This window comes from Enhydra lutris, unplaced genomic scaffold (genome assembly GCF_002288905.1).
Source record: "Enhydra lutris kenyoni isolate GAN:26980312 unplaced genomic scaffold, ASM228890v2 scaffoldscaffold2, whole genome shotgun sequence".
Taxonomy (NCBI): Eukaryota; Metazoa; Chordata; class Mammalia; order Carnivora; family Mustelidae; genus Enhydra; species Enhydra lutris.
In genome coordinates this window covers 4,800,195-4,922,090 of record NW_019154086.1, presented here as the reverse complement: position 1 = coordinate 4,922,090, position 121,896 = coordinate 4,800,195, and the positions used below count along the sequence as shown (strand labels likewise).

At 44.9% G+C, this 121,896-nt stretch overlaps 2 protein-coding genes across 4 annotated transcripts; one reads left to right on the top strand and one right to left on the bottom strand.

Moving 5' to 3' along the window:
• The first annotated feature begins 5,799 nt into the window (after positions 1-5,799).
• On the top strand, positions 5,800-8,309 carry LOC111152373 (receptor transporter protein 1). Its single transcript, XM_022510900.1, has 2 exons — positions 5,800-6,071; positions 7,790-8,309. Exons 1-2 carry the CDS (start codon positions 5,800-5,802, stop codon positions 8,307-8,309), a joined length of 792 nt encoding a protein of 263 aa, XP_022366608.1.
• A 12,019-nt stretch (positions 8,310-20,328) lies between these two features.
• LOC111147948 (mannan binding lectin serine peptidase 1) lies at positions 20,329-82,763 on the bottom strand. 3 transcript variants are annotated; one of them, XM_022504232.1, is made up of 16 exons: positions 82,555-82,583; positions 74,229-74,460; positions 54,216-54,393; positions 52,481-52,612; positions 50,092-50,288; positions 48,480-48,627; positions 47,078-47,196; positions 46,028-46,106; positions 39,660-39,797; positions 38,721-38,795; positions 27,247-27,384; positions 25,729-25,842; positions 24,699-24,884; positions 22,926-22,993; positions 20,926-21,025; positions 20,329-20,519 (listed from the first exon to the last, which is right to left on the bottom strand). In XM_022504232.1, exons 1-16 carry the CDS (start codon positions 82,557-82,559, stop codon positions 20,329-20,331), a joined length of 2,100 nt encoding a protein of 699 aa, XP_022359940.1. In that variant the 5' UTR covers positions 82,560-82,583. The 3 variants fall into 3 exon arrangements, with proteins under 3 accessions (XP_022359940.1, XP_022359930.1, XP_022359950.1); XM_022504222.1 differs by lacking the exons at positions 20,329-20,519; positions 20,926-21,025; positions 22,926-22,993; ... (1 more) ...; positions 25,729-25,842; positions 27,247-27,384 and adding an exon at positions 32,319-34,749 and having other exon boundaries at positions 82,555-82,763; XM_022504242.1 differs by lacking the exons at positions 20,329-20,519; positions 20,926-21,025; positions 22,926-22,993; ... (3 more) ...; positions 74,229-74,460; positions 82,555-82,583 and adding an exon at positions 32,319-34,749 and having other exon boundaries at positions 54,216-54,489.
• Between the last annotated feature and the right edge of the window lie 39,133 nt (positions 82,764-121,896).

The window sequence follows — 121,896 nt, the reverse complement described above, 5'->3', positions numbered from 1 at the left end:
GGCTCACCTCATTGAAACCATGAGTTTAATGAAAGACATTGCTTTGTCAAAATCAAGCAGGTCAGGAAGTAGTCAGTGACTGTAGGAGAAGGAATTTAAGCAGAAGCTATAAATGCAGGCAAGGCTGGGGGAAGATTCTTTCTTTGGGATTCACAGGTGATCTGGATGATCTTCAAAGCCTATTTCAACTCTGAGATGATATAATAATGATGAACATTTATTCAACATTTACTATTACATGACTTAGTGGTTAAGAGAGCAGGCACTGCCATCAGACTGCCCAGGTACAAATCCCTCCTTTACCACCAGCTGGCCAAGTGACCCCGGGCAAGTTGCTGAACCATTTCAAGGCCTATTTGACTCACCCATAAAAAGCAGCAAAACAAAATCCAACTTTATAAGGTTGATGTGAGGATAAAATGTAAACCCTTAGGAAGGTGCTCTCTTGGCCTATTGTAGGGGCTCAGCAAATGCCAACAATCCTTTCAAATGCTGTGGTACAGAAATGTGGGTGGCTATAGAGAACCTAGGGACTCCCTGCCTGGGCTCCAGTAGAGGGGAGTAAGCATACGAAGCTGGGTAAGATGGTGCCCTATCAAGACAGGATTAAGTCATTTCCCCTGGAAGAGGCATCAGGAAAAAAGGAAGAAGTGGGATTCCAGAGTCTATTCTGGGAGAAGAGAGGAAGCCTCAGTCAGGTGGGTTGAGAAGAGGTAAGGTAGTAGGAACTATGCTTGGTGACTTAGATTGAGACCAGATCATGCGGGACTTTGAGTGCCATGCTAAGCAATTAACGCAGTGGGGTGGCCTTAAAGTATGAAAGCAGGGGTGGGTTTCCACATTTATGCCTCTTTCTTTTGTCGGCCCTGCTGAGTTTACTTGGAGCCAGAAAAAACTTGAAAGACACATTGCCAGCAAAGATATAACCTAGAGCTGCCCAGATTCAGGGTGGTTATTTTATAGCTCTGGTCATTTAAAAAATTTGAGAAGGATTCTAGATAATTATCATTCCTTATTTATTTATTCAGAAAATCTTTAGTAAGGAAAAATTATAGGCATTGCAATTCCCCCTTCATTGGGAAAACAGAGACTTGCTCCTTGAATATGTTTCTGAGGCTCCAGGGGGTTATATCTTTACCATAGATATAGGTGTATCCATAATTGTGAGCCCACAGACTATTAGGGCAGAGAGGAAACTTACAGACATGTGTACAATTCTACCAACTTTAGGAACACAGAAATGTGAGACCAGAATGGCCGAGTCGCATAGCAAGTCAGTGAAAGAATGCAGACCTAACATTTCTCTTTCTTGTTCTACACAGTTCTTTCTACACAGTTCTTGCTAACACTATATAACGCCTTTCTACCAGGTGTGAAAGCTGTCTCCCTTCTGGTGGGGCTTGTCAGGCCTCTTGAGCAAGGGCATTGCTCCTGGAAACTAAGAAATCCGGAGTGGCTTCTGCCGCTGGTGCCCCAGACAGCCTGGAGGCAGAGAGACCTCACACCTGCCTTGCAGTGTGTCACTTGCAGTGAGGTCACTTGATAAAGATAAGTTGGAATGTCATAGGGTTGTTTGTCTTGGTAGAAATATTATTTTATTAGAGAAAACATTCTGCTATACAGAAGCGTATATCACTCTGGCCTCTGCATAGCAAGCTCAAGTTCTAAATTAAACTTAAATTGTGCCAATGGGGATTGCATCAGCTGGTTACACACACACACACACACACACCCAACTCTGGTGATTCTTACCTTCTGTGTTCTTGTTTTTCATCATAATGTTTATTGTAGCAACAACTGCAAAATACTAATAAAGAATTCATTCCTGGTACTGGGTGATATGTTTTGGCTCCAGGGCAAGGTTTATATGCTATTTTCAGCTCCACATGCTTTCTGAGATAGCTCCCAACACACCTCGGAGGCTGGTTAAGCCCATTGACTTCTTCAGGCATCAGTTGCCTTAATTCAGAGGCAAGAATACTGACTTGAAGGATAAAGTTTAATAAGCTTAAAAATCCTTTCCGGTGTTAACATTCAGGGGCTCTGATTTAATTTCTACCCTTCTTTCAGTCCAGTACAAAACTAGCACGGTGAGACCTCCCCAGAGCCCTTCAGTGGTGCAGCGGCCCCGAAGGAGACAGACCCTGACTTGGCTCTACCCACAGTGAGTATAAAACTCACTGGAACCATAAATGGCTATAGTCACAGGGGACTTCAGTGTTGCCATGGACTCCATTGAACAAATGGACAAACTGAGGCCAAGAGAAGTGACTTTTCCAAGGAAACAAAGCCAGCCAGGAGCAGAACTGGATTACACATTTCTATCTCCCTACTTCCAGTTCATCGCTCTTTCCATGGAACCTGGTGCCTGTCATCCAACGATCACAACTTCACAGGAATTGTGCACCCTCAGATGGCTCTGTGCACTATATTTTCTTTGGTATGATTTCAAGATGAATTTCTCTTCCAGCCTCAAAATATTTACACTGGGCATCAGGGGTCTGCGGGCACCTGCAGAGTGGCTCCTTCAATAGTAATAGGGAGATTTGCAAGTCAGATACACCTCACTTCTCTTCCGGAGTTGTGGCCTCAGGAGGGCCCAGGGAACCATTTACTGGAAGGATATGAATTCCAATTCTCAGAGTCTGGAATGGCTATATTGAGTGATGAAAGTGTAGAAAGACACATTTACTTAGGAAATATCTTGTTCTAGATTCCATGCTGGGCAAAGCTGATGAAAGCTGAGGCTTTGGTGATCTTCATATGGGCTCAAATTCCAGTTCCACTAATTATTAGCTGTTGAATTTTGTTATCTAACCACTCTGCTTTAGCTTACATATCTGCAAAATGGAGCAGGGGCTGCTGTTACCTACCTATAGAGGTTGTTATTAGGATAAAATAAATTAATATGTATAATTAAAATAATAATAATCATACAATTATAATAATGCATAATTAATACACAATTAATATGTATAATTGTATATATAATATGTATACTATTATATATTATAATAATTACTATGTATAAAGCACTTCGGATACTGCCTGATACATAGTAAATGCTATATGGCAATTGCTGCTTCTATGCACATTAAAAATATATTCACATAAAATACTAACAATGTTTTGCCAAAATGAAATGATACACATTAGATATATAGGAATAGCTACCCATGAGAATATGAGAGGATTACAAAAACAAATAAACAAGAACAAAAACCCAAGCAAGTGATTTCAGAGCCCTTGCTTTTAATCACTACAGATACTGCTTCCTTATCATCCCATTGTCAAGATGAATAAACTGAGGCTAAAATAAAGTAAAATGAAGGCACCAAGCATTCATGCAGAAGCAGCAGTACTTGGAAGATGGTCTCTGGTACCAGATGGGAGATTTAGGCTTGCTTTTTTGTCTGTAAACTTCAGGATCAGCAGGCTGCCCACAAGTCAGTGTTTGAAAAGCTCACTCAGGTTCTTCTAGCTGCAGGAAGCTTCTGCAGGGACAGGGTCAAGAGATGTGGTTTCCTAGAATTCAGGGGGCATCGTCTCTGACATCTCGAGTGCGGGACCATGAGCTTCATCATGGTCCTATACAAATAGGTAGCAACAGTAAAATTATAAAAGACTGAAAACAAATCTTGGTACCTCAACATAGAGGATTAGCTAAATGTATTATGCCCAACCAGATTTACAGAATATGGTCAGGCTGTAAGATGGAATAATATTAATTTCTTAGAAATATATTCATGATATATTATTGTTTAGAAGACAAATCACAGTGGGGTATGTATGTATGTGTATGTATATGTATTATATATGTATATATATGTGTGTATATACATATACACACATGTACAGATAACTGGCAGTCAGGGTGTGTATATCATAATATTAACAGTGAACATGGTACTAGGAAGAGTAATACTTTTGCTTTATTTTATCTGTATTGTCCAGTTTTTCTAAATATGACTTTTTTTTTTAAAGATTTTATTTATTCATTTGACAGACAGAGATCACAAGTAGGCAAAGAGGCAGGCAGAGAGAGAGGAAGGGAAGCAGGCTCCCTGCTGAGCAGAGAGCCCAACGCGGGGCTCGATCCCAGGACCCAGGACCCTGGGATCATGACCTGAGCCAAAGGCAGAGGCTTTAACCCACTGAGCCACCCAGGTGCCCCTCTAAATATGACTTCTTTTTGAAGATTTTATTTACTTATTTGAGAGTGTAGAGAGAGGTAGCAAGAGAGAGCATGAGTGAGGAGAGGGGCAGAAGGAGAGGGAGAAGCAGGCTCTCCATTGAGCAGGGAGTCTGATGCAGGGCTCCATCCCAGGACCCTGGGATCACGACCTGAGCCCAGGGTGGACACTTGATTCACTGAGCCACCCAGGATCTCCAAACCTGTATGACTTTCATAAAGGAAAAATAATTTATTAAAAAGTAGAAGAACAGGCACCTAGAATTAAGTCTGTTTTCCCCATGGATACTGGCCTCCTCTTCTATAATCATGTTGAAAATCATCGTTTCTGCTCCTGCCAGGCTGATGCAATGGCTCCCTTCTTTGTGCACAGGTGGTGCTCCCATACAAGGCTGTCAAAGCACAGATACCATTGCATTCTGGGCTACAGATCCCATTGCATTATTGGGTACCTACCCCCTTACAACCACCTGGCATAGAGCCTAGTACATAGGTATATTTGAAGTGGATGATTTATTGAATTATTGTGGGCTCAGTAGCTTGGAATCAGATATGAGCTCTGCTACCCACTCACTCTGGGTTGGGCCAGATTCCTGACAGGGTCTGGCAATCCAACCTGACTAATCACTGGCGGGAGGGAAACTGAGGCAGGAGGCAGCTACCTGGGTTTGCAGAGGGAAAGGTTTAGCCCAGTTCACAAACATCCCTACCCCAAGCTGTCAAGGTGCGTGGGTGAGCAGGAGCCACGCTTCCAGGGGTGGGACATGCCCATGCCCCTTCTGGGATGTTGCTCCCTTCCGCTGTGTTGTGAGGATCCCTCCACCTAGGAGCTTGTTCTTCAAAGGGTGCTGGGCCCAAAGTGGGCACAGTCAAGGACTCCCACCCCACCGGCCTGATTACAGGCTCTTTACTTGGAGGAAGGGAAACATGCCCCACCTCCTTTCCCATCCCTCTGGATTTGTCACCGTTCTGCACTCTTAACACCTGCCAATAAAGACTGTCTACACTAAAAAAATAAAAAACAAAACAAAAAAACAAAAAAAAATCAACAGGGACGCCTGGGTGGCTCAGCTGATGTATAAGTTAGATGAGTCCCAATCTCCTGATCCGTGTAGTGACGATAATAGTCATGGGTCAAGAGACTTCCAGTAGGTTTTGTAAATGGCTTGGTGCCAGTCACAAATGGTGGGAGTGCAGAAAGTTTATAATTATTGCTGCTTCTATTAACAGGTCCACATCTTCCCATCCCATGTCTCTTTGGCTCCCTAAGGCATCATGGTTACCATAGCAACCAGATGCTGATGATGCCTCCAGGGGCAGCAAGGTGAAGCCCAGCCAGCTCCCAGGTCCTCCCTCTGTGCGCCCTTCACAGGCCAGAGTGAGATGGTCTGAAGCTCCCTCAGCCTTTTCTCAAGCCCCCCACCTGTCTCAGGTCCCTTAGCCACAAACCCTGCCTCCACAGTCTCAGTGAAGGGCCCCGAAACACCGCTTTGGAGACGCCCTCCTCCCCACGCTCTGTCTCTTGGCGCCCTGCCTGGTTGCTGTGGAAACAGGTTCCACTGCGGACAAAGGAGGGAGCTGGGTCCTGCTTCCTCCTTGTCCTGTCGATGAGGATTTTTAGACCGTGGAGACTGCGCTGCCCTGCCCTGCACCTGCCTTCTCTCTCTGTGTTCTCGCTCAAGTGGAGCTTGCCCTCCCTCCCCACTGACGAGACCATGTGTAAAAGCGTGACCACAGGTGAATGGAAGAAGGTCTTCTATGAGAAGATGGAAGAGGCCAAGCCGGCCGACAGCTGGGACCTCATCATAGATCCCAACCTCAAGCACAACGTGCTAGCCCCGGGCTGGAAGCAGTACTTGGAATTGCATGCCTCGGGCAGGTGAGTAGCCCAGTAAGTAGGCGCCCTGCCGGCAGCCCTGGGGCATCTTCTGAGAACAGACTGATAGGGAGGACCCAGGTACTTAGGATCAGTCTCACTGTTGGCCTGTGTAGACTGGGAAGCAGAGAAAGAGTCTCTACCTGGGAGGTGGGACCCCGGAGTTTGATTCCAGCTCTTCCACTGAACTCCTGTGTAACTTGCCCTCTCTGAATCGTAGTTTCAAAGAGGTGGGATATATTTATTAGCTGTAAACTCTGACATTTTACATCTTTTCAGATTTTAATAATGTAAAATGGTTGAAAACCAAGAAAAAGAGGCTCAAGGTCTCTAGGAATCGAGTTCTATGCTCTGGTCCTGGGACAGTTCAATTTCAATCTTTTTAATTCAGCCTGACTCAATATAAAATACTGAACACATGAAGTAGGCTAGAAACTGGCTCTACTATTAGCTCCACCGCCCTTGAGTGATTCCGTTTCCTTCTTGGACCTCACCTTCCCCGTTTGCAAATGGAGGGCTTAGTCTGGATCCTTGCCTTGCGGAGCATGGACCTGTAGCTTCAGCATCACCTAGAACTTGTGAAAGATGCAGAATCTCCAGCCTCATTCTAGACCTATTGAATCATTTCAACAAGGTCTTTCAGTGATTTGGGATGTACAATAATATCTGAGATGACTTTCCAGCACTCTTGTCCATGGGTCTGTTATGTAAAGACTTCCTTTGGGGACAGAAGATGGGGAGGCTCTGTGGTGCAGTGTGGGGGTCAGAAGCAAGGCCTTCCTTCCTTCCCTGGTACTGTGCATTCAAGTCAATTCAACCTCTATTGGACACCAGTTTTGTGCTGGGTACTGGCTCTGAATTCTAGCTGTGTATATGTGGATCATTTTCTAATTCTTTATGCCTGAGAGTGAAACAAAAGGTTAATCAGGTGACTTTGAAGATTCCTCCAGTTCTGACATTTTCCAATCCTAGTTTTATAGTCCAATCTCTGAGAGAGAAAATAGTCCCCAAAGGATGGAAGTAAAAGAGAAGACAATGAGAATATGAGACTCCTAACCTCTTGGAGGTTACCTGTCTTAGAGGGGTACCAAGAGCTGGACATTTGCTGGCGGGGCCCAGGAGCTTCTTGGAGACCTGGAAGGTTTGTAGCATCTCCAACCTTGGTCAGTGACCTGTGATCACCAGCTGGCCTCAGTCACCTCTCTCTGGGCTGAGACCATCTCCAATTCTAGGCCTTGGGATGCATTAACCCAGGCACTGATTTGGAGTCTGAGAAGTAGTGATAGTGTCATTTTTCTCCTGATTCGGGTCTATCCTATTCACAGTCAGTATTAACAGGTAGAATGTGAGGTAGATTGCGCCTTTCCCAAATGTTCAGGTCATCCTGGCTAGGAGACTTCAAGGAGGTCGGAGCGGGAAGGACAAACCCCATGCACGGCGAACATTTTGCAGGTGAGGAAATATGCCCAGAGCCGAAGCCCCAATGGCAGGGCCTGAAGGCATTGGACTGGAGGAAGCTGAGGCCTGTGCAGAGCACAGGTGAGAAGGATGCCAGGTGCATCTTGACGAACCCGCTCTGGTCCTAAGGGCACCCTCGAAGGGACAGACTGGACAGACGCCCCGGGAAAGCTAATGATGCCTGTAAACACACTGCCTTCTGGGGTCTGTTTCCACCATTTCGACTCGGTCCTCTCCTCTCACCTCAACCCCCCTCCCTGCAGGTTCCACTGCTCCTGGTGCTGGCACACCTGGCAGTCGCCCCACGTGGTCATCCTCTTCCACATGTACCTGGACCGCGCCCAGCGGGCGGGCTCGGTGCGCATGCGCGTCTTCAAGCAGCTGTGCTACGAGTGCGGAACCGCGCGGCTGGACGAGTCGAGCATGCTGGAGGAGAACATCGAGAGCCTGGTGGACAACCTCATCACCAGCCTGCGCGAGCAGTGCTACGGGGAGCGCGGCGGCCAGTACCGCATCCACGTGGCCAGCCGCCAGGACAACCGGCGGCACCGCGGCGAGTTCTGCGAGGCCTGCCAGGAGGGCATCGTGCACTGGAAGCCCAGCGAGAAGCTGCTGGAGGAGGAGGCGACCACCTACACCTTCTCCCGGGCGCCCAGCCCCACCAAGCCACAGGCCGAGGAGGGTTCTGGCTGCAACTTCTGCTCCATCCCCTGGTGTTTGTTTTGGGCCACAGTCTTGCTGCTGATCATTTACCTGCAGTTCTCCTTCCGCAGCTCTGTCTGATTCCCCCATGGGCTCAGGGGCCCAAGGCCTGTGGGGGCCAGCCTGCTGGAGGGAGGGGCAAAGAGCGACCTGGGCTGGGAGTGGGGTTAAATTCTAGTGCTGGTGCCGCCGCTGACTCCATGGGGACCCTGGACAAATCTCTCGTCTTTGCCATCTATAAAAGTAAGGTTTGGCCTGGATCGTTGGTTTTTCAAAGTGAAACCCAGGGCCCCAAAGTTCTGCATAGGTCCCCCAGGGACTTTTGGATTTGGAAGTTAGGCTGAGGGAGTAGATTTCCCATCCTGGTCAAACTGCTCATTCCCAGCTCCTATTTCCTCCTCTTGCCTTAATCAGAACAGATCTGTCTTGGAGTTTCGTTTAAGAGTTGTGGATGAAAATAGGTTTAACTGCTTTAAAAGAAAAAAAAAAAGCTTGAAAATGACAGGACTTGGTGATCTCAAAAGGCCTTTCCGGAGTGATGAGCTCGTTCTTGCTTTTTTGTTAATACCCTACTCTTCCCCCTTATTAGCTCCCACATCTGGGGCTGCGACATTAAATTAGCCTGTACCTTGTGTAGAAGCCTCATGAACAGCTCTGCCTCCATGCACACAGCAGAGGTTCCTTTTGAAGAAAGACAGGTGGGCACTAGGCTGTCCCTTTGCTGCCGGGTACCCAGGGTCCCTTGCTTCTGCTCCCCAGATCCCCCAGCTTCCCTCCACTCAGGGTGGATTCTGAGGCCTACCTGGGGCCGAGTCCCATAGAACTAGGCTTCCCACCTAATGCATATCAACTGACAGAGAACTTAGGGGGAGGTTTAGAAGGGAGAGTGTTAAATGCACAAAATCTCTACAAAGCCAATATACGACTCTCCGTTATAATGATGAATCTGCAGAGTTCAGGGACCCAGCCTGCCTGATTCTTAGCAGTTCTGATGGTCACAACGCAGGGGCAGGGGCCTGGCTTCCTGGGCTCCTTGCTGAAACCCTACTTGAGAGGCTTTCCCACATTGGCCATGCATCAGTCTTCTCACCAACCATCAGCTGTCCTCCTAGAACCACAGGGATGGGGTGTCGTTAGCAAGAGAGAGAGCATTAAAGATGGGAAGTGCTTTGCCCATAGAGAAGTGCATAGATATGTGGGAGAAACTTACATCACTTTAAAATGGCATGAGGTCTGGTTCGGGGTAGGAGGAAAGACTTTTTGATAGTAGGAGTATGGGTTGGGCATGGGGGGAAAGCAGAAGGCAGGAGGAGGGATACCACCTTGCACTTTCAAGGGTCCTCATTCACCTCACCTCTGTTAATAACTTGACTTCTCCCACTTCCCTCCTCCTCCCTTTTTGACTCCTCCCCTTTTTAATGGAAAACTACCACCATCTGTAGTGGTGGAGGGGGGAGGGTCACATATACAAAGATGCGATACTTTAATAAAGACAGGATAACTTCAGTCAGGTTTAACAGTCATTAATGTGTGCTTGAGATTCACCACAGTGTCCCTGAAACACGTAATGGGATGTTGGATTCCCCCTCCCATCTCCACTCCCCATCTCCCCTTTCTGGGGATCCCCCATAAGGCTTTATCTAGCTCCAGTTTCAAGGTCGGGGCCGATCATGTCCATGCCCAGGAAGGATGCGGGCAGCTCTGGGTCAGTCATCTAGGGGACTCAGCCTGAGGCCAGTCTTACCTTTGCCCTTGTGAAATTCTAGTACCTGGCTGGTGATTCATGCAGTGGTCATCCCTTTATCTATCTCTCTATCCATATGTCCTAAACAACACCTTCTGTCTGGCAAGCCCTGATTTGGGTGCTGGGATCCAGTGGGCAGGCTCTGTCTCTCAGAGATCTTTGCTTATTGTAGAAATTCTCAGCCCCGGCTGAGATTTGGAAATGCTGGGGAGCTTTTGAAGAAATATCAGTGCCTACCTCTACCTCAGACCAAGAGAATCAGAATTTCTAGCATGAATTCTGGCAGAATTCATGGCAGAATTCTGGCAGAATTTCTGAGCATTTGAATTAGAATAAGACTTCTGGGTGACCCACTTGTACTGCCTGGTCTAATCTTTCTCACTGAGGAACAGGCTTCCTTCTGCACCTAGTCTAACTGTAATGAGCCTGGAGGTCATCCTTGATGACCTGCCTTGTATTCTCTAGGGCTAGGACTCTGCTTCCCTCCTACTCCCTACTCCCTGTCCCGGGGACTCAACTCTCCCTCGGAACTCCCAGTTCCTTCTTGTTCCCCTGCTACAGTGGCTTTGTCCTGCTCTGAGAATCTCCATTATTGAGCTCTGTCACCCTTGCCAGATGCTTACCAAATTTTGATATAATTCTTTCCTATGGCTGTACTGCTCCCTGAAATGTGGCTTCAGTGTGTAAGTGACTTATCTTGTGTCCCTTTGCCAGCTAGTGGCAGAGCAAGGAGTCTGACCCTCACCTAGTTCTAGCTCAGACCTCTTTCTTAAAGCATGAAGCCTCTTCCTCTGCTGTAAGAAGGTGTCTACAATCTACGGAGGCCTCCTCTGTCTCCCGTATTTTTCTTATTCTTGCTGCAGCTGGGGTGGCTGTAGGTTTGCTCACTGTTCTGACCTTCATCTCAGCAGACATCTCTGGGACAGTTCTTCCTTTGCCCATATTGCCCCATGCCCCAAGATGAACTTGTTAGATGTGCTGTAGGCATTATAAGGAAACTTCTCGGAGACATTTTAGGATCCCAGCCCTCTCCCACTGGAGCTTTTGAGTGCAAGATATCTTGCTGTGCAAACCAGGAGCAGACCTACAGGTCCTGGCTTGTGGTTCCAGAAGCTGAAATCCTCTGTGTGGGGTCAGTAGACATGCAGCCTTGATCACTTCCCTCAGACTCATTGGGACAGGGCCAGCCCCATGGGAAAATAATTCTTGGGGGTCAGGACAATTTTCTACATAGTGATCCATAGACCAGCAGAGCTACAAGACAGATTCCATCTAGGGCCTTTATGTCACAGGTAAGGAACAGAGGCCTAGAGAGAGTAAGAAACTTGACCAGCATTACATAGCACAGAGTAAAGGAAGGTGATGTAATTCAGGGTTAAGAAACCCCTGAGTCCTGGTTCTTATGAGGTCTATGGCCTTAGGCAAATTACTTAAACTCCTTGAGCCCCATTTTCCTTCTCATCAAAATGGGAATAATACTTGTGACTTATCGGGCTATGGTAAGAAATAAATGATGCACTGTTGGTAACTGTCCTCTTCCTTATTCCCCTTTCCCTTTCATCTGGGAGCCTCTCCTTCGAGTCCTGAGGGGCTCTTTCTCTCTGTGCTGCAGCTCTGTTGGTAAATATTTTAGGAGGAAAAAAAAAAAAGATCGAGGGGGAAGGTAAGGGTTAAGTTCCCAGCCCATGGCTGAGACCTGGTTTGTGTTAATTTAATATGTGTAGAGTCATTTCTTTTCTTCCCCTCAAATTTATTTCAAAGCAGTGACTTAATTTTTCCAGTGGCATGGTAGCCGGCCACTCATCATTCTTCAAAGATAGCTATATAAAAATCACCCCAGGGCCACCTGGGTGTCTCAGTGGGTTAAGCCTCTGCCTTCGGCTCAGGTCATGATCTCAGGGTCCTGGATCAAACACTGCATCGGGTTCTCTGCTCAGGAGGGAGCCTGCTCCCACCCCACCCTGCCTCTCTGCCTACTTGTGATCTCTCTCTCCCTCTGTCAAATAAATAAATAAAATCTTTTAAAAAAATAAGTAAAAAATAAAAAATAAATAAAAATCACCCCAAACAGAAATACCAGTGATTTCTGGGTTCCATTTCCACTGGCTGAAATACCCCAGAAGGAATTCAGCTGGATTCCAAGTCCCATTCTGGTTCCCTATAGGACTCCCCACTAAGGAAATTCCTCTGGAATCATTTTTGGCCCTGTGTGGATACTGCCACATGCGTCAGGGAAATGAAATCTCCCTGCTGTGTGACTATCTTCTGACGAAGCTTGTGAGGGTGGGTGGGGGTGGGGGTTGTGCCTGGCATCTGAGCAACGTGGGTCCCAGCTCTGGGTTAGAGGTTATCCGGGCATCTTGGCAGCTGACCTCGGGTGACTTCTCTTTCTCCTCTCCTGGGTCTCTGTTTCCTCATTTGTAAAGCAAAGAATGACAACTGGGATTGGGTCTGGGTGTATTTTGAAGGTAGCTGAGAGGATTTGCTGATGTCTTAGACATGGGGTCTGAGAGAAAGAGGAGTCAAAGAGGGCCGAAGGTTTTTGGCCTGGGCAACCGGGAGAATAGAGCTACTACTTGCGGAGATGAGGAAGGCTGCGTGAGGAATAGATCTGGGGGCGATGTCATGAGCTGGGTTTTGGACATGTGAAGGTCGAGATGCATCATAGACATTCTGTTAGACGACTTAATGCGAGGAATTAAATGTGAGAAATGTAAGGTGGCAGGGGAGTGTTCACGACTGCAGTTCAGAGGAAAGGCCCAAGCTAGAGATAAAATTGGAACGATCAGCATTGAGGTGTTATTAGATGACATGAGATTAGCTGAGGGGACTCAGGGAGTGAGGGTAGATAGAAAAGAGGCCATGGACTGAGCCTGGGGTTCTCCACATAGACAGGTGGAAAAGAAGGAGCAGCCCCCCAGGGGCTGTGGAAGCTGAGGCACAGAGAACATGACGTGTTTGTGTTTCCAGAGCTGTGGAGCAGCAGAGCTTGGCCTGGAAGCTGGGTCTCCGGAGTCAGGGTTCAGAGCTCTTTCCGTGGCCCAAAGCACCTTCCCTGTCATGGTGCCAGCTTACTCCCTGGCTGGAGTCCTGCCCCTCCCTCGTCCAGGAAATGTCACTTCATCAAGTCTGAGCAGGACGTGGATTTTTGTTTCTGTTTTTCTCAGTGTGTTTGAAGTATTTCATAATTTTAAAATGAGCTAAAATTAAAAGGCTTTGTGGGAGGCCTAGACCGCCAGTATGGATTTGGGCATTGGACACACAGACTCAGACCAAAGGGAGATGTTGTCGGAGTTGTTTAAACGAAGAATTCTGTTGTCTTGGATCCCGTTGACAGGCCTGGGCCATGAGTGAGCATTTCAATAGGCATGCATAAAATAAGCCAAGATAGCGTCAGGAAATGGGCAAAATGGAATAATGTCACAGGATAAACAGCTCTAGGGGAGAGGAAGATCTTCTCTTTCAAAATAGGTCAGCATCTTGGGCCTGGACCACATCTACTCTGTGCCTCCCAGATTCCCAGGGCTTGGTCTGTCTGCTTCTGGCCTATGGTAAGGAATGGGGTCTTAACCTGTAAATTTGCAGAGACTTCCCCTGGGACTGGCAGATGTTGGTGGGGTTATGTTTCCCCACCCACGCCGATCTGTTCATTCACCATGCTTCCCCTGGGTACCATCCGGGCTTGACATACCTTCCCTTGTCATAAAACTGTCTTGTCCTAATAGCCCATTCCTCAGAGGGGACTCCTTTGGAGTCTTTGTGATCTGCTTAGGTGTGGAAAGGGTCTGGGCTCTTTTTCCTGTCATCAGAAGCACATTGCTGGGAATTGAGCCTGGGTTTCTGCATCCAAATTTTTCTTAACTTTGTCAAAAAAAAAAAAAAAAAAAAAAAAAGCCAACATATACCAGATGCTGGAGATGGTTGCAGAAGCCCTTTGCAACCATGTTTGTGTCCTTCCCTCAAATTCAGGGAACTCCGGGGTTTCCTTTCTGGAGATAAGCACAGATGCCTGCAGCTCACAGAAAGATCAGGGGCCTGGAAAACCATTACCACCCTTGGGTTTGGGACTGTGCCCTGTTTCCTCTCTGCTTATCTGCTAATTCACCTCAAAGTGTTAACAGAAGCTAGGAGTCTCTTAACAGTGTCTCCTTGAGGCTCAGCCCTAGATTCCCAGGTCACTGAAAAGCAGATTCCTGCCCTCCCCACAGGCTTGCCCTCTTTCAGGGCCAGCGGGTTTCTTGCCTGATGTCTGGAAGGCATGTTGACTCCCTTACCTTCACTGTCTTTTCCCGCAGTTTCTTTTCTGTGTTGAGGGGTCATTTGAAAGGTCAAGTGATCACGTCTCTCCTTGGTTCAAAAAACTCAATTGTCTCCCCATTACCAAAACCAAGTGAGCATCTAAGGCCTGCACTTCAGATCTTCCTGATGTTCTCTTTTCTCCCAATTTATCTGGCTCTCCAGGGACACAAGTCACTCAGTTTTCCCCAAACACCCACTGCTCTTTCATATCCTTGTTTTTGCATATGCTGTTTCCCCATGCCTAGAATATTTCCCCCTTCTTCAGTTTACGATTGCAAAGTAAAAAAGATTATCCAAGAAAACACTCATGCAGAAACGTCGTAGTGATGCTTTTGTGGCCAAGAGTCACAGAAAGTTCTGGATTGTGTGCTAGAGGAGCAGGGTGCCTACCTCACCTCTGCTTCCCACCAGCTGTGTGGCCTAAGTCAAAGATCCAAGCTGGGAAAATAGAGGCTCCCAAAATACTGCAGAGGTCACATATGGGCAGGATCACCTAGAAGTGTGATTCTCAAACTGGATGCACATTAGATTTACCTGGGTAACTACTAATCCCACCTGTCAATGCTCAGGACTTACTTCACACTGGTTCCACCTGAATCTCTGGGGGAGGGGGACCCAGACTCTGGTATTTCTGGTGCCTCCTGCATGCAGCCTCCTTTGAGAACCACTGGTGTCAAACCAGTGGAGTAAGAGCTGGGACCCCAGAGTCCAAGAGAACTGGTTTCAAATCAGTGTCCCCATCTCCTGACAGAGAACTTGGGTCACATTTTTAAAATATAAACTTTTAATTTTCAAATAGTTTTATATTCACAGAAAATTTGTAAAGATGGTACAGAAAGTTCTCATAAAGCTTTCCCCAGTTTCCCCTATTATTAACATCTTACATTAGTGTGGTTCAATTGTCATAATTAATAAACCAGTGTCAAAGCATTCTTCTACTTCTTCTTAAGATTTTATTTATTTATTTGACAAAGAGAGAGGAAGAACACACACAGGGGGAAGGGCAGAAGGAGAACCAGGCTCCCCTCTAAGCAAGGAGCCCTATGTGGGGCTCAATCCCCGGACCCTGAGATCATGACCTCTGCCAAAGGCAGACACTCAACTGACTGAGCCACCCAGGTGTCCTGTCAATACATTCTTCTTAACAGAAGTCCATCTTTATTTAGATTGCTTTCATTTTCACTTAAGATCCCTTCTCTGTTCTAGAGTGCCATCTAGGATCCCATGTCCCATTTAGTTGTCAAGTCTCCTTAGGCTCCATTTTAGTTCCCTAGAGCTGCCATGACAAAGCATCCCAAGCTGGATGGCTCAAAACAACAGAAATCTAGTCTTTCATGGTTCTGGAAGCTTGAGGTCTGAACTCAAAGCACTGGCAGGGCCATGCTCCCTCTGAAACCTGGCAGGGGCGGAGGGCTGGGTGGGCGGGGTGGGCAGGGGGGATCCTTCCTGGACTATTCCCAGTGTGTGAGGTTGCTGGCAACACTTGGCCTTCCTTGGCTTAGTTGTAGGGCTTCCACCTGCCTCTGTCCTCACAAGGTGTTCTCCTTCCTGAGCCTGTGTCTCTGTTTCTCAGGTGCTCTTCTAGAAGGTCACCCGTCATATTGGGTGAACGGCCCACCATAATCCAGTATGACCTTGTCTTAACTAGTTATATCTGCAAGGACCCTATTTCCAAATAAGGTCACATTTGGAGGTCCTGAGGATGGGAACTTAACATCTTTCTCAAGGATACAATTCAGCCCATTATAGGTTTCTCTTGTGGGACAGCTTCTCCCACTTTCCTTAGCTTTGGTGACCTTAACAATTCTGAGGAGTATTGGTCAAGTATTTTGTAGACTATTCCTCAAATGGGATTTTTCTGATGGTTTCTCGTGATTAGGCTAAGGTTACAATATGAAGGGAGGAGGAACACAGAGTTAGTGCTATCTCCAGTATTGCATATCAAGGTCACATACTACAACATGACTTATCACTGTTGATACTAACTGTGACCACCTGGCTGGGATAGTGTTTTTGTTAGGTTTCTCCACTCTAAAGTTATTCTGTCACCCACCCCCCAATTTCCATACCATATACTTTGGAAGAAAGTCACCATTCGAAGCCCACCCTTAAGGGAGGGAGAGTCATGCTCCATCTCCTTTAGAGCAAATTATTTACATAAATCATTTAGCATTCTCCATGGGAGATATATCTATTATTCCCCATTTACTTATTTATTCAATAACTTACTCATATAAGTATGTACTCAAGAATATTCATTTTATACTTTGGGTTAATAATCCAATACTGTTTTCTTTTGTTGTGCTCAAATTGGCGTTGGCCATCGGAGCTCTTTCAGTTGGCTCCTTGTGTCCCTTTGGCATACCCCCATCACGGTGTGTGACTACCTTACTTTCTGGAACAAGACATTGCAGGCTCATCTTGTATATTTTCCACCCTACTCCTAGAATCAGTCATTTCTTTAATGTTCCTTTTATTGGAGAATGGTGTTAAAAACCAAAATCTGAACACAAGTTGTGCTTGTTGCTACTGGGATGTTGCTGTTTTTTGGTTAGGCCACATTTTTAACCTCACTGTGTTCAATTTTCTCACCCTTAAATGGCAAGAATAATAGTACTCTGTAAGGAGAGATTAGAGAATTATATCAGAGTTTAGTGTGGTCTCAGACAATAAATGTTCAGAAGTGTTAGTGATTATTTCTCATAGAATTTTTTATATTTGAGCTACATTTAGTTTCCAAAGTTCTTTTTTGTCTGCTAATTCATCTGTTTCTACAAATCTCAGACAGATGTAGGGCAAAGATTTTTCTGCCAGCTAATAGACAGAGAAATTAAGTGAACAACAGGGTCAACCTACTCTGCACTAGAACCTAAGTCTCTTGATTTCAAGGCCTGTTCTAGACCTAGATTGGCTATCATCTCTGTCACATGATTGGTGTAGATTTCCCTTCCCTGATCTTACCTACCTTTGCTTGAAGGGCCACTTGTTGGTGGTGATTCTTTGATTCCTACCGTCAGGGGACAAGATTAATTCATAGTAAAAGAAAAGTACATACTACACTCCAGAACAGGACACCATAGACATAGTACCATATTTTCTGAACCAAACAATTAAACATATGATCAAAAAAAAAAAACCAAACATTTTGTTTTGATTTGTTTTGTTTTCTATTCTGGGTGTGGAGGAGAAATGGAATTTGGACACTGAAAGATTAGCATCCTGGTATATTTGGTAATTGATAGGAACAACAGGACAAGGTATTTAATCAGAACTGACCCCCCCCAACCTGACATGCTACAGTATTGACAGTACAACCTTCCTCTCATCTCTCTTCATGGTACAGTGATACTAATCAGATGCAGAGAATTGTTGATAAGTGAAAACACAACTTACCAGAATCATCAGTGCATGAAAAATATAGAAGCCAAACGGAATGCTTTGGCTCAATGCAGATGTTTATTGGAACACATGTGTAGTTACTCATAAGAACAAGAGCTTCCGTTGCTAATGAAATTGGCATGATCATTAGTGCTACCAACAGCATTCATGGACGGAATCACAGCTTGATACACAAGCTATATTTTAGGGAGGTGGATTTTTGCTGTCTAAGAGGCAGCACATTTTGAAGTTGGAATGGCTGCATTTGGAGGTAAGGAGTTTCCCATCTCTAGAGAAGATGGTCCTAATAGACATTCCAAGCCTCTGCTTCTATGGCTCTGTGAGAAGTTTGGGTTTCTTGAACCTTCACAGCAGTGCAGGGGCTGATGTAGCTAATAAATGCTTCCTGATCAAAGGTAAGCTGAAGCTCCACAGCCCATTTAGACATTTCCTCAGAATAAGGATAAAATTGTACATGGGGGAAATAACAAAAGGACCTGGGTCCAACCAGAAGTCTGGATTTGTATATAAATCTTCAGGCTATTCAAGTCCCACAGTTGCCTGACCTTTAGGAGAAAGGCTATTTCAGACGTTGGTTCTGACCCCCGAATCAGAACAATGGCCCAGTAAATGTCATTTTTGTGAGAGCAGCTAGCGTAATCTCAGGAAAGTCCGAGTGGATGTTTACTTGTGTGCTCCTTCCACCTGGAAGGCCTCCCTCTCTCTTGCCTGTGGAAATGGTCTCAAGGGTCAGAGCTAACATCATCTCCTCTCGGATGCCTTCCTGAAGTCCCTGTCCCAATGCCTCCATACCAGCGTGGCCAATCTTTTGCTGCTCCCAAGGATAGCATTTAGCAGGGCTCATTCTTTTCATGGTAATCACCTGCACATGTGTCAGTCTTTCCTGTAGGAGCTCCTACATTTTGGTGTTCTCCATAGCAGTCAGCATAGCCTAGCCCATGGGAACACCCAGGCAGTGCTGTGAAATGGGACAGGAAGGGGTTTTGGAATGTCTTAGAACAACTCTAAAACTTTGCATTGTGATTCTTTGGTGTCTGAGACAAAGCTCCATCTTGCTTGACATGTATCTGATGAAGTTGGGTACCCATTGTCATCTTCCCTCTACAGTGCAGACAGCAGGGCACCAAGAGGTAGAATGACTTGCTCATGGAACCAGAAGCAGCCTGTGAATTGCTGTCCCTGAGCATTCAGCCTAGGGCTTAGTGTCCATGAGTTCTCACCCCTCATTATCTTCTTCCAGCAAGAGATCCTGAATGACTCTACCAACTGCAGTGCCGCTAAGAATTGAAATCGCCCATGAAGATCAATTTTGATAGAACAGAAGACAGGAACTTGGAGCTTTTGATTCCTTGAAGGGCTTAAATCTCAGAGCTCTGGAAGGGATGAGGTCTCTGGAAGATTCCTGAGAGAGGAGGTGGCTCTTGAGGGGAGAGGCATTCTGCCTGGTAAACACTTATAACCTTGCAAGGCCAGGGCATGCATCGTGAGGGACAGAGGTGAGGAACCAGTGGAATGGCTTCTTGGGGTCTGTTGTGGACATAAGGAGGAAGAGTGCAAGGGCCTGCGTCTAGCGCAGCAGGGCTGACCTTGTGCAGCTCAGGTTCCCAGGAAGGGAATGAACAGATGTGCCTAGGAATAAGGAGGTTCCCTTGACTAGCACTTTGCTGGGCTATGTTCTTGGGAACGGGCACATGGCAGATGGGGTGGGGGTGGGGAGGGCATTATAGCAGATGCAGTATTGGGTCTGCATCAAAACCCTATTGAACCATAAGTTAATTTTTGCCTTTTGTTATTTCGGCTTTAAGTCATCTTATCAAGGAAAAATGTCTTCATTAGATCCTAGGCTGTCAAAGCTGGGAATGTCCTTTCAGACGAGGAGAAGGGGCTTCCATAGAGTCACACAAGAGCTGGGGGCTGAGCTAGTTCTAGAACCTGGCATCTGATTTCCCAGTCCACTGCTCTTGGTCGCTCCCTCATCCCCATCCTGCTTCTCTCAGGCACTCTCATGGCTTGGTGTCCAGCTCACATTCATAAATGCATGGCTATTGGACATGCTCTAGGACTAAGAATCTTGTCTCTTTCGCCTTTTTATGGGGGGCAGGGATCGGGACTGATAAAAGTGCATAGTAGCAAAGAAACATCTGCGGGCAGATGAAGGAGATGGTCAAGGTTGAGGGGAAATGTGCATACTGATCAGCCCTAAAGAGCCAGTGGGATTTGTAAGAGAGCTTCATCTACCTGGTAAGCACAATGACCTCTTGCTAAGTCGTGTTTACTGAGCACTTAGGTTATGTCTGCACTGTGCTAAGTGCTATGTAATTATTAATTAATTTTATCCTCATCAGACACTTATGAGGTAGGTAAGGTATGCCATTTCCATAATATCGAAGAAATAACGGATTCAGAGATAAAGTCACCTGCCCAGTGATGCAATGCTGGTGAGCGATAGTGTCTGGATTCAGCCTTGTGTTCTGATCACTCAGCTACTCAGCCTTTAGAAAGTGTGGAAAGCAGGCTGAGATGCCCCCTTTAGGAGCCCCTAAAGGGTGGGCTGAGGGGGTGAGGGGGAGGTGAGGGGGAGGGGCATCCTGTATCAGAGAATTATCCTGTGCTGCTGACTGACCACGGACAGGTGGTGTCAGGGATGAGGAACGGAATTCAATTCATCATCCTGGTGACTCTCTGGATCCAGTCCTTATTGTGGTAGATGTAGGAATATACTCCGTAGCGGTCCTTCTTTCCACAGTCGTCGCCCCAGGACACTGTTCCCACCAGATACCACTGTCCTCTCTCCTTATCCAGAGTCACCATGGGGCCTCCAGAGTCACCTGCACAGGCGTCCTTTCCCCCTAGATGAAAAGGAGATGCATGTTAAAGGGCTCCCCTACCTAGCCCCATATCCAAAGGAGCCTCCTTTTCCCTACATCTGACTTGTAGTTCAGAAAATTGGACGCGAGGGGGCGCAATAGACCATGTGACTCAAACCTGGGCTGGAGCGGTTCTGTCCCGCCCCTTCAGAGCTCAGAGATTTCAGAAAGTGAGGGCTGGTTCGGGACTCTTCTTTCCTAGGGGAAAACTTGGGCTTGGAGAAGAGAATGGCGGGAATTTTTTGGCGCTCCTTTCTCTGACACAGTGGAATCCCCCGTGGATTTCTTCCTCTTTTGACCATACTCTTTCCTGTCCTCGGACTCCTCCATACAGTCACCCCTCTTCCATGGCTGGTGGTGCCCTGTTGTACGCCTTCTCTTGACTTACCTTCCTTCTCCCCAGCACAGATCATGTCCCTGGTCACTTTCTTCTTCAGAGGGGCATAGGCCTCTTGACATGTACGGTGGTCCACAATCGGGATTTCGATCTGGAACAGAAGGCCATGGTTGGTCCCTACCCCTTGGCTGAGGAGTCCCTCCTGCTCTAGAGCTGGCTCCTCCCTGTCCCCTTCCAGAATGAGCCTGGGTCTGCCTTAGACCTGGTCCCAGAAACTACCCTCTGGTGCAAGTAAAGGAACACTAAAGAGTCAGGAGATCCATGTTCTGCTACTGTCTCAGTCATGAACTTCCTGTGTGACCTTGAGCAGGTCTTTTGCCCTCTCTGGGACTCGGTTTTCTCATTTGTAGAATGGAAATAATATTTGCCTAGCGCATTCATTATTCCGAATATGAAAATGTATACAAAACCTATGGTCAATCTACTTTCCCCCCACCCCTATAATTATTGGATGTGGAACCTGAGACACAGAGTGCAATCCTGGCCTGTGAGACCTCTGAGACGACTTCCTTATCTGAAGAATGGAAGTCACCATATTTGACATACTCATCACATGGAATGGTACAGAGGAGATGAATGAGCAGATGCTTTGTAAACTACAAGCACTGTATAAATGTTCAGTACCATGGGGGTTACTGCCGCTCACCTTACAGCAGGTATTTACGTACTTTCTCCCCCACTACAGTATGATATATATATATTTTTACCTGAAGCAATAAACTGATACATAAAAGTAAAGTACTGTGATTAGTATTGCCCTTGGGGCTTTGGGGTAGATATTGGAGCAGAAGTCTGTGACAACATGAGGAAACACATGAGTCTCATTTACCCAAACCGAGAACAGCGTGGTTCACATGCCCCAAGATTATAGCTCCTGTTGACCCTCACCATTTAGGTCTCTCCTGGACCACAGCCTTCCCAGAGAGGTGGAGAGAGAATGTCAGGGCAGGGTGGTCATAAGCCCATATCCTCAGCGAACCACCAAGTGCCTGACTCACCTCTACTCACCGTTCAAGCATTGTTCAAGAGTTACTTCCTTTGGGAAGCACTTATGGACCCCAAAGGCGAGGTTGGATTTCCCGTTATACATGCTGGAGCTTCCCACACTCCTTCCTCATCACATTTATCATGTCGATGACTACTTTTTGTCCCTCTCGCTTGACTATCAGCACAAGGAAGCTGGGGACCGGATGTGTTCTCTCCCACTCCTCTGCCCCCTCAGCATTCCTAGTAGCTAGCACAATGTCTGGTACATGGGAGGCATCAAGTAAATGCCTGGGAATTAATGAAAGAAGGGATGAGTGGTTGTTGCAAATCCGAAAATTTAAACTATGTTACAATATCCTATGTTGAAGGATGCAGAAATTAGCTGTGGCAGTTATAAAACCCAGTCATGTCAGAATCAGGCAGGTCTTGGGGGGACATCTAGCATTGCCCCTAACTTTGCAGTTTGAGATACTATTAATGGTCTAGAGAGGCAAATGACTTGTTTCGGATCACCCAGCAAGTTGGTAGGAGCCAGTACTTGGAGCCAGAGCTCTCTCTTCCAGGGCACTATTCTTTTATGAAATGATATAAATGTGAACTTCTAAATGCAGCCATCAAGTTCATTATTCAAGGACTGCAGCTCTCAAGAGGCCAATCTTTAGCTCATTCTTGGTTACTCTGGTATGTGAATCCTTATGGTATACCGAGAGGTCATCTTTTGGGGTGTCTAAGCCCGCTGTTTTCTGGAAGAATTTCCATTACCTGAGCTTTTAATATGCTACAGAAACATTGAACAATATTTAGAGATTAGAGCTCTATGTAGAACAAACAGACCAAGGTCGTCAGGATTCAAAGTCCCGGTGAACTTTGGAGGTGGGCCCCTGGTGTCTCTCTCTCACCCACCCCTTGCCCAAGACTCTGAATCCCTGAGGGGCAACAAGGAGCAGGAGGGTCCAATGAGGGGCAGAGACATCACTCTCTATAGGACATAAATTGAACTTCACCTCCATCAGGGTCTGTGGGAACCTTTGCAAGAACTGCTTTCCCCAGCCACTGACGATGACCACGTCCCCTGGAGGAAAGAAGACACGGTGAGAGAGGAGTGGCTGTCTGTGGGGTTTTCAGACAGCTGCCTCTTACAGCCCCATCATTCTCTGCCTGTGAAGGAAGGGCTGAATTTGTCCCATCAGAGAAAGGGAATGTGGTGGGGAGGAGGACTGCTGGTCTGGAGCTTACCTGAAACAAAGGTTTGGACTTTGATTTCTAGGAGTCATTAGCTAGTTGATTGGTTGTTCATTCCTTCCCATTCCCAGCCAGCACAGAACCTAGGCTCCACAGAGGCGGTCATCTCAGCTACCTGTTCACAGCTGTATCCCCATGCCTACTGTAGCACTAGCATGTAGTAGGTGCTCAATCAATGCTTGTGAGCAATGTAAGAGTTCAGCCTAGTCCACATTGTGCTGCACTGCCTTTGGCAAGCCCCCACCCTCCCCTCCCCTGCTGAGCCCCAGCTTCCGCATCCATAAAACATAAAAAAAGGAAGAGGCTGGTCTTGGGATTCTCTGAAACCTCTCCCAACTCTGATGTCCTAGAAGTCTGTGAAGTTGACAGATGTTGGGACAGGTGGAAAAGCGTTGAGCGCTGACAGAACAATCATTTCTTCATTTGAAAAGGAGTAGAGCATGGGGGGCGGTTATGTGGGACAACCTGGCTTCCAGCCCCAGCTATGCTTTTTCCAAGCTGTGTCTTGGGTAAGTCACTTCACAGTGCTAGGACTCAGTCTTCTCATCTGGAAAATGGGACTACACTCCCTACCCCCCCCCCAAGGTTTTTATAAGTAGTAAATACATTAATGAAAGTAGAGCCACTGGTACATGGTAGGCACATGGCATTGGATAAATCAGACTCATACCTGTGCCTTTCTTGTTGGCTCAGTTCTATTCAGCCGGTTTTTGTCGCTTGGCTATGACACAGCAGCACTGAATTTAGAACAAGATGAAGAGGAAGCCAATATGTTTGAGTGTATTATTTCACTTCAGTATCACAGCCACCCTATGGGGTGTTATCCTCAGCACAGGGATAAGGGGCTTGAGGTTCGGACCCTTCCTCGAGGTTACCCGATTGGGAACTGCTAGGACAGCGTTTTGAACCTGTAGAGGTGATCAAGCTATCGTCCCTCAGCTCCAGACTTACTCTTTACTCTGTTAGGTGGATGCTGCAGATGAGACTCTGGAGTGACAGTTCTGCTTTGTCAAAGAGGGAGGTGACCCCCAAAATAGGGGGCGCTTCCCGGAAGGCTTGTGGTTCCTGTCTGCACTGCCCTAGCCCCGGGACCTGGTCCCTGCTATTCCCCCAGTACATCAGCACCGGGCCTCGCCATGGGCTTCTGAGTCCCTTTTCCAAGCTTCTAGATTCTGGGACTCCATCCTCTCCCCTTTGTTCTGCAGCCTGAGGAGGGGTGGTTTTTTCCTGCTGGTACTACCTGCATTACGATAGCATCCCCCTTACCGCCCTAGTCCTCCAATGCCTTGGATTAAATTCTCCCTCTTGCAATGACTTGTGTGGTTTCGGTTTTCTCTTCTGGACCATGACGATCCAGTCCTTCAAGAACTGATCAAGCCTGCCTGTGTGCTACGTGCTGCCTTGGATCTACTTCTGACTTAGCTGTTTCAAGGGGAGGCTGCCGAGGGATCCCTCAGAGCCTCACCATGCTGGGGACCTGCCTGCGGAGGCAACTGCTACTCTGCAGGGGTGGGGTCAGGGGTGGGGCAGAGTACCTTCCTCCGGGGGGCCCTCTGGCAGACAGATGGGCATCACAAAGTCACTCAGCACTGGGCTCTCCAGCAGCTCCACCAAAGCCACGTCATTCTCGAATGTGCTGGGGTTGTACAGGGGATGGAGGAAGATGCGTTTGACCCCGAGATGCTGCTCGTTCTCATCCGACTGGCGCCTCCAGTGCTTGCCTGAGCAAGAGAAGGCACACGACGCATGTTCTCAGTCCCCTCTTGTACCAGCTGGACTGTTTTCAGCCTTAACCCTTTTGCTGCCCCTCATTCCCAGGCGTCCCACCCTACCTGCCCTTCCCCAAGTATTCACATGGGCTCCCACTTCTGTCTGTCTTCTTGAGCTGATCCCATTGCCTTAGAACACTTATTCTGATGCTTACTGCCACATGTTCAAACCATATCATCAACCTCAGTGCCTGGGTCACGTGTTCCCTCCTCCGGGAAGCCTCCCTAATTCTCCAGTTAGATTCATCAGTTACAAGTCTTTTTCTTGTGAATTCCCATGGTGACTTCTCTCTTCCTCTCCTATAGGACTTACTGCTTCCTATCTTATACTAGAGTTCTCTGTGCTCATATTTTATTCCTTTATTAGGTTGTAAGTTCCTTGAGGGAGGGTAGGGACTAGGTCTTAATTATATTATGTTCTTACATCCTGGAATAGTGTCTGTAGGCAAATACGTGTTGAACCAAACTGAATCAGCTAAGAAAGAGAAGTTAAGCTTGGATTGTCTGGGTTATGACTTCCTAGAAACCATGGATTCCTAGAGGCCTAAAGCATCTTTAAAATGATCTAGACTGGCCTCTTTACTTCACTATTATAAAAATGGAGGCCTCGACTTCAGTGACTTGCTCGTGGTCTTGCCACCTGAAAATCATAGCCTTGGGCTTGGACTCGGGTCCCTGGACTCCAATTCTAGCTTATTCTTCACTCCAGGTATCCTGCCCTGATAAGTAAGTGAATGGACACACCTTATGCCCAGAACCACTGTTGGCTTCAGGAGTTAGCCTGTCCCTCACTCACCCATGATGATTTTGAAGTCAGAAGGTCTGAGCAGGTCTGAGTCTTGTAGGGCTAGGTAATCTGGATCGAGTGACTGGTGGAGGCAATGAGCTGCAGTCACGATCCAGCTGGTGCCTGAGAACAGAATTGTATATGCATATACTGTGCACTGCCCCATCCTGCCCGGCCTCCACCATTGCTTCAGACCACTTCAGAACTCTTTTCTATTGGGTTTCAGAGCCATAAATCAGACACTCGTATAACCCTAATCTGAAGATGAGGAGTTAAATCTGTGATTTTATCTGCCTATTCTAATCAAGAGGCCAAGACTGAACATCTTAAACTGGGTTTTAGGGCTGCCTTAAACCCATGGGCTTGGTGAGCACCAGACACCCCAAGGTGAGTCCACAGAAGACCCTGGGCTTACTGGCCAAACTCAGGCCTTGTGGCCCCTGGACCAACAGCACCAGCCTCATCTGGGAACTTCTTAGAGATGCAGACTCTCAGGTGGACCTAGATCTATTGAAATAGAATCTGCATTCAACAGTAAAATCTGGGGATTTTAATAAGACCCGCAGGTAATTCCTATTCACATTAAAGTTGGAGAAACACTGATCTATCGTGGAGCTGTCCTCACCTGACTCCACTGTTGGGGAGGTGAGTGACTGAAAGGTGAGCCTGAGTCTGGCGGCTGTCTAGGTAGATGTGGATCCATCTGGGCCTTCTTCCTCTGTGGTGAGATCAGACCAGGAACTGGCCAGGGACTCTAGGTTGCTATCAGTTTTTCCTATGTCAGAATTGGAATGGACCTTTTATCATCAAACCAAACTATGGCAGGAAGAGCCATCAGCCATCTCTTTCCTACCCTTGCTCCCACTCCCACCCATATTCACTCCATAGCAAAATCCTGACGATCCTATTTCCTAATGCTTTTGAATCTGTCTTATTGCCATTTCTTGTCTCCTGTTCTTACTCTGAGGCTAATGACTTCTCTCCCCATGGTTGCCACAGCCACCTCACTGAAATCCTGGCTTTAGGATTTACTCTCCTTTCAATCCATATTGCCCCTGGAGAGAACATCCTTGTAAATCTGCAGCAGCCTTCAGGATAGATCTAAATTCCTAAGTATGGCCTTCAGGGCCTTTGTAAATCTACCTTCCCTGGCTTCTCCAGGGTGAATTTCCTGGTTCTCCCTAGTCTGAGAGCCATGGCACAACTTGACTTTGAGCTTCATCTGAGTGCATTGTAATCAGTGTTTGAGGGTCTGACTCCTTGACTTAGTCCTTCCCAGTGCCTGAGACTCACCAGGACTTCATAGGTGTTTGTTGACTGAAGAAGCAAGCTAGAATAGGAATACATATCTCCTAGCTCCACTTAAGGGCTCTTTCCATGACACTGTCTTTCTGGGTCTCACTGTGAGTGTGGACTAGTGATTCCTAATCCAGAAATATTGGTCAGTCTCCAGGAAGAGGGTTGGGTTCTTTCACTTTCACCCTGCCCCCTAATCCTGGGTCCCCCACACTTTCCACGTCTTCTTACCTAGAAGGGAGCCGCCACAGAAGGGTTGCTCATTTGGATGTGACAGCATGGCAATCCAGGGAGTGCTGCCTTTCTGGACTGGGCGTCCATTGAAGATCCTGGCTATCAGCTTCCGGGAGAACTTGGGGACCCCACACACTGCAGCCAAAGGAAGGAGGGACAGATCACACTCTGGGCTTCATCTTACTCTTTGCCAGAGCTACCAGCTCAACACCCTCTGTTTTTATGTATTTGAGCAAGGAGCCTGATGCGGGACTCAAACCCAGGACCCTGGGGACATGACCTGAGCTGAAGGCAGACACTTAACTACAGACGCTTAACTGACTGAGCCACCTAGGCATCCCTCATCACCCTCTCTTAGGAACATATGTTATTTTTGTTTTCCTAGAATTCATTGCTCTTTTAAGTAACAGTGCCTCAGTTTTCCTCTGGGGTCCATTCTCCTTCCATTCTTAGTCCATATGTCTTGAGTTGAAATGATCTTACCTCTGATTCTAGAGGTAGGAAGGTGACTGACCTGATGAATTAAATCACCTCATGCTTTGGGGATGATTGCTCAGAGATGGGACTGTAACTCCGGCCAGCCCAATGAAAGTCTGCCTTGGGAATTTTGCTAACCATATTAAAAAGGAGAAGGCCCTTCCTGTTGAGGTTGTTAGGCTGCTGTCTATAAGCCAAAATTTGCCTATGATTACTTCATTGAGAGTCTTCTGAGAATGATGCTACTAATGGAAAAAAGTTGGTCTAGAAGATGAAGAGTAAAGCAAGAGGGAGATTGTATCCTGATATTTGCATTCCTTGATCTAACCATAACTGATGCCTCGTGATATGGACATTTTAGCTTCGTGAGCCTATAATTCTCTCTCTCTCTCCCTCCCTCCCACCTTCCTTCCTATAAGCTGTTTGCATTGGATTTCTTTCTCATGAATGAAAGAATCCTGACTAATAAAGAATTTTCATGCTCTACCCACAGGGATCTCTTCCCAAAGAAGCCCTTCCTCAGGGCCTTGGGGGTTGAAGACCCCTCTAAGAGTCTTCCTGCTCCATATTGTTTCCACTGACTTGGATTTACAGACATAGATACACAACATCTTATGGCTAAACAGCGCTCTGAGACCATCTAGTCCATTCCTCTCATTGCAGAGCTAAGAAAACTGAGGCCCTAAGAAGGGAATTAACTTGCCAAAAGTTACTCTGTGAGTTAGTGGCAAGACTCATTCTAGGTCTTCTGAATTCTGGGCCTTTCCTACCCTGGCCAGCACCACTAACTTTTACCTATGTGACTTCCCAGAGCACTCATTCCCTGAGCCTGATCCAGGTCACCATCTGCCTTCTTTGTAGCTGTCACCAAGCTCCTGATAGGGCTGGGATGCATCTTCAGCATCTCCCAGTAGTTTCATTCTACATGTCCTTGGCCACTGCCCCAGCTAATGTCCTGTCCCCATTCCCAGCAGAATCTCAGAATTCACTGGGTGGGAACTCCCCCAAGCATTCTTTCTCCATCTGTCCCCTCTGTAAACTTTTTTTCTCTTCAAAAGTAATTCTGGACTTTGGATCTCCTCACTTCCACACTACTGGGAACCTGGCTTGGGGGATTCTCACCCCTCTGGCATCTTGAATCTCTCCTTTGCCTATGCCTCCAAAACATGGCCAAGTCTTCTTACCCTAAAACCATACTTCTGATTTCCTGGCTTCTCATTTGTTCCATAGTCTCTCCCTCTCCTCCTTTCCATAGCCAAGCTTCTAGAAAGAGGAGTTGACACTCAGTCTCTACATCCTTCCCTCTCCTTTGGAGGTGGATTTGGAAGAAGAAAGTGCCAGGCTCTGCACACTCTTGGGAATAAAGACATTTAACTGGACATTTAATAGATCCACAATCATAGATGGAGGTAGAATGGCTCTGGGTCCATACATGGGACTTCAACAGTGCTCTTTACATGTGTAGGAAGATACTGTTTGAAATTTCCTCTCATGTAGTCCTCATTTCCAGGATTCCCCTTGCCCTCTGTCTCCCTATTATTAAAGGTGGAGCACCCATTGTTTTAGGTGAGGCTGGCTACAACTTTGAGTTTTGAAGGAGCAAAGCAGAAACCAAAGTTGGAAGTGCAAATTTTCATTTGAAGAGTCAGGGATTGTGGTAAAAGATTTGTAGGTTTCAAGGAGCCAAAACCCAGAGGACTAAGCATACCATCATAAGGTTTTTACTCTAAGTCACAGAGAAAGGAAGATGTAAGGATAGTTTCCTGCCTTGGGAGAGAGATAAACCTAGCAGAAGTCTGGACACGGTGGGGGTGGGGGGAGGAGGGAGGGTGGGAGGAGAAAGAGAGAGAGAAGAAAGAAGGAGAAGGAGGGAGAGGAGGAGAAAAGGGAGGAGGAGAGGGAGAAGAAAGACAGAGGAGGAGGGGGAAGAGAAGGAAGAGGGTGAGGAGGGTGGGGGAGAAAGAAGAAGGGGGAGGAGAAGAAAGAAGGAGGCAGAGGGGGAGGAGGAGGACAAGGAGGAGGAAGGGGAAGAGGAGAAGAAGGAGGGAGAGCTGGAGACTTTAAACACAGCAGAGGGCCTGCTTCCTGAATCCTTTCAGTGTTGACAGTAGAGGCTGGATCCTTGTCCATTGGGAATGTCCTGCCTGTCCTCTAGAATGTCCTGTGGCATTGGCACTCTCGACTACTTTAACCCTCCACATGCTCCCTTCTTGGCTTCTGAAGCACTTCTCTTCCTGTGTTTCTGACCACTTTTTGGTCTCTTTCTTGAAGTTTCTCTTTTCTCCATGCCTTCCATTCTGGGGTCCCCTTGATCAGACCTTGGCCTGCTCTTCTGCACACTTGTGGTAGTTAATACCAGTCTCCTCCTGTCCCACCCTACTGCCTATCCTATAGCCTGATGGACTTCAGATTCATATCTCTGACCTGCTATGTCCTCTGAGTGGTTCCTTTCTTGCTATTCCTTCCTTACATCTCCAGCTGGGTTGCTCATGACCTTCTCCTCTCTGACATTCCAGATGCTTGTTAAGACCCACATAGACCACATCTTGGTTGCCTCCATTTCCTTCAGCCCCCATGTTCAGTCAGTCCCTAAGCTGGTAAAACATCACCAGAAGAAGCAACGAGTAATCTGTTTCCTCCACACTATGTCACGGAGTGCTTTCCATGTAACCCATGGTACCTCAGTGTTTCAAATATGCCACAACATAAATATCTAGAAGAAAGAGAAAATCTGAAAGACAGTAGAACCCAAGACAGATAATCCTTAAGACCAGCTACATGTAAAATGTCAAGCACAATTTAGGATTCTTCTAGTTAACAGTGTAAAAAACATGATGTTTTCATTATGATACAAACCTGAAACAAAGGCAACCATGAGTGCATCCATGGAGAAGCCTCACTAACAGTTTAGCTGTGCACCTGCCTCCCCATCCTCACATCTGCACCATTTCATAGGATTCCTATACACAAGCCCCACTGAACGCACTACTTGGATGTTTTAAACTCCTGCACCCACATCTGCACCAGCTTAGCCTTGGTCTGGTGGGTTTTCACTGTCTCTTTCCGGAGTGCTTTCCACCACTTCCCTGTGATGCCCACCATCCGGTCTGCCTATTCAGAGTTCCCTGCAGATGAGACCCTGCAATTTCTAACAAGCACTCCAGGTGATTCTGATATACTCCCACTAGGAGAATCACTGGTTACAGGACAGAGTGCAAACATAGTATGGCTTTTAAGACGCCTTCCACTCTCCCTGATTCCCCACTGCTCCTGCTCTACTCATGCAGGTTTCTCTGCTTGATCTTCATCCACTCTGGCCCTTCTCTACTGTCTCCTGCATTCTTTGCAGCATCTCCACAAAGCTCTCCAGATCCCCTTCAGTGATGCTCCCCCACCTTTAAGTGCCTAGAGAGCTGCAATCTCTAGTCCTCTTATGACACTTGATGGCTTTCACCCTTGTGAGACTTACATGCATGGGACCCTGTCTTGCATGCCAGTTTGGGCTCTTTGAAGTCAAGGGCTTAAACAGCAGGCACTTGAGTGAAGGCATGTATAGCTTAGAGGGACACATTCCAAAACTGACCCCATTCCTCATCACCCCTTCTTGGATGATGTCCAGATGACTAAAGTTGTACCTTTTCTGTAATGAGAGGGATAGGAGCTTAACGAGGGGCCAGTCTCTCTTCAAAAAGCCAAATAAACAAGCATTAACAATCATCAATAAAAATGGCTAACAGACACATGAAAAAATGCTCATCATCATTGGCCATTCAAATCAAAATTCAAATCAAAACCACATTGAGATACCACCTTACACCAGTTGGAATGGCCAAAATTAACAAGACAGCAAGACAGGAAACAACAAGTGTTGGAGAGGATGTAGAGGAAAGGGAACCCTCTTACACTGTTGGTAGGAATGCAAGTTGGTGCAGCCACTTTGGAAAACAATATGGAGATTCTTTAAGAAATTAAAAATAGAGCTACTCTATGACCCTGCAATTGCACTACTGGGTATTTACCCCAAAGATACAGATGTAGTAAAAAGAAGGGCCATATGTACCCCAGTGTTCATAGCAGCAATGGCTACAATCACCAAACTGTGGAAAGAGCCAAGATGCCCTTCAACAGACGAATGGATAAAGAAGATATGATTCACAAATGCAATGGTATATTATGCCTCCATCAGAAAGGATGAATACCCAACTTTTGTATCAACATGGATGGGTCTGGAAGAGATTATGCTTAGTGAAATAAGTCAAGCAGAGAGCGTCAATTATCATATGGTTTTGCTTATTTGTGGAGCATAAGGAATAACACGGAGGACACAGGGGGGTGGAGAGGAGAAGGGAGTTGGGGGAAATTGGAGGGGGAGACAAGCCATGAGAGACTGTGGACTCTGAGAAGCAAACTGAGGGTTTTGGAGGGGAGGAGGTGGGGGGATGGGTGAGCCTGGTGGTGGGTATTAAGGAGGGCATGTATTGCATGGAACACTGGGTGTGGTGCATAAACAATGAATCTTGGAACACTGAAAAAATAAAATTAAATTAAAAAAACAAACAACCATCAAACCCCAGAATGAAGGCTGTTGGTTATCCACAGAGAGTTTATTTCCACTTCAGACCCCTTATAGGAGAAACAGAGTGCAGAGAAGCTTGTGATATAAAATATACAAAATATAGCACCCTCTACATGTACTGTTCATAGACATAGGAGTGTGCTTTCATGAACCAATTGGAAAAATTGACACTTCACAATTGTTCTCTTGGAATCCCTCTCAGGACTTCTCTGGCTGCCTCTCTCTGATGGAGAATACCCAGAAGAGCAAATTCTGGAGAGGAGGACCTTGTGAGGCTCAGAGGAGAGGCTGCTGGCAATCAGAAGACTGAAAGCTAGAGTTAGAAGGACCCTGAGGGGGATCTAATGTCTTCCTTTTACAGATGGAAACTGAGGCCCACAAAGGGAAAGTGATTTGTGAGAGGTTAGACAGCCAGTTAGGGGCAGAGCTGAGGCTAGAACTCAGCACTCTTGGCTGTCCTTTCATGGGCAAGTCTCGTCTTCCCTTGTCTGGCTCCTGAAAACCAAAGGAGTGGATCTTTCTGAACGTCCATGCCAGGTGGATTCTCTGAAGAGCTCAGACTGCAGGCACACTGGGCAGTCTGGTGGGATCAGGTTGCTCCTAATGTCCTGAGCTCACTCTTTGTTCCATTTTCCTGCTCAGAAGCACAGCGGGGCATGTTTGTCTTCTCTTTTTCTAGACAATCCAGTTGAGTCTCTGTGCCTGGGGCTGGGGCTCAGGTGGCCTTTTCAGATGATACACATCAGAGCTGGAAGTTTGCTTCATGCTTGTCTGGAGTGGCAGGTGTAGACACCTGTGTTGTCAGCTGGTATTGGAGAGTGATTTATGAGTCTAAATGATGTGTTCAGAATTGGCGATAGGAAGTTATCAGAGATGGGGAACCTCCCACTGATAGTCTCTTGCCCCTAGTCACCACAAACTTTTCCAGCTTTCTCTTTGTCCTTTAATAGAGAGAGTTCCTTTAATAGAGAACACAGGGATAAGGCTTGGACTATAAGAAGCTTTGGGGAGAAAAATCCAAGGAACAAAAGTACTCCAAGACATCACACTAGGAGACGGGGCCTTGGAGGTCTCATCCCTATCTCCTGAAGCCCGAGCACTTTTCCCCTAGAAGGGACTAGACTTGTCTGTGCCGAGGGCTGATTTAGGAAAATATATGGACTCAGCATTCAACTCAACATAAGGTAAGATTTTCTAATAGTCAAGTCTGAGCTCAAGCACACCAACAGTGGGACCGGAATGTTTGGTAGGTGAGTAGGAGTGCATAAGGCCACTGGGTCAAGACCTCCTGAGAGGAGTGCTGGGATTGGCCAGAGGGCTAGTTCCCTCATTGTGCTGCGGGGAGAGTGAGGCCTACGAGGGGAATGGGCTTGCTCAGGGCCATGGACCCAGGCGTCTTGTGTGAAGCCTTTTCAGAGCCCCAGGGGCTGTCTTGGGAGGATGGGGACAGCGTGTTCCATTCCATTTGGTCTGCTGAGTAACTTGGAGTGTGCCATCGAAAGTGCGTGTACAGCCTCTCTTGGGCTGGGTGCAGGCAGGCAGGCCCTGAGGATGTCAGTCAGTTCACCGTTCCACCTGTAGCTCCCCCAGACCTTGTGGGGAGCCCATCTGCTCCCACACCCAGTCCACATAGTTGGAGACCTTTGTGTAGACCCCATAGACCTGCTTGCTGCCACATTCTTCGGGGCCCCCCCAGGACACCAGGCCTTGGGCCACCCAGCGCTGGCTCAAGTCATCCAGAATGACAAAGGCCCCACCACTGTCTCCAAGGCACGTGTCCTTGCCACCCTCATAGTAGCCAGCACAGAACATGTTCTCTGTGACGCTATAGTTCCCCGACCGCGACTCGTAGCTGGTTTTGCACTCTGCATATGGCACCACGGGTAACTTGACGTACTGTAGGACATCTGACAAGGTCCGTGTGCCACTGCTGATGATCTCATCCACTGTCACATTAGGATCGGAGATACCCCAGCCCGCTACCAAGCCCAGCATGTGGGGTTCTGGGCCTTCAGGCTCAGGACTTGGCAGGCAGATGGGCATGACATGGGGTCCCAGGGGCACAGGTTCCTGCAGCTGCACCAGAGCTATGTCGTGGTTGTAGTTCTGGATATTGAAATCTGGGTGGAGCACCACTTGGGCTGCAGAGCTGTTGACAGCCCCCGATTTGTCCCGCACATCATGCAGGCCCAAGAAGACAGTGACATGCTCCTTGGAGACCGGTATCACTGTGTTGTCCCTTCGCTGGGAGCGCAGCACGTGGGCTGCTGTGAGGATCCAGGACTCAGAGAGCAGGGCCCCACTCCCAAACCACTTGTCGTTTGGCACCCTCGAGGTGTCCTCCACCACTATCAGGGCCTGCCATGGAAAGAGGCCAGGCTCAGCATTCCTGCCCCCGATGATTCTCTTGACCAGGTTTGGCAGAGAGCGGGAGGGCTGACCACACACTGTAAAGAAAAGGAGGAAATGGGGACAAGAGACAGAGACTGGTCAGATCAGCCATTTGCAAAGAGCCACCAGAAGAAATTCACATCTCATCCACTGTAGATTATGCCACAATGGGACCCTATTCTACATCACAGGGCCATGGTGGCCCCGGGGATCTCTGCATGGGTGTGACCTTTGACCTAAGTCTTTCTAGTTGGCCTGTGCATGGACTGGCCCTTCTGTAGCCAGTGCCATCTATGGATCAGACAATTGTATGCACGGGCCTCCACCATCCTGAACCATTTCCAGCTAAGTGTGCTTTGGCCTGGATGATCTCATATTCCAGAAGTGGCCCATGCTGTATGGATACTTAGAAAACTTCTGGAAACCATAGGTCATGGGCTTTGAGAGAGAGAAGGAAACTAAAAGACTGTCTGGCAGGTCACAGCAAACACTGGACTGGGAGCCAAGATAACTAGGGCCTTGACTTGGCTTTTCTTTCTTATGTCCTGTGCAACCTTAGATAAGTAGATTCGTCTGTCTGGACTTAAATTTTTGATCTGCTAAATGAGGAAGTTGGTCAGTATGAGCTCTGTGGCTCTTTCAAATTCCAAATTCCCTCAATTTTTATTTCATCTTCCCTGGTCACCCCCATTTTATAGGCGAGTAAAACTCTCCAGATGTTAAACAATTAGCCCAAGGTCACATGGCTATGAAGTTAACAGGGACATTAGCAGAGGGCTATATCTTGTCCCATCTATATATAGGATAATGTCTTGTCCTATATCCCACAGTGCCTTATTACACATAAAAATCATGGTCATGGGCTCTGCAACTTTTTCTTCTTCAGCCTAAAGGACTCAAGCTGTGAATGCGTGCCCAGCATACCCAGGGTTAGGGAGAGGTGGCATAATCTACAAGCAATGATGCATAGGCCCTACTCTGGGCCTCCCATCATTGCACCCAGGAACCCTGTAGTACCTTCAGGGGAAGAAGAAAGGTCTGATCAAACTTCGTTCCACTGAGTTGTACCCCGAGCATGCACATGCACCACCAGCCTCCTGCAGCCAAATGCCTTTAGCCCATGAACAGGGGGTCTTCAGCACCACTCCTCCGCTGGCTAAGAACAAGCTCACATGAGCCTTCCCAGCAGGGTTATTAGGCCTGAGAGGTAAGCCTGGCATGAGTGTTGGCTTCTTCCTGCTTGTAAATGGCCAGGCTACACTCTTTGGTCCTGGATACTTTCAAAGATCCTTCAAAGGCCAAGGAACATTTGAATTTTCTTGGGAACTTTGGGATGTCAGGCTTTCAGCAACCTAATGCTTTTCAGATGTTCTTCTTCCTGAAGCCAAAGGCTTCTTCCATGATCCTTAGGCACCCTGTCATTCACACCAGGCCAGATGTGAGCTGACCTTTGCTAACTTTCTGTTGCCTCGTCTTTCAGAGTGGAAGGCCAGGCTCTTGGCTACAAGCTGCAGCCTACGAGGTGACATCTCAAGGCGATCTGTGATTGGCCCAACACAATAGCTCATTTAGTGCTGAAACACCCTCAACTGGTGAAGGCCAGGATTGTGGCTGAGTCCATGCTTACAACAAAGCCAGCACTGAGCAGTGCCTTTCTCCAGTGTCAGAGCTGCAGAAGCTTGGAGAACCACTAATTTACAGATGTAGAAATCGAGGTTCAGAGAAGGCAAGTGACATACTCAAAGTCATTAGTGACAGAGCCAGAAGAAGAGCCTGTTTCTTGTAACTCTTGAATCATTTTCTCCACTAAAGTCTGTTTTTCTTCTTGATATGCTTTTGTACTTTCAAGAGTTTGAATGATGCAACAAGCCTTGTGAGAGCTCACTGAAATGAGGCCATTCTTTTGGCTGCTATCATTCTCCATCCAGTCTTTCCTGGAATAAAGGAATCTTCTTGAAAAACTAGAGCTGGGCTCTAGAGCCCTGGAGGTACTGAGGGAGGGCCCTTAAAACAAAACTGTGTTATTTTAGAATCCTGGGTCCATGAGGATATCATGAAACACAATCAGAGTCAAGAATGGCTCAGCATTGCTTGTGTTGATATCAAAGTCTTGGCTTCATCTTCCAGCTCTGCCCCTAACTCCGTGGGTAGCCTTGGACAAGTCATTGCCCCTCACTGATCCTCAGTTTTCTCGCATGTCAAATGAAGAACAAATAATATTTGCTTAATAAGATTCCTTGGAAAAGTGGATATAATGATGCTAGATAAAAATGGCTTTTTCCTTTCTGGCTTGTTTCTGTGTTCAATGTTGATGTTTTAAGAGGGAAGAATTTAGAAATCTCTTGCATGGTCCCATGGTGAACCGTGGTTCTTCCCAACACCAGGTATTAAAAGAATTTTATGACTCCCTGTCTCCAAGATGTTTTATGTAAATATAGAGGATGATGATCATTAAGGATCATAGAATGTCATGGATCGCCTTATCCTGCTCCCTCACTTCTGAGATATGGAATCCTAGCCTCAGAGAGGTGAGATTACTTACCAAAGTTCACAATAAGAAAATGACAGCACCAGGACTAGGACCCAAGCCCCTGACTCCCAGCTCAATGACTCTTTCCCTTCAGGAGGTTGCAGCATGGCTGCCCGGGATGGAATCTGCCTGAAGTGCTTTTTCCTTTGGCCCACATGATATTTTAACAAAATGGGAATTAGATTTTTCCAGTTTGCCAGAGCTCCACCATTCTCCATCCTTTCTGAGGGTTCATCAACTGTGCCCTTGGGTGTGCTCCGGGCTAAGCCTAAATGAGATGATGGGGATCAGCACAGAATAGGTGGGTTGACCTTTCCTCCACTCCACCTCCTCCAAGTTCTTTCTTCATCATAAAGCCCTCCCAAATGAAGTCTTCCTAACTAGTTCTCACCCCTCCACTCCCAGACTACCACATGGAATGAATTCTTCCTTCTCTAGAATCTCATAGCAACTGCAATGGCCAACATGGAATGCTAACATTTTCTTTGGTTCTTAAGGATAATGGTAGACAACTCCATAGTCTTTACATTTTAACATCTAAATCTGATATCTAGAAGCTTACTGAGTGGATATTGAGAGTTACTAAAATGTACCATTCAGATAATACACCTGGTTTTCCCAATGCTCTTATTCATAAAATACAAATGTCACCCGACATTTAACTATACTGCGAAGCTCCTGCTGTTCGGCAAACATGCAGATGGGATTAGCATCGATCCCCAGTGCTGTCTGGGTTGTGTCTTTCGATTAGTTCCGTTTGATTAATTAAATCAATTCTGCTATTCTTGCTTATATTGCAAGTATAAAGTTCTGTGCCATGACTGTTATTTATTTATTTTTTTGGGGGGTGCAGATTATTTGTTTCACCCCACAGTGTGCATTTGAGGCTATAATTTTCTAGTAAGTTGATTTGAATATAAGTGTGCACTATGATTGCAATAAAATCACCCATACTTTTAATGCTAAAGCAAATATCTACAAAATGTCCCCCAAATCTCTATGCATGGTGATACTTTCTATTATCACAAAATTCTTTTTTTATTTTAAAGTGGGGTCAGTGGGTGAACCATGAGGTCATAGCAGTCAGTAAGACTTGAATAGGTTGCTCTTTGGAAGAACTTCTTTCTCTGTCCTATAATTATTTGTCTTATGTTGCTAATCTCTACAGCACAGTTAGTGCTTGAGGACAGGGTGCCCACTTCCCTGATTTCCCTGGTGCACAGGAGGTGCACACACAAACCTTTGCAGGGAAAGCCTGGTGGGAAGGGAGCAGAACTAACAGAGAAAAGAGACAGGAAGGCTTTTGGTGTAATAGCACAGGCTGAATATAGAGGCTGGTTGGTTTGCAAAGGTGTGAGGTTGGGCTTCTCTATCTTTGGCTCTCTGAGGTATCTTTTAACAAAAAACCAAAGCATCATGGTCCCCATCCCCACTCCATCAACAACCAAAGCACTGTGGATGGGAGACCTGGAGAGAGAGGACTTGAGACTCAGGTACCTGGCAGGCATGTGGGCTGGCTTCTCCCCAGTACTTCATTCATCCAGACTCCTTGGGCAGAACAGGTGTATATACCTGGGAGAGTGAAAAAGGCAAGAGAAGAGGGAGAAAGGGTTGATTTGTAGTACATAGAAAATAGATCTGGGTTTTTAATTCTTCTATGGTGGACAATTGTAAGTCTTCCAAATGGTCTCTCTGAAGCCATTCTCTTTAAGCCAGTCCTCCCTGCAACCTGAAGGATCTTTCTAAAATGGGAATATAGGCTTTCTCTTCTGCTCAGAATTGCAAACTGCTCCCCATTGCCCTCAAAAACAAACAGCACACTCTTCAGCAGGGAGGCTGAAGCTCTGCACAATGGGATGCCTGACTGTTGGCACCCCCCCACCCCTCCCACACCCGCCTGGCCCCACCCACTAGCAGGCACTTCCTTCCCCTAAGGAACCTGCCACGCCCCCCCCCCTCCCGCCAGCCCCACCCTGGTTCTCTGTGGCTTACTTGCCTTTCCTCCTTTCCCCACTTAATAATCTCTTTAAGAAACCACACTGGTGTCCACCATCTTGTCTGAGTCTTACATTAGCTCTGTGAATTGTACTGCTGTTCCCCTTTTGGAAAGTGAGGACTTGGAAGCTTAGAGAAATTGGAAGAATTTTCTTAGCACCAGTCTGTGGCAGAGGCAGAACTGCAGGTCTTTGCCACCTCCCTGAGGGTTCCTTCTCTGTCAGGGGCTCTGGGTGTGCATGTGAGGGTGCTGGGGTGCCCTGTGCCCTAACCCCTGGGACACCAGCCTATGGCAGGGAGAGGTGAGACATGCCCTCAAATGTTTCTCCTCCCAGTTCTCCCCAAACTTCAGCCTGTGTTCTGGTGCTGCAGCCCCCAGTCTAGCCCTGAGACCCCAATGGTGAGAGGCGGAAGGGGGCTGGTTTAGCATGGAGGGCTCACCTGTGATATTGCGGAGCATCTGATAGTAGGGCTGCTGGCAGGAGTATTGGATCTCAGATTTATATGTGGTAAGGTTGTTCCTGGTGGAGAATGTAATCAGCCCATGTTTCAGCTCTGCCGGGGCTCCACAGTCTGCAACTGAGAGAAGAGAGTTACACCCCTCAATTAGCCTTTGCTCTTCTTGAGGTCATATTGTGCGGCTGACTTATATAGATGTGCAGATTGTGCACTGCACACAGGTGTGGAGAGGAATGTTATAGTCTATGAGAATGGTGCAGGGCCTGTGCAGCCATGGGTGGCACTGCTTTTGGGGGTCTCTCTCATCCACTGTGGCAACACCGTGTGGCCAACTCACCTGGCCTGGTGTCAACTCCAGGGCAGGGGCAGGACTACTGGGATCTAAGCAGGGCCCAGACTTTCTCCCACATAGCCCTTTTCTTGACTTTTAGTTCTATTGTGCAATCCTCTTAGTCTCTCCTGCCCAAACACGAAGACTCCCGCTCAGGGGAAAAATCTCTGGCAGCTTCGGTTCTTCCTGAAGACCAACATGCTGAGTAAGAGCTGTTAACGTGCTCACATTGGTGCTTGGCATACAAAACCCAAAATCAAACAGAAAGAAAGTAGCTCCTGCATGAGTACACGGCCCCACTCTTCTGGCTTTCCGTAGGCATCTTGCTTGGTCACAGAAGGCAGGAGGGGGGTTCTGGAGTAAACTCAGTTTTCATCCTTCACCTGCTTATGTTGTCCAATTGCTGGGGGCTGGATGTTGGGTCTGGCTGTAGGACCCTGCTCCTCAGAGGTGGTCTCAGGGGCATCGCCAGCCCAGAGCCTGGCATGAGTCTCCCAGAAGCCAAGTCACAGGCTGAGGCCCCAATTTGTCAGGACCCCTTCAAAGCCTTCTTTTAGGGGGTGGTTCTCATTTCTAAGGAAATCTTCAGGTCTAATAGCCGAAGAGTCACAGAAGAATCATAGAACTTTGTAGCTGCTAAGGGACCCCAAGGCAAACAATCCAGAGTATCATCTTGACTTTGCAGATGAGCCCAGAGAGGAGACTCGACTGGCCTAAGGTCACACAGTGAGTGTGACAAACAGAAAACTAGTTCTGACTTTAAACCCAGTGTTCTCTTAAGAAAACCAACTGACAGTTCTTAAGGATCTGTGTTGTACTTAAAATGGCTTAAAATCAATATTAATAGCGAAATGATGGACATTAGCTCTTAACCTCCTGGTAATTTCAGAGGACAGCATTCCAAAAAAAAAGAATTTCCAGTTTCCCCCCTCCTTGGGAAACAGAGAGGCAATTTTCCCTTAAGATGCTACCCAGAAATTGTAGTTTTAAAGTTTAGAACTCTAAATTCAACATTTTGACTGAACAAAGAGTTACCTGATCTAAAGCAGAGATGACTCCAAAGCCCTCCACTCTGGCAGAGAGGGGTGAAGGCTGAGAGTAAAAGCAGTTGTCTCCTATCCACAAGGAAGGCAAAAGCCAAGAAAACTGGCTAATGTTTTGTCTTGACCTCTAATCCCCTTGGACAAATTATTCCCTTTCATTTTGATTACCCAAAAGTGGAGACACTCTTCCACTCTGTGTGAGGGAGGGTCAGCACTAGGATCGCAAGAGGCAGTAATATATATTTATATATTATTTAAAACCATAACACAGTTTTAAATGTATTTTCCTGCTGAGTCTCAAAGCAGATTCTTCTTCTTCTTCTTCTTCTTCTTTTTTTTTTTTTTTTTTAGGAAATGCCAATGAGTGGTGCCTGGATCTTGGTATTACTCTTGTCTCTCTTAACTTTGTTCTAGCAGTTCATTTTGCCTAAAGTATTCTCTGGACCTAATACCTAGTTCCAGAGGGAGCAGTTGAAGTGTTGGCCTTGGACACGGCTAGCTGGTCAGGCTACTGAGAGCCTGTTACTTGGCTGGCAAAGGTGTGAAGAGATTTCCTGAATAGAGGGCCTGCTTTCCTATCACTTCAGAGAAGTAACTTCGCTGGCCCTATAGCAAGATAGAGGTGAGATGCAGTATAAGATAGAGGGTTGCTTCAGCTTGGGTGTGGTGAGTGGGGTGGTATGCTTGTACCCCCAAGTCTACCATGGCAGATGAATGGCCATGTCTCTCTGGGGCCTAGAGACGACTTCCTTTTCCTCAGGGCCTTGAGCCCAGCACAATCAAAGATGTTAAACCAGAACACGCTTCCTCAGCTGGTCTTGCTTCTTTGCCTTAGGAAGTGTCTCATCCTCTCTCTAACACTCCCTCTGGCCACTTCCACACCCCGGAATCACAAGGCCCTTCCTTTTTCCCTTCCCTTGGCCTCCCTTTCTCATCATTCTCTGGGATGGGATGCACCAGTCCACATTCTGTCTCTGCTGTCACCTCTGGCTGCCATTTATTTTTCTTCAGACACATCTTTCTTAAGCCACTGTCCCGAGTGTGCTCTGCCACAATCTGGCACTTCCTGGAGAATGACACACCATGGGCTCCCCGTGCCCTCCGGCCTCGGGGATGGCCCCCTACCCCAGCGCCTCTTGGTCCCCACCCTCGGTGCCCCTGTGTCCAGCATCACAGACCCCCAACTGTGCTACTCTCTCGCCTGCTTTCCCTACACGGGAACCCCTGGGGTCCATGCTCTGGCCACCTTGAGGCCTTGATCAAACACTGCTTCTTCTTGAAAGTCTTTTCTTAGTCTTCTAACTGGTTAGGGCTGCCTCCTCGTTTCTCCTTACAGAGGCCTCTGTTCATCTCTCTGGTGCATTTTATCTTACGCTACTCGGCATTGCCATTATGGTGGCCCATATCAAATCTTCTGCCTCAATTAGGATTCCCTCTGTCTCACTGAGTACAGTATCTGTCACACTTTGGGGGCTTACACATACAGATTGAGCTGATGCTCATCTCTGCTGCCCACCTCCTCTCTGCTCTCAGGGGCATCCCTGCCCTAGGCTGACACCAAAAACTAGGTACCTGCCCTTGTCCACCCTTGTGGGGCTCTGCCTGCGTCAAGAACCCATTTAGTCAGCACACAGACTGAGCAGTCCCAGCATAAAGCACGGCTTCTCTGATGTGTCTGTTCTGGTTTTGTTCAGGCTGAAGCAGAGATTCCCGCCACCACCACAGAGCCCTTTATCATGTGACCAGTGATGTCCCATGGCTTGGAGGCTGAGGACTGTGTCTTTTGAAGGTGATACCTATCTTTTGAAACCTTTAATCAGGGAGTTTTCAGATATGCGAGATTTGTAAGCCCTAGCCCAGAGGACAGAACTTCAGATAATGCACTTTCGGGCCTGTGTTAGGTCCACATGGAATAGAAACTTTTGCGGATGAGGCTTTGTCTAGATTTCCTACGAAACCTACGCTCTAGGACTTAGTGTTAGTTTCACCTACTCATGGTTGTTAGAAAGGAGCAACAGATAAAAATAGTAAAGTCATCAAGTCACAGGCCTTCTGGCCCATTTCAGCTTCAAGTGTGGAGTGGATTAGGAACCAGGGCCCACTTTGACCTGGTCAGCCAAAGGACCATGTGGTTGGATATGAAATCTTGCGTCTCGAGGACCAAAGTCATTTGTCCTTTGAAAAGAGTACTGTTCACTTGGAGGTGCTTACAAAAACAAAAAAATCCTCCTTATCCTTTCATTATTTTCTAGCGTACTGACTGAATGACGGGTGAGCCCTCCGGGGGGAAAACTGTTCTCTACACAGCAGTCTCAACTGCTTGACTGTATTGTCTTGTTCAGCACCCACACTAATCCGCACAGGAATTGGAAATGGAGCGTTGGTGGGGTGGGGAGGGGTGCAGGAGCTCTGGGGCCCCAGGGTCTCGTGAGTGGTCCACTCCTGGATGTCTGCACTCTGTGGGGTCCCGTCCTTCACTCTGTCTCTTGCTCTGACCCGAGTTCGTTCTCCTCATCCATTTCGGTTTCTGCCACTGGGGTGAAGATCAAAGAAGGGTCAGGAGGTGCAGGCAAAGGAAGCAGAGAGAGGAAGAGAAAGAGAGAAAGAAGAGAAAGAGAAAAATTAGCAAGCAAAGCAGAAACAGTTCATGCAGGAAATACAGAAATCGCCCCACGAGGCTGATTAAGGATGTAGTTGAGGTATAGCTGGTGTGGGTGAGGGTTTGGGATTGTGGAATTTGTACCATTCTGAGAATTTGCACAGTCATAAGTCCTGGCTCATAAGGATTACAGCATTCTGCCCCTGGAACGAGCTTTGTATTCATCTGGTCCAAGCCTTCATCTGGCATACGACATTAAGGGTGGAGTGGAACTTGCCTTGGGTCACCATGGCAAGCTGGAGGCAGGGTCCGGACAACCACCCATAATTCCCACTTCTTGTCCCAAGTGACTTCAATACACATGCACACTTCTTGTCTGTTCCCCATCTCTTTCCCCACAATCCTTCGGGGCTTGAAATTTCTCAGTGTTGCTCATCCTTATAACTCCCTTAGGACCTAGCACGTGCCTGGGGCAGAGAGATGCTTAGTAGGAACCTGCTCAGTGAATGAGCAGAGACGCCAGGAATGTCTGAATGGGGATTCTAAGAATCCTAATCCAGGCTATCCTGGAAGAACCAGGTCATATTCAGGAGAAAAAAAAAAATTCTTCTTTTCTCTAGTACAAAATGACAGGCATTCTTTAGTATACTAACATAAGTCACATAAGACGGTACCATCAAATACAGTAGTGTGTTACTCTTACCAGAACTTCCATTACATTAAAAAAGCGTGCATACTTTATTAGGGGAAAAATTATTATTTAAGTTTTCTGCCTTCCAAAAGCATAAGTGAGAGAAAAGCCTCTGCCGAGTGAGGAGGTTTGTTTGGTGTGGAGCGGTGGCGGCGGGGTAGGGGGGAGAAAGACATTTTTATGGGGCTTTCATTTATTCCCAGTTGGTCCCACAGGTATGATATATACATTAACTCAACTGGTCCTTTGAATAATCAAGAATGCAGGAAACTGAGGCCAAAAGTCTGAGTGCATGGCTTGGGGACATTCAACTGGTTGAGTCTGGATTTGATCTAGAACTTCCTGACTTTAAAACTACCCTACCCTCTACACACCACATTCTCTTTTCCTTCCTCCTTCAGAATGCCCTCTTGCTTTGCCCTGCACAGTGCTTCCCACAGAACTCAGTCATAGCACTACACGTGAGCCACGTGTTGGACGAGGTGGGGGATGTGTCTTCTGGCATTTGAGTTCCTCAGTTTCTGAACCTTGTCTTTTCTATCTGAATTCCCTAGAGGCACCCAGAAAATGATTGTTGAAGCCATAAGATACCCCCCTTTCCCACATTGCGCTCTGACTCCAGCCACATCATCTTGTTAAAAAAATTTTAAAGGCAAGAATATTCTCAAACATTCTGCCTGGGATTTGCCTCAAGAGAGTTCACCCCGACAGGGTCCCACGGAGGCTGCACAAGTGGTTCTGCCTGCCTAGGGAATTTGAGCCTTTCAGAAGAAGGGACAAAAACACCACAGTATATATGCAGTCATGAAATGCGGCCGGACAGGACCAACCCTAACACTTGACTTCTCCCCTCTCTGGCCTAAAGCCAATCCTCCCCTTTGTCCTTCTCTTCCTTCCCTTCCTATAACCACACCTCCCTTCCTTAGTCCTGCTGTAATGAGTTTTCTAAAACTTGTAAAAGTCTTTACAAGTCTTGAACTAGAACTACCTGGATAAGGGGACAGTGTGACGGCTGGTATATTTTTACAATGCTCACTAAGTGAGCAGTATTTGAGAAATGCCCCCAATATGTTCTAGAGTATTAAGGCTAGTTCAACTTTTTATTTTAATTTGAGGTGAAGGATCTTGTCCATGGTTGCAAGGTGGGTGAGGAGCAGAGCCACTGCAAGAACTCTGGGTCTCAAGAGCCAATACAGAGCTGTGTCCCCTGCTTTACACAGACCCTCTGCACTAACCTCACAGCCTTTCCTGACAGGCCCTAAATCATGAGCTGTTCCAGAAACCTTAGTGGGTATGGCTGATGGCCACACGGAGACTGGCAAGGTCATTGAGCTCTGGGCACTGGTGCTGAAATAGTTTCCTTAATTAGCAATGGTCAGAGCTCATTTCAAACCTGGGGACAAGCTACTCCTTTAGCAAGTTTGGCAACCTGTCTGTAGGCAGAGGTGAAATTAGTATTTAGGAAGTAAACTGGGACCAACAAGAAGGTTCCTTCAGAATCTTGATATCTTATTGCCCAGAGAAACAATAGCCTTTTGGTCTAGCCCTTATGTGTTTGCCGAATTCCTGCCCCCAACCTTCTTTGAGAGCACCTGTTAGGTTTTCACCTTTGTGTGGTCTCTGGTTAGAACCCACCAGTGCTGGGGAGCTCATTATCTTTATCACAGACTAATTTTGTTTTCTTACTTTTACAGGTTGGTATCCTGTTACTCCATGTCCCATCCTTCAGACACTCGATCTGGAATGTATCCATCTCCACATTATCCTAGGAAAAAACATGAAGAAGATGTGGGAAGAAGGAGGTTGTTTCCCAGTATAACCAGCTCAAATTCCAAAGCCAGTTGTCCTTGACCGAGATTTTCTAACCACGGTCCTCCAAGGGCAAGGTCGACGATAGGAAATAGAGAGATGCTGAATTCATGGTCCCCGTTCCTACTCTGGAGAGGGGCAAGGACTGTGTGGAAGAAAGGGCTTGGACAACTGTCTGAAAGGGGAACACTGTACCTCTGACTCCGTTCTAGAGCTGTGGCTCTCAAACATAGTAGACATCTCTATCTTTTGCACAGACCACTGCACCCCCCCCACCCCCTGGCCCCCAGAGTTTCTGTTTCAGTGGGCCTGGCTTGGAGAGCATGACTTGGATTTCTAATAAGTGATGTGATGCTGTGGTGGGGACCCTACATGGAGACTCATTCCTTGAGAACCTTCCTCTAGCTTGGCTCACACCAGTCTCACCTGGGTAACATAACAAAAAACCAATCACCGACACTTACCCAGGGATTCTGCTTTAATTCATCTCAAGTGAGGGGCCTGTGAGGTCAATTCATATTATTTTTAAATCAGCCAGGTGATTCCTAGGATAGTGAGCACTATCTGTCTGCCGCCTCTAAAATCTCTCCTTCCTGTCCCGGTCTCCCCCAGTAGGCCTGATTGATGAACTTTGTTAATGTTGTCTGTCCTGATTGTAGGGATGAATGGATCTTGATTTGTTTTTGATATTCAAATCAGCCCAAGCTCTGATAGAAGACTTCTGTGCCATTTCCAGAGGTGAAAATCTGGGATGCCTGCTTTGGATTTTCAAAGGACTGGAATTTCTGGAACACGTTGGAAGTTTAAGGGGAAGTTAGGGAATCCTGTGGTGGGACCATGACAAGCTCTGGAAGCCCATCGGCCTTGGGAGGCCCTGGAGCATTCCTCAGGCCTGGTGGCTCTTCCTCCCCCAGCAGGACCCTGTACCTTCAGCACTTTGTAGCCTGTGTCACAGCTGATGAGCACCTGGTCTTTGAAGGAATATGTGGTTTGTAGGGGCTCGATTTTCCCATGGACAGGAGGCTGTGGCTCTGGGCACTCATTCCCTGGTGAGAGCAATGAAAGGACAGTGGGTGAGAAAACAGGGAAAAGTCTGCAACAGGCAGCTGGCCCCTGGGGTGCAAGGTGTGGTGCAGGGGAAACCCACAGAACTGGGTGCTGTGGGCCTGCACCTTCTAGGCCCTGAAGAGTTATTCTGGAAGCTTGAGCAGGTGACTTTCCAACTTGGACCTCTAGTTCCTCATCTGTAAAATGAGGTGGTTGGCCAAACGATTTTGTCATGACTCAGGGTTGAGCAGGATATTAGGTGTCACTGAGTGCAACCCTTGTCTGAGTTTGCCTTTATAACATCTTCCATAGTAGACACCAAACATCTTTTTGTATTCCTACAGTGACAGGGAACTCAATACCTAGCAAACCTTTACCTTTCTTACTAGACTCTAATCAAAGGAACAGTATTTTTCTATTCAACTAAAATCTGTCTCCTTGTAATTTGCTCTTACAGGGCAGAATTTGTCCTCTTGGGCTGCTCAGGATGACTCTAATTGCTTTTTCTCCCCAAGACCATTTTTCAAAGTGTTAGAGAGACTGCGACCATATGCCTCTGAGCTTTCCCTTCCAAAGGCTACCTTGGACAGGATTCCCAGGCCTGAGTTTGCCCCTGACAATTTTTCCTGGACAAACTCTCCCTAGAATTGGACACCAGTGTGATAATGCAGGAAAGATCAGGATATCAGATCTATGAGCTGGATTAGCCACACCCAGCACCCTCTTCTTCCTCAGTTTACTGCAGACTGCTGGGGCAAATGGCTCTCCCAGAGTTTGGGCCAGGACAGGCTGCCTTGGAGTACTGGCGAATGTTGCCTGTGGGTGCTACCAGTCTGTGGCCACAGGCGTCAAACCGCCATGATGAAACATTACGAGCTATGGGCCCACACTCACATCCCTGCCCCAGTCTTGGAGAGAGCTGAACTGGGATGGTTCTCTCCAGGCCCAATGAATCAGTGTGAAAGAGTAGAGTTTAGGAAACAAGGTGGGGTTTTGTTTGTTGTTTTTTTAAATCTGCTTATGTGATTCTGAAGTGTAGTAAGTTTGAAAGCTATGTCTAGTCTAAACCCACCATTATTGCTTCTCTTGTCCCTATTTTATGGATGGGAAACTGAGTCAGGAGAGAGAATGTACCTGGTTCCACACTCCTCTGTAGCAGAGCTGGGGGTCCTGCACAACCCCAGGGGAGTCCCAAGTCTGTACCCCTCATCTCTCAGCCACTGCCCCATGAGGGCTGAGCACAGTGACCAAGCATGACCCACAGAGAGAGAGGCCGTGTTACCTGTCGCCCTGTACGAGAGCCTCCAGCCCCGGTTCTCCCCTGAGTTGTCGCTGCGGAACAGGATCTGGACGCTGTGGCTCTGGGTATTGATGGGTTCTGGGGCTCTCTCTCCACAGAAGGGCCCAAAAACATTTGGACCAGCTTTAATCTATGAGGAGCAAGATGGAGATAAAGGGTTACATCTGAGCAGTGGTAGCAGCTGCTGGGACCATCTCTATACTGCACCCTGGTTTTCTGGAAGCCTCCATATGAACCCCTAGTGTGTTTTTAGTGGGCATCACCATTCACCAAAGAGTTCCATCTCCACTCTCTCATTTACAGATTACAACAATCTTGGTAGTGGATGAGGCAGGCTAATAACTCTCTTCTCAGAGATGAACATTCCAGGCTCAGAAAGGGACAGAGCCCTGTCCAGGGGCATAGGATAGAAAGGGACTCTGCTCTCACAGAATCTGCAGTCTAGTCAAGGATGGCAGGGATGGGGGAGTGGGACTAACAATAAATGACAAGCAAAATAATTACATGCGGTGGCACAAATTATAAAAAATAATCAGGATGATATATACATATAATATAAATATATCCTATATATTTATAATTTATGTGGTAAAATCTGTGTAACCTAATTTATTATTTATATATTAGATTAAACTTTACTTAATTTTGTAATAAAACTTCAAATAGGTGGTCACAGATGGCTTCTTTGGTTGGATTTAAGACATAAGGAAGAGGGGAAAATACTTTCCAGGCAGAGAAAACAGCATATGTAAAGGTTAAGATCAAAGGTGGGAAAGGGCCCAGCAAGTATTAAGAACAGAAAGGAAGCCAGAGTGGCTGAAGCAGAGGGAGTACCATAGCATGAAGTAGGAAAGGCAGGCAAACACCACATGGTGTTGAGGAATTTACATTTACTTCCAAGAACAATCCCAATTTAATCTGGCTTTTATAAAGCTCAGCCTCGAAGCCGTGGAGAGCAGACAATGTAGGGCAAGGGTGGAAACAAGAAAACCAGCTGGAAGCTTTGCAACAGAGATGATGGGGTTTGGCCTGGGGGCCGTCAGTGGGGAATGGAGAGAAGGAAGTAGGCACTATTAGCTGATCTGGATTTTCGGACTCCCAGGCCCAGGTTGTGTCTCTAACTCTTTTTCTTTCCTTCTCCAAGAATCAGGACTCCCAAGCCCTCATCTGGTGACTTCTACAATCCTGGGCGATATCTCTATCTTATCACCCTTATTGTGGATGGGGGGAAAAGTGAAGCCCCATGAAATTAAGTGCCTGGAGAAGGCTTACAGCATAGCTCCTGGGCTACTGTGTGTGGTAGGCAGGATTCTAAGATGGTCCCCATGACCTTCACATCTGGTATTACTTCATGATGATGTCATATAACTTGGCAAAAGGGATTCTTTTAACCAAGAAGTTAGCATTCAATCAGGGAAGATCCCTAGGCTGGATCCGATTAAGCTGGTAGATGCTATTTTAAATAATGACCTTTTGGGAAGCAAGCAGCTTGGTCCCCTATCCTGGGAGAAGATAAAGGGCCAACGATATCAATTTTCCCAATTCAGCCAAGATTTCCCAGCATCCCCAGGGCAAGCGTCCATTGTAGGCTTACCTTGATGTAGTCATAGGGGCAGGACACCTCAGGATGATCCTCAATGTCAAAAATGTCCTCAAACTGCAGGCTGACCATGAAACCCTCCTCTAGCTCTATCGTGTAGAAGCATTCTGAGCTCTTAGGATAAGGGTTGGGGAAGTCAGGGCTGGTGATCACGCCGGTCCTCTGGGTAAAGAGGTTGTCACTGCACTCCACTGTGGGAACATACCAGAGCAAAGTGGCACACCAAAACCAAGCCCACAGCAATCCCTTTCTTATCTGTTACTATATTTTTCCCACTGGTCCTGAGAAGCAATCAGGGAAGGCATCACTATCCCTATTTTATTGATGGGTAGAATTAATTTATCCAAGATCACACACCTAGTAATTTTCAGAGTCAAGGTTCAAAGGCAGTAAGTGTGAAAGCCTTCTCATCAGATTCTCTGGTATTGGTGAGGGGAAAGGAGAGGTCTGAGATGGAAAGGTTTTGAGACAGAGTGGGAGGGAGAATCAAGTGGACCTTCTTTTCTTCTCCCCTCAGCCCAGAACTCCATTCTCTGTTCAAAGTCTTCCTGATCCCTCATCCAACACAGGACCCTCACACATACCCTCACTCTTTGGTGTCTAACCTTGCTGTTTCTCCTCTTGCTGCTGACTACTACCTGACATTATGCAGTATATTCGCTGGTGGATTTTCTTGCCCCCACTAAATTGTAAGTTCCCTGAGCTCAGGGATTCTGCTTTGTTCCCCACTGTAGCTGCAACAAAGGACCCAATGTCCTGGGATCATGGCCATAGCTTAGCCCTGCAAAGGCCCTTTATTGGCCACCAAAACTTTCTCCTTGGGCTGACCCATCTTAAATATGGGATGTCAATCCTTTCTAAGCCCCTATTTATTGTGCTCGTTTGCAAGTGAGAAAACTGGCTCAGAGAGGGGGCACGGTTAACCTGAAGTCCTATAGCTTTGAGCTGCAGAGCATGGTTAAGAGAATCTTGAATCCTCTTGAATCCTCATCTTTTTTCATTTCCTACTCCAAGCACTCTCTGGGGGGTGACATCGCCCCCATGGGGGCTAAAATTGTTTGGGGTTTTTTTGGAAGGATTACTCTTTTTATTCATAATACACCGATGGACAGAGTACATAAACACATATATAGTATTACCTGTGGTATTAAGATTTCACAGCTAGGGGAAATTAGGAAGATAATGTTTAAAAAGTCTCCTGGAGGCAGAGGAGAAACTGAAAACAAAGATTGAGGAGCTCTACTCATTCTCAGCCCTCACTGTACTTAGCATGTAGTAGATACTCAATAAACACCTCCAGAATGAAAAGCAGAGAAAATACAGCCCTCTTGAAGAAACCTCCTGTATGTGCCTGCTTTATAATGATGAGTCACATGGGTTTTGTTTTGTTTTGTCTTGTTTTCCCCTAGAAGCAAGGAAAGCTTTTGAAGGAGGAAGGAAAGGAAGTCTTGCTTCCAGTTTTGCTCTCCTCCAATGATCCCCCACTTGGTTTCCATGAGACCCTCCTAAAACACAGATCCTTACCCTGTAACCATCCATACTAATCTGCTGTCAATGCCCCAGACATGCCACGTTCTATCAGGACTCTGAATTTTTGCAGAAGCTCTTCTCTCTGCCTGAAGCACCCTCCTTTTCCGTCGTCTTCCTTCTCTGCCAAGGGTCACCATCTCTGGGACATGTCTGCTCACTATGCAGTGTAGACTCAGGTAAGATTGTGCCGAGCCCACACTTCTTTTACAGCACTGATTACATTTCGCCATTTTCTTCTGTGGCAATGACCCCACTAGCCAGGGAGGCCCTCAGGGAAAGTGGCTGAAGCCTTCTATTTGTCCATTTCTCCATTGCTGCCCTGCCTGGACGCAACAGCTGGGTGGGCATGTTGACTAGACAGGAAGATGAAGAGAGAAGGAATGGGGCATTTTCTTGCTGTCTCTCTTTGCCTCTCTCTTCCCACATCTTTCCTTTGGACTGAGGTTCTTTTGATCACAGAGGAACTTGGGAGGCCATGGGAGTGAGGAGGAAAAGGAATTGCTGTGTGAGGCCAAGCTCATGGCTCAGAGCACGGGGACCAGGAAACCCAGGTTTTCCCATAACTTGGCCAGACTTGTTACCTACAGTAGGAGAGCATAAATTCCTGCTGCCGAGGAAGAAAGAGGGCCTAGAGGTTAGGGCTTCTCAAATGTGGTCCTTTGGGAACCTGAACCCAGACTTCCCAGCTGGTGGGCATTTCAGCTCCTTCGTCCATGTGGTATCTGAGGCAGAGCTCTCTGGCTTCATTTCTAATTGTTCCTACTCTGTATCTGTCCCTCCTCGGAGCCTCCCCTAATCTTATTGGAAAACATGGCACAGAATGGTGATATGTAGTGTGATCCCTGGGCCCCACCTCGGCAGGTCCTGTTGTCTGTGTGGAGGAGGTAGCCAAAGCGGCAGGAGCAGTAGTAGCCGCCGATGTAGTTATGACAATAGTGGTCACAGGACAGCTCCTCGTCCTCCCGCTCAGTGCACTCGTCCACATCTGCAGGGCAATCAATCCATGTGTGAGGATGAAGACGACAGCCACCATCTACAGAGCACGTTGTATGGGCCACTCCCTGTGCTAGCTTCACATAAAGCCCAGAAGTAGCCATTGCTTCCCTTTACAAATGAGGAAACTGGAACTCAGAGCAGCACAAGGCAACTTACCCAAGATGGCAGAGAGCCAGGTTCAAGGCCAGGCAAGCTGAGTCCTCATGGTGCCAGTACCCTTTAATGCTTGTGGTAATAACAAGCAGGACTGTTACCCTCTTACCATTCACATTCCACAGATGATGAAACAGAGACTTGGGGCCTTTAAAGAACTTACTCCACATCACAGAGATGGTAAGTGGTGGAGTCAACATTCACAGCCAGGGAGGCTGGCTCCAGAGCTCACTCTTCACGTCTAGTCCATGCTGCGCCTCTCTCTCTACGTCACTTCCCTCAGCAGTGGAAATGTAAACATTAAAACGTATGTTCTCAACCCGATTTAAGGATTTAATGGTATATTATTCCCCAACAGATACAGGAATGGCCAAAAGGCACATGAAAAAATGGTTGACATCATTAGTCACCAGGGAAATATAAGTCAAAACCATAATGAGGTACCACTACATATCCCGCCAGAATTTTAAATTTTAAAAATTGAAAAATTGACAGCATCAAACCCTGATACATTGGTGAAGGAATATAAAATGGTACAAAAATCCTTTGGGAAAGGTCTGGCAATTTCTTGTAAAATTAATATATAGTCCTTCCCTATGACCCAATAATACTACTCCTAGATATTTACCCAATACAAGTGAAAACATATGTCCAGAAAAAGGCTAGTACAGGAAACCTCTTTAATGAGAACCTCTGTAATGAGAGCCAAAGAATGGATAGAGCGCAGGTGTCCATCAGTGGAAGAATGGATAAACAGATTGTAGAATATTCATACAATAGAAAATTGCTCTGCCAGGAAAGGAACGAATTATCAATGTGTTGCAACATGACCGAACCTCAGAAACTTTATCCTGAGTAAAAGAATCCTCACTTCCAGAATATATTTTGTGTATGTTCATTTATATGAAGTTTCAGAAGAGGCAACACTAATCTATGTTGGAAAAAAAATTGGAACAGTTGTTGCCTCTAAGGGAGATGGGAGCAGAATGTGATTGGGAAGGAATGTAAGGGAATTTTTCTGGGTTAATGGTTAAGTTCAATATCTTATCAGGGGTTTGGGTCACATACAAATAAATTTCTCAAAAATCAACAAGTGTGCTTAGGCTTGTACATTTCATTGAATAAAAATTTTACATTCAAAGAAAGAAAATTGTAGATAGGTATTGCTCTTCACCAAAATGATTTGCATGCTAAAGTATTTAGGAAAAAGTGTACTGCTGTCTGTAATTTACTTTGAAATGCAGCAAAAAAGATGGATTGATGGATAGATAGAAGATAAATGGGTAGATATGTGATAGAGCAAATGCAGTAAGACATTAATGGCAGAATCTCCATGGTGAGTATGTATGTGTTCCTTGTGAAGAAGAGAGCTTATGGTACTTTTAGTTTTTAGAGAGAAAGGGAGACCTGGGGATGAGCCATCCACTTCTGCAACTTACCCACGGCCATGTAGTGGGCATCAAAGCCTGTGAATCGCTCCTCATTGGAGAAATCTGACCGGAAGGTGATGGACATGAAGGAGCCGGGGGAGAACACGACTTCCTGGCCAGGGGTCTGCTCTGTGTCTGTAGTCTCCTGGCCACAGAACGTTGCCAGCACCTGCTCTTCTGTTTCTACCTTTGGGGTCAAAGAGAGAGGGAACAAGATAAGTAGCTTCCCAAATTAACTTCCCTGCTGGTCTCCAGGAGAAAAGAGGGAGAGCCTTCCCATGAGTACACCAGGCAGGCTGAGAAACCCAGAGAAAGGGGATGCAAGATTCTGGGACTTGAGGAATCACGCAGTATGGGTTAAGTCTATGTGCCCGTTTAGTCGGTGCTTCATTCACTTATATAAGTCCATCAGAAGTAGCTTGACATCTGTCATTCCTATAGACAGCAAAATGGCTTATTTATTGAAAATAACTCAATATTTAGAATTCAGAAAGAGTTAGAGAACCTCACGGGTAGATTCCATATGCAACAGAAACTGACCACATTTCCAAAGAAGAGAGACGAACTGCAGGTCAGTCACTGAGCATTCAGTGGGTGCCTGCCTGTGAGCAAAGCATGGGAGCTGTGCATGCGGAGACAGGGTTTAGATGGACAGAAACACACACACAGGGATATTGTACAGTGCGACAAGGGCTTCAGCGGGAACACAAGCACTGGGAACGCGCACTTCGGAAGGAGATGAAAGATCCCATCAGAATGGAAACTGCAGGAGAGCGGACACTGTTTTCTTTGCAGATGCGTTTTCAGTGCCTGGAGGTGGAGGTGGAGGGAGACCTGGCGCATAGCAGTTACCCAACAAATGTTTGTTGTCAAGAACTAAAATTTGAGGGCTGTTCTGAGAACAATGAGAAGCCAGGGAGTCTGTGGGGATTATAGAAGGAGAAGTACATTGCAGGATAGGTTGAAATGAGATTATGACTGAGCTGCTTATGCTCTCTCTCAGATAAATAAATAAATCTTAAAAAAAAAAAGATGACCGAGCTTGAATACCATAATAATGCTGTGTGACTCTTCCTTCTGTGAGTAAAGGAAAGACACGAAAATGTCTGAAAAGGGAAATTGAGTAAATAGAACTATATTTAATAGGTGGTCTTCATAATTCAGGAATGACTGGAATCTTCTCTGAAATGGTTGTGTTTGTGTTAAGACTCAGAGGCAAAAATGACCTATTTGCTGAAAGAATTCCCTACTTTGGAAGAGCCGGAGGCCCTGTGTAAATTCAGAGACCCAAGTACAGATACTGAACTGGTTGCATAAGCTGACATTGTATGAGTTTGGTTTGGGAAGCGTGATATAGTAGCTGGTTGGTATATGTATTTGACTATGTATGCATACTTGGTCTACCTACCACTGTATCATTTACACTAACTGGCTTCTTTAGAGGTTGTGTTTGTGTTGGCAACCTCTAGATTAACATTTTAGCCAAGATGCATGAGAAAATCTCTTAGCTAGAATGATCCTGCTGCCTTTCAAAGTCATTAAAGGAAAGTTCTCAAAGGCTCTGCCTATCTCTAGTAGCTTCTAATGCATTCATTGTTTTGTTCATTAGCTTAGTATGTCAGAAGTATCTTGACATTTGACACTTCTGTTTTGAAACTAATGATTTATTTATTTAAGATAAGTGGAAGTTTTAAAGAAAAACAATTTGCCTTGGCAACAAAGCACAAGGACAATTAATCACTAACTTTGGGAACTGAAGTGTAAACAGAAGATGAGATCATGGCTTTGCTGTTTATTTCTCTTCTCTGCAGATACTGGCCAAACTCACACCAGCCTTATTACTGTAGACTGTACCTATCTGCACACAGTCACTTCTTCGACCACCATGGCTGGTTTATTATTTTGGTTATCTGAGTTTTCCAGATAGCTGAAGTTTTATCTGACTATAACTAATTTATTATTATTATTATTATTTGATGTAATGCTTTTTAAAGTGCTTTATTTTTTCAAAAAATTATTTATTTATTTGAGAGAGAGAGTGAGCAAGAGAGGAGAGAATACGAGAGGGGGGAAGCAGCAGAGGGAGAGGGAGAAGCAGACTCTCCACTGCACAAGTGCCAGATGTGGGACTTGATCCCAGGACCCCGGGATCATGACCTGAGTTGAAGGCAGGTGCTTAACCAACTGAGCCACCCAGGCCCCCCTTTCAAAGTGCTTTATACAAATCCCTGCTTTCTTAGGTGAAACATGCTAACCCTTTTTGGTGATCCAGGGACATTATTATGAATGTCAACCACCTTGGGGATATCGTGTTGTGTCATGTTACCTGCCCTGCATGGAACAACCCCAGACCATAATGCCTTTGCAATTCTTCTGTCTCCCTTATATAGTGTTTTATTTTGTGTCTTTTTTTTTAATCAGTTTGTTAACTGAAATGTGTTGTAAAATAGAAATTAGTTAAGCTGCTCTTATTAGAACTTAATAAAAATAAGACTAAGTAGGTTTAGAGTGAAGGCTTAAAATAGGCATGAAGGGGAGACCACTGTCTTGGTGACTTCTATTTTGGAGTAGTATAAGGTAGATAGACCTGGCAGTTGGAGGTCCTGGGCCTGTTCCTGACTACCGTAAACTGTTCCATGACTGCCTGCTCTCTAGTTCTCAGCTATCCACCTGGTAGAGCAGGGGTTTGAACTAGCTGAGCTATATATCCTCTTCCAATCTGACGTACTGGTATTCTAACAAGTCATCATGCCCGTACATTCAATAGGCCAACTAGAAGATGGTGAGCAGGAGTTTCAACACACTGATTGCTTTCTTTTGAAGAACTCGATGAACTTGAAATTCTTCGTGATCTAGAACCATGTAATACCAAGCCAGCTACTTAATGAATAGTGATGCCTTGAGCATTAACACTTCCAGACTCGACAGCTTCCTTTCTGTATTTTGATATCCCCAAAGTTTCTGTAGAGTGGACACTTTCCATGTAGCTACTCTCTGTAGTACCAACCAGAGGTAACATGGAGATCTGTGATAATAAACTCTCTTGTAACTTGCAGGATAAAGGACATTTTCATAATGGCAGATAAACAGTCATCACATGCAGAGCCACACTATTGCAGAGAACAGGTAAGCATGTTCTGGCTGAGGCCTATGGAAAATCTGAGCCATCTCTACCTTTAGGAGCAGGGAAGAAAAGGCTCTGGAAGCTTAGGAATTCAGCCTGCAGCTCAGAATAGAGTCTTAGAATATCAGAGCTGGGAAAGAGGGACATTTAAAAGTTATTTCAACCCCCCTCCAGAGGAAACTGAGGTCCAAAGACGGCCAGTGACTTGCTCAGGAGTAGAGAGATAACCACAAGCATTTCCTGATATCAGTTTTGCTGTTGGAACTCTTCTGACCCAGAAGAAAGGAACCCACCAACCCAGAGAGTACATGACAAAAGACATAGGCACTTTGCCAAAACAACTTTTCTGGCTCAAGGGCCTCTTCAAACTTTATCTTGGGTGCATGGACTGTCTCCCAGAGAGGATGTGGCTCAGTGACAGCTCCTACCCAGACAGGGGTGGGGGGGGTCACTGACCTTGGTTAATATTTGTAGTCCCTGTTATGAATTATAAAATTCTACAGAAATCATTTACCTCGATTACAAGCAGAAGATTGAACCCTTGCTTCTGTTTGGACTGTCTCATTTCTAGGGTCATCATATTAACATGATGGAGAGAAGTACCTTATCAAATGAAGACATGAAATTCATAATAGAGAACCATCTGGCTGGGGATCACAGACTCTTCATTTTTCTATTTCTTATTATGGGAACCATATCCTTTCAGGCTATTATCATTTAGGGTGCCAACACATGGATGCATGTCCTCAATTTGTGTTCTTTCAACTCAATTCAAAAGTACATATATATATACCAAATTCTGTCTGGACTATAGTGTGGAGGATGCCAAAAATTATTTATTTGTTGCATGAGCTTAAAGAGCAAGTCCCCTGCCTTGAGGAAAGTGAAATTTAGTAGGAGAATAATATAAATGCTCAAGTGGGTATGTGTTAGGGAATTGTCAGGTCATAGTTATTGCAGTGAAAGATAGGAAGCCCCAGGGGGTCAAAGAAGGAAAAAAAATGACATTGAGCTGAAGGAAATCATAAAACATTTAGGAAAAAGAGAATGTTCTTCGAGCTGAGGCCTGAAAGATGAATAGGACTCAAGGAGATGGAAATAGTAGGTGGAGGGCAGGCAGTAGCTCTCATGCTGAGGGAATAGTGAAATCCGAGAGGTAGTCAGGGTCTCAACTGTCCCTTCCTCCCCACTACCACCTGCCATAGGAAAGGGGTTCTGTTGAGGACAGGGAGCTGGGAAGAGAGATCTAAGGAGAAGAAGCCAGAGTCTGTTTTCTATGAATTTTCACCTGTATAAACCGCACAAACCTTGGCAAAACTAAGGCAGGGCAGTAGACACGTTGGCCCAATTTCTGTGGGAGGATAGCTGCGGCTGCTCTCCACATGTCTGTAAAGTCATTTCATCAGAGTTGAACAGATACACTGACAGCTATCTACCAGTCCTTGGAGCAATGCATGGAGAAGGTAGCTCAGGAATGATGGTTCTCATTTTATTTTACCTTTGTATTTTATTTTTTGAAAGATTTTATTTATTTGACAGAGAGAGAGAGCGAGCCAGAGAGAGTACAAATGGGGAGAGGAGTAGAGGGAGAAGCAATCTCCCCACTGAGCAGGAAGCCCAATGTGGGGCTCCATCCCAGGACCCTGGGACCATGACCTGAGCTGAAAGCAGACGCTTAACCGATTGAGCCACCCAGATGCCCCTGTTCTCATTTTATAATGGGAAGCCTTGAAAGTCACATGATTTAAACGAATCAGGCCAGGTCATTATCTACCGAGTAGTGACTTCAGGCCAATAACTGCAGCATCCTAATTCCCTAACCAATAACCTCCTTCTCCTTCAAGGCTTGAGGCAAACAAACAAAGGCTGTACTACAGACCCAGAAACCTCAAGGCTTTGCTTGTCAGTGTCCCCAGGCTATATCCTGGATCTTCTCTGACATCTTCTCTGGGCCTTTGAAGAACTTCTCAGAATTAATGTAGTCAGATAGTCATGGAGTGTCTTGGATTGTGCTGCTGTCAATTTAGTTAATCTGGAAACTACATTCCCCAGAATCTCCTTTCCTGTATAGTTCTGGAGTAGAGTTGGCCAAAGGAGACACTTGCATGAGTTAGGACACAATGGTCCTTACTGTCTGAAGGTTGTTTTTGTGATCACACACAGAGATGGACAGATGTAGATGTGCCCGATAGGTTCCAGCTTGTCCTCACTCTCCTCCACTCTGCATCCATCACTGCTGGAAACTGCTGCTCTGATGACCAGCAGTGACCTAGACCTATCACCAGATGCTTGTACATGGACCCACTGAGGTAGGAGCTGCTCAAAGCCAACAACTGCTCACAGAACCCTCCCCGCTGGCCCCCCTTCACAGGCCCACTTTGGCTCCTTAGATGGTCTTGAATTCTCACATTCCCCAGAAGATGCCAACATCTCCCCCCATGCCAGGGCTTCAGGAGCTGATTAGTGACTATGGTCCTCCAACGACCCAGCCCCACCCTTCACTGCCACAGCGCCTCCTCTAGTCACGTGATTTCTGATACCCAAAATAGCCATTACCTCACATTGTTCACAGATGCTCTGCTTTTCCTCATGGAACTCTGGCTGGTACAGTTACTGGAATCAGAAGTCCGGTACTATTGTAACAAACAATTAGGACCCGTGGCTTGGGTTTTGGATTGGCAGGAAGTAGAGGCTGAAAAAGCAGGGACAAACAGCTACAGGAAGCTTGCAAGGGCGACCTGAGTCATGTAGTGGTAAAATGTTTGACACAACTTGCACGTGGCAACATAGAAGGTAGAAAAACGTACACACTAAGCTTGTGGCTCTGCTTAGGAGATCTCTAGGCAATGTTGAAAGTGTCAGTATGTGTTTCTAGCTGTATATGACAAGGTACTTCAGGAAGAAGTAGGTCTTAAGTGTGCAAGCCTTGTGACTTGCTTTGACAAAAGGCATGTGGCATGTGGAGATGGGGTGCTGCTTCCAAGGGGCCCTGTAGCCTTTGAGGCATCAGGGGGCCTTGTAGCCCTTTTCCATGTGGAATATAGCCCTGGGGCCTCCATGTGAGGAAGCCCTGCCAGGCCTACTGGAGAAGCGAAGGTCACATAGGGCAGAGACGAATCATCCCAATTGAGGTCTCAGACCAACCAGATGACAGCTACCACCAACTGCCAGATAGGTGAGTGAGGCCATCTTGGACCTTCCAGCTTCAGTCAAGCCTCTACTGGAATGGCCTCTCGCAAATCCAGCCAAAGGACCATCCTGCTAAGCCTAGCCCAAACTTCTGACCAGAGGACCTGAGCAAATAAAACGGATGTTGTTTCAGCTACCGAGTTCTAGAGTGGTTTGTCACACAACAATAGATATGCTATGGGGTGAGGAAACAATTTGCGACAAAGGGAAAGACTGAGATTCTGAACGGACACTTGGAGAATTTCAATCTCGTGGGTTCTTCAGGCCTTGAGAGTTACTTAGTCTAACTTCTTTTCTACCACACCCTTATCAAAAAACCATGCAACCTTTTCATGATTGATTGCAAAGATGAGACCCTCACTAACTTCTAAGATGGATCAGGCTGTTTGAATTATCCTTGACTTGGAAAATTCTCTCTTGGCTCCCTATCTAGGAAAATAACTTAGGGGAAGACATTCCAAGTGTGGGAAAAATTTTCGTGAACAAAGATATGTAGAGCAGTCATGTATAATGATAGAAATTCAGAAACAATGTAAATATTCCATTTTGGGGAGGGGGAACAGTTAAATTCACCTCGATTTAGTAAATATTAGGCAGCCATTATTTATCACATTAATGGAGAATTTACAAAGATCTGGAAGCTTTATTAGTAGGTTATATTAAGCAAAAAAGGAAAAAAAAAGCCATATACATGGTGAAGTCACAACTACGTAGAAGGTATGCTTTGAAAATAAAAAGAAGAAGAATCGGAGCAAACTGTTAGTTGAACTAACAGTTTGAACTAAGAATTGAATGGCTAGTTGAACTACAGATCTTTCTTTTTTCTCTGTTTTTATATTTTAAAAGTATTTTAAAAAGAAACCTGGACCCACAACCACTTCCCTCTAGCTTCTGTCAATGATTAGTTTAGGTCAACAAACAGGGGGCACACAGGAGGGACAACTAACCCAGCTTGGAAGCTCAGCGCCGGTTTGTGGGCCCTCTGTCTCTCATATCCACCAGAGTCTCTGGTATGGGACTCCTCTTTACTCTGTCACTACCTAACATTTCTTCTAGCCCCTGGGTCCCAACAGAGCTGAAAAAGACATGACGATCTCTGCTTTATTTCCACAAAATTATACGATGAAAAATGAAATTCTGATAAAACAATCAAGAAATTCATAATAACTAACATTCACATACAGCAATGCATGGAAAAGAGGGCCTCCTGTCAGGAAACGGTCTTTGTGATCATGAAGTCCAAGGAGGGGGTCAGTGGGTGGGGTGAAAATGAATGGGTGAAGAGAGACAGAAGAGTCCCTTAGTGTGGAGTTCATGAAGAGTTTGTAGGAAAGAAGAGGAAGGAGAAAGAACGAGAGAGAGAGAGAGAGAGAGAGAGAGAGAGAGAGATGGAGGTGGGAGGGATTGGGCATTTAAGACTTTGCGGTAAGAACATCTCTGCTCTGTTTTGGTTTCTCAAGAGAGTGAGTTGAATTATGAATTGCTTTGAATTTTTAAAGTTTTCTGTTTACTGAAAACCCCTTACTGAGACTGGATCATGAGAGACTTCATCGTATTATGAGTCATGCATGAGTCTTCACCAATTGTTAGATGCTGGGAAAATCACTGAAACTCTCTGTGTTGTAGGTTGAATTGTGTCCCCCTTCTCTGAAGGATATAGTTATATCTGAAGGATGTAGATATATCTGAAGGATATAGTCCAGGCTTAACCCCTGGAGTTGACTCCATCTTATCTGGAAATAGGGCCTTGCAGATGTAATCAAGGTAAGATGACATCATGCTGGCTGGACCATTAGGGGGACCCTAATCCAGTGACTGGTGTCCTTATGAGAGGGACATTTGTTCACAGGGATACATGCAAAGCCAAGTGTAGGGAGAGGCAGAGATTGAAGACATGCATACACACTGGGGAGTGCTAAAAATTGTAAACAACCACCAGAAAGCTAGAAGCGGCAAGGAAGGGTTCTTCCCTAGAGCCTTCCGAGCCTTCAGGGCACAGCCCTGCTGACACTTTGAAATGAGACTTCAGCCTCCAGCATTGTGACCAAATACATTCCTGTTATAAGGCGCCTCATTTTTGGTACTATGTGATGGCAGCCCTAGGACATGGATACACTCTGGATGTAGGTTTTCTCATCTGTGACACAGGGACAGCAATAGTGTTAATATCACAGGACTGTTGTGAACATGACATGAGCTAATACTTGTGAAACTTAGAAGGGCCCCTGGGATCTAGACAGCACTCAGTACCTCAGTGAGAAGAGCACGATGGCTGAGATCTGGTCATCAAGCTGACCCCCTGCTAGGTGGGCAAGGATAATTCCCCAGTGTGAAGAAGAACGAGAGACTGGAACTGTCCCCGGATCCCCTCTGGTTTCCAGGTTCCACTCCTTCATTCCTAATCTCACTGAAGTCATCAGCACAGACTTCCTGTCCTATGAGGACCCGAGAGTCCAGGCTGATGGTGGAAAGGGAACTCGAGAGCTGTCACAGTCTGGCCACTGCATTTGGGAGGTGGCATTTGTCTTGGGTTCCTTTGGCCCTCTGAGGAGCCTCTTGGCAATCCTGGGAGGTGGGGGACACCTGATACTGATTTCACAGAGGAATGGGAGGGATCTCTAAAATCTTCTATCCCACAAGAGAATTTAAGTCCAGGAATCTCCTCACTTCCCTGTATTTCAAAAGATTGCTCTAGATGTGGGAATTTATTTAGGCCAGTGATTCATTCATAGCCCTGGGCCCAGGACTTATGACTCACAAGGGAGTGCTATGTGCTCTGGGGGTCACCCTCCTGCTAAGTCTATCATCTCCAGGGACTGGCCCAGGGCTCCACAGCCCAATCTTGCTAGGTTACTGACTTGCCCAGATTTCAGTTAAAGATTATGAGAAGGAGCAAATTAAAGTTACTGGATTCCAAATGAGAGGCTGGGACGAGGGGAAAAAGGAGATGTGTGTGTGCATGTGCATGTTGTATACTGCATTCCAGAAGCTCTTGAAGGCCATAGAAGTAAAAATAGCACAGATGGTGGGTCTAAGACTCAAGATGACCTCATGTGAGAGGGGCTGGAGGTTGATGCTTCGATTTGGGCCAAGTCATTTTGCTGTAAGGCTACTAATAATAACAGTAATCCTAGTAGTAGTCATCTCCCTCCTCTGTGTGGAACTTTGCAGCAGACAGGTATGTTCACCTTCTTTATTACATTTGCTTCTGATGGTAGTCTTGCAATGAATGCATTTCAGGCAGACATTGTGATTCTGGGCCCAGACAGGTGACGTGAGTCCCCAAGGAAACACAGCCTAGGAGTGGCAGACCTGAGACAAAATCCTGATGGTCAGACTTCTAGCCCTGGCCCAGTAACTGGAATCAGAGAACCATAGAAGTTCAGAGATAGAAAGGATATGAAAGGCTAAGAAGGCTAACAAGGCTCTTTTCTGTCTTAGATGGGCTAAGTGAGACTCAGTGAAGTGAAGTGATTGGCTCAAAGTCACAAGGCACGGTTAATGGCAGAACCAGCTCAGGGCCCAGGTGTATGATAGTCCCAGTACAGTGTTCTTATTTACGTGTTAATCAGAGTAAAAAGCTCCTAACAGAGCTGGGATGAGGCCCTAAGAAGGTATTGTGTCCATGCAAATGCTGGACACCATTAACAGTGTGGGGCCTGAGCCATGGGGCCGGCAGGTCCTTGGAGTCCAAGACTCCCACTGCTCCCGGGAAGGACGGCCCTTTTGTAGGGAGGGGTCTGGACAGAAAAGGGGATGGTGTCCAGGCAGCAGGAGCAAGGGGAGAAAAAGAGGGCTGACAGGGAGGGGTCTCTGAGAGCCTGGGAAGCGGGCGTCCCGCAGGTGGGAAACTGGCAGTGCCCACCGTCCCAGGGGAGCGAGACTGAGGGGGGTGGGCGGGAGAGTCTGGGAACGGGCTGGGCAGGAGGGCCAGGAAGGATTCACTCTCCCTGGCTTGTGAAAGACTCCCCACCCCGTGCCTTCTGGGACTTCGGAGCCAAGCTCATTCACATGCAAATCCCCTCAGGGACTAGGAGGCTGGGCCTCAGACTGTTGAGCGCTGGAGAACAGTCCAAAGACAAGAAAACACAGCCGTGTTGTGTTCTTCGGCAGCTGAGGCAGCCTGGCTCAAGGTATGTCACCGTCGGGACGGGCTGAAAGCAGTGATTGAGTAAGAGCTGAGGGCAGTGAGAGGACCTGCCCCAGGCCAGTGTTGCCAGGCAGAGTTCCCAGGAATGTGCGAGCTGGCGTGTTCCCCTGCCACCACCGCCACCAAGGACCCTGTTCAGCCCCAGCCCAAATGAACATCCTCAGATCTTCACGTGGAAACCCTCACAGAGCGCCGGAATAAGGACCAGATGACCTGGTGTCTGGTTCCCGCTCTGCCCCTCATAGCTCATGGGTCACTTGTCACTTGGACCTCTGCAGACAGTAGTATGCCGACGCTGGCTTGTCCCAGTTTATAAGCACAAACTGTCAACTTCTGCTGTTAAACACAGCCATCATTCGAAATTGGGGTTCATAAAGTTGCAATTCATTAAATTGCACTAAAGACAAATTATACAAAACTCATCCCCTCCTATTTTTAGCGTTTGGCTATTATCTCTGGCTCGAGGTAATGACCGTCTAGCATGTCTGAATGGTGAGGGGTGTGTTACTGTGCACCCTATCTCCTCCCCAGGCCAGAGCCAATTGTTAGTCATTTGTAAGCCCACCACCATCTTTGGGCCTCTGTGGGGCACAGTATATAATATTGTCCTCTGAGAGTCAAGAGGTCATGGAACATGGCATGGAAAGAGCTTGTAAAGTCTGTCATTCATTGCCTGTCGCGACTGAGCAGGGGTCTTATCTCCCACCCCCAGTGGTGATCTGGTCTTCCTTTCCTGCTCCCTATCTGCACTGCACTTCTCATCCTTGTCCCCCCCTGCTCCAGTCACACTGCCTGCGCTTCACACTTGCTGCTCTTCACACACACCAGCCACTTGCCCACCTCGGGGCCTTTGCACTGGCTGTTCCCTCTGGTTGGAAGGGTTTTCCCCAGAAAGCCACGGGGCTAACTTCCTCAACTTCTTCAAGTCTTTGCTCAAATGTCACCCTGTCAATAAGGACTACCCTAACCAACATATTTAAATCACAGCCTTCACCTCTCCTCACACAGTCCCTCTTTACTCTGCTCTTTTGAATTTCTTTGGCTACCACCTTACTTCTCACTGTTTACATTCTCTGTGGATTGTGTTTAGTATTTATTATGTTTCCCCCAGTGCAACATAAACATATACGAAGGAATTTTTGTATGTTTTAATTACTGCTGTACTCTAAGCTCCAGTAAATAGTAGGCATCCAATAAATGCTAAATAAATGAATAAACCAATACCTCCCGTTCTCTACCTTTTCCCTTACGAGCACACCAAAGGAAATTCAAGCTCTGGTTTTTACCGAGGTCAATCAGAGAGCAGCCTGTGTCCACATAAGCATGAAGATTTGCACACCAGGTGCACTGGGACCCCGGGGCTGGTGACCCCAGTGGTCAGCCAAACAAGCTGTCTCTATCTAAAAAACAAACAAACAAACAAAAACAAAAACCAACCAACCAACCAACCAACCAAACAAACAAACAAACAAAAAAACAAACTCCCACTTCACACTCATCTGAGCTCACCCATGTGTTCTGCCCCAGCGCTGGGACCTTCCTTCTGTTTTCCATCACCCAGAGCCTGTGCTGTTTGCACTTCCTGCCTAAAATGAGCTTTGGTCACACTTTTCTGAAGCTCATTTCCACTTCCTCATTTCCATAAGCCTAGAATCAGAACCCGCTATCTCAGGAGGGGAAGAATCCCCCTAGGGACTACATCCAAAATTCATGAGAAACATCTTTCCTTTTCTTGTTTCCTTCAGGGGCAAAGGCTGCCTGTCTACCCCCAGAGAATTAGCAGAGCTGCTGCAGTCGCTGGGGTCAGCCACAGCCTGAAGGTCGAGGGCATGTTCTGAGTAAACACAGAGCACTGCGCAGAAGTTTGGAGCCTGGGGGTCAGGGGAGTCAATCTTGGAGCAGGGCCCTGGGATGGACTTATCTCTCAATAACAGAGCAGGAAACAGACTGACCCAATGAGGCCTGGGGAAGGGAGCACTGGGCGGGGAGTTATAGGCCATCAGAACTGGAAGGGCTTGGAGAGGCCAGCAAGTCTACTTTCCTCCCTGGGCAGTTGGGGAAACTGAGGCCCAGAGCCGGGAGCTCATTTGTCCAGCATCTTAGCAGGAATAGCAACCGATTTCTAGACCTGAGCCCCTTCCTTATGCTGCATGCCCGGAGACATAGGCCTTTTCCTGTTCTGCTGCAAGACTGTGCTCCCTACCCTGAGCTCCCAGGGCCAACGGGCTGATAGAATGAGCTGGAGCTTACTGTTAGGGCTTGAGTGCCACCAACAGATAAATCAAGCACTCTCAACTCTCACAGTGCACTCTCCATTTCTTGTTATTTTTGTAAAATATATTTCCTCTCAAAGTGAGGATAAAAGAGAGAGTTCTTTAACAAAATGTAGACAACATAAGGACCCTGAAGGACCTTCTGTTTTATAAATTCTACTAAATTACCCTGATAGGCAGTGTTGCCTTAGGAATAATACATAGCCAGGAAACAGACCAAGATCTCTTCCAGGACAAACCTGTTCTAACAGAGAGGGACTAAGTGAAGAGCTAAAATTACGACTTGGGAGTAAGCAGACCAGGGCTTGAGAACTGTGGAGACTAGACAAATCCACTCAGGTTCTCTATGCTGCTTCCCTTTCCTTTCCTTGCCTTTCCTTTCCCTACTTTCCTTTTCTTTTCAATAAGCTCCATGCCTTATGTAGGACTTGAACTCACCAACTTGAGATCAAGATCTGAGCTGAGATGGAGAGTCGGTTGCTTAACTGACTGAGCCACCCGGGCCGCCCCTGTGCTGTTTCTTTTGCTGTAAATGAAATGTAATCATTCCCACTCCTCCTATTCTATGAGAATCAAGTGTGGCAATAAATTAGAAATGTTATTAATGTTTGTTATTACAAGGTAAACACACAGGGGAAATAACCTCTTGCATCTGATCGGTCCTTTCAAAGCATTTTTCCATAAATTGCCTGAAAACAGTGAGTGACACGAGCAAGGGCCAGTTAGTGGTACACTCAGAGCAGATGAAAAAGACGGTGTTCACTGAGCACCCAGTGAACGCAAGCAGCTATTCTCTCACTCACACCACTGCCATCACTACCGCTCCAACAGTATTGCTGAGGGAATTACATATGTGCTGGACGTATGTCATGAAAACATTTGTCTCATTAGTCCACGGGATAGGCATTATTATTATTATCCTCATTTTATTTTTTTTTAAAGATTTTATTTATTTGACAGACAGAGATCATAAGTAGGCAGAGAGGCAGGCAGAGAGAGAGGGAGAGGGAAGCAGGCTCCCTGCTGAGCTGAGAGCCCGATGCGGGACTCAATCCCAGGACCATGACCCCAGGATCATGACCCGAGCTGAAGGCAGCGGCGTAACCCACTGAGCCACCCAGGTGCCCCTTATCCTCATTTTATAGTAAGAGGTAGAGGCAGGACCTACCCCAGGTCTGACTAGCTCTAAAGCTTGATCTGGGAACCATTGGGCAAGCTTGCCTCTTGCAGTAGGAATTCCACTTACAGCCAGAATTTCATTTAAATCCTCCCACAGGGGCACCTGGGGGGCTCAGTCAGTTAAGCGTCTGCCTTCGGCTCAGATCATGATCCCTGGGTTCTGGGATCGAACCCCAAGTTGGGCTTCCTGCTCAGCAGGAAGTCTGCTTCTCCATCTGCCTGCCACTTCCCCTGCTTGTGCTCTCTCTTTCTGTGTCAAATAAATAAATAAATAAATACATAAAATCTTTTTAAAAAATCAAATAAATCCTCATGACCTGTGAGGAAAATACGATTTCATTATGAGCTTCTTCTTCCTCTTCTTTTTTTTTTTTTTTTTTTTTTTTTTGTACTAATGACAAAGCCAATGCTTAGAGAGATAGAGAAGCTTAGGGAATTGCACTGTGAACTCCTATTTACCCTTCAAGATTTATCTCAAACATCCAAAGCCTTTCCTGAACACAGGAATGACTAACTCCCCACCCTTTGTGTTACTTTACACAGCTTTAGTTTATTAATTAGGTATTTGTCTCGTGACATACTATGAAATCATAAATTTCTTGAGGGCAGGTACTGTCTCACTCATGTTCGTGGGCCCTGTCTTTAGTGCAGTGTCCAGCTTCTAGTAGGTTCTCACTGGGATTCTTGGGCTTCATTCCATAGACAGCAGGGAGCCACTGAAGGATTTGAGAGTGTCGCAATCAGAGAAATGCTTTAAGAAGATCTCTCTGGACACGTGCCTCTAGAGGGTGGACTGGATGGGGACGGACGGACAGCTGGTAGACATTTAGGAGAGGATTGCAATAGACTAGGCGAGAGCACTAAGAATTGGAACAAAGGCGCGAACATTGGGAAGAATGGAGGAAATGTTGAGTAGGTCAAGGACAGAGGCCTGACAGGAGAAAGTGGTGTGACTTCACATGAGCAGCTAACAGATGCCAGTGGAGCTGTGTGTACTCAGTGAGAAGAAGAGAGAATAAAAGCCAAATGCAGGTTCTTATTATCTCTTTACCCATTGAGCAGACATTGTGAAGTGAACTTGACGAGAGGGTCTGTGTGGCTATGGGATTACCTCGGTGGTTCTGCCTCCTCAGTAGGTCTTTCTGTGACTGTTGCTCTGGAGTCCCTTTCTAGTCACGAGTCACCACCTCATGGGATGCCCGACCAAAGGAAATAATTTGTTATATTCCTAGGGAAAAATGTCCTTCCAGGTGTACCAAAAGAGTGCTCTATTATATGGAAGAGATTGTCTAAGTTTGACTATAGGCACTGTTTGCCTTACATTATACTTATTTACATTTACATTATGTTAAAAACCTAAGCCCCCACATGATGGGACTTCACTGTCCTTTAATTTTTTTTTTTTTTTTAAAGAAGAAAAGACTGCAAGTCTTGAGATATAAACTCTGGTCCCAGTGTGGCCTTGGCCAATGAACTATCCTTCCCTAGGCTTCGGTCATGATGGTGATTTCTGAGGTCTTAGATGCACAGGATATCAGGGCTAAGGTGTCTTTGGAGACTGGCGGTTTCAACTTCCTATATTTGAGAGAGGAGGAAGCAGAGTCATCTCCAGAAATATTCACCCACCCAAAGCTCATTAGTGGAGAATGACCCCAAGAAGCCAGCCCTCCTGACTCCCCAGCCAGCGCCCGTGCTCTGCCCTTCGCCTGCAACTTTCACCGACTGTGACTCGTACGCCTCATCTATGCATGCAGGAATCCACACATTGCAGCCACATTCCCAGGAAGCAGATGCTGTTGTGCAGATGTGCACACACCTCGAAGACTGAAGACTGCGGGAAATCAGGCCGAAGAGGAATTTTCATAAAATGACAGCATCCGGACCTCAGCTCCGGGGTCCTGCTCTTCCTCAAGCTACTGTAGTACTGAGTCATTGTCACCCCGATGGGCCAGAAAGGGACCCTGTGAGCTGGAGGGTGCTTTAAATCTACTCCTTCGCCTGCCAGGGGAGCTCAGCTACAGAGTGGAAAAGCACCAAAATAGGGGCTACTATCCCATCAAATGGAAATCAGTGATATTTAAAGTTGCTTGGGAAAGGACAGTGGTGGTACGGTGTGTTTACACGTTTCTTTGAATGACGTGTCACTAAGGCAACCCCAGCAGACGGTAGGCTCTTACTGGAAAGCTTATGGGCCACAGAACTCAGAGAAGTGGAAGCTGTAACATATTATTGCCGGTTTCTGGCATTATCCTCACTAGGCTAATGAGGGTTTGGTGGGGTCATCTGTCCAGTTCTGGCAGGAGGAGGAGGATTAGAGTCCAGGAATTTAAGAGACTTAAGGGATCATCTCATGTCACCCCCTCATGGAACAGATGAGAAAACGGAATTTTGGAGAGGGATATCGACTACTCCGGGAATGACATGGCATGTGGCTGCTTTCTTCCTGCTCTCAGTCACAGCCAGGAGAGGCACATATTCTGAGGGGAAAAGGGGAGGGGGCCAGTAGAAAAAGGGAACGGGTTTCAACTGCATGTGGAAGGCTTCTGGGATCAGGGGTTCCGAGGCCAGAGTACTAGTCTTGTGCCTGAATTCTGAGCTCCAGCCTCTGCTTCTGTGCAGAGGGGACTAAAGCAATACCCAGGACGTAAATCCTCTAAGGTAGGACCTTCAGGGTGAAGGAGGAGGACCAGTGAGCCAAATGAGCCTCAGAGCCGCCTTCGACCTGCTAGCCGCTCTTCTGTTTCTTATATCGGGCCTAGGAGAGGATTTGTTTGAAGGAAACTGGGAGAAAGTGTTTGGAAAACTATGCTCTCAAAGCTATGGATTAGGTGAGTCTCCAGAGAGTCACCGCACCATGGCATTCTGTGAGCTCGTGACTCCGGGAAAGGAGCTCCGCCGGGTGCTTGCGGACAGGAGCACAGGGTCCGTCTCTACCTGAGCACCCATGGTCAGCCAATCAAGGGGCTGTGTCCCGAGCAGGGAGTCCTGCTCAGGCCCCATGGCCACTGGAACCTCTGCAGGGAGGCTGATGTAGATGCTGGGATGGCATTCTGGAAGGGAGTCAGCACAAGCAGAAAGATACACTTTGCCCTCCCTGCCCAATACGCTAATCCCTTTTCCTAAAGGAATTGGGAGAAGGTGTCTGAAAGCCTAGATGCAAGAACTGTAGGGCCCTTCAGGGAGCAGACTGCTTCTTTGCTATGCCCAGGGGTCATGATCTTATTTTCAGTGGAGAGAGTACTCTAAGATTTTTTTCATTCAGGAGTTAGTGGCAGATGGGGGACTAGCTCAGGCATTTCCTGAATCCCGGGCAAGAATCCAGGATCATGCTACCCCTCCAGGGGACCTACCTCCATCTGCCTGGACTTTCAGGAAGGTATCTCACTGTTCCTGATGAAACCCATCAATCAGTTTCCAAAATATCCTCCAGCCACAAAGGTCAAGTTTTGCATAGAATGTTTGCCAGGGTCCTTAATTCAGTGTCAGAAGAGGTCTTCTTATTCTATCATGGCCCTTGAAGAGTACCTTGTTGTTTGTTGTTGTTGTTGTTTGTTGTTGTTGTTGTTGTTTTTCCATTACAAAATGCAGCTGATGTCAGCAACTTAATCTGCCTTGCCAGGAAGTTCAGTTTGTTAGGGACAAAGGAGTGAGTTAAATCCTCTGTTGTGTGTTTATTATCTCTACAAGGGAGTCTTAACAAGGTCAAGCTGGGCAGCTGTCTGAACAAGAGGAGAACTTGTGAGAAATGATTGCTTAGTGTATATGAATTGAAAGTCAATTCCTCAGGTGGATGAAGGGAGGGCGGATAATGAAAGTAAGTTACTGTTACAGCTCAAGAAAAAAAAAATCTGTAATGTCCATAGTCTTAAGGCCTTAGCTACTTGTAAAAGCAAATGTTTTCACTGAAAAAAATCCTCAATGGTTGACATGTTAGAAAATAGAGAAGAAAGCAGTTAGAAAGTTCACATCTAGCCTTGTTTAAATCTTGGAACTTACTGTCCTATTAAGCCAAGTTTGGTCATTTTCCTCTGGTTAAGTACACTTTCTAATCCAAATATTTGAGAATGCCCCAGTTTTATGACCAGCATTAGTTGGGGGAATGGGCTGGAGGAGTCTGTTAACCTAATGGCCCCTACCCATAATGCATCTTTTCCTGGAGTCTGCCTCTGGCAGAGGCTGGATTATATTCTGGAAGACATAACTAACATGTTGTCAGAAATTTCACTTTATGATGATTGACACATAGAGTCTCAGTGAATCCTCCTTGTGGGAACCTTGTGACTCTGAGAAGTCAGCTCCATTTTTAATGAATTCCTGAGAACTCTTAGTCAGTCTAGATGGCCACCCACAGCATCTCCTAAAGCAACCAGCTCCCTTCTCCTCATTCTGTATCTTTCAGTCTCTTGGTGTCCTTACTCTTTTCCATCTTACGCAATGGCTACTTTTCTAGGTTCATCTCTCTTTGTAAGGGACCAGATCTTTTGTATCTTTAAATTCTCATAGTCCCCAGCCCAGGACATTCACAGAAGGCAGCATCCCACTGAGCGGTGGTTCTCAGATTAGGAGATTCTGTCCCTCTGAGGACATGGGCAACTTCTAGAGACATACTTGGTTGTCACAACTGGAGGGAGAGTGATATTGGTATCTAGTGAAGGGAAGGCAAGGATATTGCTAAAAGTCCTATAATTCTCCAAACAACTTTCCTCAAGAAGGAATTACCTGGCTCAAAATATCAAAAGTGCTGAAGTTAAGAAACTGTCAGAGGGCACCAATTCGGGAAAGTTTTTAGTCACAGGAACCTTGTTGTAAATGAGATATTTGATGCAGACCCAACATATAAAATAAGCAATACCCGACACTTAAAAAGAGTTCAAGCAGGGTGGGGGTTCATAGTCCCACTTACTGTCCCCCTCCTCCCAACAATAGACTTACAAGCCCCTGCAGTACCCTGGGGCTCAGCGGAGAGCAACTTGAGAGCAGTTTGGTGTAGCCAGAAAAGCATGGGATTGCAAGTCAGCAGACATGGGTTTGGAAATGGACCCACCACTTGCTAGCTGTAGCTTCACCTTCTTGGGTTTGTTCCTTTGTCTATGAAGGATGACAGTAATAGTACCTGTCTTACAGGATTGTTTCAAAGAGTGAATGAGATTACAAGAATAGAAGTACATTGTAAATTCACTACTTTGCCGTTGATCGAACATTCTGGTTAATACAAGGTTAACTCTTGTTGAATTACCGACTACGGAGAACAGAGACCACATTAACACTAAAAATATATAAAATCTACTCTAGAGTGGTTTAATGAGAACTTTTCCAGAGAGCCACAGAAAGATTAGAAAGTAGGTTCTTAGGCCTCCACCTCTCTTTGAGCCAGACACAGCCATAGTAAACTTGATCTTTCACAAGTATTCCAACCTCTCTCAGCCCCCCTTTCAAAGACAGCTTCCCGTCCACGGCATTGTTTGTGGCTTCTCTCTAAATTCCAGGGAATATTGCTTCAATGTTCTAATCATTTCCTGCTCCTTTTCCACGTGGTTTTTACATCTACCTCTGATGGTGCCCCCCAACCTTGCCCACACCCTTTGCAGAGAAAATCCAAACTCCTTAGCATCACATTCAAGACCCTTCAGAATCTCACCCCAATCCAACCTTCTGATTTCACCTGCTACTGTGTACTCCTGCATACCCAGCCCTTCCCCAGCACTTGATCATTACTTACGGAAGTGGCAATTCTTTCTAATTTGTCCGGTTTGGACATAATTATGGCTGTGCTTCAGTCTAGTTATGCTTACTTTGGGGTCTCTGCTCTTTTCTTTACTGGAAACATTAAGGACTTTAGGAACAGAAAGAAAAAGGGGAGGGTATATTTGTCTGAGTTATACATTGCCAGCCACAATTTTTCTTCTGGTCCTTTCTAGGTCTACCACTCAGCCTGCACCTAGCATACTCCAACCTTCATTCATCAGGTTGTAACTTTGTGTGTCTTCCTCACTGGACTGCTACCCTGGGAGGGTAAGCACAGTATCTAATTCATCTAGGTTTCTCTAACTCCCAGCAGATTCTCCAGTAGAGAACCTGGCTCAGTTAGGGTACATCAATGGTCTCACCTTCACATAGTCATATTCACAAAGGTAGGAGGATTCCAAGTTGAAGTGCATGAAGTAAAGCTTGATCCGAAATCCCTCTGGGACAGTGATATTCCAAGTCACCTCTGAATCACTTGGATAGGAGTCTGGATAGCCAGGTGACTGAATCTGGCCAAACATATTGTTAAGCTCCACGGTATGGGCTGAAGCTTTCAAGAAGGAGAAGCACAGAGCGTGACAGAGAAGGAGCCACCTGAAAGACATGAATGGATCTACTTACATTCATGGACACAGGTCCTCACCCCTTAACTAAGCAGCTAGGAGACCAAGCTGTTGGCACATCTCTGCCACTGGCCTGCTGTTCTTACTTTTCTCCACCTGGAGCCTTGCTTATCCAGTTTATTCTACAGGTAGATGATGACTCCATGAATTCTACAGTTTCTTCCAATGGTGTTCTTCTGAAGATTTAATAAGTATTCAAGTCTCCTAGATAATCCCCTATTTGGGACTCTGACACATATTATTTTACTGTAGAGAATGTAAATTTCATAATTAGGTAAAAGTCAATATCCTTTCTTCAACTTGGGCTTCATTTAAGAATCACAAACACTTGGTTCAGTTTTATAAAAAGTAAATAATAGTGACATGGTAATGCTGGGATGAGACTTATACTCAATGATGAGATCTTGCATTTCTTAAACAGATGTAACAAAATCAGTCAAGGTATGCAAAGTTTTGAACTAAGAAAGAATAAGCAAAACAAGTTTTTTTTTTCCCCCTCTTGGTAAGTATTCTTATAAAAGGATCAGAAACCTACAATTTATTTCCAGCTTTAGGCATCAGAGATAATGGACTGTTAAAAGAATTGCATAAGCAAGGCACAAGGAAAACTCAATAAAACTTAACGGAACACACCCAAAGTGGCGCAATAATGATTCAGATGTCCAAGGCTAGTCAGAACCCTCATGGTCAACATGCACCACATCGGGCATCTTATAGATTGCTCCCCCTGCAAGACCCAATGATCTTGAACTCAAATACCCCAAACCTGGCACATAAACTTCTTCCCTAAGTCCTATGTATTCTGTTTCCTATGTTTTGGAAATCCACTTGTTTCTCTCCAGTCTATGAATTTAAATGTTCTTAACTGGCCTATTGCTAGTGTATCCTAAGTAATCTTTCTTGTCCCCCACTTTACATCACTCAGCACTTTTCTGCCAAAGTTTATTTTCTGAAGCACACATGTGACCCTGCTGCTTCACTGTGCCTGCAGGATTAAGCATCTACTCCCAGGATGGCAGGTGAGCCCTTTTTGATCTAGCATTGATCTGCCTGTCCAGCCTCATCTCAGTGCCAGCTATGCCCTGGCATGTCATTCTGAAAGTATGCCATGCCTGTCCTGCCTTGGTCCCCTTGCACATGCCCTACCCATTCTTCATCTGCTTGCCTTATTTATCCTCCACCATCCAGCTTAAGTCTTCCTACGTGATAAGTAACCTTTACACCTCCAGATTCCACAGCTCCCTGAATGTGCTCCTATTCTGCTTATCTCACACTGCACTGCTTTAGACACAGCCCCTGAAGTTAGATGTATTTGGGTTCAAATCCACATTCTTCTACTTACTGGTTGTGAAATATTGGATAATAGTTTCTCTGAGGCCCAGTTTCCTTGTATGTCTAGAGGATATGATAATTTGTAATTATAGGACTCACATGAGCATTAGAGATGATGTATATAAAGGATCTAGCATATAGCCTGGTATATAATAGATGATGAATGAATAAAATGAATAGATGAATGAATGTATGAAAGAAAGTCCTAAAATCCATGCTGGAAAATTATACTAGAATTCTTTGATTACAGTGGCTCCCCTGTATCCACCATTTTCTTTTCCATGGTTTCAGTTACTCATGGTCAGCCTTGGTCCAGAAGCAAGATGGTCCCCCTTCTGACACGTTGTCCGAAGGTCAGTAATAGCCTAATGATACGTCACAGTGCTTATGTCATTCCCCTCACTTCATCTCATCACATAGGCATTTTATCATCTCAGTATCATCAGAAGAAGGGTGAATGCAGTACAATTAAGGTATTTTGGAAGACAAAATCAGTGCACAGAAATCAGTTGCATTCCTATTCACTAACAGTGAGACAGAAGAAAGAGAAATTAAGGAGTCAATCCCATTTACAATTGCACCTAAAAACGTAAGATACGTAGGAATAAACCTAACCAAAGAGGGAAAGAATCTGTACTCAGAAAACTATAGAGCATTCATGAAAAAAATTGAGGAAGGCACAAAGAAATGGAAAAACGTTCCATGATCATGGGTTGGAAGAACAAATATTGTTAAAATGTCTATGCAACCTAAAGCAATCTACATATTCAAAGCAATCCCTACCAGAATAACATCAACTTTTTTCACAGAACTGGAACAAATAATCCTAGAATACATATGGAACCAGAAAAGACACCGAATAGCCAAAGGAATTTTGAAAAAGAAAAACAAAGCTGGTGGCATCACAATTCCAGACTTCAGGCTCTATTACAAAGCTGTACTCATCAAGACAGTCTGGTACTGGCACAGAAACAGACACATAGATCAATGGAACAGAATAGAGAACCCAGAAACAGACGCTCAAATGTATGGTCAACCAATCTTCGACAAAGCAGGAAAGAATATCCAGTGGAAAAAAGACAGTCTTTTCAACAACTGGTGTTGGGAAAATTGGACAGCCATATGCAGAAGAATGAAACTGGGCCATTTCCTTATACCATACACAAAAATAGAGTCAAAATGGATGAAAGACCTAAATGTGAGACAGGAATCCATCAAAATCCTTGAGGAGAACACAGGCAGCAACCTCTTTGACCTCAGCCGCAGTAACTTCTTCCTAGAAACATTGCCAAAGGCAAGGGAAGCAAGGGCAAAATGAACTATTAGAACTTCATCAAGATCAAAAGTTTTTGCACAGCAAAGGAAACAGTCAACAAAACCAAAAGACAACCGACAGAATGGGAGAAGATATTTATTTTTTTGTTGTTGCTTTTTCGTTTTTAAAAGATTTTATTTATTTATTTGACAGAGAGAGAGAGAGATCACAAGTAGGCAGAGAGGCAGGCAGAGAGAAAGGGGGAAGCAGGCTCCCTGCTGAGCAGAGAGCCCGATGCAGGGCTGGATCCCAGCACCCTGAGATCCTGACCTGAGCTGAAGGCAGCGGCTTAATCCACTGAGCCACCCAGGTGCCCTGGGAGAAGATATTTGTAAGTGACTTATCAGATAAAGGGCTAGTATCCAAAATCTATAAAGAACTTGTCAAACTCAACACCCAAAGAACAAATAATCTAATCAAGAAATGGGCAGAAGACATGAACAGACGTTTCTCCAAAGAAGACATAAATGGCCAACAGACACATGAAAAAATGCTCATCATCATTCGGCATCAGGGAAATCAAAACCACAATAAGATACCACCTCACACTGGTCAGAACAGCTAAAAGTAACAAGTCAGGAAAGGACAGAAGTTGGCGAGGATTTGTAAAAGGGGGAACTATCTTACGGTGTTGGTGGGAGTGCACGCTGGTGCAGCCATGCCAGAAAACAGTATGGAGTTACCTCAAAAAGTTGAAAATAGAGATACCATATGACCCAGCAATTGCTGGTCACGTATTTACCCTAAAGAAACAAATGTAGGTTCTGAAGAGGCACGTACACCCCAATGTTTATAGCAGCAATGTCCACAATAGCCAAACTACAGAAAGAGCCCAGCTGTCCATGGACGGATGAATGGATAAAGAAGATGTGGTCTATACATACAATGGAATATTACCTAGCTGTCAAAAGTGAAATCTTGCCATTTGCAACGACGTGGATGGAACTAGAGGTTATTATGTTAAGCGAAATAAGCCAGTCGGAGAAAGACAATTATCATATGGTCTCACTGATACATGGAATTTAAGAAACAAAACAGAGGATCATAAGAGAAGAGAGGAAAAAATAAAATAAGGTGAAACCAGAGAGAGAGGGAGACAAACCATAAGAGACTCTTAATCACAGGAAACAAACTGAGGGTTGCTGGAGAGAAGGGGATGGAAGGATGGGGTAACTGGGTGATGGACTTTAAGGAAGGCATGTGATGTAATGAGCCCTGGGTATTATAGAAGACTGATGAGTCACAGGTCTGTACCTCTGAAACCAATAATATATTACATGTTAATTAATTGAATTTAAATTTAAAAATGTTAAAAAAAGATATTTTTGAAACCGACCCCATTCACATAATTTTATTGCAGTATATTGTTATCATTGTTCTATTTTATTATTAGTTACTATTGTTAATCTCTTACTGCACCTAATTAATAAATTAAACTTGACCATAGGTATGTGTGTATGTATAGGAAATACATAGGGTTCCCTGCTATCTGTGGTTTCAGGCGTCCTCTGAGGAACCTAGCCTCCCTGGATGAACAGGGACTACTGTAATGGCTACACTTTGCTAATTGGAAAGTTGTTTCTCCCTAACTCTCCCTCCCCAGCACAGAGATGCATATATGTGTATATATGCACATACATGAATTTTTGAACATGTAACCCATCAAGATAACTATAAATGTAGATTATCTAGCTGTCTCATATGGTATTTACATGAAAGGTAAAGAGGTAAGTGCAAAAAGGCCTAGAAGGATATCACCAGTGTATTAACAGTGGCTATCTCTGAAGTGGGAATATGAATATCTTAACTTTAATTGTTGTGTATATGCAATGTGCATATTTGTCAAGAAGGAACTTATACTGTTTTTTCAATAAAAAGGAAATAATACAGTCATTTAATTTTTTTCCACTATACCTGCAATAGGAACCTGTGAGATTTCGACTGAGGAAACAAAATGTTTTAATCCAATTGCCAGGGCCAATATTTTTTTAAAAACCAATCTTGGAGGGAGGGCCTCCAAGACAGAGAGAAGGGAAGCCATAGGTTAAGCTCTCCTGTGAACTCCCAGGAAAGCAGAATCTAGAAACCCCATCTTTCAGGGGCAGGCAGCCCCAATTTCAAGTAAGGAAAGGAACGAATGTTGCCAGGTCTGGGAGTTCTGGTTCAGTTCTGCCTGGGGAGGGGAGAGCCCTAGCCTTGGGTCAAAAGAGCTAGTTTCAAGTCCAGCCTTTGACTTTATTTACCTGACCCATCTTGGGGAAGCCACCTAAGGTCTCAGTGTCCTCATCCGGTAAGCGGTGAAAATAATTACTCGCTACACGGCTGCTATCAGAGGAAAGGTGGATTGGAAAGTCCTTTGTTAACAACCCAGCCCTCAGCAAACATTAGTTATAATTATCCCATCATGCTGCTTCCCGAAAAGCAGAGGTTAGGAAAGAACTTTGGCTCCCAAGCTGGGCTTCACTGCAATAGGGACACCCAGATTATGCAAAGCTGAAAGGTCAACTTTCTCCGTGCCTACTTTTTCCAGACCACATGGAGGAGACTCCGAGCCTCCTAATGCTGGTCTTGTCAGGCGCTGGATGCCCTTAGCAACCTCATTCAGTCCCAAAGGCCCACATGTGGTAGGTAATGGGCCAGTGTGGGAACAAGCTTTCTGTTCTATTTTGCTTGCATCGCCAAACAGTTTCAAACATATGAAACAAATATCTTCTTGCACATAATGGGCTCGAGCCTATGCCTGCTTGCTTTAGGAGCTGCCAATCGAAGAATGTAAGTGGCAGCTTTTGTTTAAACCCTCTGGATGTTTCTTGTTTCCTATACAGCAGGCACGGGCTGCGGAATTCCTGACACCTTCTACCTATTCTCGAGCTAATCAAAAAGTTTAGCTACATTTGCTTGACATGTCAAACAATCCCTAAAGCTGGGATTGGATAGGCCCTCTGCAGGAGCAAGCTATGTGGAGTGCACAAAATGCCCCCTTGTGTCAATGATTGTGGAAGAAGTAGCACTTTGTATCCTCTTCTTTCCCTCCCCTCCCTTCCCTCCCTCCCTCCCTCCAACCTACACGACACCAAGACTGTTTGTGAGTAGGAGAGTCGAAAGCGACTGTGTAGATCCCTTGGACAATGCCCTTATTTGATAGATGATGAAAAGGATATCCCAAGTAGTGACATGTCATGCCCAACACCATATGGTGAATTAGCTTCAACAGAAGAAGGGAGTAACAAAAGCTAACAGAGGAAGCTGCTGGGTCCATGCCCATATCATGTCTAGGCATTTGGCCAAAGCAATTAATCCTGTGAAAAATAATTTAAAAACTCATGGGTTTATGTAGAAATTAAAAAAAAAAGATACTAATAACAAAGCCCCTCTCCAACAAATTCTAGTTTAATTGGTCTGGAGTGAGGTCTGGTCATTGGCACTTGTGAAAGCATCACAGATGATCCTAATGTATGGCTAGAATCGGGAGCTATTGGTATAGGATTATACACTTGGTTGAGAGTCTGGTGGAATGTGTGTAGTAGAAAAAAATCCTGGACTCGGAGTCTGAAGACTCAAGTTTGAGTCAGAGCCTTTTCAAGATCATCTGCGTGGCTTTGGACAAGTTGCTTAACTGCTTTTATCCTCACTTCTCTGTAAATCCTTACTTCATCTAAAATCTACGGGCCAGAAAAGAGAGGCCTTTAAAAGTACTTTGCAAACTCTGACGTCTTGTGTCCCTATGAGGCAAGTCTCTTTCGAGACTTCTAGTGGAGCATTTCTCCACTGACCGGTTTGCTAGTGGACTGAATTCTATTCAGCTAATATTTATTGAAACCCTAATAGGAAACAGGCATTATGCTAGGTACTGGACATACTAAGGTGAATGAGAGACAGATCCTCTACTTAAGGAGCAGTCAGTCGATAGGGATTTGAACAGTGAACTATTTTGAAGACAAAGAGAGATGTAGCTCCCAAGAGCAGGGATAGCACAAAGGAGAGGATGCTCATTCTGGGGGTGCTGGCCAGGGAAGAGGAGATGATGTTTGAGCTGTGGCTTGAAAAATCGGATCCTTGAGGTGGAAAATAAGGTGTGTGTGTGTGGGGGGGAGCTGTTGTGTGTTAAGGAGTGAATGAACAGAAAGACACAGGGCTGTTCATCAGCCTGTACATTGGTATGGTTGGGCCCTGGGGTGGTGGGATAAGATTCTGCTCTCCACAGATCAGTTGAACTGTCACTCCATGTAGATGGGCATAAATCCTATCTCTTTCAGGAGAAAGGAAGTTAGATGGCAGGCTTAATGTTACAACGGATTTTTAAAAAACAGATCAAATTAAGCTTAGAGAACTGATTATTTTTCTGAACCACAGGTGATCTGAGCTCAAAGAGTTAACACAGTCCGAAGCCCCCCATTGGCCCCAGACCCAGAAAAGTTGCTAGGTGACTTTGCAGAAGAGAAACAAATAGAAGCCTTTTTCCAACTGAGAAGAAAATCAATGAGAAAAGAGGTGCTGAGTCTTAACATGTCAGCAGGGTGTTTTTCTTTTACCTTCTTCTTCTTCTTCTTCTTCTTCTTCTTTTTTTTTTTTGGTATTTTTAACACCATTAACACTTAAAAATAGTAAAAATAATTATAGTGGTTGCATTTTGAGACTTGCAGAGGAAAACGTAGAAGGAATGCCTGGTAAGGAGGATCAAGTAACTCTAAATACGGGCTGAGGAATAGGAAATGTTGAAGAGTTTAAAAACAATTAGAATTTAAAGTCCTGGATTTAGAACGCCAAAGGCTTTTTTTTTTAAATTTGTGGTATCCCTTTAAGAGCCATTTGGTACAATTCATAGCCTGATTCATGTCACCAGCTGCCTCTGATTTCAGTGAGAAATGCAGAAATTTATAGGGAACTGTAAAATGGGGACAGGTTTCTCATTTTCTAAATTGAGGTTTTAACTGGCAAACTTCTGAAGGTTTGAGAAACCGCAGAGTTGAGCTGTGGGAAGCTGGTTTCTTTTCCGGTCCGAACAAATAAACACACAAACACATACCTAACTCACAAAGTGTTGGAAGAGATAAACCAATGCTCTTTGCAGGGAAGGAAAACAAAAAATCATCCTTGAGGGCAACAGGAGGAAAGTCACATTTGCCAGCAGACAGCACCCAAGACTGGCAGAGGGAGAAACTGAGCCCTGGCAGCGTGGGGCAGGATTTGCACAAAGTCTCCCATTTGGAGCTGCCTGTCTCCGCAGTCCCAGGGCAGCACCCAGCCCACATCCCCCTTCTCAAAGCCCCAGGGATTGATGAGAAGCCCCTGCCACACCCGCAGGACAGGCAGGTGAGTGAGTCTGACTGGAGACAAGGTCAAACCTTCCTAGGCTACTTGACACCTGGTTCCTGAAAGGGCCCCCCCTCCCATGGCCACTCCTGCCCTGGCACTTACCTCATTTTCCTGCCTGGGGTGCTCCTGGCTGCCTGGCTTCGGTCCCCTCGGCCTGACTTGCCTGGGAGCTTGTCCCCCGGTGTGGTGTCAGCGATGCCTTATCTTTGTTCTGAGGTCCCTGTGTGTCTCTGGAATTGGCTGGCATTCTTCATTCAGGTCACGCCTTCCCCTGCCTGCAACAGATCCCCTCTCCCCCTCTCTCCCTCTGCCTCTTCCTCTCTCTCTCTCCCTCCCTCCCTCTTCTCTCTCCTCTTTCCCTCTCTCTCCCTCCTCTCTCTCCCTCTCTCTCTCCTCTGACTTGCTCTTACACACACTCATAGGAACCTGACAGAACAGAATCTGTCTTCTTCCTGAAAAGATCTGCTCCTCCAGTTCCTTCCTTTATCCTGTGTGGCTGGCTCCAGCTCTTGAGAGAAAACTGAGAGGCTCAAAAAGGTGTTTGTATCTGTGTGTGTGTGTGTGTGTGTGTGTGTGTGTGTGTGCATGTGTGTGAGAGAGAACATGTTTGTGTGAGTCTGTGAATGTGTGTGTGATTCTATATGAGTAAATGTGTGAATGGGTATGAGTGAGTTTGTGTGAATGTGAGTGAATGTATATGAGTGTGTGTGTGTTAGTGTGTATTCGTGAATGTGTGAGTAAATGTGTGTGACTGTATGGAGTGTGTGTGTGTGTGTGTGTGTGTGTGTGTGTGTGTGTGAGGGTGGAGAGGGACAAAGTCTAATTTCTCTTTAGTCTCCCTTGCCAGATGGCTATAGTTTCCTGCTCTTCCTCAGGACACTGGCAAAAAGACACCAGTGAAGCAGAAACAACCAGCCAAGAAGGCAATTCTGACATCTACACTAGGAAAGGAAAAAAGGTCTAAATCCCAAAGCCGCAGTCAGCCTGCAAACAGTGACAGATTTCCCTGTGAACAGAGCCGTTGGCCAGGAATGTGAGGGAGCCCCCAAGTCCTGCAGTTGGCTAGTGGTTCTTCTCCACTTAAAAGCAATATTTGTTCTGTTTACCATCATGGGGCACACAACCAATCCAGCCCAGTGAGGGTCCATCACGGCAGGAGTGCCCGCACCCCCTGGGTAGAGAAAGACCCGGGATTGTATACACATCTGCACCCTGAGATTGTGGAGAATTGCAGTGCCAGATCTAAGCTGAGCTGAATAAGAAGACAATTCCTCCCCCCACAACAATGACAATTAAATCTCAACAGGGAGAAGGATGTCTGGGTGTGAAAAGTAGATTTTACGGAGAACCTTTTCTGTGTAGGCACAGCACTAAGCGTATGCACCATCTTAAGCGCCCCTACAAACTTGTAAGGGTCACACTATTGTACTCACTTTACAAACTAGGAAACTGAGGCTCAGAGAGTTTCTACAACTTGCCAAGATTATCCAGCTCTTTTTTTTTTTTTTATGACGAGTAGTTAACATTTATTGAACCCTAGGTTTCAGGGACTATTCTAGAAATGTGTTAATTCCCTTTAATCATCTTTATATCTTGCATAGTTGGGTAATGGGATCATCCCCATTTTACAGATAAGGAAACTGCCCAGAGAGGTTAAGAAATGTACCCAAGTTCACACAGAAAGCGGTAGGGGATCCTATCCACTATGTCGTACTGCTTCTCCCTAAAATAGCTTAGTGCATCTGGTATTTCAAATACAACATCCATAGAGAAACTCAACTTGAAATATTCTGAAAAGAGCCTGAAACTCAGAGTCAGAGTTTAGCTGTAATCTTTCCTTTCTGTCCAAGCCAACTGTGTACTCTGGGTCCCACTCTTAGCACCTCTAAGCCTGCTTCGCATCTGGGAAATGAGGGCTGCTGTGAGGCTTCAAGGAGATTATGCCTTTGGAAGTGCAGTATTAGCTGTCCCCCAGTGCCCCGAGAGCGCCACCCTGTCCCCAAGCCTAACCAGGGTAGCAAACGCATGTACTCTCCACCCTCTGGTACTGTTGTTTTGGCACATTTCGGGGAACACAGGTTTGAATCTCGCTGGATTTCTCCCTGCTCCATTTTCTCTCCAGTTTCTCTATTTTAACACTTCTGAATGTCAGTCTCGCCAGTCCTGGCATTAGTAAAAGCCTGTGGTCGATAATGTGGGTGCAAATATATGAGATGAGAGAATATGTTTGAACTCGGGCACTGTTTTAGCAAAATGTTGCTTTCTGTTTCAGCCAGAGTAAAATTAAAAAAAAAAAGAAAAAAGGAAAAAAAATCTTAAAAGTCTCAGTAAGAAGCCTCATAGGCTCCTCAGACATCAAATAACTCTCACAAAACAACATTTTAATGATTTAAGTGTACATGAATCAGAAACACATGGACTACATTTCTCTTGGAATGCCCAAGGGTTTCAAAACTGAAGGAGGAAGAGCTTGGCTCAAAGCACAGTGCACTGTGCGGAGGGCTCTGCCCGTTACAGACATTCCCTCTATTCAGGAGGGAGCAGACCTGGCCCTCTCCTAATTTAGGGCACATACAGGAATATGCAGTCATTTGTTCTGGGCACAGAGGGAAGAGCTCGGGAGGGAAAGCCATCAGCTTCTCCTTGTAAAGTGTCATAGAGCAATCGAGCTTCCCAGAATAATTTCCTGGCCATATTTTCTCAAGGCTGCCAATGTTCAATGGGAAGCATTTGAAATACGTTCTAAGCCAAAGTTCTGCCAATAGACAGCAGATCTGATATGTGCTTCCCTGGGAGTTAGCCAGGGCTCAGATGGAATCTGCATGAAAACAGGAACTATATGGCTCAGTGAATGATCTGGGTGAGATTCAGGGCAGTTTCCCATTGGACTAGAAGACATTGGTGATATTGTCCTGACCTTTTGATAAAGACCTTCTGAAGTCGCATTGCTAGATCACGGGGAGTAGGAGGAATGCAAGGGACATAGTCTGGGAGTAGGCTCAGTGTCAGTAGGCTACCTTGTATGGGACCTTGGGAAAGTCATCTACTTTCTGGATTGGAGGGAGGGAGAAGGGGGCATCAACCTGCTCAGCTGTACAATGGGGGGATTGGACCCTGTTGAGATGATGGAGCACATACAAATGTGGGTGCGAGAACTGGGGAATTGCTATTGTCTGGAAGGCAGTCCTGTGGGGTGCTCGCATGACCTGTGCAAAGAGTGGAGTGCAGAGCATTTCCCTCACCTTTATCCTTGCTCTATCTCTGATCATAGCAGCATGGCTCCTGAGCATGACGTGGCTCAGGAGTCAATCATAGGCATTCCGAAAAATAACTTTTAAGAAGATTGAACTATTTTTTTAAAAGTTTGATGGAAAGTTTAAAATATGCCCACAAAGAACTAACAGTATGTCACTTAGAATCATAAAATGCAGAATGACAGATGTGGGTTCAACACCCCCAGGTTATAGTCCAGGACAGGGGTCACGAATATAGTACTAAGAGAGTGCATGCTACAGCATTCCTACCACTAGAACTGGGCTTGGTTTACATGTTCTACCGAAGTATTTATTATATGCAACTCCTGAGCTGAGACTCTCTGGAATCCCATGAATGTGTTAGGAAATGTAAAGTATCTGGGCGATGCGATTTTGTTGGCAAAGGCTGAAATCCAGGCTTCCTATAGAATATCTAAGAAACTGATAAATAGCTCCAAAGATGACACCTTAGAATTAAATTTTGGGTTCTGCAACATGTTGACTATGCTGAAAGCCATTGCTTTGGAGCCTGGGTACCCCATTATCAGAATAAATACAGGGGATTTAAAAACTACTAATCCCTAAGCTTCATCCCAGGAAATTCAAATTCAGCAAATTTGGGCTGGGGTTCCCAAATCTCTAATTTAGAAGCTCTCATGGCACAATTTTGCCAGTTTGGGTGCACAGAACATAATGGAGCATCTTATAATTGATGGCATTTTAGATTTGACAAAATATCCTTAGCATGTGCCAGATACTTCCATATACATTATTACATGCAATATATATATATACAGTATATATATACACAATAGATATAGCATATACAATATATATACAATATATACTATATATATACTATATATATACAATATAGTGTATACAGTATGCATACAATATATACAATATATATATACAATATACATTCATATATTTTTACAGATGAAGACGTGGAGGTTCAGAGAGTCTAGGCCAAAAAGAGGACAATCAGTGTGTAGAGCCCAGGCCTCCTGACCACCCCTTCCCCCCTCCCACCCCTGCCGCCGCCTAGCCAGGACTCTCTCCCCTCACCTGCAGGCTCATGATCCTGCCTGTGGACTTTGAACATCCATGAGCCATGCTATATTGTGTCTGCAAGATTGCAGGGAAGGAAAAATAATTTCTATAAAAAAATAAACTATTAGACTCTGTTATAGGCTGAGTTGTGTCCTTCCAAAATTCACATGTTGAAGCCTTAACCCCCAGTACCTCAAAATGTGACAATCTGGAGATAGGATCTTAGGTGATTAAGCTAAAAGGGGGCCATTAGTGTGGGCTCTGATTTGATGTAATCAGTGTCCTTATAATAAGATTAGGGCACAGACAACACAGAGGAAAAGACCATGTGAGGACACAGTGAGATAGTGGCTATCTGCAAGCCAAGGAGAGATACCTCAAAAGAACACCTTGACCTTGAACTTTAAAACACCTGCCAACACCTTAATTTTGATGTACTAGTCTCCAAAACTGTAAGAAAATACATTTCTGCTGTTTAAGCTACCCAGTCTGTGGTACTTCGCCATGGCAGCCCTAGCAAACTAACAAGCTCTCTTATACACTATTCTCGAAAAGCATGAAACACATGCCACCAGGGGTGTCAGGCTGATTTGAGGCACCACCCATATGGAATTAAGAAACACTGGATCAGTTAATACTCTGTTTGGTGAATAATAAGAGAAATCTTGACTAATGCTTGAATAGAATTTATTTTCCTCACATAGCAAGAAGTGAGGAGGTACATAGAAGTGAGGAGGGGCAGCTTCTTGACATTGTTTTCTTTCTTTCTGCTCTGCCAGCCTTAGGATATGGGCTTTCATCCTCATGCTTGCCATCTCCTGGTCACAAAAAGGTTGCTGTAACACAAGGTGTCACATCCACATTCAAAACAGGAAAAAGAAGGAAGAGGAAAAGGGGCCTAGGGAACTTCTCCTTATGTCTCACAGACCAGAGCTGGGTCACATGGCCACCATTAACTGCAAAGGAGACTGGGAAATCTGGTTCTTACTTTCACAGCTTATAGAGCAGAGCCAGGCAGCAAGGAAGACAGGGATTAGAAATGGAAATTGCATGAGTCAACTTTCTTCTTTTTTTTTTTTTTTATTTGTCAGAGAGAGAGGGAGAGAGAGCAAGCACAGGCAGACAGAATGGCAGGCAGAGGCAGAGGGAGAAGCAGGCTCCCCGCCAAGCAAGGAGCCCGATGTGGGACTTGATCCCAGGACGCTGGGATCATGACCTGAGCCGAAGGCAGCTGCTTAACCAACTGAGCCACCCAGGCGTCCCAGCATGAGTCAACTTTCAATATCTGTCACCACCATATGTCAAGAAAGTCCTGCCTTTTTCATTTCTCTTTTAGTCCTGCTATTATTGAGAAGAAAATCTCAAGGTGATGCCACTATGCCATTGATACTCATTTCCTTTTTAACGAGGAAAGGCAGGTCTCAAATTCAGTCTTGTAGAGACAATACTATTCTGCTAGAATTTAACAATTTTTTATTCATAATTTTTATTTTTATGTTTAGAGTAGCAGCATGCTTTCAAAAATAAGGATTTCAGTTAAAAAAAAAGTCCAGAGCAGATTTAAATAAAAATATGAAACAAATAATAATAATGTAGATGGTATTCATGCATACAAAAAATTATAAAGACGAGTAACTAAATGTTGGAAAACTTGTTCTAAAGGGTGGACACAGAAACAGCCCAGGGCTATGGCATAGCCCATGAGTCAGGATCCTGGGGATGGGTATCACTTTCTGCCCCGCTCTCCTGGGAAGACTTGTTTCCAAGAAGAGTGTTTCATCCTGAAAATAACTGACAAAGGCCATGCATTATTATCTGTATTTAAATATATGATTAATAATATTGAGATGAGGTAATTGAGCCCTAGAGGAGAGAAATATGTTGCCCAGGATCACATTGAAATTAGATGGTGGGCTGAGACCATGAATCAGAGTTCCCTACTCCCATGTTCTTTTCTGCTAGGTTGTAGGTCACTCTATTTGAGACTGAGTACTTTGAAAATAAACTTGCTTGTTTTTCTGAAAGCCCCAAATGACCTTTGTCTGGCTAACACAGCCGGCTCTCTACCACACACTTTCAATGAACAAAAAGGTATGCTGAGGTGTTTTTACCTCTCTTGAAGAGCAAAGTCTTTAGGCTTCTTCGGCTGCTATAAGTCTGTAGGCTTATAGCTTCTAGAATCTACTTTGATCTCTGTATAAGAGAGGATCCCTCTTCCTTTTTCCCACGTCTCAACCTACCCTGATTCCTACCTTCTTCCTTATTCTTCAGGACAGAGTCAAAGTTTATTAGTGGGCATTGGAAGTGAATCAACTGGCCATATACATCATCTTCTCTTGCTTTCTGCCTTATTTCATTCAGTGAATAAAACAATTGGGAACTAGCTTTCTTTAGGGCTTCTGGTTCTCTCTTTGCTCTTCTTTGTCCATGTACCTAGGCCAAAGAGTGACAGGGGGAGGGTATTAGGATTTAAGCTCTGACAGAGGGTAGGCATGCCCTTTTTAAACTTCTGACCAAAGGAAGCCCTTTCATCGAGCCCATCTTTACTGGAGAGCCCCAGTCTGTGGCACCAGGTACTAGCTTAGCTGGTAACTCAGGGTACCTGGTCTTCTGTTTGGTTATTTCTCTTCATGGTAATCTTGGAAGAGGAAGTGTGATGTGTAAGGAATAAGCCTGGGGTTTTTAAGTACTCGAGATATATATGATCTGTTTGAGTTGAATTGTGTCCTTCCCAAATTTATGTGTTGATGTCCTAACCCCTAATATCTCAGAATACGGTTACACTTAAAGATAGGGCCTTTAAAAGGTAATTAAAGTTAAAAGGTGCTGTTGCGTTGGTCCTTAATCTAATATGACTGGTGTCCCTATAAGAAGAGGAGATTAGGACACAGAAGACACAGACAGAGGGACAACCACCTGAGGACACAGCAACAAGGTAGCCATCTATGAGCCAAAGAGAGAGAAATCAACCAAAACCTGTCCATACCTTGATCTTAGACTTCTAGCCTCCAGAACTGTGAGAAAATAAATTTCTGCAGTGTAAGTGACCCAGTCTGTGGCATTTTGTTATGGCAGTCCTAGGAAACTAATACACCTTCCATCCCTCCCTTACCTTTGCTCACCTAAATCCATTTTATATCAACTGTAGTTGCTATTCACTCATATTATGTCTTCCCTTTCCCAGAGTTTCCCCAGATTCTAAGGCCACATGGACCAAGCAGATCCAACTACAGGACAGAGTTCATTAGACCATAAAAAGCAAATGGACAGTTGGGGTAAGACCATGGGGTGAGGGGGCGGACTCAGATCATGGACGAGTCAGGGTCCTTACTTCCCTAACTCCCTATTGCTCTTTCATGAGTGTTATTTTTACACTCTCTTTCCAAATTCCCCTGCCCTTCTATCACTCTGGCAAACTACTCATCCCTGCTGCAGCCACATCCAACTTCTTTGTCCTATCCTCTGTTCTTTTCTTTAAGAGCCTAGGCATATGGTACCATCACTTACCTTTCTCTCCCAGTTTCTCCTGATGTCCTGAGTAACACTAGGTTCTCATCCTTTGACATTCTCATCTTCAGTGCTGACTTCTTCCATTTTACCCCAGCCATCTGTGATACCCACAGATACATCCACCTCTGAAAGCTCCAGCTCATAACACCCCATTCTCTGACCACCATCTCTCATCTTTCTAGGTCTTTTGCTCCTTCAATAACCTTATAGAATCCAATAACCCTGGACTTCAATCTCATCGAGACATCCAGTCCTTTAACACCACCCCATTTTAAGTCTAACAGATCCTCTTGCATTTGCATCTTTTCTGAATCCCACAAGTCACCAGCACTCTTTTGCAGACTGTTCTTTCTCTACCTGCTTTCTCCGTTCTCTTCTTTCTTCAGAGGAATCATTCTTTATCGTTCTAGTGAATCACTGAGAATCTAATGGAAGCCAGATCCTCTGTCTGGAATACCCCCAATAAAGCCACACAGTTCACTCCCTCAGTGCCTTTGACTCTTTCTGATAGTGTCACTTTCTCAGTGAGGTCCTTCCTGACCACTCTATTCTACGACTTCTATTCTTACACTCATAATCCCCATATCCAGTTTCAGTTTTTTTCATGGCACTAATCACCAGCTGAGATACTATTTATTTTAATTATTTATTTGTTTGTTCCTCATTTCCCATCCCATTAGAATAACATAATCTCCAAGTGGACAAATAGTTTTTCATTTTTTGTTTATTGCTATATTTCCAGTACCAGGCCAGTGTCTTTGACTTGCATATAGTAGGGCCCTAATAAACATTTGTGGAATGGGCTTTTTTCAGAGAAAAATTTAAATATGCACATATTCTTAAAACTTAGTATTAATTTCTGGGGCTTGACGGTCTTTCTAAGGCTGCGAGTTTCAGAATCTCTGTGTTAACCATTCTTCCCAAATATTTCTCAGCGCTTCACCACCACAGTTTAAATGTTGTTGTATACTGATTACTTACAGATCTATTTCTTTATCCTACATGTCTCCCCACAGTTCCTCACTCACCAATCAAATGTCTGTTCCCTCCTCCATCTGAAGTTTCCCATGGACAGAGGCTGCTATCTTTCCATTCCCAACTTGCTCATTCTCCTGCACCAACCGTGTCCATGAACCAACAACAGCTCAGAAACTCGAGCCACATATCTGGGTGTCATCCTTGACTAATTTTTTTTCCCTTTATCCTCATATGTCATCAATCAGTAAGTTCCATTGTTTACATATAAGTATCTTTCAAATCCAACATCATGCATGGCTTCCATTCCCCACGGCCCCTGCATTATTGGAAAATTACCTCAACAACCTCCTCATTAGTTTTTCTGTCTATTGTATCCTTCTTTATACAAATACAAGTCTTATTCATTCTCTTCCTTTGCCAGACCTTTTTCTAAAGACCCTCCTTTGCTTAAAGAGTGAAATAAAAATGTCTTAAAATAGCATTCAACCCTGAAGCCTCATGTTGACATGAGGGGCCATGAGATTGAAGTAGCTTGCAATATTGAGCCAACATGTGGAGGGCAGCTGCCTTGGAAAGTCAGCTGGGCCCACAGCACACTTGGCATGAGTGAGAAAAAACAACTGTTGTACGAAGCCACAGAGCTTTTGGCATTGTTTGTTTCTGTAGATAATCTGGCCTATCCTGACTCACAGGATACTCTTCCCTGGGATGGCTCTTCCCCTTCTATATTCTTCTCCATGCTTAGGCATGCACACTTTAATGTCTAGAACTGCTATCAGACTAGCTGCTCATTCCAGATTCCATCATGCTCTTTCATGCCTGCATGCACTTATATGCTTGGTTCTCTTGGTCTTTTGTCCTATTCCCTTCCTCATTTGCTTGTAGAACTTCCTCTGATTTATCCTTTGAAATCTTGCTTAAATGTCACTTTCCAGGAAAATCTTCTCTGATCACCCAACAGAGAAGTAAATACTACCTTTGTTTCTTATGTATGCTTTAAATTATTGCATGTCTCAAATTACTGCTGTGTCCCTCTTTCACAATAATAATTCAAGGGTCTGAACAAGACTCTGTACCTTGGGATCAATAATGTTTTTTGAATATATGGACGAAGGCATCGAGCCAGGTAAACACACAACTGAATTTATAATTACAAATTATGATGAGTACTATGTAGAAAGAGGACAGAATTCTATGGGAGAGACCATAGAAGGGCCTAATTTCTACAGGGTGGTCAGCAAAGTCATGGTGATGTGACAGCTAAATAGAATGGGTGCAAGTCAGCTGATGAAGGCGTTGGTGATTCAAAATGATGGATGATATTACCTGGACTTCAAGACACACGGAAATTCCCCATTTCTGTACCCAATCCATAGAAATAATAAGAAAGACCAGAAATGAGATAAAGGAACGGCTGCACTCAGAATCAAGACAAGGAATTATCTGTGGATGAGAAAATAGGAAGGCCTGTACAAGGAGGTCTGTAAATGAGAAGTTGTAGTGGTGTGAGCTGAGGAACTCATCCCAATGGGGAACTCATCCTGTGGGAACCCATCTTGACCACATGGGAAGCTGTGGAGCTCCCATGGGGAAGCTGGAAGCTGACAAGGCTGTACCATGAAGTCACTTGGAAAGAAATAGAAACCACCACCACAGAAAGGTTGCCAAATAAGAATCAACAAATATTTTTTAAAGAGTGAATCTGGGGCACCTGGGTGGCTCAGTGGGTTAAACTCTCTGCCTTCGGCTCAGGTCGTGATCTCAGGGTCCTGGGATGGAGCCCCACATCGGGCTCTCTGCTCAGCAGGGAGCCTGCGTCCCCCTCTCTCTCTGCCTGCCTCTCTGCCTACTTGTGATCTCTCTCTCTCTCTCTGTCAAATAAATGAATAAATAAATAAATAAAATCTTAAAAAAAAAAGATTGTGTCTGGAAAAGGGATAATAAATTCAATAAGAGAATTTCATGTGAGGAAATAGAGTTAATGAAAACATAAGAACAGGATTTTAAAATAAGCTATCTCCAGAGAGCTAAGGATGGGTGTGTAATCTACCAAAAAAGGAGAAGAGAGAGATCTGAAATAAGAACAGACTGAAATATAAAAAGAAGCCATCGGATAACTAGTGAAATTAAAACAATAATTTTGCATTTACTAAACATAATTTTGCAAAGTATAATTATTGACTTTAAAATGCAGCCATAAGTATGATAGAATGGTCACATGTGAAGAATTAATGTTCTGAAAAATCAAGCTGAGGAATTTCCCCAGTTAAAGAGATCAGAAGTATGAAATAGTAAAGGGAGTACAGATGCAGAAGATCCTACATGTGTCTAGTAGAATTTTCATTAAAAATGGAATAAAGAGAAAGGAAAGGAAGAAATTTTTGAGGATCTATTGGTCTCAGTTTTCCTAGAATCGAGAAAACCTATGAATTCTCAGACTGAAAATGTCTTCCAGGCCTCACATGGGATATATGCATAAAATTATATATCGATTCCTTGTAGTGAAATTTTGGCATATCAAGGATAAAGTTAAAATTTTAAAAATTATCAAAGAGAAGAAAGGAGAACGAGATTAATATCCAGATTTTCTGCCAACCATGTGGAAACAAGAGGGAAATAAAAAATATATTTTTTAAAAAAAGATTTGTATTTATTTGACAGAGAGAGAGAGGCGAGCACAAGCAGAGGTAGCACCAGGCAAAGGAAGAGGAGAAGCAAGCTCCCCACTGAGCAGGGAACCCAATGTGGGACTCAGTCCCAGGACCCTGAGATCATGACCCGAGCCAAAGGCAGCTGCTTAACCAACAGGGCCACCCAGGCATCCTGAAATAAAAAATTTCTTAATGTGTAAAAGAAAAATACTTGTAAGCCTGTCATCCTACACTAGCCAGAGGATTATGTCACTCAGCTGAAATAAAGACATAACTCAGGCTCGGAAAGCTTATTACATGCAGGCCCTTTCAGAAAGAATGGAGGATGTTCGAGAAGATGGTTAGTGTTGGTGCAGTGGGGAATGGGTCCACTGACACAATGTTTGTAGAAATGGACAGTGGCTTGCCCACTGGGAGGGCAAGCCGGGGCTCTTAGTAAAATAAAAATGTGCAAATCTTAGAAACCAAGAATCTGACTTCGAGATATCTGCTGTAGAGAAACACTCACATGGGTGAGGATGTTCCTGGTAGCATTGTTTGTCAAGGTGAAAAGTGAGCTTCAGTCAAATAATGACTAAATGTAATAGAGTCATGCTATCAAATGTGGAGCTCCAGTGAGAGAAAATGGGAAAGATCTATGGAGAGCAACAGGGAGTTTATCACTGCATGAAAAGGGAAGGTTGGAGCGTGATACATATGTTAGGATACCATCCATTGAGTGAAAAAACCATAGGCTCCCCAAACAATACATATTTTGTATGTATCATAGACATTTTGTATATATTTTCCATATGTCATAGAAGTAAGTGTGGAAGGAGATAGATCAAACGTAACCGGTTACTTGAGCGGAGGTTGTGTTCAAGAGAGGCTTTGTTCCTATTTATAATAATGCAGAGCCTTTAGGGACACCTGGGTGGCTCAAGTGGTTAAACACCTGCCTTTGGCTTAGGTCATGATCCCATTAGAGCCCCACATTGGGCATTGGGCTCACTGCTCAGCAGGGAGTCTGCTTCTTCCTCTGCCTTCCCTCACCCCTCATGCTCACGTGCCCTCTCTCTCTCTCTCAAATAAAAAAATACGGGGTGCCTGGGTGGCTCAGTGGGTTAAAGCCTCTGCCTTCAGTTCAGGTCATGATCCCAGAGTCCTAGGATTGAGCCCCATATCGGGCTCTCTGCTCAGCAGGGAGCCTGCTTCCTCCTCTCTCTCTCTCTCTCTCTGTCTGCCTGCCTTTCTGCCTAATTGTGATCTCTGTCAAATAAATAAATAAAATCTTTAAAAAAAAAATACAACATCTCAAAAAAAAAAAAAAAGAAAAGAAAAAGAAAAGCCTTTAGTGCCTGGTCAGCGGTGCTTAGGCAGGGGAGTGGCAGGATCTAATTTACAGTGATAAAAAAAATCCCTCTGGGTATGGTGAGGACAGTGGATTTGGAGGAAGGGAGGCCGGGAGGCCAAGACGGGGGCTGTCCTAGTAGTTAGGACCAGGACTCATTCACCCACTTGGCATTGTGGGCTCAGAGCCTGGGCCCATGAAAATGTTTTAATAAAAAAATAATAACAAATATATAATAAACTTGGCCTGGATTATATTCAGCTTTATGCCAATGCAGTGCTAAAATACAATTTTTATTTATTTTCTAGATGGATGAAGGGGCTCATAAAGGCAAAAGTGTCTAGAACCCACGAAAGTCATAAAGCAGCCTTGATTAGGAGAGAGAATGCTTGGATGGATCAGCATGGAGCCAAGCAGACAAAGGCAAAAAGTGTTTTGTAGCAGGAAGAGCCCGAAACTGAGGAATGAGGGAGGGGAGAAAGCAAAGCTAAGCCCCAGAATGCTGACTTCAGGGGGTGCTGGTGCCACTTACTGGGACAGGGAAGAGGGCAGGAAGGTCGCCAGGGCCCACAGGATCACGAGCCCTCCCTGCCAGGCCAGCTGTGGAAAAGTCTCTGCTAATCCAGGATCTTGAAAGCGTTGAGGATGACCACTGAATCTTTACACAACAGGAAGACAAAGGATTTCTTCACAAAGACCGGCATAATCAGATAACGTTTTAGAAAATGGGTGTTTGGTGAGCACATGGGACATGGGAGTGCACTGGTGAGAGACGGGAGGATAAACCAGAAGTTAACAGTACCTAAGGAACCAGCTCCCCCCACTGTCCCGATTCCCCTGCCACTCCCAGGCTCAGGGAAATGTCATGAAACTAAAGCAGTTTGGAAAAGAGCTGGAAAGACCTCCCAGCTAGACCCAGCCCGCTCACAGCTTGACCCAAGCTCAGGCTCACGCGGTGCACATGGGCCTCGTGGCTGGCTGCGTTTGCCGGCCAAACCACAGGGCAAATTTAAATGTGTCGGTTGTCACAACACAGCAGACCTGAGGGACAACAGCTTTCTTAAAAGTGGGACTTGAAAAACAAAAACACCGCTCCCCCAAAATAGATCTCAGGAAAGCTGGCTATCTCTCAAGCAATGGTTTTAAAATGTAGGGGCTCATAATATTTTCAGCCCCAGCCCACACGGAGGGGGCACAAAGCTCTGTGGACCTTCTGACTTGACCATATCTGACCAAGGGAAAGTGTGATTCTTCTGAAGACAAGCCAGGAGACCCTGGGAGTGGAGCACCTCATGCGTGGTGCTCCCTGGCATTGCTAGCATGGTGGGAGTATTTGGGTAAGCCATGACAGCTCCTTGGGCCTGAGTTGTTTTGGGTTTTGTCCCTATAAGTGAGAGTAATGATAACACTTTCTTTCCTTGCATACTCTTTCAAGGACATAGTTCTTCTGCTGCGGCTTTTATTTATTTATTTATTTATTTTTTTAAGACTTATTTATTTATTTGAGAGAGAGAGACTGCACAGGGGTAGGGGCAGAGAAAGAGAGAGGATCTCCAGCAGACTTTCTGCTGAGTGTGGGGCCCCACTTGGGGCTTGATCTCATGACCCTGAAATCATGACCTGAGCCAAAATCAAGAGTTGACGCTTGACCAAACGAGCCTCCCAGGTGTCCCTCAAGGACATAGTTTTTCTTAAAGTCCTTTCAAATATGAACACCTTGGAGAATCTAATGAGGGCTGTTAACCTCCAAAGGAAATCATGTTCAAATGAACATTGTTCTATATTGGGTATTTATAGGCTCAATGATTAAAAACTCCTTGGTAATATCTTTAAACCACCTGCAAAACAACAGTCCCTTTATGGGGACTCAACCTAGAGTAATAATTGTTAGTATCCATGGAAAGTAGGGGTAGGAAGATCCTGAACGGTGTATGCAGAAAGTGGCCTTCAAGACGGGACTAAAAAATGAGCTGGATTTCAACAGCTGAAAGAAGACCAGGAGCTATAGACAGCAAAATGTGGAGTGGGAACACCAGTGATGGAGGGATTCTACACAACCAGTAAGGATACGGACTGTGTGTGGCTGGTGCTGGGTGCCAGGCGTTATATTCATTCCCTTACTCGACCTTCACAAGTTAGTTATTGTCAGCCCCATTTTAGAGATGAGGAAATGGAAAATTAGAACAGTAAATAGTGAGGCAGTAGTAGAGATAGAAAGTTACCTTTAAAGTCTCTATTTCAATTCTTCATGTGGTTCTCTTTGATTCTAGATATGCATGAAAATTTTCCTAATAAAACATGTGGGAAGTCTTTTGCTCCTTGCAAGTTCTCTACCACAAGATGGCTTGATGGAAAGAGCGTTATCACGGAATCCTTGTTAACTGTGCAACTTTGGACATGTTGCCCTCTCCTTCTGAGTTGCAGTGTTTGTTCTCATCTGCAAAAGCAGATGAGATTCACCTCATCTAGATGGGATTCATCTAGAATGATCTCCAAGCACTCTTCCAACCTTAGAGTCTATAATTTTTTTCAAAGGAGAAATCATTCATTGTTCAATAAATAGTTGTCCTTCACATGTTTATACTCCTACTTTCTCAGTAGCTTATTTATTTTTTTTTTAAGAGAAAGAGAGGTGAGAGAGGGGTAGAGGGAGAGGGATAGAATCCCAAGAAGACTCCGTGCTGAGCACAGAGCCTGATGCACAGCTCAATCTCACCACCCCGAGATCATAACCTGAGCCAAAATCATGAGTTGGACACTTAGCCAACTGAGCCACCCAAGTGGCCCATATTTTTATTTTTAAGCAGCTTTATTGAGGTGTAACTGACATCCAATAAACTACACAAATTTAATGTGTACAATCTGATAGGCTTTGACATATGTATGTGCCTCTGAAACTATCACTAATCAAGACAATGAACATTTCCATCACCCCCAAAAGTTCCTTGTGTTCCTTTGTAATCTCTCCTTGCCGCCCCCCCACTTTATCCCTGCTTCCTTAGTGAAAAACTGAGCCGCTTTCTGTCAGTACATATAAGTTTGCTTTTCATGCAAATGAAATTGTACATGATGTACTCATACTTGCCTGGCTTCTTTCACTCAGTGTTAATTATTTTGAGATTATTTTGAGATTCACCCACGTTGCATGTATCATTAGTTCATAAGCCATAATTTGTTTATCCAGTCATTCATTAATGGGCATATGTGTTGTTTCCAGATCTCAGCTGTTAAGAATAAACCTGCTGTGTTTGTTTGGAAATATGCTTTCATTTCTCTTGGGTACATTTCTAGGAGTGGAATGGCCGGGTCATATGGAAGGTGTAAGTCCAATGCTTTAAGATCCTGACAGTTTTCCAAAGTGACCATTCTAGTTGTGCCACATACTTGCCAAAACTTGGTAAGGTCAATTTTTCATTTTAACCATTCTCATATATTTTTAGAGGTATCTCACTGGGTTTTAATTTGCATTTCCCTAATAATGATTTTGAACATCTTTGTTATCTATATATCTATCTACTTTGGCAAAGTGTCTTTTCAAAACTTTTACTTATTTTCTCAATCATACCATTTTTTTCTGATTATTGAGTTCTTTATATGTACTGAGCCCATGATATACATAAATACATTATTAGATACATAATTTGCAAATATTTTCCCCTAGTCTGTGCCTTATTTTTTCAATATCTTAATGTCTTGCAAAAAAAGCTTTTAATTTTGATAAAGTACAATTTATAAATATTTTTCCTTCTAGATCATGCTTTTGGTGTCATATAAAGGAAATCTTTGTTTAACCTAAGCGCTGGCACACTAAAGTACCATATACTGCGTGGCTTAAATAATACACATTTATTTTTCATAATTCTAGAGGTTGGGAAGTCCAAAATCAAGGTGGCGGCAGATTTGGTTCCTGGTGAGGGCCATCTTCCTGGCTTGTAGACTATTTTCTTGCTATGTCTGTACATGGGGGAAAGAGAAGGGAAACAAGCTTTCTGGTGTCTTTTCTTACATGGGCACTGATCCCATTAAAAGGGTCCTATGCTCATGATCTCATCCAATCCTCATTGCCTCCCAAAGGCCCCTTCTTCAAATACTATCACATTAGGGGTAGGGCTTTAACATGAATTTGGAGGTGGGGCAAAAGCATTCAGTCCATCAGTCATAATGATTTTTCCCTGTGTTTTCTTCTAGAGTTTTTAGGTCTATGAGCCCATTCAACTGACCGTTATATATGGCATGAGAAATGGATTGAAGTTAATTTTTTTTTTACATTTAGATATCCAATTATTCAGCATGTTTTCTTAAAAGGACTATTCTTTCTCCACCAATTATCTTTGCATCTTTGTCAGTTGTCCTGAATGGGTAGATCTATTTGTGCTCTCTCAATTCTGTTCCATTCCTCTATTTGTTGATCTTCATGCCAATACCACATTGTCTAAATTACTGCAGTTTTAGAAAAAGACTTGAAATCATGTAGTATTAGCTCTCTAACCTTGTTCTTTTTCAAAGTTGTTTTAGAAAGAGTTGTCGATTTCTACTAGAAAACTTGCTGGGATTTTGACTGGGATTGTGTTGTATCTATAAATGAATTTGAGGAGAACTGATATCTTAAGAGTATTGAGTATTCTGACCCATAAACACAAGATATCTTTTCATTTATACAGTTCTTTAATTTCTCACAATAGTGATTTATTGTTTTCAGTGAATAGTTCTTGTCTACCTATTGTCATATTTATCTCTATTTCATAAATTTTGATTTTATTGTAAATGATTTCATTATGATTTCTGATTGCTTATTATTGCTAATATAAAAATATAGTTCATTTTTTATATTGATCTTATATCCTGCAACCTTGCCGAATTGACATTTTAATTCTATTAGCTTTTTAGAATTTAAGATTCCTTCAGATTTTTTACATGGATGATCATAGCAACAAGAGAATAGAGAGTTTTACTTCTTTTCTAATCTGGATGCCTTTTATTTCTTTTCCTTGCTTTGTTACACCAGTTGGGACCAAAATTATAATACTGAATACAAGTGTGAATATAAATGTCTCCCTCTTGATCTTAGGGAAGAAATACCCAGCCTTTCACCATAAAATAAGATGTTAACTGTAGGTTTTTTATAACTGCCCCTTTATCAGGTTGAGGATGTTCTCCTCTATTGCTAGTGTGCTGAGAGTTTCTATTAGGAATGGGAGTTGGACTTTATCAATTGTTTTTATTTTTCATTTATTGAGATGGTCATATAATTTTTTCATTTTTAATTTATTAATTAGGTAAATTTCATTGGTTTATTTTCTTGGCTTTTCCAGAAAGTTAGTTTTGTATTCCTGAGAGAAATCCCACTGGGTCATGATTCATTATTCTTTCTTCTCATTTTGTAATTCATTAGCTAAAATTCTTTTAAAAATTTTGGCATCTATGGTTATGAGGGATATTGCTCTGAAGATTTCTTGTAACATTTTCGTCTGGCTTTCTTATAACATCAGCAAAACATGGCCTTACAGTGAGTTGAAAAGTATTCCCTCTTCCTCAATTTTCTGGAAGAGTTTATGCAGAATTGATATTATTTCTTCCTTAAGTCTTCAGTAGAATTTACCAGTAGGGTGATCAAGGCCTGGCCCCCCTTCTCCTGCCCTTCTTTTTAAATGCAAATTCAATTTATTTACTTGATATAGGGCTATTTAGATTATCTATTTCATCTTTAGTAAACTTTGGTAGTTTGTGTTTTTCAAGCCTCTATGTTGTCTATGTTGTCAAGTTTGTTGCATAACATTGTTCGCAATATTCTCTTATTATGCTTTTAATTTGTGAAATCTTTAGTAATGTCACCTCTCTCATTCCTGAATTTGGTAATTTGTATTTTTACTCTTTTTGTCCTTATCAGTCTATATTGAAATTTGTCAATTTTGTTACCTCCTCAAAGAAACAACTTTTGGTTTCATTGATTATTTTCCATCATATTCTGTTTATGTTTCTTTGATTTCTTCTCTGATTTTTAGTATTTCTTTTATTCTGTCTATTTTGAGATTAATTTTGGTTTATTATTAGTACTATAAATTTCCCCCTAAGTACTGCTTTAGTAGATCCCACAAAATTATGTATGTTGTGTTTTTATTTTTGTTCATTTAACATTTTAATTTTTGAATCCTGGTTAAAGAGAAATGTGTTATTTAGTTTCAAAATATTTGGTGATTTTCTAGAAATCATTCTGTTACTGATTTCAAATTTAATTCCATTTTGGTAGTTTGTATGGCTTGAACCACTTAAATATATTGAGATTATTATAGGCTTGAAATACAGTTTATCTTGGAAAATATTCCATGATAACTTGAAAGGAATGTATATTCTGCCATGGTTGGGTAGAGCCGCCTTTATCATTTTTTTTTTTAAGATTTTTAAATTTTTATTTATGACAGAGAGAGAGATCACAAGTAGGCAGAGAGACTGGCAAAGGGGGGTGGGGAGCAGGCTCCCTGCTGAGCAGAGAGCCCGATGTGGGGCTCAATCCCAGGACCCTGAGATAATGACCTGAATCGAAGGCAGAGGCTTACCCCACTGAGCCACCCAGGTGCCCCTAGAGCTGCCTTTAAATGTCAAATTGCCTGATCATGTTATTTAAGTGTTCTATACCCTTACCCTTAGTGATTAATCCCTTAGTGATTACCCTTAGTGATTAATTACCCTTAGTGATTACCCTTAGTGATTAATCACTAACTACAATTATCATTTTTTCTACTTCTTCTTGTAGTTACATTAATTTTTGCCTCATATTTTAAAACTCGGTTATTAGGTATACAACACTATAATTGTCATTGCCTCTTTGTCAATTAATTCTTTTATTTACCATTATGACTTTCTTTATTCCTGGTAATATCCTTGGCTCTGAAATCTACTTTGTCTCATATTAATATAGCCACTCCAGCTATCTTTCTTCCATTATTTATTTACTTATTTATTTATATTTTTTAAAATAAGCTCTACACCCAATGTGGGATTTGAACTCATGACCCCAAGATCAAGAGTCACACAATCCATACACAGCACCAGCCAGGTGCCCAAAATTGGAAGACTAAGATTGTCAGATAAATAAAAAAAGCAAGACACAATAATATGTTGCTTATAATAAACATAAAGATACAAGTAGGTTAAAAGTAAAAAGACAAAGCTATTACACAGGGAAATATATTTATATTTGGATCATTTACATTTAATGTGATTATTGACATGGTTGAGTTTACGTGTATCATATCACTGTATTCTATTTGTCTTATCTGTTCTTTGTTTTTCTTTTTCCTTTCTTTTAGATTAATTTAGATTATGTATATGGGCTGTAACTTAATTTTCTCTTTTATTATTAGCTTATAGCTGTAATTCTTTGTTTTGCTATTTTACTGGATGGTTTAGGGTTTCACTTATCATAGGGTTTCACTTGTCATATTTTATCTTCAAGTGATACACAAATTCATGTGTATTATAAGAAACTTATGATAATATATTTTCATTTTCCTCTTTATGTCACTAGACTGCTGTTGTCAGGAATGTTCCTTATACATATGTTATAAATATCTCAGTACATTAGTATTGTTATTTTATTTTTAAAAAATAATTACATTTTAAATCAATTTAAATAATAGAAGAACCCATCCATATTTTTTTATGTACTTAACCATTTCCAGTACTCCCCATTCCTTTGTATAGGTCCCTATTTCCCTTTGGTATTATTTTCATTCTGTATGATAGAGTTCCTTTAACCTTTCTTTTAGTGTGGATCAGCTGGTGATGAATACTTTCAAATTTTGTATATCTGTAAAAGTCTTTATTTTTGCCCTTGTTTTTATTTATTTGTTTAGAATGGCTGGGGAGGAGCAGATGGAGAGGGAGAGAGAGAATACCAAGTAGACTCCCCACTGAGTGCAGAATTTGACCTGTGGTTTGATCCCATGACCCCAGGATGATGACCTGAGCCAAAACCAAGAGTTGGACGCCCAACCGACAGAGTCATCCAGGTGTCCGAATTTTATCCTTGTTTTTAAAAGATATTTTCATTGGAAATTGAAGAGTCTATATTATTTTGTGGGTGAAAAGAGGCACAATTAAAATGACAGTTCACATATATCAAGCACTTACTATATTTCACCCTCTGAGTTAAGTATTATTATTATTGTTTGTATTGGACACATTTGGAGACTGAAGCTCAGAGAAATTAGGTAAGTTGTCCAATGTCATATGCCTGTCGAGTGACATTACTCATTATTCATTATTCATGTGACTTCGGGATCTCTAATCTTAACCACAACATTTTATTGTCTATCAAGAAAAATAGGAGACATGTGAGTACACACTCCTGGAAATGCCTCATGCTTATATTTCTGAGAAAAGATCAAGTCATTTAAGAGTCATTCCAGATTCTTTCTGGGACAATGGTCTCAACAGGAAACTCCTGGAGCCCTGTGAATCTGAATAACTCCCCAGAGACATACTTATAGAAAATATGATCAACTAAGCTCCACAACCAAGCTGGTTGGTTAAGGCCAGCCCAAAGTAATTCCCAGAGCCTGGGAAATGGTCTATAAAATCAGCTGTTCAGGGATTGGGATGGGGACTTATGAAGTGTAAAGGAACCTTTCCCACATATCCTCAGGGATGTGGCTAAACCAGTTAGTGGGATTGGGAGCGGAAGATCAGGGTTTAATCCTGCCTTTATTACTTTTTCTGGTGATGTGAATATTGAGAAATAAGCTTACTGTGGCTCAGTCTCCCCTCTATAATATGATAATAATAGTAATATGATGATAATAATAATGCCAGTCTACTCCTTTGTGTTTTCCTGAAGAATCTGGGAAATACAGAGTGAATATACATGAAAATCCTCTAAATCATGCTCTTATTTGTCATCTGTCCCAGGAAGCCTCCCTGACTGTCCCCTGCCTCACACCTCTTCAGCTAGAATTGTCTTCTTTGAACTTTCAGAGCCGTTGTACATACTCTCTGAAGTCATGTAGTTATATCCATCTTGTATTTCAGAATTTATTCATTTAGAGAGAGAGAGAGAGCGAGCACAAAAGGAGGGTGGGGGCAAGAGAGGGAGAGAGAATCCTGAGTAGATTCCATGCCAAGCATGGAGCCTGACATAGGGCTCTATCTCATGACCCTGAGATCGCGACCGGAGCCAAAACCAAGAGCTGGACACTTAACTGACTGTGCCACCCAGGCACCCCTATGCTTTCTACTATACAGCTAACTCCTTAAGGAAAATACTTATAAATACATTATTGCTGTATCCCCCAAGATGACTTGCTCAGTGCTTCACATATTTAGTAATATGTGAATATTATTGGAAATAATATTGGACTGGACATTTCAGAAAGACCCCATTGGACCCAAGTGAAGATGTCCACAAGAATGTCTCTGATGGGTTTATATTATTTTCATTCTCCTTGGTTTGAGGAATTAAAAGAAATTACCCACATTTATTGGTGTGTTTCACTATGCCCTGGCTCAAAGCTGGACTCCAAGTCCATTCTATAGTGTTCAGAGAAAGGTCATGAATACCAATAACCAACCTGGTCACAGCGATAGCTCTTTCCAAGAACAAATACTGTGCACTGCAGGGGTTTCCCTGTGGATGATAGCATATCTTCATGTTAACATCTATGCCGACTCTCACCCGAGGATATGGCAGATGCTAAAATAGCTCCACCTCATCATTCCTCTTCTGCTGTCCTAGTTCAAGCCCTTACTGTGTCATTGGAAAATTTGTGAACATCTTTGAATTGGCTTTCCTTTTTCCAGACTTGCAATTTCCAATTTATCCTCCACCATGCCCATCAGTGATTCTCCTTGAACACAGTTTGAGTGGTAATTTGGGTTCCTGTACCCAATTCCAAAGTGTGGAGGGGGAGGAGCTTCCCCCATGCCACCAACCAACTCAATTCAAGTCAATTCTGACACAATCTACCTCTAATCCGTCCTTTAAGACTGCCCCTCTGTCCTCCACTTCAAATGCCAATCACAAGTCCAGGTTGTCACTTGTGCTCCTGTCTAACCAGCTATAGATTGGAGGTTCCAACAACCCCTTCCAACTCAGGGTGCCAATTTTCTAGGTTGTTACTTATAATTGTGACCAATTGGTTATAAATCAAAAGTTCCCATGACCTCCTCCTTCAGTTTGATTAATTTGCTATAGGGGCTCACAGAACTCAGAGAAACATTTTATTTACTAAGGTATCAGTTTATTATAAAATTATATAACTCAGGAACAATAGGACAGAAGAGATACATAGAACAAGATAGGGGGAAGGGAATGAAATTCTCATGCCCTCTCCAAGCACACTATTTATGTATTCATAAACCTGGAAGCTAGCTTTCTTTCTTTTTCTTTCTTTCTTTTCCTTCTTTCCTTCCTCTTTCTTTCTTTCTTTCTTTCTTTCTTTCCTTCCTTCCTTCTTTCTTCTTTCTTTCTTTCTTTCCTTCTTTCTTTCCTTCTTTCTTCTTTCTTTCTTTCTTTCTTTCAAGATTTTATTTTTATTTGAGACAGAAAGAGAGAAAGCACAAGCAGAGGGAGCAGCAGGCAGAGGGAGAAGTAAGCTCCTCGCTGAGCAAGGAGCCCGATGCAGGACTCAATCTCAGGACCCTGGGATCATGACCCGAACCAAAGGCAGACCCTTAACTGACTGAGCCACCCAGGCATCCCAACCTGGAAAGCTTCTAAACCTTATCTCTTTGAGTTCTTTATAAAGGCATCTATATATAGACATGGTTAATTAAATTTTGGCCATCGGCAGTTGATCCAACCTTAAGCCCTTCTCCCCTCCCTGAAGTCAGAGAATGGGACTAAAACTTCCAACCCTCTCAGGTGTCTGGATGGCTCAGCTGGTTGAGGTACTGAGTTGGTTTTAGCTCAGGTCATGATCTCATGGGTCAGCTCTGTACTCAGCAGGGAGTCTGCTTGAGGAATCTCTCCCTCTGCCCCTACCCCCACTCTCTCTCTCTCTCAAATAAATAAATAAATCTTTAAAAAGTTCCAACCCTCTAATCACCTACTTGGTTCCCCTGGCAACCAGCCCCCATCCTTAGGTGGGATTCAAAAGTCTTCTCATTAACATAACAAAAGAGACCTTTATAGTTCATCACCTGGAAAATTTCAAAGGTCTTGGGAGCTCTGTGCCAGAAATGAATACAAAGACCAAATATATATTTCTTGTTATAAATGATAATATCACGAGAGGCAGACTGACAGACCTGGCTGTGAATCTAGGCTCTGCCAGATGCTGACCGTGGAGAAGAGCCATCCTCCCTTCCCCTTCATTCCTCACTTGCTGTGAGCATTATATGGCACGTTGCATGGACATTTCTTTGCACTCTGCCTATTACATAGTTTTAAGTTTGGGTAGTTATTACTAATTCCTATCTTTGTCACAATGAAATTATGTGGCCTTGAATAAGTCACATTTGATCTTTGAATAAGTCACATTTGATCTTTGAATTTCAGCACCCCCATCTGAAAAATAAATAGATTATTTAGGATCCATTTGGCTGCAACAGTTGATAATTCTATAAATGGATTATTAATTCAATGACATTTTTGAAAATTTAGATTTGGGGCTCTCTGGAATAACTGTATAGGTTTTCACATTCTGACGTTCTATATGTTCCCTTGAGTGCTTAGGGTTTGATGGGGAAGAATGAGTGCGTCCTGGTTTAGCACCCTCTCCTAGCAGGGGTTCTGGGGCTGACTGATTGGGTAAACACATCGTCTTCAGATCTCTGTGGACTAAGGATGGTGGGGGGAGTTCTAAACCCTTCTCTCAGTGGGATCTTGGGCTGTTCTGACTTCTCAGAACTTTTATATGTTACGTTAATCCTTACACAATCACCAAGCCCATTCTAATTCTGACTATGTTAGAAGCCATCCACAGCGGATGGCTAATCCACATGTATCTGAAAACAGAGCTTGTGTGGGCAGAGGGGTTATCAGTATTGGCATGGCATGTTCTCTTCTCAGTTATTCTGTGCAAGTAGCATGGGACAAAATGAGCAGGTCTGGTCTGCATCCACACTACCTGGATGGGTGGACACCGCTCGAAGAACTTGAGCATCCCATGTACCTTGTCTGAGCCTGTTTCCTTGTGGGACAGGAGTCATCGTTCAGCCTACCCTCTGGCACTGCTAAAAATGAGAACGACTATGGCTGTTGTTATTTTTCTGAATATTCAGTCTTGCACAGAGATACGATGAAAACATTGTATACCACACAATAAAAAATGGAAATACACACGAAAAGCTTTTATATCAAGTTAGAATTTGGAGCAGAAATTATTTATAAAACAGGCATAGCTACTGGGTATGTTTTGGTCTTCAATTAAATTCTTTTTAAACTCTGGCTCCATGGTTTGGAATAGCTTTGGAATTAGTAATAATGAAACATGAGTTACACTGGTGAGTAATGGTTTTACTTACAACAGGATGAGAATGTTAACCCAGCAGTGCCCAGGACCAAACCCAAGACCTCCATGTGGTTACCATCCTGCATGTCACTGCGTGTCAGAGGTTGTGGTCGTTACCATTAACATTTAGTTGGGTGGTTGAGACATACACCACCACCAGCATTTCACTCTGAAGTTTTATCTGGCTCTTCTCTTTGTGCTTCAGCCCCTTGGAGAGTACTTGCCATAAATTTTTTTTTCTTTCTTTTTTATTTTTTTTTACTGACAGAGAAACTGGGTCTCGGAAAAATTGATTTGGCCAAATTCACACAGATCGTAGGGACCGAAAAAACCCAGGAAGTCAAGAGGCAGCAAACCAGCAGAGAGACCAGGGTCTAAAGTCAGGCACCAGCTGGTGTGAGTTCTTGTGGAACCTGGGAATAGTTACTATGTGGGAAGGGTGGGGTAATGACTATTTCATGGAGATAAAATGTGTACAGTGCTTAGCTCAGGGCTGGGCACTCACTTAAATCCTCAATAAAAGTTAGATGCCTCTTTTCTTTTTCTTCTTCCTCTTCTTCTCCTTCTCCTTCACTGTCCACCTCCCTTGCAGCTAGAGCACACTGGTGTTGACAAACACAGCCACAGGCATCCTCCTACTTACGCAGTTCCCCAAACCACCTAGGAATGTTCCCCCTACAAACCGGTCTGGGACTGACTCAATTTCCACTTCCCTTTCTACTTGTGTGTCCTGGGCTTTGGAGATTTTCCTCCCCTCCTGTCTTTCCCTCCTTCTGCTTTTTAAGTCAGCCCTTCAGCCTAAGTCCTGACCTTACCTGGCTCTGGAGTGAGGGATGCTGGGGGCAGTGCTTTATTTTGGGTGGAAAGGTGGGGGCGGAGGGAGGAAAAGCTGGAGCAACTCCACTTTCTAGGCTTCCGCAGGAAAGATCCCTGCTCTGATTTCCCAGAACCCATCCCAGCTGTCACCCTTCCCTAGACCTGCATTTCTTTTTCCTTGGCTTAACTCCCTTGCTCCATCTGTTAGGGCCAACCTCTCTGCAAATGTGCTTTTTATCTGCAACGTGGGGTGTGTAGCTATCTTCTGTGTTCGCAAAGAACTCATGTTAGCAGGAGTATCACCTGAGAATTTGCTGGAGTCCCACATTTTCTGAACTCCTGCACCAGACTTACTGGAGGAGAACTCCAGAGAGGGAGGCTAGCCATCTGGATTTTAACAAAATCTCCCAGGTCATTTGGATGCACCCAAAGTGTGAAAACCACCGTTCTCAGGCAGCTGAGAACCCATGTGTTCCCCTTGCTTCTTGCTATGTGCAGTGAGAACATCACAGGTGTTTGTTAAAGGCTGTGTGCTTGCCACAGGGTGGGGCATGGGGATGGGAGGCGGAGGGTAGAGGAACTCCGGGTAGGTTCTACTCTGGGGGAAAGGAAGGGGCAAAGGGACAGGAATCAAATATTTTCTGAGTCTTTACTATGTGTCAGACACTTTGCGTCTACTGCTTCCTTTTGTCTTTAATTTAACAACAACAACAAAAAAACCTAAATGTTACTTATCTGTACATAGCAGATGCAGAATCTGAGCCACTGTGGTCAGGAAAAGATGAAGAGAGGGGCGAGATGGACATAGACCCAGGGCCGCAAACTGGACCACACATGGGGCAGGATGTTGTATAAGAAGAGCCCCGTATGGGGCACCTTCATGTTACCGGTGCGGAAACTGAGGGCCAAAGAGAAGAAAAGACCTGCCCAAGGTCACATGGAAAGACAAGGTCTAGGGATGCCTGGGCGGCTCAGCTGATTGGGTGTCTGTCTGCCTTCGGCTCAGGTCATGATCCAAGGGTCCTGGGATCGAGTCCTGCATTGGCTCCTTGCTCAGTGGGGACCCTGCTTCTCCCTCTGCCTGCCACTTTGTCTCTCTGACAAATAAATAAATAAAGTCTTAAAAAAAAAAAAAAGAAAGGCAATGTCTACTAATTCCCTGTGCTCTGCCCCTGCCCCCCATCAATAAGCAGTTTCTTGCATTTTTACAATTTGTTTTTAAACTTTTTATTTTGAAGTAATTTCAGATTGACAGAAAAGCTAGAGAAACAGTTTTGATTTTGATTACATCCCTCACTCTGTTTCCCCTAAAGGTGACACTCTACAGAGTCATAGTGTAGTTGTCAAGAACTTTTAGGTCTAATTAAACCTTTTATTTTGAGGTCACCATAGATTTACATTCAGTTCAAAGAAATAATACAGAGTTCCTGTGTATCCATCATGCAGTTTTCCCCAATGGGGATATTTTACTCAGAACTTTTAGGTTTGTTGATATGTTTTCATTTTATTTTTCAAGTTCATCCTCACTCAGGAGAAAGTGTTCAGATTTCTTCGGAGGGGCCAGAGAAGAAGGAAAATAAAAAGAAATAAGAATGATAGCAGTTTGCTCAGCAGGAAAGATGAGCATTCTGCTTCTTCTGGATCCACTGTTGCTTTTCCAAGGACCTCTCATGCCTTCTAAACAAAACCCCTGGGGCTAAGGTCCTGCGGGTGCTTTTGGAAGAGAATCACATGGGCAGAAGGCAGGAAGGAAGCAGGGGCAGTGCTCCAAGAGCTTCAAAACACAGGAAGCCCACTCGCCCTTGAGAGGGACCTTGGAGGTCAGCCACCCGATTCTGCACCTGCCCCTTATGTCTCCGTCAACCTCTGCTCCAACAGTGCCCATGCTGGGAACTCGCCCTTATTCAAAAGCTTTGATAACTTGGGGGTGCTGGGAAGTTCTTTCACTAGACATGACAGCAGGACAGTGTTTGCTTGTTCCGTGTGATATTCCAACCTCCCAGACACAGTGCTCAATAAATACCAGGTGCATGAGTGGCCGAATGAGTGAAACAATGAGCAGACGTTCTGCCCAGTTTGCTAGGTTGGAGGCACGGTCTTCCTCTGAAGAGGGCAGTGAGGAGCTGCCTGGGATGCTGGGACCATGACGGAGCCCAAACTGCCTGGGACAGAGCCAAGCGCCTATGTCTGCTCGAGGGTAGGATCCCTGGCACTGGGTAGGCTCCCCGGATGGAGAGCTGCAGGATAAGACGTCTCTGGGGCAGGGGGGGAGGACTCTTTCAAGTGTTCCAAGGGACTGGTGGAGTGGCCGCCATCCTCCGCGGCCCTGACTTATTACATTCCTGGTAAGTTGAGGGAAATTCAATCCATATGTTCCCGGGGTTATTTACACGATTCTCAGCAAGATGCTGCCATTGTGTAAGAGCCATTTGACGTCGATGGTGCTGCTGTCTTTTTTCCATTCTCAAAGAAAAGCCAACTCCCCAGTTCCTGGAGAGGGAGGGGCAGGACGACAGGGAGCAGTCCTCTGGGGCTTGACCCACCCGGCAATGCAGTGGCTGGGCAGAAAGCGTTCAGCGAGCCCCCAAGGGGAGGCTGAGAGAGAGGCTAAGACAAGTTGCTCCCTGCAGGACCCCTGCCTAGCCTGTGCCCATGGGGGCTCGGCCAGCCGGACCTCAGCACAGGGGGAGGAAGTGAGAACAGGAGGGACAGCAGTAAGATGGGGGCTTCCAGGAAAGGCCCTGGCTTTGCATAACTGTGGTTAAGTGACTTCCTCCCCATGGACCTCAGTTTCCCCTTCTGCAAAGTGTGCGGCTGGATTCCATTCCACAGTCTCTGTAGGTGCCAATTGCCTAGTCTAGAATGCTTTTTTGGTCTTACTGTGCGCATTATCTGGCACTGCTTAGATAAATAATTTTCAAGAAAATATTTTTACCACAATCTGTAAGAAATACATTTTATACACTAACCCTAGTATAAATAAATGAAACAATGTTTTCACAAATCAATGCTTATCCTTCCTACAAGGATGGACATGTAGATCAACAGAACAGAAGAGTCTAGAAATAAACCTACATATTTATGATCAATGGATAAAGATGTCAAGGCCATTCCATGGGGGAAGGTCCCACTTTATTTTATTTATTAATTTTTTAAGCTTTTATTTATTTGAGAGAGAGAGAGAGAAAGCATAAGCATGAGCTGGGAGAAGGACAGAGGAAGAAGTAGACTCCTTGCTGAGTGCAGAGCCCGATGTGGGACTTGATCCCAGGACCCTCAAGATCTACACGAACAGAATCTCTTTGAGGCCAGAAGGTCTTGGGGATCCTTGCAAATCTCCCCAAATGGTGAGGGAGATTTGTGAGGTTTGTTTGGTGAAATCAGCACATCATTTTGAGATAAATCACAGAGAGCTGGCTTCCAATTATGGTTAAAATATCAAGGTTTGCAAATGAGTTACTTTATTTTTTTTTAATTTTTATTTTTTAAAAGATTCTGTTTATTCATTTGAGGGAGAGAGGAAGACAGAGAGCATGGGCAGGGGGAGAGGCAGTTGGAGAAGCAGGGGGAGAGGCAGGGAGAAAGGTAAATGGATAACCAGGCTTCCTGCTGAGCAGAGAGTCCAATGTGGGGCTTGATCCCAGGACCCTGGGATCATGACCTGAGCTGAAGACAGAGGCTTAACCAGGTGAGCCACCCAGGTACCCCTAATGAGTTACTTTAAAAAACATTTATGGGGGTACGTGGCTGGCTCAGTTCATTAAGCATCTGCTTGGGCCCAGGTCATGATCTCAGAGTCCTGGGATTGAGCCCCACATCCGGCTCCCTGCTCAGCAGGGAGTCTGCTTATCTCTTCCTCTATGTGCTCTCTCTTTCTGTCTCTCAAATAAAAATAAATAAATCTTTAAAAAACATTTATAAAGTTGAGTATAGACTGACTTATCTCAACGATCATACTACACACTCTTCCCCATGCTCACATCTTTAGAAAAGGGTGTAGTAACAGCTCATAGGTTAGAATTTTGTGAAGCCCTGGGATTGGGTTGATAACCTCAGCTAATTCTCTTTTAAAAACCTTATAATCGGGGCACCTGGGTGGCTCAATGGGTTAAGCCTCTGCCTTTGACTCAGGTCGTGATCTCAGAGTCCTGGGATCGAGTCCCACATTGGGCTCTGCTCTGCGGAGAGCCTGCTTCCTCCTCTCTCTCTCTGCCTGCCTCTCTGACTACTTGTGATCTCTCTGTCAACTGGATAAATAAATTCTTAAAAAAAAAAACAAAACAACAAAAACAAAACAAAACAAAAAAAAAACCCTTATAATCCTTTTCAGTCAAAGAGAGAATATCATCAATTAATTTTTTAAAGTGTTGGCTGCTGTGAGGTCAAGTCACCCTCCTATGCTCACAGAAGCCAGTTTTTAATCCAGAGCAGAGTTTATGTTTGCCAGGTTAAAGCTGGGTTTTAGTTCAGTCTTAACGTCTTTCGGAATCTTAGTTATTTAATGAACTTCACTATTTCTCTCGGATTTATATTACTTCAGATTTTGGCCAAATGAGTTGATATATTTATGGTATTTCTTTTCTTTGTACCACACTTGCATCAACCTGTGAACCAGTTTTCGAACACACCTTCCCCCCCACTGGATGAGAGGCCCTGGACCTCACTCCTGCTCCCGTTCCTCTCCAGGTCACTCCCTTTTCCACCACCCCTCCTTCCGGACCCTCTGCTGTGATCTCCCCCTGCCTCCCAGCCTCCACAGCAGAGAGAGAGAGATTCAAGTATTCCCACCACCCAAATCCTTCTCTGGTATCTATATCCTTCACCATACTTTTTTTTTTTTTTTCTCTTCCCCCAGCCAGGCTTCTGGAGGGAGGAAGACCCCCTGAGTGTCAGCTCTTTTCTCCAGTTGCTTCAGACCCTCTGCTGTCTGGCTCCATCCCCACTATTCCAACAGAACTGCCGGCTAGGTTGTCATTCGGGACCTCCTCATAGCCCAAAGCCAAACAACCCATTTTCTGTTCACACCTAATTTAACTTTCTTGGTGAGTTTGCTTTGGGGGAACATCCTTTCCTTCTTAAAACAATTTTCCTGTGGTCTTACAGGCACATTTCCTTATTCCTTGGTTCCTTACCACCCCTCCAATTGTTTTCCCTCGGCTGCCACCACAAGACCTCTTTTTCACAGCCCATCCCTTACGTGTCACCTTCTGTCCTTGGCCCCTCACTTCCTCTTATTCTTCTCCACGTCCTCCCCCATAGTGTGGCCCTTGACCATTTGTACCAGAAACCCCCCAAAGAGCTTAATTCTTGCTGCAAATGCAAAGTCCTGGGAACGCAAGCCCAGACCTACTGAATCAGAATCGGAGGATCGACCCTGGGACTCTGCACTGTAAGACTCCCATCTCACTGTTGTCCTCAAAAATCCTCTGCACAGATCTCACCACTGGAAACGGAGGCAAAGCTGCCACATGCTGGTGTTAGAAGTCCTTGTGAGCTGGCCGCCGCACAGCTCCTGGGTTTACTTTTGCCACCCACAACTCAGATACATTCTGTACTCCAGGCACAACCTGAGTGCACCTGCTTGTTCACACCTGTTTCTGCTGCCACACGCCCTCCACCAAGGTTCACCTGAGTTAAGTCTCAGAAACTACCTTGAGCTTCACAGCCTCAACCCTGTGTCTTCTCTTTGCCCTTAGGGTGCCTGCGTGTAGGACTCCCCACATGGTATTGTGATGCATAAATGACCTGGCTGGGCCACCCTGCTAACTGGAGGTGGGAGATAGGCACCACATCTTTTTCTCTCCAGGACCTCAAAGTATACAGGGCCCACAGCACCAAACAGGAAGACAGTGGTCTTGGTGGCAGGCACAGCCTGCTGTCTGCTCACCTGGATGATGGGGAACTGCTTGCACCCGTTCAGGTGTTCCAGGCTCTAGGCTGGGTCCTGGGATACAGAGCATGAACAGTCTCTACTCCCAAATATCTCTTGTTGAGTGAGAGATACAGAAAAGTCAGCAGGTCAACCTGGGTAGAGAAGGCTGTTTCAGAAGGGAAACTTAGGGGACTGTAGGAGCCCAGAGGAGGACACTCAGCTTAGACATTGGTCCCAGATGGAAAATTCCTGTCCTGGAAGAGTGAAGTGATAGGAAAACTTCACAGTGCACAGGATGGGAAAGTGCTCTGGAAGGAGAATGTGAAGGCCTAAGCTTCAAGGTTGGCTCTGCCACTGATAAGCCACCTACCACATCGCTTATGCAATCCCTGGGCCTCAACTTACATCCATGTAAAAGGAAGAGTCTGAACTGAGCTGAGTTTTGAAATCGGTGAAAAGATAAGAAACAGAAATAATGCCTGTACTTGTTGTAAAAGGTGCATTAATAAGCAGTGACCGCCAGATGGCACCAGAGGATCACTTTTAGCGCAAACGCTGTGCTTTGCCTCTGTGACTGAAACCTCATGGGGGTGAGCCCCGTCCGGTAGAATTTGAGGTTGATAAACACCACCAGCTGGAGGCCTGGCCTTTATGCAAGGCTCTTCTAAGACATAGGAGCAGAGATTCTCATTTAAAACACCTCACTCTGGAGGAACTAGGTGTTAGGTTTAAACCAGCTCCTTCAGTGTGAGCTGATGTCCTTTGGAGCCCGTTCCAGCATTCCCATGGGGTTCGGACCCCACACACCGGAAACATGGAGGGAGAGGTATTGCTCAGGTCCCAGTGGGACAACCTGCCCACCCCTCACTCTGTGCGTGGTGGGGTTAGGCAATGATCACAGGAAACAGCCTGTATTGCTTTGCAAAGGGCATGTCTCATCCCTGGGGCTTTAAGCAAAACTGAGCAGTTGGGAAGTTGACAAGTTTATTCTAGATCCTGATGTGGCTGGGATTGAATCCGAGACCTCTGTCAGGATCCGATGAGAGCATGGACCCTCTCCTTCAGAACACTCACGATCCACATGTTATTCCAGCTGCTTCCAGACCTTTGCCTAAGGACCATTCAGGGTTCCCCTCCACCTTAAGAACTGATGTTGTGTAGTCATTCTTGATGGCCAGCTATGCACATTAGCTTCTTAATTTCTAGTAAGACTATTTCTTTCTGAGATAGTTATTTCCATCCAGAGAACGAGTAGTGGCAATGATGGGTCCCAAGTCTTAGGATGGCGGGTATCTAGAGTGTGGTCCGTGCACTGACCAGTTAGCTGGAACGCTGATGTGTTTGGATCTGGGTTTTTCATGTGAGCACTCCAGCTGCCCAGAAACTTCTTTCTGAAGCTCGGCTCCAGGGGAGGCTGAAGAGCTGCAAATGTTCCCAGCTGGGCCCTGCCTGTTGGGAATGTACCTCTGCATGAGGAGAACCCGGAGCTTCTCGCCAGCTCCTTGTCCACACCTCCGTCTTGAGCTTTCCTTGTAAAGCTTTCTCTGTGCTAGAAAACTCCAAGGGTGCCGCCTGCTTTTCTGTGCACTGTATGGCTGCTCCACACGTTCATATCTTTGGGATGCTCTGGTTCCTGAATCTAATGATCTAGAAGCATCTCAGGACAAAATAACTAGCAGTGACCTTGGGATGAGAGTCTCCATCCCGTCCTGGCTCCTCCATTTATCAACAGCAAGACTCTAGACCTCAGATATAAAATGGGGATAATGACTTGTCTTTCTTGCTTCATAAGGTTTATTTATTTGGTAAATATGCATGGGACAACTGTTATGTGCCTCTCACAACTCCAAGCACTGTGGATACAGGGGATGAGACAGACAGGACTTCTCTGTCTTGATGAAGCAACAGTGTAGGGCAGTTTGAGAATCAAATCTGAAAATACATCTGAGTATGTTCTGTTGATTCTAGTGCTCTGCTGCCCTACACTCTCCTACTCCTTTGGCTTGAATTGCTTTGTGGCCCATCGTGGCAGGAGACACAGACTCAGGGTCACAAATGTCACAAATACGGGAAAGTACCTCCAAACGCAGGTGATGGCCCTCAACCCCAGTCCATGGACAGTTGCAAAGGGGCCTGCCATGTCTGTACTCCTTCCTCCCTCATACTCTTTCTTCTGGTGGGACTGAGATCTCTATTATTTAGATTATTTAAATAATTAATATAATGATTATTTAATAATATGTAATATTTAATATTTAATAATATATAATATATAATATATATAATATTATATATGATAAATTAATATGATTTAAATTATTATTTAAATAAGCCACAAAGTCCCCGCCATAGAGGTTTGGGCAAGGAAGGGAGATCTTGTGGAGAATGTAGGCGGGATATCCCTGCCACCCCAGCACCCCAGGGCACCCTGGGTTCCTTGTCTCTTGAGGGTTTGTCTCTGTCATCCCACTGCCCTCCCCTTTGCTGATGCTGATGTAGTTTTGGAATATAGATGAAGTTCAGTGTGGTGGTCTGATGACCAAGAAAGAATTCTTGAGCCATCTTTGGTGCACAATGGTGGCTTATTAAAGCATGGAGGCAGAAAGAGATGCTGCACCGGGGGTTGTGAGGGGTGGCTGATCATACAGGATGGCGTTGGGGGAGGTAAGGAAAAAGGAGGTTTCCTAAAGAACTTTGATATGCTAAAAAAGACTCACAGGATACCCAAGGCCTTCCCATGGTCAAGTTAAGGTTGTTTACCCCTCTAGCAAGGCACTAACATTAAGATAGTTGGAACTTCTGGAGGAATGTTACCTTCCTCCTGTCACAAGTCCTCATCAATGGGCTGCAGGTTTAAAAGGAATTCAATTTTATTTACATTTTCTTCTGCCTCAGCCCCCCTCCATTTTATGGAGGGGATTGCTCTGTTAGGACTTCAGGAAACTGAGTTATGAATCTCTGGAAGTTAGGCTATTGATAAGAAAGCTTCTTCCTTGTAAATCATTAGGACATTTGTAAACTGAGGGAGACTCTGGTCTTACAGGACTGTGATCTCTATAAGTTAACTGTTTTTCCTTTAGGGTAGCCAAGAGTGCCTGAAGAATGTCATGTATATCCCATTGGGGGTGCAGTGTGGCTCCTGGGGTGTCAGTTTCTGCCTTGTCCTAAGCTTGTCTTCCTTTCCCTCATCAATGCTGGGTGCCCAGTTTCATAGCCTCCCCCACCCTGCGATCTCACCTTTTGCTCTTTCTTTCCTTCTTTCTTTCTTTCTTTCTTTCTTTCTTTCTTTCTTTCTTTCTTTCTTACTTTCTTTCTTTCTTTCTTAGTGTCGATGATCTAGTATGGCATGGGGAAGGGATCTTGGTAAAAACCGAAAGGAAATAAAAAAGAAAATACCAAGCTATACAAAATGAGGCTTGTTTGGGGTGCCTGGGTGGCTCAGTGGGTTACAGCCTCTGCCTTTGGCTCAGGTCATGGTCCCAGGGTCCTGGGATCGAGCTCCGCATTGGGCTCTCTGCTCAGCGGGGAGCCTGCTTCCCCCTCTCTCTCTGCCTGCCTCTCTGCCTACTTGTTCTCTTTCTCTGTCAAATAAATAAATAAATAAAATCTTTAAAACAAAACAAAACAAAACAAAAACAAAATGAGACTTGTTTATAGAGAACAGGGTTTTTTTTTTTTTTTTTTAAAGATTTTATTTATTTACTTGACAGACAGAGATCACAAGTAGGCAGAGAGGCAGGCAGAGAGAGGAGGAAGCAGGCTCCCTGCCGAGCAGAGAGCCCGATGCGGGGCTCGATGCAGGGCTCGATCCCAGGACCCTGGGACCATGACCCGAGCCGAAGGCAGAGGCTTTAACCCACTGAGCCACCCAGGCGCCCCTGGAGAACAGGGTTTTGAGCAGAAGAATTTACAGCAGGGAGCTCTGAATTCCTGCTTCGGGAGTATCTACTCCCAGCACCCACCTTCACCTGTGCACCCCCGCTGGCCTAGCACCTTCCATGGGAATACTTTTATGGACTCTACCGCATCTTGTTTCCTGGTCACTCAGGTGTGGGGTCTATTCAAGGACAAACTCTCAATAACCTGAAACTAAGCCTTCCCTTCACTCCAAACCCCCTTGCTAGTCCAAGTGTTTGAAATGTGTTGAGGTCACAGCTGACAGGAAGCCATCTTCTGCCTTCCTTCCCAGTATCTCTTGCATCCAACCTCTCTCCTCCATCCACCTCGGCAGAGCATTGATTTTCATGCTTCCTTGTATCTGTCTGTGCCCTCTGGTTGTGTCTCTCACGTGGAATTTCGGCTCAGCCTGGACCCTTTGGAAAACAGCGCAGTAGCAAACTCAATGCAAGCAGAGGCTTTAAAAAAAAAAAAATGCCTGATTTCTTCCTTGGACCTTTGTCCCTGTCATGAGAGCCTGCTTGGGTTGAGCTGCTGGACAGAGGTGACGGAACTGACCAGAGAGTCCCCAGTCAACCTTCCAGCTGACCAACCACAGACATGTGCATTAGCTCAGTCAAGACTAGCCAGGTAAGTCCTGTCAGCACAACCTCTAGGTGACTTGTAGATTTTGAAAAATAGTAGATGGAAGTCTTAGGGTGACTTGTTACTCAGCAGTTCCTAGCTGATACAGCTGTTGCTCAGACCATTATCAGGCCTTTCTTAATAGAGCTTATGAAAGGTATTGGTAGTTTAATGGTAGCTCATCTCCTGGCCCCCAGGCAACATTGTTCCAGGCCAGCCTCCACTCTGATGTCAGAGCAGTCCCCCCATGATATGTTGGGCTGAACCCAATTATTACCCAAAGAGGTCATGGGATCATCTTGTCCATTTCACAGATAAGGAAACTGAGGCCTAGAGATGGAAAATGACTTTCTCATGTCACGAAGATTCAATGGCAGCTCCATCAGCCCCAAGACTGGAATCCAAATCTCTGGGACCCTGTTTTTTTGTTTTTTTGTTTTTTAAGATTTTATTTATTTATTTGACAGAGAGAGACACAGCGAGAGAGGGAACACAAGCAGGGGGAGTAGGAGAGGGAGAAGCAGGCTTCCTGCCAAGCAGAGAGCCCAATGCGGGGCTTGATGCCAGGACCCTGGGATCATGACCCGAGCTGAAGGCAGACGCTAACGACTGAGCCACCCAGGTGCCCCTCTGGGCCCCTGTTTGAAGCTCTGTCCCTGCCCTCGAAGTCTGCTACTTGGTCAGAGTAACCCATTGCCACCTCCCACTCTACCAGGTCCACTCCCAGTAGCAAAGGTCCTTCTCTTATCACTGAGGAGCATTTGGAAAGTCTACACATCTCTCCTCAAGTGTCAAAGATGACAGGTGTGGGATGGCCCTGTTTTGGGGACACTCCTAGAAGACAAACACTTCCCTCATCACATCCCACATATCTTTTGCTTGGAGGTAGGCCCTGCTCAGTCTGGGACATCTGTCCCTAATCTTTTTAATGATTCTATACATGTGATCTGTGATATCCCCTTGCCAGATATGCATGATTCTTCCCAGGGCTACGAACATGCCCACCTTGAAACTTTAATTCCATTTCCTTTTGCTCCTTTAAGAAGGCAAATGGGACAGGGTGAGGGTGACATTGATGGCACCTTGATCTAGAAAGCAGTGAATCACTAGAAAACTTTGTAACACAGCGCCTCTGAACAAGGTCATTGACATCGGGGCCACATGCAGGCTCTCTTCTGGCTGTCATTGAGCCCATTCTGGGTGTCCTGGGTGCCAGCAAGAGCCTTGCTTTTCGTGTTTTCTTCCCTGCAGTGCCCCAAGCCTTCCAGGCAAAACGATTCCAAAGACAACCAGTTCAAGGCTTCCTGTTGACCCTACTGCTTTGTGTGGTTCTAAATTCCTACAGCCTTAGGTTATGTATACAAAGAATGCTAATAATAGTGGTAGGGAGCTGGGAGTCCCTGGACCTCCACATCCCCTTTTCATCTCCAACAAGGCTTTCTTCTGGGCCAGGCTCGTCCCTGGGTGAGAGGCTGTCAGTAGACAGGCTAACACTGAGTAGCCCCAGACACCCAACAAACCCAGAGGATTCTGGACCAGAGAGCAGGACACCACACCTCAAGTGTTGAGAAATGTAAAATATAATCCCTTCCCTCCCTCCACAACCCGTTCAGTCATTTGAATACCCACTCCTCTTACTAGGTGGGCTTTCCATTCACACTGAGCTATATGTAAAGGGTCTGAGTTCATTCAAGAAAGGGAGGAAGGGGATGCCCATCACTAAAAATCACATTTTTATTGAAGAATAAAAGACTGGGGCTATTCTCTTCTGTAGAGATTACTCAGGAAACTCGTTTTCCTGGGCAGAGCCAAAAGGCAGGGAATACAGGAAAGGATGGTTAGGAATTCTGAGGATGAATCCTTCTCTCCTGTTTCTGAGAAAGTAAAGGAACTTTTGTCTGCCCTGCTTTATGGAAAACGTACGTGCAGTATGTTGTGTACAAAACAGTTGACCTAATGCAACAGTGTCTCTGTCCCTGTTCCAATTCACATATATCTCTTCAGCACACTGAGGGTGTCCCATGTGTCCTGTGGGCTGCTGCGAGGTCCCCATCCTTCCAGGCACTTGACCCCCACACTGTACTTAAACCCTGGCTCCTTACACTCTCTTTTCAAAATGACAGCAGGGCCGTCCTGCAAAAACATAAGCCACATTAAATCAATTCCCTTGCAAACCCTTTCATCAAAACAAAACCAGATGAAAACCCATTTGTATTCTCTACAGATGGCTCCAATGTCTTGACAGGCTCTACAACATCTTCCCCTGCTTTGCTCACCAGCATTAAGTACTATCAGCTCTTGGGCTTGGGCTTAATTCTCCTATTTCCTCTTAAAGACTGGAAAAAAAAATTCCTGAAAATGAGGGAACAGCAGAAATAGGCTAAGAATTCTTTGAGGTTATTAATTTTTATTTCCCACTAGCTCAATTGGGCCTGAGGTTCTCTTGAGAAGCACAGAGCAGTGATTTCAGCAGGGTAAGGCCAAGGGATCCATCCAAGGCTGGCACTAGAGAGCAATTGGAGGAAACCCAAAGAAGCCCATGCAAGTCAACTGGAAATAAATGAGGCCTGGATAAGCTTCATTACCCGGCAAGTCTCCCCCCTCCCCATCGCCCAACGTCTTCCCTTTAGGGGACACTCTGCCAGCCAAGTTCCTAGATCTGCATGCTGTGAAATCTGATCTGAAAAATGGAGGTAATATTGATGATGGTTAATAATTATTAAGCACTTACTTTGTGCCATGCACCATTCTTCTAAACCCTTTCTACCCAGCCACTCGTTTATTTACTTATTCAACAAATATTTATTAGGCATTTAATATGTATATAAATAGGCAAAACAGAAGAATAAATCCCTGCCTTCCAGAGCTTACATTCTGGTAAAGGGAGACAGGACATTTACCATAACTATAATGAACAGGTAAATTGCATTGTATATTAGGAAGTGATAGACCAAAGGAAGGAAAAGGGAGTACCTGAAGGCAGGGATGAGTTGTATATAGTTGGTCC

Coding starts and splice junctions, on each gene's coding strand:
- LOC111147948 (XM_022504222.1), bottom strand. Junction 47,197..48,479: donor GCTCTCGTACAGGGCGACAG/GTAACACGGCCT, acceptor TGCTCTCACCAG/GGAATGAGTGCCCAGAGCCA. Junction 46,107..47,077: donor CAGGCTACAAAGTGCTGAAG/GTACAGGGTCCT, acceptor GTTTTTTCCTAG/GATAATGTGGAGATGGATAC.
- LOC111152373 (XM_022510900.1), top strand. CDS start 5,800: ATGAGGATTTTTAGACCGTGGAGACTGCGCTGCCCTGCCCTGCACCTG. Junction 6,072..7,789: donor GAATTGCATGCCTCGGGCAG/GTGAGTAGCCCA, acceptor CCCTCCCTGCAG/GTTCCACTGCTCCTGGTGCT.